Source organism: Melopsittacus undulatus, chromosome 6, assembly GCF_012275295.1.
Source record: "Melopsittacus undulatus isolate bMelUnd1 chromosome 6, bMelUnd1.mat.Z, whole genome shotgun sequence".
NCBI lineage: Eukaryota > Metazoa > Chordata > Aves > Psittaciformes > Psittaculidae > Melopsittacus > Melopsittacus undulatus.
The window spans coordinates 8,596,616-8,737,075 of NC_047532.1; the positions used below are offsets into that span (position 1 = coordinate 8,596,616).

At 48.1% G+C, this 140,460-nt stretch overlaps 5 protein-coding genes and 1 long non-coding RNA gene across 6 annotated transcripts; 3 read left to right on the top strand and 3 right to left on the bottom strand.

Annotated features, from left to right (window-relative positions):
• Positions 1–7,126: 7,126 nt before the first annotated feature.
• Positions 7,127–14,977, bottom strand: TYW3 (tRNA-yW synthesizing protein 3 homolog). Its single transcript, XM_031050933.2, has 6 exons — positions 14,713–14,977; positions 14,512–14,592; positions 10,618–10,716; positions 9,788–9,859; positions 9,376–9,509; positions 7,127–8,527 (listed from the first exon to the last, which is right to left on the bottom strand). Exons 1-6 carry the CDS (start codon positions 14,884–14,886, stop codon positions 8,308–8,310), a joined length of 780 nt encoding a protein of 259 aa, XP_030906793.2. The 5' UTR covers positions 14,887–14,977; the 3' UTR covers positions 7,127–8,307.
• Positions 14,978–15,184: 207 nt separating this feature from the next.
• On the top strand, positions 15,185–23,047 carry CRYZ (crystallin zeta). The gene is made up of 9 exons (XM_034064331.1): positions 15,185–15,283; positions 16,949–17,073; positions 17,404–17,556; positions 18,693–18,856; positions 19,620–19,671; positions 20,349–20,498; positions 20,912–21,013; positions 21,100–21,195; positions 21,441–23,047. The coding sequence occupies exons 2-9, from the start codon at positions 16,963–16,965 to the stop codon at positions 21,600–21,602; spliced, it is 990 nt and encodes a 329-aa protein (XP_033920222.1). The 5' UTR covers positions 15,185–15,283; positions 16,949–16,962; the 3' UTR covers positions 21,603–23,047.
• Positions 23,048–24,714: 1,667 nt separating this feature from the next.
• ERICH3 (glutamate rich 3) lies at positions 24,715–61,055 on the top strand. The gene is made up of 17 exons (XM_034063507.1): positions 24,715–24,785; positions 27,938–28,031; positions 29,292–29,417; positions 30,038–30,109; positions 31,868–31,996; positions 32,604–32,732; positions 33,207–33,362; positions 34,793–35,005; positions 35,648–35,828; positions 37,015–37,201; positions 39,068–39,366; positions 41,265–41,486; positions 44,651–45,154; positions 47,544–47,690; positions 49,401–49,726; positions 60,464–60,961; positions 61,017–61,055. Exons 1-17 carry the CDS (start codon positions 24,766–24,768, stop codon positions 61,053–61,055), a joined length of 3,342 nt encoding a protein of 1,113 aa, XP_033919398.1. The 5' UTR covers positions 24,715–24,765.
• Positions 61,056–61,135: 80 nt separating this feature from the next.
• Positions 61,136–62,893, top strand: LOC117436247 (uncharacterized). The gene is made up of 2 exons (XR_004549664.1): positions 61,136–61,315; positions 62,139–62,893. It is a non-coding gene; the product is annotated as an uncharacterized lncRNA (long non-coding RNA).
• Positions 62,894–66,487: 3,594 nt separating this feature from the next.
• Positions 66,488–109,105, bottom strand: TNNI3K (TNNI3 interacting kinase). The gene is made up of 25 exons (XM_005151199.2): positions 109,066–109,105; positions 108,349–108,457; positions 104,647–104,732; positions 103,066–103,163; positions 99,423–99,533; positions 92,488–92,586; positions 90,966–91,104; positions 88,597–88,741; positions 88,405–88,509; positions 87,817–87,911; positions 87,033–87,182; positions 86,003–86,089; positions 84,874–84,930; positions 83,784–83,876; positions 83,598–83,655; positions 83,287–83,481; positions 82,820–82,924; positions 77,027–77,079; positions 75,548–75,600; positions 73,903–74,035; positions 73,229–73,338; positions 70,606–70,665; positions 69,022–69,191; positions 68,419–68,498; positions 66,488–66,574 (listed from the first exon to the last, which is right to left on the bottom strand). Exons 1-25 carry the CDS (start codon positions 109,103–109,105, stop codon positions 66,498–66,500), a joined length of 2,508 nt encoding a protein of 835 aa, XP_005151256.1. The 3' UTR covers positions 66,488–66,497.
• A 5,996-nt stretch (positions 109,106–115,101) lies between these two features.
• Positions 115,102–119,822, bottom strand: FPGT (fucose-1-phosphate guanylyltransferase). The gene is made up of 4 exons (XM_034063508.1): positions 119,744–119,822; positions 119,195–119,383; positions 117,975–118,067; positions 115,102–117,016 (listed from the first exon to the last, which is right to left on the bottom strand). The coding sequence occupies exons 1-4, from the start codon at positions 119,820–119,822 to the stop codon at positions 115,572–115,574; spliced, it is 1,806 nt and encodes a 601-aa protein (XP_033919399.1). The 3' UTR covers positions 115,102–115,571.
• Positions 119,823–140,460: the final 20,638 nt, after the last annotated feature.

Sequence of the window (140,460 nt, forward strand, 5' to 3'; positions counted from 1 at the left end):
CAGGGAGTTACAGACCTGTGCTAAAACACCAGCTCTGCTGCATTTGCAGCCTCTAGCATCAGGAGATGTTAGTTCTGTTGGTTTTGCTCTTCCTGCCTTTACACACAGTAGTAAGTACCACCTTTCTACCGCAGCATTACATTACATAGCACAGCCTGGGTACTGCTCTGCCAGGGCTTGTCTCATCATTGCAGTTGTGGATTTGGGATCATTTCAGTGCTAAGCAGGGGTTTAGGGATATACCGGTGGACCATGGAAGTATGTTTTATTTGATCAGTTGACATCTCTGCCTGCAAATGCACAAAAACTACGGGAAGGGGTTGGAACCAGGTGATCTTTAAGTTCTCTTCCAACCCAAACCATCCTGTGATTTTATGATTCTATAAATACAAGTTATTGGCTTGAATCTGCAGACAAAGCAAACAAAGCTCAAGCCTCAAGTGCCCAGACACTGGTCAGTGCTTTGGGTTCACTTCAATCATTGGGGCAAGTTGCTTCATCTCCATTCCAGATGTAAGTGCAGGTTTGTCCTGTCCGGATGACACCCAGGTTCAGCTGCCTCCTTCCAACCGCAGTCTGGAATTAAAGTTCACAGAATGTTTCTTCCCACCCTCCAAAAAAAAGGATGGAAAGGGAAAAAAAGAGAAAAGGAAAAGGTGAGGAAGGAACGGGGAGGGGGGGAGACAAATATAAAGTGCAGCTCACTTAAGATATCTCTGCTTGATGGAGGCTAAAAGGTGGCAGCTGTGCCAAAGTAGTGGACCCTGAATCACTGAGCAAAGAAGGAGCCGGGAGCGCTGTGATTGCGCGGTGCCGGCGTGAATGTGGCTGAGGCACAAATCAAGCAGGCTTAAAAAACAGGGGAAGGAAAAAAAAAGACTCAATCAAGGCAATAATGGCTCCACTTCACAATCAGACAAGTGCTTCTACTTCAGAAATCCGACCATTTATGGCTGATTGCTAACCCCGGCCTCATTTCTAATCTAAAGGGCGAGTAATAATTTGGAAAAGGAATTATAACAACTTCCCAGCCATTTGGTAAATCGTCATTATTTTAAAGGGGTCTTGGGAGGCTGTTGCTGTTTGTCAGAGGTTTTTTTCCTGCTGCTGCTCTGCCACTTCCACCACACTGATTCTCACTGATGTCATTCCAGAAGGGGAGCAATGCACAGTGGAAAAGTGTTGGAAAGAAAAGCCCAGAGCTATGCTCTGATCGTGGGGCTTCGGTGTGATAGAAGTTCATATGGAAGCACATGCAGAGGGATGGAAATGCTCTTCCCTTTGCTGCTTTTCCCAAACCCCAGTGTCAGGATGGGTGCCTATGATGAGCAGGGATGCTATTCCCTCCCCAGGAGCTCCTGCATGAATTCCCTCCAGTGGGAACATTCCTGCCCTAGAAACTTCTGGAACAGGAGGGTGAAGGGTGCGTGGTGCTCCTCTGGGGTGCTGGGGCAGTGAAGGGCTTATCACAGAGAGGTGCACCCATGGCATAACTGCTGCTCTGCTGTCCTCACCCTACCTGTGCTGCCTTGCTGCAAGCAGCAACATGAGAGACAACATCAAGTGTCCAAGGCCAGGTTGGATGAGGCTTGGAGCAACCTGCTCTAAAGGAAGGTGTCCCTGTCCATGGCAGGGGGTTGGAACTGGAAGAGCTTTAGGCTCCCTTCCAACTCAAAGCAGTCTGGGATTCTGTGATTAATGGTTTAACCGACAGGTCATCATGATGGGAAATGTGTTAACCTAGAACCCTGAACCTTGACTGCAGTTATTTGTGCTTGCTTTCCTGCCCCAAGCATGGAGAACTGCACATGTAAATATTTCAATCTATATATAAATATTTACTCCAATGTCTAATGCAAGTCTGTTGTGATTTTCACAGTGTTTTCTAGGGAGAAAACACTGGAATGGAGGCCTCAGAAAACATCCCTTCCCACTGGGAACTGGGGGAGCCACAGCTGCCCTGGGTCAGAACATGGGATTTTGCCTGATGTGTCTGTTCCAAATGACAAAGCATTTAAAATCAGATGCAGAGCAAAATAACCATGGGGGGGACGGACAGACGGACGACGGATGATACTATGTAGAGCTTCACCTGGTTAGCTAATCCTGCTGAAATCATGTCAGTGTTTTGGTAATAGAGGGCACTGGGATCAAAATACCTCTTATCTTAGTGAATCGAGGATATGACAGGATGCCATTGCTTCCCCAGGGGAATGTGCTGTGTGCTGTGAAGGGGACGATCAGTGTGGTTTGGAGGACAGTAAAATTCCATTCAGTTCCTCAGGAGATAAATGCAGCGGCAGCCTCAGTGTGGTGTTATCTCCCCTGTTCCCTGGTGTGTTGTGGAGTATCCAGTGCCGTGGTTATTTAAATCCATATTTTAAATACAATGGGAAGAGAGACTGATTCAGAAATTTCCACTGACCCAGTGAAACCTGAACTACTCATTGCAAGACAAAAAGAATAATGTTCGGTTGGAGCAACAACTTGGAATGTGTTTTATTAAATGGAGTTCATTTAATGTTACCCTGGAGTGCTGTGGATTTGAAAGCACATTCTTGAGTTTGACCTTTCCTATCTCAACAACAGGAATAAGGGAAACCCTACTGTAATAGTGCACATTTGGGGGCAATTCTGATCCCCATAGAGCTGCCCCTGATGTTCCTGCAGGTATTTTCTGACCATGGCGTGTCCCTTGGTGCTGGCTGTTGTTCTGAGATGCAGACGGTGAGGGGGGAACAGTGGGTCCTGCACAGGGCTCTACGTAACACTTCTGTGTTCTGCTCTCCTGTCACTGCTCTATTTGTTTCCGAGGTGAGCGTGTGTCCGGTGAAACAAAACCAGGGTCAGCCTCAGTGGAGTCAGAGATAATGCTGTCTAAAATAGGGATGCAAAGTAAGGCAAACAGGAGATGATGTGCACAGACTCTGGGTGCCTTTTACCTGTAAATATTCCTCGGGCTTTGTCAGCAATGTTATGCACAAACATTTACTTCAGCAGGTTATAGAAGTGTTGACAAAAGATTCATTTATAAAACGGCATTTTTTTCTAAAATGTATAGCATTTATTTATGAAAGAGAACTGCCAGTTTAACACGGATCCAGAACTGATCGCTTCTCAAGGGAATACTCCTTAGAAAGAAAAGGGATCCATTTACATATCTCGTAGTGTGGTCATTCCAAGGAAAAAGGTTTTCCCAATGCAGCTGTTTGGTATTCCAGGAGTTCAGATGGCTCCTACTGTGGTAGCAGCGTGGGTGAGACCAGTCACAAGCACTGACTTCTCGGGTCGGAGATGGTAGTGTGGGGGAAAGCCGCCGGGATAGACATCGAGTAACGGTGGGGCTGCCCGGGACGGTGGCCGGGAAGCTGTGTGCTCGGGGCTGGGTGCTCCCCTCCCGAGCCCGGTGCGGCACAGGAGCCCGGCTCAGCTCCCTGCCCGGGGTCAGCGGCGAGGCTGGGCCCTGCCACGGGACATGGGGCTTCGCATCCCGCCGGGCACCGCAGCGGTTCAGAGGGATGCGCCAGGCGCGGCCGTGCCGGTTGTTTAGAGCTCGGTGAGTTACAAACCCCGGGAGCCCCGTGTGCGGGTCCAGGGTCACCCCTGAGCCTGTTCAACGGAGAAACGTCGCGGGCACGTCCGGTACAGAAACGAGCCCCGCAAGCGCCACGGCTCCGTGTGGAGCCACCCGAGGGTTACGGGTGCCGTTTGTCACACACGCTGCAGCCGCCGCAGCGCTGCGATCCTCGCGGGGTACCGCGGCTCCGTTACCCCCGACCGGGGACGGACACCGGCGTGAGGCGGCCGAAGGAGCCCGGCCGCGGGTGCTCGCCCGGCGCGGCTCGGAGCGCTCCGCCGGCGCCAGCGGCACGGAGCGAAGGTCCCCGAACCCGCGGGGCGAAGGGCTCGGCCGCTGCAGGAACGGCTGCGAGCTCCGGGAGCTCTCATTTGGAAACCTCATGACAGCAACGCACAAGCCGGCTCCTACCGCGCTGAGGGAGGACCCGTGCTCCTTCTGGTGAGAACTCGGTTGTTTTTGACGACAACGCTTTTGCGGCAACGCGCAGGAAAGGGAAACAAAATAAGATCTGGTTGGGGTTTTTTTCCCCCCCAAGTATAAAATTGACCAAAGCACCGTTTCTGCGCAGTTACACAAATAAACCGCATGCAGAAAGCAAAGTAAAAGCTTGTGTGTAATTTCTGCATGGACGTTGTTCCCCAGTTTTAAAGTGGAGCTGAAGATGCTCTGACCCTGGTGTCTGAGGAGCTGCTGCCACACCAGAGCAGTGGGTGTGAGGCAATGTTTCCCACAGGCTGCACGTTTCCGGAGGTGAAGAAATTGCTCGGGCAGCCGGGGGAATCTGGCATGTGAATACCATCATTTGTTTTAAAGGCTCAAAGCTGCTCGCATGGGTTCTCTTAGAAAACACACTGTGTGCTGCACAGGCGTTAGTTTCATCTGCTGGTACATCAGGAGTTAAACATTCTTCTTGATATCACAGTATGTAAAATTGAATCGACATAATATCGTAATTTCGTATTTTCAGTAACCAAAAGTACCAGACCCCTTCTAAAATTCTCCCATGCGTGGCCTGTTTAACAGTATAAAAATAAGGCTCAATTTTATGCAGTTTCACATTGCAAGTGTACAGACTGGGGCACAGGGAAGTGCAGCACGCACAGGAGCGGTGGTGGGGACTGACGAGCTCTCCCTACCCTATGGAGGGTTTTGACTCCAGCAGTTCCCATCACAGTCTGATGGTGTTATTGCTCTGTTCTTGTGAACTGATTGAAGTGCTCCAGACTCAGGGGAAGAAGCTGTTCCAAGCAAAGGCTTGTGCTTGTGGCACACACTGTGGTTTATATGGAGGGACGTGTCTGGGTACCCCTGCCCATGGCCTGTCCTGCTACGGGGCTGCTGAGCGCTGTTTGGAGCATGGCCACTGGTGCTTGTGCTCCGGTCCGAGGAGTGAGGACCTGGAGTGACCTTCTGGTATGATGGTCAATGTTATGGGTGGTAAAAACCATCCATCACCAGAGTGAATGACTGCAAAGGGAATGAAATTGTGATTTTAAACTTTCCAGTATTTTAACATAGAATCAGCTGGGTTGGAAATGACCTTTAAGATCATCAAACAGCAAAAGCAAGTATGAAAATTGTGCTGAAATTATCTTTTTGTGCCCAAACACACTTACAAAATTAAAAACTGCCAGTTTTAGGAATCTTGTTGCTTATCCATGCTTCTTTCCCTGCTGTCAACCCCAGAGTTGCTTTTCCAGGGCTGCAGCCCCCTGTTGCATGAAGCCTCTCTGGGGTGCCTGCAGCCAAGCGCTGTGTTGGAAGTGTGACAGAATTACTTATAGGGGCTGGAAATAGGAGCTGGGCCTTCAGGGGGTGAAAAATCAGGAGAACCTTGTAAAACTGCTCTGTATTTTAATGACTGCAGTAACATGATTCCCTGATCACAGAGAATCACGGCCTGCTTGTTCTTGTTGTAGGGTCTTGTTTTGCTTTCCTATATGAGGTCCACAGCAGTGCTCAGTAATTGGAGTTAGCAGCTCTGAAGTAATGAGGTGCAGTGCTCTGGGTCACCTCTGTCAAAAAATCTCCCTGAATTTGGCATAATTTTTAAGAGGAATGTGGGATCGTATCACACATCAGTTCCTGACAAACCCTGTTTCTAGAGGACATAAATCCTGTACGTGCTGTCACACACTGTAAGGGTTTGGGACATTATTGTAGTGCTTGGATTGCATTACAAAAGAAAAAGGTAAAAGGAAAAAGCAGCTTCCCCCAAAAATGGAAGTAGTTGCATTGAATAACCTTCCCTCCCAACACATGGCCCCTTGAAAGCATCCTAAAGTCCTGGTTTCTACAGAGAACCAGAGTTCATGATCCCTCTCCCACCTCACACAGGTGCATTCATGACCATATGGACCTGGGCATTATCCCAGTCTAAACTCTGATAGAGGCTGCTGGGCTCAAGAATATGGACTCTTTGGGCTGGGGCTGACATCTGATGAAGCTCCTTCACATCTCAGCTTTTTCTGTGCTGCACATTCCCCATATGTGGTGGAAAAGCAGAGCATTGCAAAAAGTGTGGCAACTGCTCACATTCACTGACAGCATCCTCTTGCAGTCATGTCTAACAGAGCAGAGCCTCACAGCATCAACTACCCAGCCCCTCACTTGACACCATGGCAAGTGTCAACTCTTCCATGGCCAGTGGTTTGCTGCCTGGTACCAGAACTTGCTTGAGCTGCTTTAAAAGCAGGAGGCAGGTGAGGCTGCTCTCAACAAGCTCTCTGAAATCCAGCCCCTGCCTTTAAAAGCAACAGTGGCCTCCTCTGCATGGAGCTGCCTGCTGGGTGGGGAGGAGGGGCCTGTGGGTTGGTGGTACCCCACCAGCGGGGATGGGGATGGGACAGGGACAGCCAGTGAGTCCCACCAGTAGGGATACGGATGGGGACTGGGATGGGAGCAGCCAGCCATCAGCTCACCAGGGCTTTGCTGGGGTAGGGGGCCAGTGAGATTCACTCACCCCACTGCAAAGAATTAGACATTGCTGTTTGTTGGTGGAAGTTTTGGGGCTTCGTTTGGAAGAAACCTGTCTGTGCTTCAGAACAGAAAGGAAAGTCTGTGAAAACCTGCTGTTGTGAAGGCCTGAAGCAAGTGCCTGCCCTGGCTCTGCTCTGGTAACGCAGGGCAGCCATGTGCCCCAAGGACCCTTGGCTGCTCCTGCCTGCTGTAGCACAGGCTGTGGGACAGTTAGGCTCAAACACAGATCAGTCCACCTAAATACAAGAGGTTTGGGAACAGTGTATACAACATAGCACTGTTTCTTGTGGTATTTCAACATCTTACGTACTTGGTCACCTCACGAGCAGATGCTCTCTAATCTTCCATATGTGCCATCAGTGTCTTGCCTCCATGAAGGAGGGAAATTGCAGAGCCTACTCCTTCTGCCCTTTGCTCGACTGCAGTCTTCTTGCAGGGACAGAAATGTGTTGGCTGCTCACTTTCCCATGCCCCAGCCAGGTCCTGAGCCCTTTCAAGCCACCAGAAACAGGGTGAAATAAAGGGCACAGGGCTGTTCAAGCTGCAAGTCACTAACACAGAAAAGAACACAAGAGGCTCAAGTTTATTGTTTCTGGCATGCGTGCTACTGGACACGCAGCCCAGTCTTCTTAAAGCCCCCAACTACTTTTCCCTTTGCCTGCCACCTCATGTGCCACGTTTTCACAGAGGAGTTAAAATGCCCCAGGATGTGGGCTCATGTAATGGAAACAACGACAGTTCTCTCTCCCTGTGAACTGCTGCACCAGAGACCACTTCCTTCAGGCAGGGCCTTGCTCTGCAGTGTTAGCCATCGCTCCACCACACAAGGCTGGCCTCAGAATTCCTTGTTCTAAGGTTTACAAGCTCACCACTTCCCCCCCCAAAACACACTATGAGTAGGGAGTGCCTTTTCCAGTGTTCCCATACAGGAACACAGACTATCGCGCTGTTTCACACCTAACATTGCATGTCAGTGATTCACAGTGGTACCAAAACCCACGACTGAACACTTGACTTTCTGCCCAAGGGCTGGAGCTGAAGCTGAGTGCTGGCCATGTAGGATCCATGTAAGTGAGGTCAGGAACTCTCAGCACATGGAGCAAAGACAAATAACATCCGCTGGCCAAGGGAAGCAGAACACGAGCACAGCGGGGCTGAGGCCTGAAGCAGTGAGGGGCAGGAGAATAGCATCAACTGTGCTGCCCGGTGCACTGCTCAGGAAGGATCCTGGATGCACCCACCATGGCCAGCACAGAGCAGCACACAGCTTCTGCTCTCTTCACCTTCACTGCACGCACTGCTCTTCTGCTGACTGACATGAGGCTTGGTGTGATCTGAGAGGGCCACCTGCATTGGTGCATGCTGTTCTGCAGGGCTCCTGCAGGGATTAAAAGCCTTCAAGCACAACCACCCAGTTTTCAGAGTTTCTCTGCTCTGTCAGATGACCTAAACCCAGGACTTGGAAGTGAAATGCTTCCACAGAGAACATGGCCAAAGGTGGCAGCAAACCGGTTATTTCTGTGATAACCAACAGAGTAAGAGATTGTTAGTTCAACAGTGCTGTTACAAACCCCACAGCACTCTAAGGTTTTGCTCTCTGTGCTTCTGTGGCATTAATCCTGTTCACAATTACCTTTCTTTCCAGTAAATGTCCACGAGGGTGTTACTACTTAGAACATAGCAGTTTGCATCTCTTACAAAGAGCATACAATGATTTCAGTTTGCCATTTGCTTTCAAATGCCTTAGTCTATATCATGAGTTCAGCAAAAATACCAAGATTGGTTTCTGCATCATCCACAGGCCCCTGTTCTTCACTGTGGTCCTTTGGGGAGGTGTGTGCTTCTTGTTCCTGAATGGTCTTCCTCTTTCTCCTGCGAGTGTACACGCTGTGGTTCTTCCCCGTCTCCCCAGGTGAGTTGTCTGCACTGGTGGGAGCTTCCAAGGCCAACTCCAAGCATTTGTAGAATCTAGAAGCAAACAACCGTGTAGCTGTTATTTTTGTAGGTTTGCTCAGGATCTGCCCTGAGAAACTGATGCTTCTGTGCTATAACCAAAACGTGCTGCGAGAAGAAGATCTTGAATTGCAATGTTCTAGCCAACACTGGAAGAAAAATCAGAACTATCAGCACACATCTTGTGGATGTTCTTTGTAATGTAATGTTAGCAATCAGCCAGTGGACGTGCTCATGTGCCATTAAGTCCCTGTTAATCTTACAGAAACCATACACTGGGACCAAGATAAATGTCTGATGAAGATTGACATTAATGATCAGACAGACTGCTACTATTAGCAATTCCTTTTAACTTTAACAACTAGAGAGATCTCAAACCTATACACAGTGAAACGCTTGTTTAATTCGGTATCAAGGCCATACAAAAAGAAGCTGCTCTTAGTCCATGTAGGGGTCTCTTCTTTGAGTCCTCATGCTCTTTGGCTTTTCAGCTTGTTCTGTTCCATAGCTGGAGACAAATGCAAAGAGCCAAAGCACCTGTAACCTTCCACTGTCCTCCTGAATCACCAATTTGGAAACTGTCAGAGGCTTTGGTGGATTAAAGTGTGTGTTGCAATCAGAGCGCTTCTGAAACAGTTACTGTTAACAGAGCTGTTATCATTAGACAAAGTAACGTAAGCTACTATTAATCAGTAAGAAACAGCCTGCAAACAGGTGTTGTTCATGCATTTTTGCTTGAGTGGTTTAGTTAGAGCTCAAAAAATCAATGGACATTGTATTTGAGACCTTGGGAAGCTGTCTGGTTTGGTGGTTGGTTTTGTCTTTTCACACCTGACAGACAGGACCAGTGTAATCTCACAAACCTGTCAATCCTCCAGGTGTTTTCTTCCATCTTCCGATTAGCAACGTCTATCAGAAATTCCACGTATTCCTCAGAGACCATCAATTTCCCCTTGTGGCTCAAGGGAACTTCCAAGCAGTGAGTGCTCCGGACTGCCTAAACACACACACAGGAGAAGTTATGTAGAGTAAAGGGTTTTATTTTATGAAGGTCATTTAAATAATATGGGGAGTTCATTACAGGAAAGAGCCCACTTAGCCACAGGATTGGTTAGTTTGCTGTCAACCAAAGCAGAAAGGTATTTCTTTGCTACAGCACACCCTGTGACAGCTGTCTGCCACTGCCCAGTTCACATCTTGCCTTGTATAAATCCAGGTTAATAGTAATGATATGATTTGGTTACATTCCTTACAGGGAAGTAGAAAAATCCTTACCATCATGATTTTTCCTCCTCTTCCAACTGTAATACCAGAGTTCCTGAATCCTGAATTGACAGCCACTGAATGCTGCAGAACAAATAAATGCTTTAAACAGGTATTGCACACTTTCACAGCAAGAAATAATTATGATGGGTTGCAATGCAACTTGCTATCTCAGCACTGCAAAAAATCTTATTCAATGCCATCTCCCCGTGAGTGCAATAACAGTTACACTGACATGTTTTTAAGATCAAACCCACACAAACCGTGGCTGATCCTCCAAGAACCACAATCACTCCTGAGTGTCTGATCTTAGTCCATCAGTGCAGATGGCACACGAATGTCTCTCGGGAGCTCCACTGTTTCAGCACATGAAGAGCTGGGAACTACACAGACATTGGTGCAACGCTTTTATAGCTAGAAGTGCAGCAGCACTGTAAAAGAAGCTAATCAGCTCCCTTCTACATTAATGAAGGAACAAACCCATCAAGCATCACTCTCCAGAGTCATTCTGGGGGAGCAGAAGGCAAAGGTACTGCTCCATTAGTTGAAACACTGGAGCCAAAATGCACGTAGAAACCCATCACTTTCAGCCAGCCAAAGCAACCCAGGCTCACTGGAGAAAATTTTGGAGTAATTTTGTTTTCTAAAAGTCCAGCAGAATCTCTGCTAAGTCTGAAGCTGTTTTCTTCATCAGCTTGCTTTTCCTACCCTGGTTATGAAACATACAGCACATCTGGGACTACTCTCGAGTGCTGAAGCTTACTCAGGAGCAAATACTTCTACGTTAACAGCCAGGAATAGCACAGAACAACAGTGCAAGGTTGTTGTTAATGTAGTTTTACCAGAAGCTGAGCATCTTGCAGCTCTTGACATAGCACGTGAAGAATAAATGGTTCAAACTTGAGCACAACATCACCAGTGGCTTTCTCTAGGGCTGTCATCTGGAAAAGACACCAAAATGTTTATATTAACACTGCAAGTGTGTGCTGTTACTACAGAGCAAAGAAGAAAACAACAGCTAGTCAGTGTTGTGTGAAACAAGCATTGAAAATGCAGCAAATGAGTCCAAGAGACCAGGTTTGTTCAGCTGCTTTTGATTTCTCACAAATGTCATGGATTTCCAGGATGCTCTTGGCTAAACTGATCAGGTTTGATAGATTTATCACAAGATAGACTCTAAAATCTTGGAAAAGTGTGTTTCCCTGTTTATTTGTTTGTACATTCAAGCAAATGGATTTAGTCAGTCCAGCATGGGAAGCGCAGAGCCTTACTGCAACCAGGGGAAACCTGAGCACGGCTTACTGTGGGCTTTTATAGATTACCTTTTTAAACTGTTCTTGAAACTCAGAGACATTGAGTTTCTGGTACATTCCTCAGCTTCAGAAAGCTTCCTGGGGGTCAGCAGATTAAACTCATGGCCTGACATACTTGATCACATTTTATTCCTAGTTTAAATAGCAATGCACAGCCTGCTCTGTAAGAGTTACAAGGATAAAAAATGAATGAGAGGTTGAAATCAGAGGCAGAAACTCACCAGACAAGGAAACAAATAAAGGAAGTAACTTCACAATTGTAATATTGAGGAGATCCCCTTCAGAGCCCTCAGCTCCTGGGAACACTGAGCTGCTAGTGGCAGTTCCTCCTGGGTCTGAATGTGCAGGCAGCTGGGTGACACCCCACACAGGTTACTATCACAATTTCTCTACTGTTCTATGCCATCTTTATGCAATGAAATCTTAAGGCTGATATTAGTTTCTTCCCCTCAGAAAGGTCACTTTGAGGGAGTTATACTACTTATTTCACTGCATGATTCTTTAATCATAAGCACTATTTCCGCCCCCCCTCCCCGCCTTCTTGTTTGCCTTCGCTTGCTTAATTCACAGCACTGAAACACTTGCTAAGTTAACCTGAGGATTTCTAGCTTCTCATTTCAGTTTTCTCATAGTTTGCTGTTTTGAATAGCCTCTCTCATCTCTCTTGTAAAATGAAAACATGCAATCAAATTCTCAGGAAATATAATCAAATTCGTATGCTTTTTTAAAACAAGATGGCATAAAACTGCTGCGGTAACACTCTCTCCTTTAAACATGGAAAAGTAGTTAAAGGTATTTAGGCAGCATCTCCTCCATAAATGTTCTCATTTTAAGTGGAAAGCGGGTCTCTGAATGGCCAAGTTTGTCATCTGTGTGCCAGATTTAAAAGATGCCCCAGTAACCGCAGCTGTGCTGGAGCTGATGGGAACCAGGAACAGTCCACAGCCCATGATGAGCGCCGTGGAGGGGTACCTGAGCCAGCCCCGCGGCGCCTGCCTGGGAGGAGCAGGGTCAGACACTCATGCAGAGCCGGGCTCACAGGGGCTGTGCGGTGCCTGCCCATAGCACAAGGCAACAGGACATGGGCACACGCAGTGGTGACAGTGACCACCACGGCAGGGACCTGTCACGGGCACCGCGATCCCTTTTTCCCCATGTCCAAGAACTCAGTTCCAGCCCCTGAGCACCAGTTCCCTGCCTCAGCATCACCGGCAGCCGCTACGGCTGCAGCCCAGTCAGAGGCTTGTCCCCGAGACACACGTTGTACCAGAGCACACTGTGAGCTGTCAGCAGTGTGTGTGATGGGGCGAAGGGGTTCCAGAGGGTTTCTGTCTCTGGAGTAATTCAGCAGATACACCAAAGGCAGCTTTTCAGTGGGAATACAACTAAATCACACTGACCGAGATCTCTGTGTGCAGCACTGCCTTGAGCGGCTGCTGTACAGCACTTGCTTCCTCAAAAGGTTCATCAGTATTTTAGTAAAGTTTTTTTATTACCTCATTGGGTCTAGATCATTAGTTTCCTGCAAACAAAATTTAATAGGGAATCACTGAAAGCAATTACCTCACAGAGGTATTCTGTCAAGTGTGAGGCTTTTTCTAAGCAGTGCGAGGATAAAAGGATAAAAAAATTCCCAAACAAATATCCCGTGTTCATATAGTTAAGGTTAATATGGGCAGTGAGGTCAAATGAGCTTACAGCCAAAAAGCATGATACACAGCACACAGCATCCTGACTTCCCTTCTCACTTCCTAAACACCATACTAGCAAAGCTCTACTAGACATGAAAAGTAAATGATGTATTTACCTTTGAAGCTACTGTGTAGCTTCCAAATTAGTCAAAGCCATTTTTCTTACACTTGCAATTCATGCACTAAAACCAAAAATCCTCTCTACCTGCTAAGGGGGACAGGAAAACCTAGAGTGTTTCTTCTCATAAGAGTCAGCAGCAACAGACTGTGTCCTCCCCAGCCTGAGCTCTGCTGATGGCGATTTCACCAAGCTCTGCTCTGCTACAAGAAACAGTAACGAAGGCAAATACACAGAGCAGATTTTCCTGTGCACGTGTGAGAATGCATGCGTGTGGCAAGGTGAGCTCTGCATTGAGAGAGAATTCTGACCTTGTAACTGCTGCTTTTTGGGACAAAGCTCAGATGTTTGCAGAGAGAGGATCATTCTGAAAGAAAGCACACTAAAAGCCCCACTACACATATATGTATATATACTTTTTTTGGGGGGGGAGAATTTAAAGATACTAAATTTAAAATGCAGTGTAAGAGTCACTGTTACTGTAGTTTCAGGTGTCTGTAACTCAAAAGCCATCAACACAGCAGGCAGGGCTGCAGGCAGATTCAAATTCAAGTCAGCTTCGATGGCTTGAAGGAGTTAGTTATTCCATACACAATGAACATGCTCCCTGGCATGCCCACCTGAGCACATCTACCTTTAATGGAAACAAAGCAACTTGGTTCTTCTGGAACTGCTGAGCAGAACAGCAAAGCAAGCGTCCCTTGCTTATGGACAGTTAAGAGGACAACACTAAATATTTGTTAATCACAACTGACCCATTCTGAAAGAGGTATTGCAATTCCTGGAGGTTCAAACTGTTGGAGAATGGGATAAAGGGCACACTATCCTGCCTCTGTCCTGCAGGAATGTTGCTGCTTGAGTAAGATTCATCCTAGATGCTGCCTGACACAGAACTCTTGCCAGGCAAACACCCGGCTCCATACAGTCACTGCTGTTTACCTGGGTATTAACAGGGAATAAATACATTTAGCCCAGCATGGTCTGCACTGTCAGCACTGTCCAAAGCCCAGCAAGCATGCTATAAAAATTAAGCTTGTTTTACTTTAGGACAGAAAGGCTTTTAAATCAACCCTAGTCTGCTATTGATACCTTGCTGGCAACCCAGCAAGGAGGGAAAACAAAGGGCAGATAAAAAGATCAGAAGTGAAAAGTACAGTGTTATACTGACAGTAATCCTCCAGGGAAAGAACATGCTTAGAAAAGCCTTACTCCTGCTTACTCTGAATAAGGGCTCGGAAAAATAAGACTCACTGGATTAGAACTGTTTCTGGAAAGGCAGTCTCCTGCTACAGGAGCTACTGTAACCCCCGATTTCTTGTTGAGCGAGTGATGGGGAGATCATGTGGCCCCAGACAGAAAGTATCAAAGTTTCCTATTAGCTACGTTTATAACTATGCCAAGAATTTGGTGTTGCGTTTAAAAGCATTCGGTTCAAAGCAGGTTTTGAGTGGGACACCTGGAGAAAAGTTTATTTTGAGGTGACAGTGCACATTCACCTCAGGAACAGCAGCAACAAACGTAAGTTTCTATTTCGCATGGCTCGGATTGTTTCCCCACGCGTTTTCCACGGCACCGGGAGCATCACTGAACGCACACAAACGCGTGTCCTCTCACCACATCGTCCTTCGCGCACCTCTTGTGTGTCACCAGCAGCCACGCGCAGTTTGTCTTCCGGATCCCGCAGCTCTGCGTGCCCTGGGGATGGAGAGAAGCGGCTGAGCTGACCCGCGGGGCCGGCCCCTTCAGCGCAAACCACTCCGGTGTCACGGACCCGTCTGTACCAGCGGGCCCACTGATGCAGACCCCCGCGCTCACCGCGGTGCCGTCCTGCGCCAGGACCAGGCGGCCCGAGCAGGAGCTGGTGGTGCAGAACCGAGACCGCCCGTTCAGCAGCTGCACGACGGCGGCAGCGCCCTCGTCCAGGCCGCCCTTCCTGCTGGCGTCCGCCCGCGCCAGGCACTGCGACTTCCGCTGCACGAACGCCGCCATCAGCGGGGAACGGGGAACGGGGAACGGGGAACGGGGAACGGGGAACGGGGAACGGGGACCAGAACAGCCCCGCGAGGCCGACGGGAGCCTGCTGGGGTCAACCCCCACCACGCGGCGGGAGGGCGGGCGCGGCCTGCAGCTCATTACGCGTGTTAGGGGGCGGGGTCTGCCGAGTACGGGGCGGGGCCTTGGCACGGTGGCGTATCAGAAGGGGTCCTGGTGATGACGTACGTACCCGGGGCGGGGCTTGGCGGTGCTGATGCCGCTCCGTGCACAGCAGTCAGTGAGCTCTGGGGGTTCGTTGGGGTCTCTTGTGTCCGGTGCTTCCCCGGTTTGAGGAGAGCCAGGCCCCGCTTCCGGACCGCCCCGGGCCAGGGTTACCGGCGGCTGCTGTGAGGTGGGGAGGCCCCGGGCAGCCCTGAGCCGCCGCGGCCACGCTCTCTTCCCCGCCCCTGCTGCTGGGTGCTCGCAGGCGCCCGTCTCTGTTCGCGGCGCTTCAGCCCCAGCTGCCCGCGGCCCTCCCTGTCCTGGGCCCCTCGCTGCCAGCCCGCTGCCAGGTTCCTGCCGGGGGCCTGCCTGGTGCTGCGCGTCCCGGGGAGTGCTGAGCCCGGCGAGAGGCGTCTGCGGCTCTCGACGAGCTCCAGCGCCGCTCAGCCCCGGCCCCTGGCCCTGCTGCTCGCCCCCTCCCTCGTCCCGGGCTCTGCAGGTCTCGGCTGCCGAAACCGCTGCAGCCTTCGCCCCGCTCCTGTCCTTCCCAGCTCCGGGGTGCGAGGGCTCTCCCCGGTTCTGAATAGCCCGTGGGGGTTGTGCCGCCGAGGCGCTCGGGAGCCTCTAGGACTCTTGTGCTGCCACTGCCACTCCGACAGGCACCGGCTTGTTCCCTTGGCTGTGGCCTTACTCATCAGTCCTCATGCAGGGTCACTGAGCAAGTTCTACAGGTCCAGTTGTTGGCCCAGCAGAATGGGAGCCTTTTCCTGCGGTTGGTTACTATGTGCAGAAGTGACCTGAGCCTCAGGAGTTACCTCACGGTGCAGGTTCTTGTCATGTCCTTAGGGCAGTGTTAGTGCCTATTCTTGTGACAGATACCCTCCTTGACTTGAACGGGTAACCACAAATTGGAAGCCTCACAGAAGACAGTAACAGTCAGGAGAAAGCCAACAGTGATTTAAGTCAGGTGCTTTTAAAAGCTGTAATCATCGCTGGGATAAAGCCTCCCTCTAGCTACAGCCAAGAGTTCTTTAGCTGGAGTTGGCCAAAAGTGTGACCTCTGGTGTCTTTGAGGTTCCTGTGTGTCTTGTGATCCCCTGCTGTGTACCCTGTAGGGTCGGATCCCTGGAGGAATATGTGTAACTTCTGTAGCAGGAGTAACCTGCTCGTGGTGTTTTGTGAGAATACTTCATGTCTGCAACTGGAAAACACAGCTTCACGTGTTGGTACATGGCACTGCTGTACTCGGGCAGGCAAGGCTGTGAGCTGCACTGTGCAAAATCCGGCTGGAGTTAAGGATCTCAGCTCTCTGCTCCTTGTTTTTTCCTGGCTTGCTTTAATGTCCTGTGGTACCTTCTGTTTCTGACAGCTGATGAGGAGTGCTTTGTGTTGCTCTTTCATCACATGTAAGTTTAATAGGAAGCAGGAGAAGTGACTGGCAAACCCCTGAGCTGCTGACCCTGTCATCCAGTGTGCAGCAGGCTCTTGTGCCTGCATGGAACAGTAAAGTGTCACAGTTTTTCTCCAAAGCACTGTGCATCTCTGCCCATGTCCTAGCAGTGCAGTGGTCACAGGAGCTGCTGTGGAAAGCCTTCTGTGGGTAAATTATTTGCATGTGATTTTCTTTACATCCACAAAGTCCTGCAAATGGTAGAGGTGGTTTTCTGCCTTTTGCAGCATTTGGGGGAAAAAAGCCAACCAAGCAAACACTGCCCCACCTACCCCCATTGAGATGAGCAGTGAGGGTCTGTTCAGCCAGGTGTTTAGCAAGTGGTGACTGGATTTCTTTGTTTTGAAGATGCAGAATGAATTATGAAAGCAATACAATGCTACTGTGTCTTTTGTTTTTCTCCAGGTACTTGGATCACTATGGCAGCCACAAGAAATGTGATGAGAGCTGTCAGAGTTCTCGAGTTTGGTGGCCCTGAGGTGCTTAAGCTCCAGTCAGATGTCCTAATTCCTGATCCAAAAGAAAATCAGGTAATAATTGTTCTGTGAACTCTTCAGTGATACGGGATGATAATGGGTACATTCAGAAGAGAATGAACAGCACACAACTTTTCATCCTGAATATGTATGGTTTGATCAGTGTATTTGTACTACCTGAGACATCACGTTTAACAAATGTGGGGGTTTGCTGATATATGGGCTATGTGTTCCACATAAAAGATTTCCTGAAAATAGCTTCAGTTCAGCACTGGATTTTTGCTGGCTTTGTTCAAGAACTCAATTAAAATGCCATGATACTGTGCTGTGAATTGGCATCCTGAATCCTTTCAATGATTGCTCAAGAAGCACCTTTTCTTTCAGGTGTTAATTAAAGTCCATGCCTGTGGGGTAAATCCCGTTGAGACATATATTCGTTCTGGAAATTATGCCAGAAAACCAGCTCTGCCCTACACTCCTGGCTCAGATGTGGCTGGGGTGGTGGAAGGTGTTGGGGAGCATGTGACTGCGTTCAAGGTATTTACCCATTGAGGTCTAACTCCCTGTTGTTTCATGTATCCACTTGGTGTGCTTGCTCCGGTTTTATTGTGTATGATCATGCAATCTACTGAGGGGGAAAATCACCTTTGTGGGCTGGTAAAAGCAAGCAGCGAGGTCATGCTGGCAGCCCCTTCCTGGAGGGAAGTCTTCAATGCTGTAACCTCCCCGAGTTGAAAGGTCTCAGAGGAGCCTTTGCTCTGCAGTTTGTCTGCTGGCAGCAGTAATGTCAGAATTGTTCTGTGGCATTGCAGAAGTTCCCATTTTCATTGCCCTGTAAAATGGAGGAGACCAATGAGTAGGAAATGGTTAAAACACTGGTTCACTGTTATCCTGATAGAATCCACAATTGTAATCCTGATGATGCCTGTATGAAGTACATACACAATATATCTTGTGAAGTATGCTTGAGTTTGAGGTAATGATTCCATATGGAACTGCAACATTCTGATCAGTGTGTGCACCAGGCAGCCCCCTGGAAACACTGATGGCCACACTAACTCTGTGCACGCTCCCAATGCTTGAGAGCTAGCTGAGCTTTGTGCACCCCTCTGCAGGTAGTTAATAAACACCAAGTGTGCACAAACCAAACCCATACCCTTCACATGCTGCCTATCACTGAGATCAGTGTCCAAACAGGAAAGAAATCAGAGCTCAGGGGGAGAATGCTGACGTGAGAACAGCAGCAATACTGAGTTTCCTCAGAGTATATTAAGAGTGTGTCTCTCTTTCCATGTTTAAACAAAAGCAATTGAGAAATGACTCTTATGTTTGTAAAAGCTTTCAAGGTTTTGCATTTGGCATCTGTAGATGGAACTTTTTAATGTTCAACTTCATTAAAGTTAATATTAATGAGACAGTAGTTTTTTGTGTTACACTGTAGAGTGGGTTATAATTATGACGCTTAAATATAAGTACATGAAATGATATGGTTTGTGTTGGATTGATTGTAGGTATCCGCACTTCTAAAAATCTTCTCTGTGACAAATGTAACTGGTTATTTTTAACAGGGGAGCTGTTAGAAATAGCCCAAACCTCTGTGAACTGGTTCTTAATGTGTATTAAGGAAAGAATAAGAAATGATTGGTTTCTGTATTTTATGCCCTTGTTTCTAGAAAGGTGACAGGGTTTTTACCATCGCTACGATCTCAGGAGGATACGCAGACTATGCAGTTGCTGCGGCTAATAAAGTCTTTCCTTTGTCCGATAAACTGGACTTCAGGCAAGGGGCAGCGATTGGAATACCCTACTTCACTGCTTACCGTGCTCTTTTCCAAAAGTAAGGTGTCTACTTTTGTGCATTTTACTTTGGAGTGTTTAAAATATTGAAATTCATACCTTCATTGTCCTATGAAATGAGGGAGATCAATGAGTGGAAGACGTTTATAAAACACCAGTTCCATTTGTTATCCTGATGGAATGGTCAGGTAACTGTTACTTAGAAGCTGTATTTTCCTGTTAAGTATTTCTTCTTGAGAGAACAGACCTGGAAAGGCTTCTCTGACAAGTATCATGTAACAAAACATGTAACTTTTTCAGGGCTCATTGGTTTTTTAGCTAGGGAAGATAAACAGGAACAGTTCTAATTTCTTAATTGAACAGTGTGCTGTAGGGCAGAGCCACATCTATCCTTCAGCGGAGACTCTGCACATCCTGGGCTGTTGCCCTAGACTAGTATAAGGAGTAAAAGCCTTTGGTGCCTGCTCAGTGAGAGCTTAGGACTGGAAACCTGGTTTGGTTTGACAGAACAGATGATTAGAACTAGTGAGTTTTGGTTTAAGATCTGTAACAGGTGAAGATCTTGCACTGATGTTCAGCACCAGTCCGTTCCCTGCATGTTGTCATTATTACTTACATTCATAAACGATGCAGCTTGTTTTGCCTCCTCATTTTCCCAAAGAGGCTGATGATACCTGGTTAGCCATACCGTATGTTGGAAATAATGCTGTGTGAAAGGTAGGATTTGATGTTAGTATGTGCAGTCTGATAATGCTGGTCCCGTGCTGAAGTCACAATGCCAGTATTTTCTCTTTTCCATGCAGAGGCTGTGCCAAAGCTGGGGAAAGCGTGCTCGTGCATGGTGCGAGTGGGGGGGTAAGTATTTTGAGAAGGCAAGTTATAAGAAGTGCTGCTTTCTGATCTGAATCTGCTTTTGCCTGTGGTAGCGTGTATGGTCACATTTCTATCAAGAAATGGATTAGAAAAACCAGGATTTTCTCTAAGATACACTAGCTACACTTTTCTTAGAGCAAGCTCTGTTATTCCAAGGAAGCATGAAAGTGCAGGAGTTGTGTAAGGTCACAGAGGGCACACAGGAAGCACATTGCTGTAGTCAGAAGTTGGTCTGGAAGCTTTGTCACAAGTCGTGCTCAGGTGAAACGAAGAGTGGGAAGCTGTGATTTTAATATCTGTGCAAGTTTCAGGTTTCCTGTGTAATGTGTAATGCTGGTATCGTGGCAGATGATTCCTTGGCTTTGTATCAAGTGTATGTGGCCTACCTGTATCAGACAGACAACGTTTCACATGGATTTATAGCCCATGCTGATAGTTACTAAAAAACCTCAGAGCTTTGCTATGACTCTGTAAAAATACATTTTTTTTAAAGACTGGCTATTTTTACCATCCAAATAACTTACTGTGGCTAAAAACTTGTTACTAGGCCAACTTCTTAAATGGGTAAGTTCCAAATTGCTGGTACAATCTATAAAACTTCATATGCTAAGAAAAAAAGACCGATTTTTTTTAAATGGTTCTCTTTTGCCCTGCCTCAGGTGGGAATAGCAGCATGTCAGATTGCCAGAGCTTGTGGTTTAAAGGTGCTGGGTACAGCAGGAACCGCGGAAGGCATGAACATGGTCCTGAGGAATGGTGCTCACCAGGTGTTTAATCACAGAGAAGCCAATTACATTGATAAAATTAAGGTAAGTCTGTACCAGGGCTAGGTGGTGCTCTGTGTGTGCTTCTTACTAACAAATGTGAACAGTTGCTGGCAGAAGTTTTTCAAAGTAGATCTATATGGGATCTACATGCGCACACAATAGTGTGCTGCCTCCTTCATTCCTGCACAACTTTTCCAGGCTGGAAGAGCTGAGCTTTCTTCTCACGCAGTCGCATGCAGAAACTTGCATTCCAGCACATTTCCAGAGTGGTAGCATGTCATAATTCGGCATACTAGAGTATGCTGAAATTAAACTTGGCTGTCAGCCTTAGTACAGAGGCTGTTTTCACAATGCAAACACTGACCCATGAAGTGTGTGTTATCTGTAGCGTACGAGATAAACAGTGGCACCCAACACTAACTGGAGTGATTTAAATAACATCTGATGTCCTGCAGGAGTACACAGGGATGGGAGGAGTTGATATAATAATAGAAATGCTCTCCAACATCAATCTTGCCACTGACCTGCAACTGCTGAACTATGGAGGAAGGGTGATGGTGAGTGAGTTTCATCCCTGACTTCAGTTTGTGCATCACAATTCAGCAGTTACAGCTTGAACCATCTTTTAACTCATTTGTAACAGGTTGTGGGCTGTAGAGGTCCCATTGAGATAAATCCAAGAGACACTATGAGCAAGGAATCCAGCATAACTGGAGTTAGTCTTTTCCTTGCAACAGAGGTAAGAAACACTTTTGTTTCATAGCATGTTTTGTTGGCTTATTCCAACTCCTGCTTCTGGTTAAATCACGTGTAGGGATGAAAGCAGTCACTGTAACTGGTTTGTTCATTCCTTTATATCTAGAGTTAATCTCAGAAAATCACAAAATACTTTTGGGTTGTGAAATATGGTTTAACACTTGCATAAATAATCTACTTTCCTGAAAAGTAAAGACCTTGTGGTAAATGCTGTTTTGTTTCACACAGGAGGAGAAGCATGAGTGTGCAACAGCGCTCCTTGATGGCATAGAAGCTGGCTGGTTGAAACCTGTTGTAGGCTCTGAATATCCACTGGAGAAAGTGGTGAAGGCCCATGAAGACATTATTCATGGTGGTGGTGCTCGGGGGAAGATGGTGCTCCTTCCATAGAATCTTTTTCCAGTTATGTTGTAGCTGTTCCAGCTGCACCTTTGGTTACCTGATTCATTCACAGTATATTACAAAGCATACTTTTGGTCAGGTTTGCCATTAACAGCAAATGCTGACTTCCATTAATGGCATTAATGATCAGTCTATTTTCTTATTGTAATAAGCAGAGTTTTCTATACTTCAAAGTAATTTTTGTAGATTTTTTTTGGCTGATGTGGAAATAATGGACTTCCTCCACTGGTGTGGCCTTGTGGGGCAGGAGAGGCTCACATCTAAGGCAGGATTTGATATCCTGCTCTCTGTGGGTGAAGCAGATTAACGAATGTACATAATTAACTCTATGTATATAGCTGCAACTCTGAAAATTCCTTAGCCACAAATTTTGTCGTCTTACTCATTTTTTGTCACATAATTTACATGGAATAAAAACTTTTACTGCCAAAATAGTTCACTTTCCAGTTCAAAAGATGGGAAAAGAGCCTCTCAAATATGAACTCTTTGGGAGCAGAGGCAGTTGTTGGTGCACCTGACTTCGTATCTGAGGTCAAAGCGTTCCAGGTAACCCAAAGGGATGGTGACTTCGGAGCTGCGTGCTAATAGCTGCTACTCTGCAGTAGCTGTCCAGCCCTGATTTGACTTTTGTCAGATTTAAAGTTCCCTGAATCCCTGGCTACAATGCGGAGACAGGCTGCATGGGGTGCTCAGAAGTCATGTTGCTTCATAACTGAATGTGTTTACATGGTTGACTTGTTCCAAATACAAACCGATTAAGGAAGGGCAATTTCTTTGCTATATTGACGGCTCTTACCTAAGATCTCATCTCAGTCTCTCCTCTGGCAGGTTAAAGCCAGTCCTCTTTGTCCAAAGGAGGCTGGCTTTAGGAGGCTGGAGGGTTTATTGCTACCCCTTTAGGCACTGGAGCTGCTCTAATGTCTCTCCTTAAGGAGCCTCCTCTTCTCCAGGCTGAACCAGCCCAGCTCTCTCAGCCTGGCTTCAGAGCAGAGGTGGCTGTTGAGTACATTAGCTTTCTCCATGTTAGTTGTCACCAGCTCTCCTGTCTTATTTACAGGTGGTGGTACATTGACTTTAATCTTCCTTCTCTGGCCAACATATCTGTAAAGGCTCTTGCTGTTCTTTGCATCCCTCTCCAAATTCAGCTCCAGTTGTGCCTTAGCTTTTCTAATCCATCCCTACACATCTGGGCAGCACCCCCACATCCTTCCCTGGAGCTGTTCTTTGCCTGGTTTCATGTTGTTGTTTTCTGATTTGAGAGAATGTGAGATAAATAATATATGTTGATTTTTTTATTATTAATAACTGATATTGATCTCTTCCTACATTTTAAAATGTGTTCTAATGCGCATGCTCACCCTTGGGTTAGCCGTTGATGGTAGGAAAGGCTGGTGTCAGACCTGTTTCTGGCATCTGCCCTTCTGTTACATCTAGATCAGTGTTCTTGTTCTATTAAAGGCACTACCAAGGTCTCACAAGGTTTCATCACTTCTTTAAGTTGGGAACTCAGGCTGAGGCCCAGGACAGGTGGTGTCCTGGAGGCAAATATTGTTGTGCAAATTATAGTGTGCTGGGGAGGAAATGAATGTGGATTTCAAGAGTATGAAATTGTGAGCAATAACCGGGCACGTATCACATGAGAGGAAAGGAGGTCTTTACAGTGGAGCTTGTGAAATGGATTCAGTTCATACTTAGGATGAAAGAGCAAGGTCTTGGTGTTGAACAGGGAAGGGATTATTTTTCTAACGCAGGGTTGAGTAACGTACAGTCCCTGTGGCAGTGCATCTCCTGTGTTTGAAATGAGCTTCTTGGGAGGCCACACCGACTTCTAGATTCAGGTTTGCAACATCAGGCTCTGTCAGGGGTGGGAAGTTCTCTCTTGATGCCATGTTCATTTAGCTGGGACTGCTGCTCAGGCGGCAACTGAAACTTACAGGTAAACATTTCTTTTAATATACCATAGAGACACATCTTACATAGATATAGATATATATATATATAGAGAGAGACTTTTCCTAATGATATCTACACTTTTCCCCATTGCTATTAATCCTCTACAATCTAAGTACTTGTATTTCTGCTGGGGGTGGATGGTATTGAGATACTAAGCCTTTATTCTCATTACTGAACACAGGACTGTGGGACAGGCTGTGATGCCCCAGTGGAGGGCAGCTGGTGTCCTGGTAGCTGTCCTTTCCATAGGAGCAGGGAGCTGTGTTTCTGTGGAAGGCTGAGGAACGGTTCACCGGGTGCAGGTGTGTGGGTTGGGAATGCCTTGGCTGGTGGTTCGGGTGAAGGTGTGACTGTTCCCGTTTGCTCGGGCAGAGCGCGGGCTGGTGTGTGGAATCTGCCATTCCACTTGGGAATGCTGTGAGGAAAACCAAAACTTCTAATATGAACGAAGTACAAAATTTCATGCCAAGAGCAGTGGTTAACAGTGGGTATGACCATGGAGGTGATGATGTGCATATAAAAGTACAGATTTTCCTTAAGACATACAAGGTATAAAATGTTCGATCATTTGAATGTGGCCGCAGGTCAGGGGTACTGTATGGGTAAGAGGCTTACGGTGCCCAGCAGCTCCTTTCCTGCTCAGCGCTGGAGCCCAGAGCAGCTTGTCTGTGCACCAGGGCTGTTTGTTCGCGGAGGGTTCCTCAGCGGAAGGTGTCAGGGTCGTGCTCCTGCTCTGGTTGCACGGCAGCCTCTCTGCAGCGGTAACCAGAGGGGCAGGGCTCGGCCCGCGGTGTGCACTGGAGCATCGAACGTCCGGCTTTGCCGTGCACAGAAACGGGAGCGTTGTTCCCATAAAACCAGCGCTGGCCACAGCGTGCGGGAGGCGCGAGGGGGCTGCGGCCGGAGCCCGGTACTGCTGCAGGGAGGCGGGGCCGTGACAGGTCCGGTCACTGCCGTACGGCTGAGGCCGAGGGCTCCGCCTTGCCCGTGCCCCGGCGGCCGGTCCCGGTGCGCCCATCGGTGCCCACCCGTCTGTGGCTGAGGGGAACGCTTGGGACGGGCCCACGCGCAGGCGCCGTGCCCCGGCCCCGCCCCGCGCAGCCGCCCCCGGCGGGGGAGCCCCGCCCCTCGTGTCCTAGCGACGGGGACGCGGCAGCTGTGGGACCCTCACCTGCCCCGAGCCGCCGGTGCCGCCGCCATGAGCGGCCCGCAGCCCGGGTGAGTGCGGCGGGACCGGGCAGGGACCGGGGCTGGGACTGGGGCTGGGGCTGAGCGCTGAGCGCTGGCTCCGGTGAGGGGGATGGCGGGGGTGCGGGGTCACCGGTGACCGCAGGGCGGGCTGTCCGTGTACTGCCGGAGCGGTGGGGCCCGGGAGCCTCGGCTGCGGCCTGCGCGGGAGCGGAGGTACCGCGGAGCCACCCTCAGGGACCGGCCGCAGCTGTGCCCCGGCTCTGGTCCGCGGGGATGAGTTCCAGAGCATCCAGAGATGGGAGTCAGGGGCACGGAGCATCCGCAGAGCTCCATCCCCGTGATACAGCCCGTTCAACGGGCGATGCTCCGCCTGAGGAAGCGGTGCTGGAGCCCGCTTGTGGCCCTGCAGCACAGCAGCAGCACAGGAGCCCTCCAGCCCCGTGCGGGGGCAGTTTCAGGACTGGAACCTGCAGCGCAAGCTGATTGTTTAAAAACGTTTGAAAATGTGCATGAAAACTTCTTCTATGATAAAGATATGAAAATACTGTCTGTGAAGAGTTATGGGAGCCTCTTTTGGGAAGAAATCCGTAGAACTCCAAACAAATCCAAGCTTGCTCTTGGGAGATAGTCCTACTGTAGTCACCACGTAAAGCACTTCTGGACACTGGATGGTGTTAATCCGGCTTTTGGGAGACACGTGTGCTGTGGCTGATGGGATTCACTGCACAGGTGTGCCAGGAGTGCTCCAGCCTGCACAGGCACAGAAGACAGCCACAGTGACAAGCTGACAAGGACCTCGCAGTGGTCTCACTCCAGCCATCCAGGGCCGATGGGCTCCTTCCTGCACATGTTCAAGCAGACACACAATGTGGTTTCAGCAGACCATGGCCTTTCCCTCCCTTAGTTGTCACCAAGTAAAACTGTACATGTGATAAGGGTCCTGTAGGCTTGGAATGAGCCAGTTGGTTATTGTTAGACTCCAAAGCCCCATCTAGATTCCAAGTTGCCTGCGGACATCAGTGTTTGGCTCAGCAGCTGTGTTCTGGAGTGGCTTCTCACAAGCACATTGGCAGTTGTTGAGGTTAATACACATGGAAGCTGGAGCTGTGAGTCCAGGAATGGTGCAGGATTTGTGCTGAAGGGTGCAGTGAAGACAGCAGCAGTCCTCTGAATGCCTGTGCTGGTGAGTGGGTGACATGATCCCATTCTCAGTGATGGAATTGAACCATCCCTTCATTATTTGGCCCGTGTTGGGCCATTCCTAGCCAGGATTCACAAAGTCCTTACCACCAGGATTTAATGCCAAGTCTCAGTTCTGCAGAAAACTACTTTTCCCACTCTGGGGACCCTGACAGAACCTTATTTGGACATGGGCTATGGCTCAGGGTGGCTGAAGAGCTCTGGACAAGCACCTGTAGGGACAAGACAAGGGCAATGGCTTTAACATGCCAGAGAGGAGATTTGAGTTCTCCAGGCTGAACAAGCCTTTCCTCCCAGGAGAGGTGCTCCAGCCCTCTGTTCACTTTTGCGGCCTACCCTGGACCCTGTCCAACAGGTCCATGTCTTTTCTGTACCAAGGACTCCAGAGCTGGATGTAGTACTCCAAGGGGGGGGGGGGGTCTCACCAGAGCAGAGGGCCAGAAGCCTCCAGAGGGATGTGGGACAAGCCCATGTGTAGTACAAACATGACTCTCTCCCAGTGTTCTTCCCAGTGGTTTAATGGATTCAAGCCCAGAACATTTCCTTGTTTCCTCCAACACCCATCTGAACTTTGAATTTAACTCAGCGTTTTTGAGAACCAGCCTGTTCATAATTCACATGAAAACAATGCATGTAAAGAGGCATCTTTAAATCTAAAGTTGCTTCATTGCTGTGCTCAGGTGGAAGCTGCATTTTAACTAGTTATATGGTCCGTGAAGTATTAGATGGAAGGCAGTAAATGAAGACGAACTGGGTTGAGTTTCTCCTTTGCCTCCATACGCAATTGACCGTGGTACCATAAGTCAATACCTGGTGCAGTTGATGTAATCTGGTTGTTTCAAATGCAAATGCAAAGAGTGGGTTAGAAATCTGACGTAGAACAGTTGCTACACACCAGTGTTTAATCAACATGTGCAACGGGGTGAGCTGGACTGTTTGTGTAACGTTTAATTTAGTGCTGGTAGGCAACCTGTGAGATTACTGTGAAGCCCCAGGCAGAATTCATGCAAATCCATGACCCCTTCTATTTAATTGTTCTTTCTTTCCTTGAGCATGCTTTTTGAATTACCCTATTGGAAGGTACATAACAGAGGTACAGTGGCATTGAGTATAAAGCCAAAGGAAATAAGAGATCAGTGTGATTAAAACCTCATGCTGGAGAGCCTGGGGCTCAGCTGAATGTGTCAGGCACCATGTATCTGGGTGCATACGTTTCACAGATGTGAATGGATTTAGAGTATCAAAAACTTGACCTCACATACTGCCACTTCTGGACACTTTAGGTCAAAACTAAGTGTTCAAGGCCAGGCTGGAACCTGCTGTGGTGGAAGGTGTCCCTGCCCATGGCAGGGGCTTAGAACTGGATGGCCTTTAAGGTCCCTTCAACGCAAACTGTTCCACAACTCCATGGTCTCTGAAGGTGCCTCCCAGCCCAAGTTATTCCTACAGATCTCCACAGGAGCCGCTGTGTCTGTCACCAGTGTGGAAGAGCAGGATGGAGCAGAGGCTGTGTGCTGGGACAGGGTGCTGGTGTGCAGGGACACTGCTCTGGTGGCGTGCAGCACACATGGGTATCCGGCAGGGCCCGTGCCAGGGAGCTGGTCTGTGCTGGTGGACTCAGACAGGAATCATGCTCCAGGACCCATGTGGCACGATGGAGACCTGCCGAGGGTCTGCTTATTGCCAGTCTTGAAGCAGACCTTTGGAGCTGGGCTCTCTGGACCCTGTGCCTCAGCAGTGGTCACTGTTTGATGCTGAGCTCCTGTATCTCATGTAGAAATGGCTTGTTTCTGATACGAAGCTTCCAGATGCATAAGATGTTGCTTTTACATAATGCAATGGGCATTTATCTGACCAAACACGGGAATTCATCAAGGCAGCATTTTATGCAGCACACTTTTGGGTAGCTCTTTATAACTTCAGCAGTTGTAATTTGGCTGTCAAGGGCTTTATATGCATCTGTATTGATTTTATTTCAGATATCTTGGAACCTACAACAGCCTTACAGACAAACACCTGGTTGGGTATTTCAACAACACCAGGATAAGACGGCATCTTCAGAGATCAGGACTGGTGAGACTGAAAAGTTTCCTTTTCTGAAAAAAAAAAAAAAAAAAGAATAGAATAAGGAAAAGCATGCTCTGTTTCTTCTACCATTGCACCAGTCAGACTACGGCTTTTTCTGTTGTTGGTTTGTTAGAGGGATGTGTTGTCAATGGTGGCAGTTTGACCAGCCAGCCAAACACATGGCATTATGCTGTGCCAGACCAAAGCCACACAGTCACACCAGGGCTGGGGCCGGGTTTGTTCAATCAAAGCATTTCCCAGTACATTCTCACCCACTGCTGGCCAGGGCAGTGGTGCACAAGGCTGTCAGGACACCGGGTCCCAGGGTCACCTGGGGTTGTGAAGGTGCTAGGGGATGGTGGTTGCACACTAGAAGTGATGTGCTAACAGTCAGTTTGGAGACCATGCTCCATAAGATATCACACTAGGCTTCCACTGCACCTTCTGCAATGCAACCTGTGTCGTGCTTATCTGTGGGAAGCTGGGAGCAGCAGCTGGCATGGACTGAAGATGCATTTAAATGCTGGAGAGCCTCCAGCTTCTGCTCAGCAAAGCAGCTTCTGTAGGTTATGACATAAAGCACTGTATCACCACATGGTTATGGTGATGTGGTGACCTTCTATTGCACATCCAGGCAGAAGAAGGTATTTCATAGAGAGGTTTGGATAAATTCAGAATATTTTTATGGCTTTGCTCCATATTTCTTTCTGCTTGTTGGAGTTTGCTTCTGCAACATCTTTCCATTTGCAGATATGCAGAATCATCTTGATTCCCTCAGGTTTGTTACACTGTGGAATCAATCTAAGCACCTTTGCCTCTATTAGTTATTTAAAGAGCTTCAGTTTTATTTTCCAAATGTGCTTAATGGAAAGCTGAAGGGCTTGGTAAAGTTGAACCATTTCTAACAATAGTTGTGCAGTCCTGGGTGTGACTGTTCGACACAGGCAGTGCAACCCCTGTACAGCAGGAAGACAAGCACTCAGTTCTCCTCCACTGACTTGGGCAATGGCCCATGAAGAGTAAGGCTGAGCCCTCTACTGCTAGGAAATGTGCCTGCTGCTGCTGCTCTCTTCATGTGCCTGCTGAGGTCCATGGGGTGGGGGAAAGCCCAGCTCAGTGCTGGGAGGTGAGGTCCAGCCCTCTGCAGAAGCAGAGGTGGTGTCTATCTGGGAAGCAAAAGCTGTCTTTATGGGGAGCTGCACTGTGTCAGAGACATGCTTTATTCTATCCTCTGCCTTTTAGTTACATTATATTTGTTTGTGGCAGATCTCAAAGAGTGGAAGAATAATACCCGAGAAGGAATACCGGCTAAATGCTCTGAGGAGGGATCACCAGAGATACGTACAGGAGTGCCTGGCTCGCGCCATATTTCACAAGGTCCTTGACATAGAGGTCTGTGTTTGCAGGGATGTGTCAGCCTCCACCTGCTTCACAGCTGACAGACAGTGGCTGTTAACTCATACTGGACTGTTTGCCATAGCTGGGTCCTCATGCTCCCCTGAGTGGTTCTTTCCTGCTGGTAATAAGGACAGTCTTTGTGCTTGATGTCCCCCACATGAAACCTTCACTGGCCTGTAACTATTAAACCATAGTGACACTAGATCATACACTGTCCTGGCTCACTTAGTGTTGGTTGACAGTCATCACATTATGGGATGATATTCACAGGGATTGTTCACTTAAGAAATTGTAGTAAAAATAAAATAGTTGGATAAGAGTTATCCTGGATAAGACATATTTTAGCCACATACAAAATTCAGCATGTTCCTCTTATGTGTCAAGAATGGAGCTGGTCCCTACAACTTTACAAATGTTCAGTTGTTCCCTTGCCAATGTTAATATACCCAGGTGGAATGTAAATGCACTGAATCAGTAGTAGTTTTATAGGAGGGCTCAATGAGGGTGATGACCAGGGAGCATGCAAGTGATAAGCAGGACAGAAGCAAATGTTTCTACCTTAATTTTCATCTCATAATACCCATTAATGACATTTCTCTCTCTTACATTGATAGCGCCATCGTCAGCGGGAAATAAAGCAGCAGCTTGAAAGTTCTCTGAAGAAGGAGAGGGTGCAGAAGGTCAAGGTAAGGCTTGAGTGCTTCTGAGTGCTTCTGGGACATGGTGCTCTTGTCCTGTGGTAAATAACAGCCTCGAGTCAGGCCAGAGATTCACTGCACCAAGTGTTCTATCCCTGATGTGAGTGGAATAAGTGCAAGAACTGGGCAGGTAGAGGATGATCCTTCCTCTACCCAGCAGTTCAGGAACTTCTCTTCTTGCACCTAATTCTTTTTGAATCTACTTATTATTTGGTTCTGCAGTGTTCTTGGCTGTGGCATTTAGCAAGGAGTTGTATGAAATGGTACTCCCTTGCCTTTGTGCACAATTATTAGTGTATCTGCTGTCTGACAGTTCTGGTTAATGCTTCGTTCTCATTACGAATAAAGTTAACAACTGTTCTCCTTTTCCAAGGCATGTGTGGTTTCACATACCTTTTTCATACTCCTTCTCAGTTTTCCAAGCTGAAGACCCTCAGTCTGTTGAATCTTTCATACATGAGCCTTTCAGGCCTCTCATTACTGTGTCACTTTTTACCTTTTCTAGTTCTACTGTTTCTGTTTTGAAATGGGGAACCAGATCACAATGAATAATTCAAGACATGTGTCGCAGTTCTTGTAATTCTAGACACAATGAGCACCGAGCTCACGTTTTCAGTCCTTTGCCTCTCAACATGATATTTAGCAGAACCTGCATGTGAATAAAGAAAAATGGCTTCAGAAGTCTTCACTTTGATGTCATGTAGGTAGGGCTTGATTCTGTAGTTGGTAGAGGCAGGGAAATCCCACAGAGGTCAATGGCTCTTTTCCCAGGTGACTGTATGAGTCACTTGGACTCATACGGGAATATTTGTTCTCATCTTGGCTGAAATACACACAACACCTTATTTTTCTATCAGGAGCCTGCATACATTGAGAAGAACACATGGAGAACGGAGATGCTGCTATGAGCACTTGAAAAACCAATGTCAAATCCTCTTAATTTTAAATAATACATTTCTGAGCAATTAATCAGGTAAAGAAAGGAAGAGATTTTAATGAAAGCCACTGGTGACTGGGGTAACTGCAAAAGCACTTTGCTGGTAGAGAGGCACTGCTGCTGGTAGAGAGGCACTGCAGTGGAGGCAGCAATCAAGGCACCCTGCCAAGGGATGCTGGACTTGGATAACTTGGGAACATAAACCAAAATGTCCTTCACTAAGAAGTGTAAGGGAGATACCTGCAGATCCGTGGTCTGTGTCTTTGCTGTGATGCCACACTGGGAGCAGGAACCTGGCTGGAATTAGCTGTGTAACTTAATTCTCATCTCATACATTCAGTGAATTGGACTGAGTAGCTCATCTAAAATGAAAGGAGGAAAGCGGGTGGCTGAGCAGGGGAGGACAGACAGAACTATCTGTTTCCAGAAGGGCAGTCAGCCCAGTGTGGAGCTTTTGAGGAGAAAATGTAGGAAGGCACAAGAGCCAGAGCAAGGTAGTGGCAGGTGCACTCGCATTGAAGAGACCTTCACCCAAACCAAGAATTCAGAGATATAGAGAAACAGGCAGATGACTTGAGCCTGGGGGGATCAGCAGGTGGAGAGGGCTACAGGGAAATGAATCAGAGGTGGGAGCAATTCTTCTCCTTTGTCTCTCTCTTATTCTCTCCATGATTTCCTTTCCCTCCTTAAGCATCAGATCCAGACAAGCTGATCTCACAGCTCTCCATTGAAGGACAGAGAGAAGACAGGCTCAGACACTGCTGTTAGTGTATGTAGTACCTCAGAGATGTAAATTTCTGTTCTTTTAGATGGAGCAGTTCAGAAGATCAGTAGATGGTGCCAACCCTATGCACTTCCCGCATCCACCACTTGCTCCAAGGTATCATTATGGGCTCCATCCTTTTTTGGTTGAAGAATCAGCTGGTCACTCACAACTGGTAAGTCTTCCCACTGATCCATGTGCTATAGGTACACACAGTTGGAAGTGTGCAGGTATACCTGGGGCATCTGTGCTTCTAGAGCACTGACTGCCCTGGTTGTTCCAGATTAGGGCCTCGTTCTTCACCACTTGAGGCTGATTCCTCTCTGCAAGATTGTGCCATTAAAGAGGAATCTCAAGAAGCTGATGTTGCAGGAATGGCACATCAGAACCATGGAAAAAAACAGCTTTGCTTTGTGATAAATCGGCTTTAACCTTTCCCTTATTTCTTCTTTGCCACCCTAGGTCAGGCCAGTGTCAGTATTTCAGGTGTTGTCAATGAATGCTGGGCTGTGGGGAAGTTTACACATGATATAAGATCCTGAAAGCAATGGGGGTCTTTCAGAAAGCAGAGATGAAGGGGTGAAGTAAGACTAAAGCTCACTCCAAAGCAAGGCCGTGCTTTGGAGCTCTGGCTCAGAAGCCTCTTGCTGACTGTTAACAGGCAGTGAAGGAATGTTGATATACCCTTGAAATATAATGATGCTGAAGTCTAAGGTGAAAGGTGAAAGACATCATAGTTCAGTTTTAACCGGTTCTCTTTTCAATAATGATAATTGGTGCAGAATGAAGAGAGGTTTTCAGTCCTGGCTGACCTTCCCCTCTCCACGCAGAGGGCACCTGGATACTGTGATTACAGTGGTGGACATCCTCCTCCTCATCACCAGCCCAAGGAGCCTGACTTTTCTAGGGTGGTGAGTTAACTGAGCCAAACAGCATTTCAGTTATAGCATTTGAACGTTGTATTCTGAAGGGGATACAAGGAAGAGATGAAATAAAAAAGCCAGAAAAATGCTGAACATTGGACAAACCCAGGCATGCTTGAGTCATGTATTCTGTCAGTGTCCATGTTCTGAAGTCACTGAGACAGGCACACCACTACAGCTTCTGTGAGTTCATTCTGTTTGCGTCAGGGCTGCACTGCGAAGAGCCAGTAGCAAACCCTGTATTTATGGCCAAGAGTTAATTTGGATGCTGCAGTTTTTGGATGCTCAGAGATTCCTGAAGGGGTCTGGCTCTTTGGGGACAGCCTAGAAAAGGTCTGTTCCTGAAGGTACTTGAGAGTCACTCATCCCTTCCCAAGATCTTGATTGGTGCTTTCTTTGTTTTCCCTCTCAGCTGCTGCTCTGCACTGAGGTTTCACGGCTGTTTCCTTTTTCCTTTTCCAGACTTCCTGGCGACCCAACACAGCTCCAGGGAACATGCAGCACCCCCCTTGCCTCCAGCCGCTTCGCAGCAGTGCTGCAGAGGGGTCTCTACCAAAGACTTCAGGTTCTAGCCACAGGTGCCACGTGCTGAAATGTGTCAAGCAGTTTGTCATCAGGGTGAGGCCACATTTCATTCTGAAAATGACCTAATGCTGGGGACAACTTTATAATACTGCTTTGGTGCTGCAGTTCTGCTGCCAGCAGCATGCCTTCCCAATGGCAGTCGGCTTTCATATAAATCCTCCTTTTTAACCTTCCCTTAGTCTTCATGGCATTGTCTTACTGGCCTAATGCCCAGTGCTTGATCACAGTGAGGAAAAATGTGGTGACTTCTTATCTTCTTGTAGCATAAAATCTCTCTGCATGCAGAATTTTCTCCCTCTACATAGGCTTTCTGTTGCTTAGAGAGGGAGGCACCTGATTAACACCAGTGACTCAGGAATATTTTCACACAGTCCTACAAGTTTTCATCATCATCTACAGCTGCAAAGTAGGAAAAAGTCCTTTCTTTTTTTGCCATTCCTCCTCCTAAGGAAACGGGTGGGTCCAGCAAATGAGAGCTTGGTGGAGTAGCCAGATGTGATCTCGATGTGCACACAGCTACTTTCAGCTGAGATTTTGCCCTGTCTTCTGTTCTAGAAAAACATTCTGTAGTTGGCTTTGTGTTAGGGATTCTGTGGGACTGGAGGGTTTTGGAAGGGGCCTGTGACCTGGAGCCACTGACTGGCAGACACTGTATGGATAGCTCCTTTCTGCTGTGCATTTGCTCCATATTGTGATGATCATGATTCTTTCTCCAAGAATTTGCTGTCACTCTGTCTGTGGACTCAAATTATGGGTGATTTAAACAGCTTCATTAGTGCCCACTAGTGACAGGACTGCTGAGTCAATCACAGATTATGAAGGCAGTGCAGAGCTCAAATATGGAGCATGCAACACTTGCACTGGAGATGTCTTGCCTTTCAGGTCCTCTGCATTTTGCCCTGAAGGAGGATTAAACCTCCACCACAAATGGGAAAGGGGCATTTTGAACCACATCTTGTACAATTGATGCCAGATGATGTTGCTGGAAGATTCTGTCTGCCTTGGAGTTTGGGTGCTGAGAGAGCACTGCAGTGCTGTGGAGTTATGCAGTCTTCTGCCTACTTGTGGGCAGGACTCTGAATGGTTACAAGCAGTACATGGTTTACGATGTTATATATATCTCATCATAGGATGATGTTATATATATATATGTATAAAATCATAGACTAGTTTGAGTTGGAAAGGACCTTCAAAGGTCATCTAGTACAACCCCCCTACAATAAGCAGGGACATCTTCAATTAGATATATATCATATATATGAGGGTGACATTTTCAAGCCATCTGCCTGTCACCTTGCTAGTTAGAATGAAGGGGTTTAGCCCAGAAATGTTTCCATGAACATGCAGGCACCAAGTGAAAGAATTGTTCTAGAAGAATGTGTGTTACTAAATGTAAAGAGCACTCTGAGCATGGGTTGTGATCTGTGCTTGGTACCTATTTAATCTGGGTAAACACTTTGCAGCAGGAGAGGAGTGGCTCAAGAGTTCTGAATTCAGTGAAGTGTGTGACTGGTGTATCCCCATATCAACTCCCTGCCATCAACAACTATGTGATGCCAGTGCCACCTCCTCGCTTGCAAAAAAAGAGCCTAAATGCAGAGAGGAATGGGATGCCCAGAGGGAGACAATTTCATCTTGCCACTGCACCCAGTGATGCAGAGCAACCTCCAAAGAAGGTAAGCTATGTCCGACTGCTTTTCTGTTAATGTAGAGGCATATTAATTTCCTCGTTGGTGTAATTGCCCAGTGCTGAAAGATGTGTGTAACTAGTTTGCATAAATATTCACTGAATTTTTGAAAGGAAGAGTATTTATAGCTATTAAAATACCTAACTGCCACCCATCTCCCTGTACTAAAACATCTGGTGTTTTCATCAGTGGAGGGGTAAAACGGTGCTTGAACAAAAACTCTTACTTAACCCTTCCATTTTAGTCAATCTGCTTCTGCTCTGACCGTATCTGGTACCAGAACTTCAGAGGGATATAGGAAATGCCTTCCATGTATGAAAACTCCATCTGTTACACTATATCTCCACACAGTGTTGATACCTGTAAAGGCAACTGTTAGGAACCCAGGACTGGGAGGGACGATGTGGGTCATTAAACGTGGTCCTGACATTTTGGGCAATTCACTGCAGTGGATTTTCAGTTCAAAACATTTCCCTGCCCTTCAGCACATTACAAACCACTTTCCAGTTGAAGCAGCTCAAGGCCTGTGCTGCAGATGGGAAGCCTCCCTTCTATGTGGCACGTACTCCTCTGTGCTCACCTGTGTCAGAGCTGGAGACTGATGCACTCTCTGTGTCCTTCCCACTGCAGCCCGCTGGAGGGTTCTCCAGGTCCCCGCTCCGCAGCAACGCCTGCGTTACCATGATCTTCCTGGGAAAAATTGTGAATTTATCTCATGATGATGCTGATTGCAGGGATGAAATCAAAGTCTATCAGCAGCATTGTGGAGGAGAGAACCTCTGTGTCTACAAAGGCAGGCTGATGGCAGGAGGTAAGGATGGGCAATCAGACTGCTCGTATTGATGCTGGCAACATCCTTTTTTGGGGACTAGAATATTGATGTGGTATCAAACTGATTTCAGCTGAGCTCAGTTGAGATCTGTGCTTCTAGGGGTTTTTGTACAATCTGCCTTCACACTACATCTGGATCTACTGTTTCATGATTGAAACTGAGGTTACTGTTTCAGATTCCGGTGGAAGGAATTTAGAGAACTGGTTTAAAATGCTCTAGCTTAGAATGATTTTGTATAAAGATGTATTGTTAATAAAGTAATTGTAGCATTGAACTGTCCTTAAAGAGGGGTTATATGTTTCTAACTTACTATAATACACCCATGGATGTTGCTTATTATTCCACAAATAAAAGTACTTAGTGGGAGCCCAATTCCCATCTCTTCTATGTGAGTTCCCTCACACCAGTAGAAGGTGAATTGTGTTCTGGGAGACTGGAAAGAGGAAATGGCTGGGAGATTTTCAGTTATACAGAAGAGTGATTCCACAGGCTGTACCCCCTCATTCCAGCTACAGAACCCTCTGAGTTTGTGTTTGCACTTTCACTGGGTGTGGAAGACAGTGCACAGACAGGGCACCTCTGCTATGGAGACAGGAGAGAGAGCTAGTGGGAAGGGTCCCTGGCCATGGCAGGGGGCTGATGATGAACTTTAAGGTCCCTTCCAACCCAAACCATTCCATGAGTTTATGGTTCTTTGAGGCCTGAACAATCTGTGCACAGCGTGCACCCTCCTAAGTGAAGAGATCACTTTTTTGAGGTGAGAGCTCTGGTGTCTGTTCCACTGTAACAGTGAGTGGCCAAGCTGGGGATGTATTTGCTTGCCCCAGCTGTGTCCAGTTTGGTTCTCTGGGTTAGAAAGAGACAAGGCTGTTGTGTAAGGAGGAAGCAGAGTTTTACCAACTACTTAATGCAGCTGAGAACAGTGTACCTGACCTTAGAGGGCTGGGTACTTTAGTGGTGGTGCAGAAGGGATACAACCATTGTCGTGCTAACAGTATGATAGAATCCCAGACTGGTTTGTGTTGGAAGGGACCTTAAAGCTCCTCCAGCTCCAACCCCTGCCACGGGCAGGGACCCCTTCCACTAGAGCAGCTTCCTCCAAACTCTGTCCAAGTAAGTCCAGTATAGCACAACCTTTTTCTCTGAACCTTTTCTATGATTACAGAGACCTTTCAATTCATCTCAAAGAGGCACCGTGGTTTCCCATTCAGCCTCACCTTTTTTCTCAATGGGATACAAGTGGACAGGTTGAGCTGCTGCTGTGAGTACAAGCATCAGAAACGTTCCAGGCTGGGAGGCAGACATGGGTCCTTTGCGATTCTCCACGTGGAGGGGGCATCTCCTTGCTACAGGTATGGAGATGAATGCACTTTGCTCACAAAGACTCAGCAGCCCAGTTTTTAGAGAGTTTATCACTTATTTCCTCTGGCTTTTTTCCATCTGGCACCTCAGAGCTCTGTAGAACTTGTCTCTTTCTCAGTGCTCCTTGAAAGCACAGTGGAGCTTATCCCTCAGAGTCTCACAGCCCAGGATGCCATCAAAGCCAGCTGCCTCTGTGCAGTCACCCTGTAGAGCAGCAGAGCAGTGGGCAGGGGCTGCACTGGGTCTATCAGCTTGCACAGCCTCAAGCCTTGTCTGTTGTGCCATATTATTTTTTACTCCAGTCCAACACTGAACATGATTTGTGTAAATGTATTACTTAGTATGTTCAAAGCAGTGAAAACAACCTGAGTTCAAATGGATGTGGTGGCTCCAGAGCTCAGGAAATGCCCAAATCTCTGTTTCTGTCTGATTTCTGGAAAGATTTGAGGTGAATTTTCTGAATTAATGTAGTATCCAGAAATTGGATAATTTCTTCCTGAGTTGCCCCCATTTCTTGTCCCACCTCCCCTCTTAGTGATATCTCTGTTTTCCTGTCTCTTGTCTTGTCCAGCCAACCCTATATGGTGACTAAAACCCACCTCCATTAACCAGATTCTCCCTGTGCATGACAACTATTTTCACATCTTCAGATCAAATGCACTTGTATTTGCTTCTGCTTCAAATATGACACCACATCCACACATTAGATACCCACTCTGATTCTCAGCAAAGATGCCAGTTGATTTGCCCTGTTGGGTTCAGGCTTTGGTTCACAAAAAGGTGATGTGGCAATGATTTCTACACTGATGCTGTCGTCCTTGCACTGAGAGTTTTGTGCTGGCCTAGGTCCAGCAGAACTCCATCAGTATCTTCTTGGTCCCTGAACAAAATACCAGGAATGAATAAGGAATGAATAACTACAAGGTAGGTCTCTCCAGAAATTGTCAGGTTTACATTTTATGCCCTCACTCAGAACTAATACATTTCTGGACTGGATGACTGTGGGGTATTTGGAATGTGAGCAGAGCTGCAATCAGGGAAAGGAAAGGAAAAAGGTTTTAAGACACAGTTGTCTGTGAGGAAAATATGGTTTTCCACAGAGACTTGTGACTAGCTACAGTGAAAGTTCCAATTTCAGCTTCATCTTCTGTTTGCTGTTGTGAGTCTTGGTACTATATACAGCATAATGTCCTGGCACCGATGGGTGCTGTAGGGTGGCTCTTGGTGTCTGCAGCTGATATTAATCAGGATTAGGGACTCTGGTTTCTTGTATGAGCCTCCTAACTACAAGACACAAAGGCTGTCACTCCATTTTATACAGGAGGAGCAGTCTCAACAGGTCGTCCAAAATGCTTCGTTTTCCAGCTATTTGGGTTGCTGTTAAGTAGGCAAAAGACAACAGAAATTGCAAATAACTCAATTTCTCCCTCTTCCCCCACAGGCATTAGACCCAGCAGACAAATAAAAAATCCCAAATACAGTCTTATCCACAAAAACTGAGCTCCCACTTTATGGGTATTACAGCAGGATCTGGGTCCAGCACAAGTCTGACTCAGAGCTTGTCTGCTTTTCCCAGTGGTTCTACCTTTATACTTGGTGTAGCTTGAAATCAATGGCCACTTTGACTTTAATCTGTTCATACTTCAGTTGTCTTCTTCTTCAAGAAGGGCTGCATCTATGTTAGTGGAGCTCCTGAGAGTCTCGAGTGCTTCTCTAAGTGGGTCATTACCCCTGCTGTGTAAGGGGCAGTGCAGAGGCACAGAGGCACCAGGTTTCACTGCTGGTAGTGGCTGAGCATCTGCTGCTCTCCCATCCTTCACAGAAAGAAAAGCGTGATCCTTCTTGTTTTTTTATAGGTGCATTATTGCAATGGGTCTGGACAAAGAGCCATCCCCCCCCAAGAGGAAGGTAGAGGAGGACCATGAGGAAAAGTATGTGGGTTTCTGGGGAGATGGAGCCTGTAGTGAGCCAAGCAAAAGCCGTGTTGAGCAGAAATCAAGAAGAAATTCAGTGTTAGTCATCCTGCCAAGTCATGGAGCAACTATGGAAACTGCTGGGGGTGAAATGAAGACCAAATGGGAGTATGGAAAAGAAGAAATGAAAAAGCCAGCTGATCGTGAGCGTGAAGACAGGCAGGAAGACACCATTAAAAATGGTACAGTATTCCAAAGCACAAGCAGGGGGTGACAAATGGGAGAGGGTGACTCTGGAGAAGGCATGTGACTGTGTGCCTCCAACTTTGCCTGAGGCATCCTCTCTTAGGACCCCCCATGTGTGAGAAATGGGATGATGCCCATGTCTGGGCAATGAAACTTGTTCGGTTCCTTTGGGCCAAGCACCAGACCGGGAGGGTTTTGCAGAGCCAGGAAGGTGGGTAAGGAGGGGCTGAGGGGCTGAAACAGGAGCCTGAGGTGTGAGAAAGCAGAAGGCACATGGGGCACAGTGAGGGAGGAGATGGCAGCTGGTGGAGGACACGTGGAGCAGAAGGGAGGGCTGGGGCTGGGTGTGCGCAGGGTGGCAGCGGAGCTGGGTGAGCTCTGAAGGGAGATGGGACATCAGTGAACAGAGAGGAGACAGCGGCCACGGGGGCAGGAGGCAGAAGAGCCTCGTGCTGCGGGTGCGGATGGGCCATGGAGGGAGGAGGCCGAGTGCTGGGGCAGAGCAGCAGCGTCAACGCGATGGAGCTCCCGCTGGAACCCTTCGGTCTCCCTCCTGCCATGGGCAGGGGACAGCGCCTTGTTCACCAGGGTTCCTCCAGCCCGTGGTCTCCTGCACTGCCCCAGGCACCACGGCACGGCCTCAGCCTCCAGCAGCTCGTCCCTGTGCCCCAGCTCTGCAGCTCACCTCTTGCCTTCCCTGCTCCCCTTGCAGTGCTGCTGTGCAGTGTCCTCGGTATTCCCTGTGGATGTGTGTCATTAATCGAGCCTTTCTCCCTGAGGAGGTGGGCGTCTTTCTCACAGTTACCCACAGAGGTCTCACTCCCCACCGGGCAGCTGGAATCTCAATCGATTTTTAATACAGAGAATAAATGTTATTCCTGTAATTCTCATTACCTGGGTAATGGTTTATTTGGCTGATTGGTTCTGCATCAGATACTCTTCATCTCTGTCCTCGGCATTCTCCAGTACTGAAAAGGTGTGATGGAACAAGAGTAGTGAGCAATAAACTGCATAGTGAGGCTGTATGGGCACAGGGACAGCCAGTGGCAGCACTGCAGCACTCCTGTGCTGTTGGGGTCCCTGCTGCTTGTAGTGAGCTGGTGGCAGCAGTGGCAATCCTGGGTTTCAATGGCATCAAACATCTCTGTGCATTCCAACAGCACAGCCTGGCCTGGGAGAGGAAGGGCTCTCTAGTGCAGGTGCATGGACAGCCCTTGCCTGTAGACCTGAGTGAAGGGAAGGTATCTATCAGGTGTCGCACTTCGGCAGGCCAGCAGTAGCCTGGGATGAAACCCAGACCTGCTAATGTAAAACTGCCCTGTGCTTTACCTGGGACCTGAAGGGTGTGTTGGAGCGGTGTGATACAGGCTGCTTCTCTGCAGCACCCTTTGGCTGGATTTAATGAATTCATTTAGTTTGTAGGCCTCTTCTTTGCTAATTAACCATGTGAGCCCATGTTCATCTTCCTGGACGCTACAATATATTACCCTTCTCCAGCTTTCTCTAGTGCTTGTATTCTTTTTTCATCACAAGTTTCTCTTCTGTAATGAGACTGTCTTGCATTCTGTTTCTGAGTTTGCCCAGCACTTAATTCTCTCAGCCCTTCCAGTGACTAATGAGTGTGCTTGTTTTGGGTATAATGTACTAACTATACTTGTTGCAACATTCAGTAGCTTTACTGCACTTTTACTGCTCTACCTATGAAGAACATGATGCTTTTTATGATAACGTGCTCTCACGATTCCTATCTGTGGTCTTAGATTTTCTCGTGGCTTTAAAAGGACTGAGCAAATGCAAAGGCAAGGGAGCATTAATGAAGTTCTGTCTGCTTGAAAAGAACTTTATTAGTTGTGAAGTTCTTTTCCTGTCTCACACTGTGATTCTTTTATTTTAGAGTATGATGAAGATTTTGAAGCAGATGAAGAAGTTAATGAAGAGGGGCAGACCAATGATCAAATGAATGGGATGTCAAAGTCACCCTCAGATGATAAAAACCATAATTTAGACTATGAAAATGAGAGCAAAACCTCATCACAGAAAGAACTGCAGGCCTCTGACAGTGAGGAGGATGAAAGTGATGGGTATTCTGACAGCAGCTCTGAGGATGATGAACAAGGTTAGTGTTTTTCATAATGAGGCTTGGAGAAGCCGACCTGATGTATATCCAGTACATTTGTTGATGGGAAACCCCATGCAATTCCTATGGAATTGGTAAAAGATAACTATTTTATCTCTTGTTAATTCTACCTTCTGTCACTGACATACAGCCAAATGCAGTGGCAGGGTGTGTATGTGCCAGCTCACAGCAGGCTTTGCTGAACTAGTTAGGAATGGAGATGAAGCCAGTCAGCAAGTTAGCTCTAAACACTTGAGCAAGCGAGCACTGTTTCTCAAGGTGAATGGAGACACTACTTTCACATGTGTGCTTGTGGGTGAGTTAAGCAGAGGTGATCCAGCTGCTTGTGACAAGGTTGCAGCTGCAAAAAAGATCCAGGCTTTTTACAGGAAGTACAAAATCCACCAGACTGAAATGAGGTTTGAAACATCCTGGTTTATAAAACCATTGCTGTGGCTCCTGAGAGTCTTGGTTTTTGTTCTCTCTGATAATCGGACACTGATAATTGGACACAGAGTGAGCTCTCTGCTTCCACTGTCACTTTTGGAGAAAGGGGGCAGAGGAGCTGCCCTTACCTCATTATCCCTGCTGTGTTTGCTGAGGCTGTAGGAAGAGACCGTGGCATTTGGTATTTTGTGTAAGGAGCAGTTACCAAATAACGAGTGGGGAGCCAGAGGGGCTTTTAGAAGTCTAAACATGCCAGTACAATAAATAATGGCAGAAGCATGGGTTAGGAGCTAGGGATACTGATGGAAGAGCCTTCATGTTGTGAATGGATCTGTTCTGTGCTTGGAGCTGTGTGACTGCTCCCCATGGGTGTAAAACACTGTCAACAACAGGAGCAGTGCTTCCAACATTTATCTTCTTAGGACAGGAAGCCTGAAGGGACCTCCTCAGTCCTTATTTACTACTGATAAAAGGCAGACTGTAACATCAGATAGGGATGGTTTAAGGTCATTGCTAGCTTTGGGTGACATTTTGGATCATTAGAGCTTTGGATTTCTAGGGACTTTGCATTTAAGTTTGAAGGTCAGGATGATCTTTTGTTCTGGATGAAGAGATTAATGTTCCAAGAGTTTTCTGTGCTCACGGTGGTAGAAACCACCATTCATAAACCAGCTGCTATCTACTCCTTGGTCCTTGCACAGAATGTGTTACAGCCCCTAAAGAGTGAAACCCAAACTGGTGCAGGGTGTTTCCTTCTGAATAGTGTAGGAAAAGTTCATCATCTCCCAGAGGTCTATTTGCTGTTACCTGGTGGCATCGAGTCCTCATCTAGTTTTATCCAGATTCTTTAAAGAAAATAATCTTTTTGCATTGTTTTTCCTCTGGGCAGTGATACCTTGAACACAAATCCCAAGAGTTTTCATTCCTCTTTCCCATCTGTTGATCTTTTATATTTCCTCTTTGTAATGAAATCTTTCTCCTGTTGTTATCTGCCACTGCTCAGAAGAGATGGAGAGATGGGCTAAAAAAGATGTGGGCTTTTCCAAATGGAGCTGTACCAATAAATCTATAAGAACTAAGGGTTTGTTGGTAATTTTGAGGACAAGAAGAGCTTTCTGTTTGGATGGAGGACCCTTACTCTCTGGAAATAGTATACATGGAAATATTTCAAGAAACTTTCATAGCAACTTCTACTTCCATTTTTGGGGATACGGAAGTGCCTTGCAGGTCTCAACAGTGGAAGCTTTTCCTGGATATTAACCATTAAAAAGGATTTTTCTTTAGCTCCTTTGGTTTTGGTTCTGCCTTTTTGCACAGCCTTCAGCAGTTCTTTTCGCTTCTTACGAGTGCTCCAAGACAGCACATCCCCTGATGGAGCTGTCCTTTTCCTAAATCCCACAGTGTTTTATAACTGAATCCATAAACCTCTCTAACATCCACCTCTTCCCCACTCACCTGAATTGACTTCCCTGATGTGCCTCATTGTGACAGAAAGAAATGAATATCTTGTCTCAGGAGAAACACCTGCACAGGACCTGCCTTCCTCAGCCCGAGTTTCCTGCTGCTGGAGAAGCGGTTCTCTGAGCAGGATCTTTAAGCTGTCTTTGTGCAGCATGTTTTCTGAACATGCTGTTCCACATGGAATGCCGTATGTGGTGTACGGAGAGCACATGAGCAGGAGCCACAGTTATAGAAGGATTTCTCATAGAACCGCAAACTGGTTTGGGTTGAAGGGACATTAAGGTCATCCAGGTCCATCCCGTGCCTGTGCAGGGACACCTTGCACTAGAGCAAGAGCCTTCCTTGGAGCCACGGAGAAGGAGGAGGAGGCTGCTGGGAGGTGGTGGCTGCAGGGGGAAGCACTACGGCTCAGGTTGGATCCTGTGCTCTGGGAAGAGCTCAACAGGGTCCAAATTCTGCCTCTGGCTTTTGGGCAGCATTGGGTGCCTGGGAAAGGTGTAAGAGCAGTGTGAGAGTCCTGTGCTGCTTCCCCAGCGTGTGTTCCCACCCCTGTCATCAACCCCACACCAGTCAAGGGTGATCCCTTTTACTCATTAGTCCTAAATGGACTTTTCTTCCCTGAGCTGGACCAATCTCTGCTTGAACCCCTGTGAGCTCCAGGCACCAGCAATGCTTGTGGCAGCAGCTCTAACTCTTCAGCTGAATGCTAGGTGAAGGATTACTGCTTTTATTTTTGACTTTTTCCCAACTCAAATTTTCCATTTATGAATTTTGTAACCTATAGGTTTTTAGAAGAGACAGTGAACTTCACCTCCAGTTCAGCTTGAATGGTTTGCACATGATTTTGGAGATCTGTATGATACTCACTGAGATGACAAGAGGGCACTAAAGGACTGTTGCTATGAATTAAGTCTTTCATCAGATGGAGCTCAAGAACCTATTTGAAAACCTATCTGAGTCATATTTTAGGGATGCTTTTGGAATGTATTTCTGTGTGAATGATGGAGCTAACCTGGTTCATTTCTGTTGTCAGAAAAAACATGTTAAATAGCTTTGACTTTAACCCTTTGATACATCTGGGCAATGTTCTGCTATTACCCTTACTGGAGTTTTGTCACAATATCCTCAAATGGTGTGATTCTGAGGCTGATACCAGACGAGTGTCTGTCTCTTTGTGCACAGCAAAGGGAACTAGTGCCCAATGAAGGCAGATGTAGTGACAAATGCTACACCAAAGTGCTGTTTGCTGTTTCTAGGTGGGAGGCAGGTGCACTCTTTCTCATCCGTCAGCACCCAGTACAGCAGTGAAGATGACTCTTGTGCTGAAACGACGAAAGACGATGTTGAGGGCAAAGAGGAGTGTAATGATGAAAGGGCATCTGATGCACAGTCTGAAGCACATGCACAGTCTGGAAATGAGAATGGGGATAATAAACTGCACAGAGTGGAGGAAAATCAGGAAATTTCTGTACTGGAAAAGGAAGGAATAGATGAAGCAGAAAAGGCAAAACCAGATCTAACAGCAAGCGGAGACACTGGAATTTTTCATGAAAATACAACAACAATACAGCATCAAAGTCCTGAAGTTAACAGGGAACTCGACCAGGTTGCATCAGTCCAAAGTGACACGGGGGAAGATGAGGAGAACACCAGTACCGGGAGAGGTGATGGGGAGGAAGGTGTTCTAGTGCCTTTGGAAAGCAGTGTGACAGAAGTGGAGGACAGCAATGATGAGGCTTCTTGCAGTGACGAAGGAGGGGGTGAGTACAGTCCCTGGCACAACTGTGAGTGACTGGTGCATGCAAAGGGTTCTCAGTCTGTTCTTGGGCCTCCCTGATTTTATCACATGAACATCCCTGTGGGACGTTCTCAGCCTCCATTGAGATGAGATGGGTATGGCACCCCTGTGAGACCCATCGTGCTCTGCTCATGACAGGGTTTCTCACAGCCGATGCTGTCATTAACAGTGCAGAACGAGTTCAGCAGAGAAAACTGCATGTGTGAAGAAAGCAAAAGGTTCTAAGTGCTCTTCTGGGTGCTCCTCTGGGTGGTTGCTGGGCAGGCCAGTGCCCAGCATGACAGCTCTGTCAGGAGCATGGACATAGCTGGGACAGCCCCTGCTGTGTGTGTTCTGGTCCTGCTGCACTCCTTGTGACAAGGAGCTGCTGATCCTGAGGGAGCAGTGCTGTGAGCAGTGCTTGTCACCCTGCCAGGGCCCTGAGCCCTCACGTGTCAGCTCCTGTTGGCAGAGGCTGCACAGGCAGTAACTGCAGAGCATGTGGCTGCCCTAGAGCCAGGGCAGTAAATGTGCACCACACCTGGCAAAGCACCAGCTGGGAGGATGTGCTGGCTGTATCTGCAGCAGAAAGCTTCTTGTCTGCTCTGAACAACTGGAGCAGGATGTGCGCGACTGCAGAGACCGCGTCAGGATCCCAGGAGGAACCTTATGAGCCTCCCTGCTCAGCTTCATGGCTCCTTACTGCTTCACCCCAGTGAAGTGTGAGAGCAGGGAGTGAAGCAGTGGGAGCTGTGGCCCACACAAATGGGAGCTTGTGCTGCCTTGTGGACCCCAGGCTGAAGTGGTTGTTTGGAAATGTGCTCACAGTTCTGTTCAGAAGGGTGGTGCATGCAGGGTGCTGATGGGGTAGGACCAATGGGTGTAAGCATGAAGTAGGAGGAATCACAGGAGGAGGAGGAAGAAGAGCAAATAAACACAAAAGTGAAAAAAAGAAGAAAAATACCATAGACAAGGGTGGGTGGAAAACCAGAATCAGCAGTGTAGGAAGGAACAGCCCCATAGGAAAAAGCTGAGAGGTCAGGGAAAGGTGAGAGCACAGGGTGTGCATGGGAAGAGGGAGGCAGGGATATGGGAAGAGAAGAGTGCTGGTTCTGGGAAGATCATTGGTGAGGATACTGAAAAGTGTCTGTGTTCTCACTGAGTGTGGAGAAGAACTTGTCTTCTAGAAACACCTAGAAACCAGAACGTGGAAGTGTTCCTGCAGCTCTTCTGCTGCATAGATGAAGCTGGCAAGTGTATGCCATGTCACCTACAGTAATAAGATCTGAAATGTTGTGATTGTCTCCTCTAAGACCTGAAGGCTGTGCTTGACCAAAGTCTCAAGTACAAGCAGTTTGCTGAGTTTCTCCCTTTTGGACAAGGACTTGGTTGTTCTGTATCTGGAACGTATGAGCACTGGCACCATCCTGGCAGCAACAGGGATTCCACAGCTCTCACACTGACAGTCACAACACAGATCAGGGCAGGAGCTGTTGCAGAGATGCACCTGAAGGGCTGCAGTTCCTCATGGGCACAGCTGGCAGTAAAACCAAAAGCAAGGTTTGGTTTTATGCTGCCAGTCACTGTCAGTAGCAAACTTGGAAGTGATTTGTGTGAGAGACTAAGCCAGTAACTGCAACAGGAAAGGAAAGATACAGAAAGCTGGTAGAACTTGGAGGGAGAAGCCTGGGCTGCTGGAGGGGAGAGCTCTTGAGAGAGGTTTGGGAGTGACTGGACTGTGTACGTAGCTGGAACACTGCTCATAGAGAGCTTGTTCAGTTGTTCTAGTTTGAAAGTCACTTGCATAATCATCCAGCAAGGCATAATCAAGAGTGGGAGTGAGGCAGTCTTAACAACAATGTTGAATATATGACTTGGCTGTGAAGGCTCATTGCATGTGCAGAGCACAATAATTCCCACTTAGCTGTAGCTAAGCACAAGTCTTTGGTCACTTGTGTTAGTTTGAGGGCTTGGGGAATCCTGCAGTTGGGAGCTTAATATAGCATTTTAAAACCGTGTTCATAAACCAGTAATGATTTTATATCTATAAACCAATGCTGTTGCTTGAGTGTTGGCCCCCCTCAGAGCAAAGCAACCTTGCTCTCTGTGCAAAGTTGTGCAGGATTGCTGCTCTGTGCGTCAGTGGAGCTCCTGCTTCGTTCTTCCCTTGGATTCTGAGTGATTGTCTCCTTTTGGGTTTAATCTTTTATTTAATTGTAATTACCTTCCTGCCAGTGAGGGTTTGCACGGCTCCAATCAGGCCTGCCCCAACATTCCAGCTCTGGAGTCAGGCTGAGATTGCTGAGTGACTTCCACCCTCCTCTTGCTTTTTAACAGTTCCTCTTGCTTGCTCTCTTGTAACCTTGTGCTAGTTTTTGATGATTGCAACTCAGCCCAGGCGGAGATGGCAAAGGCAGCTGGAAATGATCACCATGGGAATTCCGGACCTGAACTTGGTGATTCCGATGTGAACGAGGAAGAAGAGCACATAATGAGTGCAGAGCATGATGCCAGTGAAGGTGAGGTCAGCTGTCCATTGGGGACGTGAGTTAAATATTATTCATCTGAAGTCTCTTTATAAAAGTGTTTGCCTTTTCTTTTCTAGGCTCCAGACCCTCCTTGTGCTCTTTCCTTGCTCGTGTACAATGGGGTGATGCCTAGCTGCCTTCTGTACCCATGTATCATTAGGGCTTTTTTTGGTAGTTATAATGGTCCTAGGTAAAGAATCCAGGCCATGGGAAAACTGGCTGCCAGTCAAGGGAACAGCTGTGGGAAGCAGGAATCTAGTGAGCTTCCCTTTGCTCCCAGCTGGCACAGGGCTGCCTTGGGAAAGGGAAGGACAGGAGTGACAGACTTGGTCCCCAGGCTGTTCCCTACATGTCTCCCAAGCCCACCTGCCTCTTAGCAGCTGGCATAATTGTCAGGGAGGAAACTTCAGCTTGATGCTGATTCCCTCTGAGAACTTTTGTGGTCCAGCCACCCTGGCAGCTTACTGCTGCAGACAGCAGAGCCTTACATGTTGTACATTAGAGATTCCCTGCTGCAGTGAGCCACAGGGACAGGACATGGTAAAACTCCACACCACAGTAGCAATGAGGCTGAAAAGAGCAGAAAACTAGAGGTTAAAACTGACTTCAGTCTGCTCTGGCTGTTGCTCTTCCATTCCCTTCCTCCATCCTCTAACAGGCAGAATGGGTCATCTATATTGTTTTGAACTGCTGGTTGTGCACTGTCTTCTACGTTGATACATTCATCCAGTGTGTTCCAAGTGTTTTTTAGGCCAACTTGGAGCCTTTCAATCTTCTTGCTCTATGTAATCCAAGAACACACAGACTTTCAGGGTTTGTTGTCTTTCATCCAGGAGGTGGTATGCAGGAGGCTGGAGATTCCTTCCCATTTCTGGTCTGTCAGTAGTAGTTGTCCTCTCAGTAATTCTTTCTCTGATGAGATTGCTTCAGCTGACAGCAAACAACTGTCTATAACATTTAATTTCCAAGTCCAGTGGTCTTTGTGTGTTGGTCTCCACAAAGATCCATGTGTCTGATATACAGACTATGGCAGAGAACATGTTCCCAGACTTTGCCCGATTTGAGAGAGGGTGGCTAGGGAAAGACATTGCTCCTTCCTCCTTGCAGTGCCACAAAGCTTCTCAGCTCCTAAAGAATAGGAACCTGCCAGGTTTGTATGGAATGCAAGTGCAGCAGTGCAGGGTGCTGGGGTGATGGCCAGGGACACATCCTGGAGCACTGGATTCCCAGGGGGTAGGAATCGATCCTGTGCTATTCCCCTGGTGTAATTACAGCATCCATGGGCAGTTCCCCATTCTGCACGAGCAGCTGAGGTTTCTTCCTGTGTGTGCCTATTTCACATGAGCAGTTTAAACCTATTTCTGCATGTTTGAATATCACTGTACCTATAGCTCACACACCTGAGGTCCCAGAGAGGCAGGTCAGGGAGGATGGCACCCAGGCAGGCCCACCAGTGCTGGAGGGTGTCATGCATTGATGTCTTCACTTCAGTGAGGTGTGCCAGGTGCCAGAAGAGCAGCACTGGGAGCACAGCCAGATCATGGTGGGTGATGAGAAGCAGCACAGCAAGTTTTCTTCTCATCACCACACCGATGTCACTCCATTGCTCGGGACAGATCACATATTTAGTGATAACCCTGTAAACAGCCTTCACACAAACAGAGTTCTCAGTAAAACTAATGTTTCGTTGTTCTCTAATAGCACCAGATGCATCCTCCTTGGCAGAAGAAGCAATAACACTTGACAAGCAGAAGGCAACAAAACAAGTGGTACAAGATGGGCAGATGGAAGGGGAGAAACAAGCACTTGAGGAGGAAGAGTTTGTGGCTGAGGGAGGAGATGCTCAATCCAAAGAAGCAGAAGAAGTGCCACAGGTGGGAGATCTGCTGCCCAAGGAGGACACCGTAGCTGTGCTCCTGATGGAGAGTCTGCTCGCAGTGCAGGAATCTGCACCTGAGGAGAACACCCAGGCAGAAGGAGATCCCAAAGGACAGGAGACATGGAAGGGAGCGGAGACTGGTGCAGAGGTGGCAGCCGGGGAACAGGAGGGTGTGATGGAGGGGATGGGGAGACTGGCAGCATGGGGAGGGCAGGAACTTGGGGCCATGCAGGGAGGAGGTTCTGCAGGTCAAGGTGTTGTGATTGAGATGGTGTCTGAGGGTGTACAGGAGGGAGGCTGTGCAGGTCACGGTGTTGTGAGTGAGGTGGAGAATGAGGTCATGCAGGAGGCAGGTTTTGCAGGTCAGGGTGTTGTGATTGAGATGATGTCTGAGGGTCTTCAGGATGGAGGTTCTGCAGGTCAGGGTGTTGTTGTGAGTGAGGTGGTGAATGATGTCATGCAGGAGGCAGGTTATGCAGGTCAGGGTGTTGTGATTGAGATGGTGTCTGAGAGTCTTCATGAGGGAGGTTCTGCAGGTCAGGGTGTTGTGATTGAAATGGTATCTGAGGGTGTTCAGGAAACAGGTTCTGCAGGTCAGGGTGTTGTGATTGAGATGGTGTCTGAGGGTGCTCAGGAGGGAGGCTATGCAGGTCACAGTGTTGTTGTGAGTGAGGTGGTGAATGAGGTCATGCAGGAGACAGGTTCTGCAGGTCAGGGTGTTGTGATTGAGATGGTGTCTGAGAGTCTTCATGAGGGAGGTTCTGCAGGTCAGGGTGTTGTGATTGAAATGGTGTCTGAGGTTGTTCAGGAGGGAGGCTCTGCAGGCCAGGATGTCGTGAGTGAGGTGGTGAATGGGGTCATGCAGGAGGCAGGTTCTGCAGTTCAGGGTGTTGTGATTGAGATGGTGTCTGAGAGTCTTCATGAGGGAGGTTCTGCAGATCAGGGTGTTGTGATTGAGATGGTGTCTGAGGATGTTCAGGAGACAGGTTCTGCAGGTCAGAGTGTTGTGATTGAGATGGTGTCTGAGAGTCTTCATGAGGCAGGTACTGCAGGACCGGGTGTTGTGATTGAGATGGTGTCTGAAGGTGTTCAGGAGGGAGGCTCTGCAGGTCAGGGTGTTGTGAATGAGGTGCTGAATGAGGTAGAGGAGGAGGCAGGTTCTGCAGGTCAGGGTTTTGTGATCGAGATGGTGTCAGAGGTTGTTCAGGAGGGAGGTTCTGCAGATCAGGGTGTTCTGATTGAGATGGTGTCTGAGAGTCTTCATGAGGCAGGTACTGCAGGTCAGGGTGTTGTGATTGATGTGGTGTCTGAAGGTGTTCAGGAGGGAGGCTCTGCAGGTGAGTGTGTTGTGAGTGAGGTGGTGAATGGGGTCATGCAGGAGGCAGGTTCTGCATGTCAGGGTGTTGTAGATGTGAGTGAGATGGTGTCTGAGGGTGTTCAGGAGGGAGGTTCTGCAGGTCAGGGTGTTGTGATTGAGATTGTTTCTGAAACTGTGCAAGCGGACATTTCTGCAGGTCAGGGTGTTGTGACTGAGGTGGTGTCTGAGAGTGTTCAGGAGGAGGCAGGTTTTGCAGGTCAGGTTGTTCTTGTGAGTGAGATGGAGTCTGAGGGTGTACAGGAGGGAGGTTCTGCAGGTCAAGGTGTTGTGATTGAGATGGTGTCCGAAACTGTGCAAGGGGAAGGTCCTGCAGGTCAAAGTGGTGTTGTGAGTGAGGTGGTGAATGAGGTCACAGAGGAAGCAGGTTCTGCAGGTCAGGGTGCTGTGATAGAGTTGGTGTCTGAGGGTGTTCAGGAGGAAGGTTCTGCTGGTCAGGGTGTTGTGACTGAGATGATGTCTGAGGGTGTTCAGGAAGAAAGTTCTGCAGATCAGGGTGTAGTTTTGAGTGAGATGGTATTTGAGGGTGTTCAGGAGGGAGGTTCTGCAGGTCAGGGAGTTGTGATTGAGATGGTGTCTGATGGTGTTCAGGAAGAAGGTTCTTTAGGTCAGGTTGTTCTTGTGACTGAGATGGTGTCTGAAACCGTACAAGTGGAAGGTTCTGCAGTTCAAAGTGGTGTTGTGAGTGAGGGGGTGAATGAGGTCACACAGGAGTCAGGTTCTGCAGATAAGGTTGTTGTTGTGATTGATAATGTGTCTGAGAGTGCTCAGGAGGGCGGATCTGCAGGTCACGGTGTTGTGATTGAGATGGTGTCTGAAACTGTGCAAGTGGAAGGTTCTCCAGGTCAAAGTGGTGTTGTGAGTGAGGTGATGAATGAGTTCAAGGAGGAGGCAGGTTCTGCAGGTCAGGGTGTTGTGATTGAGATGGTGTCTGAGGGTGTTCAGGAAGAAGGTTCTTTAGGTCAGGTTGTTCTTGTGAGTGAGATGGTGTCTGACAGTGTTCAAGAGAAAGATTCTGCAGGCCAGGGTGTTGTGATTGAGATGGTGTCTGAGGGTGTTTGGGAGGATGGTTCTGCAGGTCAGGGTGTTGTGAGTGAGGTGCTGAATGAGGTCAAGGAGGAGGCAGGTTCTGCAGGTCAGGGTGTTGTGACTGAGATGGTGTCTGAGAGTGTTGAGGAGGGAGGTTCTGCAGGTCACGGTGTTGTGATTGAGATGGTGTCTGAAACTGTGCAAGTGGAAGGTTCTGCAGGTCAAAGTGGTGTTGTGAGTGAGGTGGTGAATGAGGTCATGCAGGAAGCAGGTTCTGCAGGTCATGGAGTTGTGACTGAGATGGTGTCTGAGGTTGTTCAAGAGGAAGGTTCTGCAGGTCAGAGTGTTGTGACTGAGGTGGTGTCCGAGGACTTGCAGGAGGCAGGTTCTGCAGGTCAGGGTGCTGTTGTGAGTGAAGTGGTGAATGAGGTCATGCAGGAGACAGGTTCTGCAGATCAGGGTGTTGTGATTGATATGGTGTCTGAGGGTGTTCAGGAAGAAGGTTCTGCAGGTCATGGAGTTGTGACTGAGGTGGTGTCTGTGGACTTGCAGGAGGCAGGTTCTGCAGGTCATGGAGTTGTGACTGAGGTGGTGTCTGAGAGTGTTCAAGAGGGAGGTTCTGTAGGTCAGGGTGCTGTGACTGAGATGGTGTCTGAGGACTTGCAGGAGGGCGGTTCTGCAGATCAGGGTGTTGTTGTGAGTGAGATGGTGTCTGAGGGTTTTCATGAGGGAGGTTCTGCAGATCAGGGTGTTGTTGTGAGTGAGATGGTGTCTGAGGGTTTTCATGAGGGAGGTTCTGCAGATCAGGGTGTTGTTGTGAGTGAGATGGTGTCTGAGGGTGTTCAGGAGGGAGGTTCTGCATGTCACAGTATTGTGATTGAGATGGTGTCTGAAATTGTGCAAGTGGAAGGTTCTGCAGGTCAAAGTGGTGTTGCGAGTGAGGTGGTGAAAGAGGTCATGCAGGAAGCAGGTTCTGCAGGTCATGGAGTTGTGACTGAGGTGGTGCCTGAGGGTGTTCAAGAGGAGGGTTCTTCAGGTCAGAGTGTTGTGCCTGAGGTGGTGTCTGAGGACTTGCAGGAGGGAGGTACTGCAGGTCAGGGTGTTGTGATTGAGATGGTGTCTGAGGGTGTTCAGGAGGCAGGTTCTGCAGGTCAGGGTGCTGTTGTGAGTGAAGTGGTGAATGAGGTCATGCAGGAGACAGGTTCTGCAGATCAGGGTGTTGTGATTGAGATGGTGTCTGAGTGTGTTCAAGAGGGAGGTTCTCCAGGTCAGGGTGTTGTGATTGAGACGGTGTCTCAGGGTGTTCAGGAGGGAGGTTCTGCAGGTGAGGGTGTTCTGATTGAGATGGTATCTGAGGCTGTAGAAGAAGGAGGTTTTGCAGGTCAGGGTGTTGTGGACAAGGGTGAGATGGTATCTGAGGTCATGAAGGAGGAAGGTTCTGCAGATGAGTGTGTTGTGAGTGAGATAGTGCCTGAACCTGTCCAATGGGCAGATTCTGCAGGTCAAAGTGGTGTTGTGAGTGAGATGGTGTGTGAAAGTGTTCAAGGGGGAGGTTCTGTAGGTCAGGGAGTTATAGATATGAGTGAGATGGTGTCTGAGGCATTGCAGGACAGAAGTTCTGCAGGGAAGGGTATTGTAGATGTGAGTGAGATGGTGCCTGAGACTGTGCAAGGGGAAGGTTCTGCAGGTCAGGTTGTTGTGAGTGGTATGGTGTCTGAGGTCACGAAGGAGGGAGGTCCTGCAGGTGAGGGTGTTGTGAGTGAGATGGTGCCTGAACCTGTGCAATGGGGAGGTTCTGCAGGTCAGGGTATTATGACTGAGGTCATGTCTGATGCTGCACAAGGGGGAGGTTCTGCAGGTCAGGGTGTTATTGTGAGTGGTATGGTGTCTGAGGTCACACAGGAGGGACATTTTCCAGGTGAGGGTGTTGTTGAGAGCGAGATGCTGTCAGAGGCTCTGAAAGAGGGAGGTTCTACATGTCAGGGTGTTGTGGAGGTAGGTGAGATGGTGTTTGAGTCCACGCAGAAGGAAGGTTCAGCAGGTCAGGGAGTTGTGAGTGAGATGGTGTCTGAGAGTGTGCAAGGGAGAGGATCTGCAGGTCAGGTTGTTGTTGTAAATGAGATTGTGTGTGAGGACTTGCAGGAGGGATGTTCTGTAGGTCAGGGTGTTATAGATGTGAGTGAAGTGGTTTCTGAGGTCAGGAAGGAGGGAGGTTCTGCAGGTGAGGGTGGTGTAGTGAGTAAGATGTCTGAGGCTTTGCAAGAGGGAAGTTCTGCAGGTCAGGGTGCTGTTGTGAGTGAGATGGTGTCTGAGGCTGTGCAGGAGAGAGGATCTGCAGGTGAGAGTGTTGTGAGTGAGATGGTGTCTGAAGTCACGAAGGAGAGAGATTTTGCAGGTCAGGGTGTTGTGAGTGAAATGGTGTCTGAGGTCACAAAGGAGGGAGATTCTGCAGGTCAGGGTGTTGTGAGTGAGATGGTGTCTGACGCCATTCAGGAGGGAGGTTCTGAGTGTCAGGGTGTCATAGATGTGAGCGAGATGGTGTCTGCGGCTTTGCAGGAGGGAGGTTCTACGGGGCAGGGTGTTGTGGAAGTGGTTGAGATGGTATCTGAGGCTGTGCAGGAGGAAGGCTCTGCAGGTCAGGGTGTTGTGGAAGTGGTTGAGATGGTGTCTGAGGCTGTGCAGGAGGAAGGCTCTGCGGGTCAGGGTGTTGTGGAAGTGGTTGAGATGGTGTCTGAGGCTGTGCAGGATGGAGGTTATGCAGGTCAGGGTGTTGTGGAAGTGGTTGAGATGGTATCTGAGGCTGTGCAGGAGGAAGACTCTGCAAGTCAAGGTGTTGTGGAAGTGGTTGAGATGGTGTCTGAGGCTGTGCAGGATGGAGGTTCTGCAGGTCAGGGTGTTGTGGAAGTGGTTGAGGTGGTGTCTGAGTCTGTGCAGGAGGAAGGTTCTGCAGGTCAGGGTGTTCTTGTGTGTGAGATGGTGTCTGAGGTCACGCAGGACGCAGGTTCTACAGGTCATGGTGTTTTTGAGTGTGACATGGTGTCTGAGGCTGTGCAGGAGGGAGGTTCTGCAGGTGAAGGTGTTGTTGTGAGTGAGGTGGTGTCTGAGGACTTGCAGGAAGAAGGTACTGCATGTCAGGGTGTGGGAAGTGAGATGGTTTCTAAGCCTGTGCAGGAGGGAGGTCCTTCAGGTCAGGGTGCTGTGAGTGTAATGGTGTCTGAAGACTTGCAGGAGGGAATTACTGCAGGTCAGGATGTTGTGAGTGACTTGGTTCCTAAGGCTGTGCAGGAGGGAGGTTCTGCAGGTCAGGATGTTGTTGTGAATGAGATGGTGTCTGAGGATCTGCAAGAGGGAGGATCTGCAAGTCAGCATGTTGTGAGTGACTTGTTTCCTAAGCCTGTGCAGGAGGGAGGTTCTGCAGTACAGAGTGTTGTTGTGAGTGTGATGGTGTCTGAGGACTTGCAAGAGGGAGGATCTGTAGGTGAAGTTGTTGTTGTGAGTGAGGTGATGTCTGAGGCTGTGCAGGAGGGAGGTTCTGCAGGTCAAGGTGTTGTTGTGAGTGAGATGGTGTCTGAGGCCTTACAGGAGGGAGGTTCTGCAGGTCAAGGTGTTGTTGTGAGTGAGATGGTTTCTGAGGCCTTACAGGATGGAGGTTCTGCAGGTCAGAGTGTTGTGAGTGAGGTGGTGTCTAAGGTCATGCAGGAGGGTGATGCTAAAGGTCAGGGTGTTGTGAGTGAGATGGTGTCTGAGGTGTTGCAGAATGGAGGTTCTGCAGGTCAGAGTGTTGTGAGTGAGGTGGTGTCTAAGGTCATGCAGGAGGGTGTTGCTAAAGATCAGGGTTTTGTGAGTGAGACGGTGTCTGAGGCCTTGCAGCAGGGAGTTTCTACAGGTCAGGGTGTTGTGAGTGAGATGGTGTCTCAGACTGTGCAGGGGAGATGTTCCGCAGGTCAGGGTGTTGGGGAGGAGTGTGGGATGGTGTCTGAGGCTGTGCAGGAGGGAGGTTTTGCAGGTCAGTGTGTTGTAGATGTGAGTGAGATGATGTCTGACGCCATGCAGGAGGGGTGTTCTGCAGGTCAGGGTGTTGTAAGTGAGATGGCATCTGAGGCTGTGCAGGAGGGGTGTTCTGCAGGTCAGGGTGTTGTGAGTGAAATGGTGTGTGCGGTCAAGCAGGAGGGCAGTTCTGCAGGTCAGGGTGTTGTTATGAGTGAGATTGTGTCTGGGGCTGTGCAGGAGGGAGGTTCTGCAAGTCAGGGTGCTGTGAGTGAGATTGTGTCTGAGGCTGTGCAGGAGGAAGGTTCTGCAGGTCCGGGTATTGTTGTGAGTGAGATGGTGTCTGAGGACTTGCAAAAGGGAGCATCTGCAGGTCAGGGTGTTGTTATGAGTGAGATTGTCTCTGGGGCCGTGCAGGAGGGAGGTTGTGCAAGTCAGGGTGTTATGGAGATGGGAGAGATGGTTTCCGAGATTATGAAGCAGGTAGGTTCTGCATGTCAGGGTGTTGTTGTGAGTGAGATGGTGTCTGAGGTAACACAGGAGGAAGGTTCTGCAAGTCAGGGTGTTATTGTGAGTGAGATAGTGTCTGAGGCCTTGCAGGAGGGAAGTTCTGCAGGTCAGGGTGTTGATGTGAGTGAGATGGTGTCTGAGGTAACACAGGTGGGAGATTCTGCAGGTCCCAGTGTTATTGTGAGTGAGATGGTGTCTGAGGCCTTGCAGGAGGGAAGTTCTGCAGGTCAGGGTGTTGATGTGAGTGAGATGGTGTCTGAGGTAACACAGGAGGGAGATTCTGCAGGTCAGGGTGTTGTTGTGAGTGAGGTGATCTCTGAGGCCATGCAGGAGGGACGTTCTGCAGGTCAGGGTGTTGTGAATGAGATGGTGTCTAAGGTAATGCAGGAGGGAGATTTTGCAGGTCAGGGTGTTCCTGTGAGTGACATGGTATCTGAGGCCATGCAGGAGGAAGGTTCTGCAGGTCAGGGTGTTGTAGAAGTGAATAAAATGGTGTCTGAGGCCGTGCAGAAGGGAGATTCTGCAGGTAAGTTGGGTGTTTTGAGTGAGATGGTGTCTGAGGCCATGCAGGAGGGAGGTTCTGCACGTCAGGGTATTGTTGTGAGTGAGACGGTGTCTGAGGCCATGCAGGAGGGAGGTTCTGCATGTCAGGGTGTTCTTGTGAATGAGATGGTGTCTGAGGCCATGCAGGAGGAATGTTCTGCGGGTCAGGCTGTTTTAGATGTGAGTGAGATGGTGTCTGAGGTTCTGTTGGAAAGAGGTTCTACAGATCAGGATGTTGTTCTGAGTAAGATATTGCCAGAGGTCACGCGAGAGAGTGGTTCTACATGTCAGGATGTTGTTGTGCGTGAGGTGGTGTCTGAGGACTTGCAGGAGGGAGGTTCTGCAAGTCATGGTGTTGTGAGTCAGATGGTGTCCGAAGCCTCGCAGGAGGGAGGCTCTGTAGGTCAGGATGCTGTTGTGCACGAGATGATGTCTGAGGTCATGCAGGAGGGAGGTTCTGCAGGTGAGGGTCTTGTTGTGAGTGAGGTGGTGTCTGAGGACTTGCAGGAGGGAGGTTCTGCAAGTCAGGGTGTTGTGAGTCAGATGGTGTCCGAAGCCTCGCAGGAGGGAGGCTCTGTAGGTCAGGATGCTGTTGTGCACGAGATGATGTCTGAGGTCATGCAGGAGGGAGGTTCTGCAGGTGAGGGTCTTGTTGTGAGTGAGGTGGTGTCTGAGGACTTGCAGGAGGGAGGTTCTGCAGGTCAGGGTGTTGTTGTGTGTAAGTTTGTGTCTGAGGCTGTGCAGGATGGAGATTCTGCAGGTCAGGGTGTTGTTGTGACTGAGATGGTGTCTGAGGCTTTGCAGGAGGGAGATTCTATAGGTCAGGGTGTTGTAGATATGAGTGAGATATTGTCCGAGTCTGTGCAGGAGAAAGTTTCTGCAGGTCAGGATGTTGGAGACGTGAGTGAGATTGTGTCTGAGTCATTTGAGGAGGGAGGTTCTGTGGGGAAGTTTGTTTTGGGTGTGAGTGAGATGGTGTCTGAGGCCTTGCAGGAGGGAGGTTCTGCAGGTCAGGGTGTTGTGAGTGAGATGGTGTCTGAGGCCATGCAGGAAGAAGGTTCTGCAGGTCAGGGTGCTGTGAGTGAGATGGTGTCTGAGACCATGCAGGAGGAAGGTTCTGCAGGTCAGGGTGTTTTTGAGGTGGTTGAGATGGTGTCTGAGGCTGTACAGGAGGGAGGTTCTGAAGGTCAGGGACTTGTGAGTGAGATGGTATCTGAGGCTGTGCAAGGGAGATGTTCCGCAGGTGAGGGTGTTGTAGTGAGTGAGATTGTGTCTGAGGACTTGCAGGAGGGAGATTCTGCGGGACAGGGTGTTGTTGCGACTGAGGCGGTGTCTGAGGCTGTGCACGGGAGAGATTCTGCAGGTCAGAGTGTTGTGAGTGAGATTATGTCTGAGGTGGTGCAGAAAAGAGGTTCTGCGGGTCAGGGTGTTGTGGAAGTGGTTGAGATGGTTGTACAGGAGGGAGTTTCTGCAGGTCAGGATCTTTTTGTGAGTGAGATGGTGTCTGAGGCTGTGCAAGGGAAATGTTCTGCAGGTCAGGCTGTTGATGCAAGTGAGATGGTCTCTGAGGCTCTGCAGGAGAGAGGATCTGCAGGTCAGGGTGTTGTGAGTGAGATTGTGTCTGAGGCTGTGCACGGGACAGGTTCTTCTGCTCAGGGTGTTGTTGTGTGCGAGATGGTGTCTGATGCCATGCAGGAAGAAGGTTCTGAATGTCAGGGTGTTGTAGTGAGTGAGATGGTGTCCGTGATCACGAAGGAGGGAGATTCTGCAGATCACAGTGTTGTTGTGAGTGAGATGGTGTCTGAGGCCTTTCAAGAGGCAGGTTCTGCATGTCAGGGTGTTGTAAATGTGAGTGAGATGGTGTCTGAGGCTGTGCAGGAAAGAGGTTCTGCAGATCAGGGTGTTGTGGAAGTGGCTGAGATGGTGTCTGAGGCTGTGCAGGAGGAAGGATCTGCAGGTCAGGGTGTTGTTGTGCATGAGGTGGTGTCTGAGGTTACACAGGATGGAGGTTGTGCAGGTCATGGTGTTTATGTGAGTGAGAGGGTTTCTTGGGCTGTGCAGGGGCGGGATTCTGCAGGTCAGGGTGTTATTAGTGAGATGGTGTCTGAGGCCATACAGGAGATACGTTCTGCAGGTGAAGGTGTTGTGAGTGAGATTGTGTCTGAGAAGTTGCAGGAGGGAGGTTCTGCAGGTCAGGGTGTTGTGAGTGAGATGATGTCTGAGATCTTGCAGGAGGAAGGTTCTGCAGATGAAGGTGTTGTTGTGAGTAACATGTTGTCTGAGGACTTGCAGGAGGGAAATTCTGTGGGTCAGGGTGTTGTGAGTGAGATGGTGTTCAAGCCTGTGCAGGAGGGAGTTTCTGCATGTCAGGGTGTTGTAAGTGAGGTGATGTCTGAGGCTGTGCAGGAGGGAGGTTCTGCAGGTCAAGGTGTTTTTGTGTGTGAGATTGTGTCTGAGGCTGTGCAAGGGAGATGTTCTGCAGGTCAGATTGTTGGGGAGGTGGTTGAGATGGTGTCTCATGTTGTGCAGGAGGGAGATTCTGCAGGTCAGGATGTCGTGGAGGTGTGTGAGATGGTGTCTGAGGTTGTACAGGAGGGAGGTTCTGTAAGTCAGGGTGTTGTGAGTAATATGGTGTCTGAGTCTGTGCAAGGGGGAGGTTCTGCAGGTCAAGGTTTTGTTGTGAGTGAAATGGTGTCTGAGGCTGTGCAGGAGGGAGGTTCTGCAGGTCAAGGTGTTGTGAGTGAGATGGTTTCTGAGGCTGTGCAGGAGGGGGATTCTGCAGGTCAAGGTTTTGTGAATGAGATGGTGTCTGAGGCTGTGCAGGAGGGGGGTTCTGCAGGTCAAGGTGTTGTGAATGAGATGGTGTCTGACGCTGTGCAGGTGGGAGGTTCTGCAGATCAAGGTGTTTTGAGTGTGATGGTGTCTGAGGCTGTGCAGGAGGGAGGTACTGCAGGTCAGGGTGTTGTGGAGGTGGTTGAGATGGTGTCTGAGGACCTGCAGGAAGGAGTTTCTGCAGGTCAGGGTGTTCTGGAGGTGGTTGAGATGGTGTCTGAGACTGTGCAGGAGGGAGGTTCTGCAGATCAGGGCCTTGTGAGTGAGATGTTTTCTGAGCCTGTGCAGGAGGAAGGTTCTGCAGGTCAGGTTGTTTTGGATGTGGGTGAGATAGTGTCTGAGACCATGCAGGAGGGAGACTCTGCAGTTCAGGGTGTTGTGGTAGGAGCTGTGTGTGAGGTAGAGGAGGAAACTAGCTTGGGAGAAGCAGGGTTTGCTGGGGCAGCTGACCCTTGTGGTGAAGAGGCTGCCAAGGAAACTATTTCTGGGTGTGTGGAGGCTGTGGAGAAGCCTGGGACTCTCCTGGAGGCCCTGGGGAATCGGGATGTGTGCACAGGAGAGACTGTGCCTGGAGGAGAAGTCTTTGTAAAGCCAAATGTATTTTCCCAGCTGAAAGCATCTGGGGAAGAGTTGGCGCAGAAGGGGAAAACAGCAACACCTGAGCTTGGCGAGGCATTGGAGGTGGAGGGGAGTTCTTTCCTGAGAGTAGAAGACACAGTGGAGGAGTCTGTGGAGCCTGGCAAGGGTCCCCTGCTGCAAGAGGCACCTGCACTGGAGGCACTGGTGGGTGCTGGAGGGGATCCCTTAAGTGAAGGATCACTTAGGCTGGAGGAGACCTCAGCAGCAGAAGAGGAGGAGGGCTCAGCAGAAGCAGTCTTGTGTGGAAACCCATCTCCAGGCAGCAAGGCAAAGATGGAGGGAGCAGTGGAAGGGAAAGCGGACGGAGGGGTGGGGACGGCATGCGTGCAGGGGGGCAGAGCAGAGCCAAGGGCTGGAGAAGAGGGCACGGGGCGAGCAGCAGATCCGGGGGAGCGGGCAGATGGGATGGAGGGGCCGCCGGGGTGTGCTGAGGGCACAGGGAAGGCGCAGCCTGCTGGCGATGGGGCAGTGGAGGGGGCAGCGCTGTCTGCCCCGGGGCGGGGGGTGAGCGCGGTGGGGACAGCGGGGCAGGAGGGGACCGCGGATGGGGCCGATGCGTTGAGCTCCCCACAGCAGCAGAGGGCACACCCGGGCACGGGGGCCGAGGGCAGCAGGGACGGGGCAGAGCAGGCGGCGGGGGGAGCGCAGCGGGAGCAGAGCGGCCTCCATGGGGGAGCTGCATTGGGAGCAGCAGTCCCTGTCCCGGCGAGTGCACAGAGCCCTGCTGGGGCCGGGGAGCAGGGGACGGACAGTCCCGCCGGAGGGAGCCCGAACACCCCAGGAGCTGCTGATGAGGGCGAGAGGAGCCACAGTCCCTGTGAGGTGAATCCTGTGCGGGTCAGCCCCTGTCCCACACACTGTCCCCACGCTGTCCCTGTCACGAGCAGAGGGTGCACCGCTTCATCCCGTTTGCTATAGGTGGAATGTCTGCAGCTGGTAGTTGGGGTGAGGGGTCATAGAGCCACAGAATCATGGAAAGGTTTGTGTTGGAAGGGACCTCAAAGCCCATCCAGCCCCAACCCCTGCCACAGGCAGGGACCCCTTCCACTGGAGCAGCTGCTCCAAGCCCCTGTGTCCAACCTGGCCTTGAGCACTGCCAGGGATGCAGCAGCCACAGCTTCTCTGGGCACCCTGTGCCAGCGCCTCAGCACCCTCACAGGGAAGAGCTTCTGCCTAAGAGCTCAGCTCAGTCTCCCCTGTTCTGGCAGGTTCAAGCCATTACCCTTGGCCTGTCCTTACAGGCCCTTGTCCCAAGCCCCTCTCCAGGTTTCCTGCAGCCCCTTTAGGCACAAGAACTGCTCTGAGGTCTCCCCGGTGCTGGATAAGGCCAGCTCTCTCAGCCTGTCTCCATAGGATGATGAATCCTTTTGGGTGTCAGCTTCTGCATTCTTCCTTGCTCAAAAAATCTCACAGCAAACGTATTTGCTCTGGCACTAACACTTGCAGCCCCCCAGCCATTGCCATGTGGTGCAGCTACCAATGCCCAGCATCCCGCTCCCCTGCCTGGCTCCTCTGCCGCAGCAGCAGCACTCAGCTCTTCTGGTTACTCCTGCATCAGCTTGTAGGAACCTGTTGCAGCAGCATTGCAGCAGCTTAAACTTCAGCATGTTTTCTGTAAGCTGACATTTTTCTCTCTGTTCCATAGGAGCCCGCAGTCCCAGACACTGCTGTTGTGCCCCCGGTACAGCCCCAACTTGGGAAAGAAAGCTGCCTCTAAGCTTTTTCTGCAGCTCCTTCCTGCAACACTGACACAAGTTGCTGTAGATTTGTGCTGATTGTAATGTTCACTCCTTTATTTCGCTCCACGAGTACCACAGTTGTCTGTCACATTTTATCAGAGCAGCTTCTCCGTGTGCAGCAGACACCCAGAGCAAGCCTGAACCAGTCAGCCCAGGGAGCATGACAAGAGGACAATCACAAGGACATTCCACTCCTTGTTTTTCCCCAAACATAGGGAAATCCTGGACCAGCTGAGCCTCCTCCCCCAGCATTGCTGCTGCAGGCTGAGGTCGGCTGTGCTGTGGATGCTCACAGGACAGGAGGTGTCTGCACCCAGTGCCCGCAGTGGTGGCTGTGTCTGTGTCCTGACTGCTCTTCCCTGTGTGTCATTTCCTATTCTGAACTGCAGGTTCTTCACTGTGAGCGGGGGCTGTGTCCCTACCGCAGCCATGGGCACTCGCTGATGCCCTGATTCCCAGAGAGCAGCTAGGGGTGCTCGGCAGAGTCACGGGATGGGGTGTTTGCTTGGGGGGTGCTGTGAGGGGGGGGGGTCTCTGTCCTTGGGGTCCAGGCTTGCTGCTGGCCATGCTTCAGGGTGTTCTTGGCACTTGGCAATGTTAAAGATCATTGGACCAAAGCAGCTGTAATGGGTTTGTGAATCAATAAAGCCTTTTGCTTCTGCTGGTGCCAGTCAGGAGTGATTCCCTGGCCCATGGGGCTGTGCTGGGTGGTCAGCAGGGTGAAGCTGGCTGCAGATCAACACTACTGGAGTCTGAATTCCAGCTCTGCTGTGTCTCCTGGTGTGTGAAGGGTGCAGAATGGAAAGTCGTGCTAAGGACCTTCTCCAGGGGTGGACACTGCACATCTACCTGGGGTATCAAAGCCCCTGGGCCCGTCTGTGCAGTTTCTTAGTTCTTTTCAAATAATTTCATAGAATGATTTATCTTGCATCTTGTTCAAGAGTAACTTGTGCCAGTCAAGCAGGGCCTGGCCTTCAATACTGATCTCTTCTTTCTAACCAAATGATTAATGCTGAGTTGAATGCTGTAACTACATCATGCATGCACTCATGCAGAGCAAAGGCCTATGGCTTGTAAGCAAGGCTGCACCAGCACCATTTACAATTGCACATTTGTACACATGGTTGCAGTTCAAGTGTTGCAGCTGAGCAAGGGCAGAAGGAGGAGGGCAGGGATTTGCCTTTGCAGGGGTTGCCTGGAAGGGTCAGGACTAAAACTAAGGCTGTACTTGGGCACGTTGTGATTCATACTGGTCTATTTGACATTGAGCTGCTTTACTGAGTGCAGGATGAAAACACAAGAGATGTGATTTGTTGGTGGTAGGCACCAGAGAAGCCCAAGGCAAATGGTGCTGCAGTGATTGGGGAAGGAAGCTGGCAATTCATTATTTAAAATACTTGACATATTTATAACTGACACTTGTGTGTGTGATTTTAACCATCATAGGGATGAACCCTTTGGTTTGGAAGATGCCAATTGTATTCTTGTATTGCTCTAACCCCCCCCCCCCCCCCCCCCCCCCCGCAAATACTCTGGTTTTATAGACTGGGAGAAAAACCATCAGCTTTCCCATGAATATGCCATGATTTCTGAGCTCATATTGACGAGATGAGCTCTTCTCTGTCATGCTTCATTCTCTTCTCTCACATACAGGGCAGGTGTGGGTGAGCTTTGATCTGTGGTATGAAGCAGTTCTTGCCCCATCTCACCTTTTCCCCTGACAGGGACCAGACAGTTCCCCCGCTCTCACGCTTACCTTCTTCCTCCCCTGTTTCATGCTGATGAAGCCACTTGCAGCTCACTGAGCGCCATGAACTGGAGCTATGCTGGTGCATGTCCATGTGTCCAGGTCCTTCAATGGAGCTGATTTCTAACATGGTCAGAGGGCTGGAACCAGGTACACAATTGAGCTGAATTTAGCCATTTCAGTGACCGACCCTGCTGGTGCTGGGCTGGCTGTTAAAGTTGGGCCATTTGTGCACTTTCAAATGGGAGCACGCCTGTCATCGGAGAGGGTGGAATTGTGGTAAGAAGCAAAACCATCCAACTTTTATACCTAGCTGAAAGGTCTAAACCCACAGCTTTTGGATCTGCTACACTGGTGGTTCTGCTCCTTGCTAGTCACTGATTAACGTCAGTGTGAGGAGATGCAGGTGGCCCTTGGGGAACGTGAGGGTGCTCACCAGCCCCCGGCCATGCAGGACACTGATCACAGGTGAGGACACCAGCACACTCCGAGGCCTGGCTCGGCAGAAGTCAGGGGCTCCCTGATGCGGGTGCGTGAGCGCTGATGCGCAGTGACCAGAGGTGCTGTGGCCCAGCCCATGTGTGGTGCTCAGCAGGCTCCAGAGAGCATCCTGCAGGAGCTTTGCTTTGAGGCCAAACTGCACTGTTCCCTGTGTTGAGGTTATCTGTGACACAGTCCTAAATATTTCCCTTGTGACTTAAAGTTTGTTGTGAGTTCCTCTTGCTTCTGATACCTGGGAATAAAAGGTTAACATTGTGCCTGCTTGCTTAAGCAGTCATTGTGCTTGGTGAAGCAGAACCGTAGGAGTTACAGCTGCTAGGCAGAATTGTAGTAGATAAGATTCATAACTTAACATTTAGGACATTCTTGTTTAAATAGTATCCATAGAAAGAAAACGAAAAAAAGATAACCAGAGTAACAAAATTTGCAAACTTGGTAAGTTTCTGCTTTAAGATACATAAAACCGTGTTGTACCGAACCTGAGGTTTGGATAGGAGCTGAAACCCTATTGAGTCTGCGTGAAAGCAAGAGGTTACTCACGGTGATGAAGAGGAAGTACAGCCCTTCATCCCCACGACTCCCTAACGACCACCACCAGGAGGCACTGCACAAGTGCATCAATGGGACGAATGCCAGAAAACTAATTGTAATACTAGACGGGAATAAGTTTTGCATATGTATTAGGCATGAAGCAATCTCATGTATATGTAATCATTTTATGTAATATAAACAAACAGAGTGGCAAACGAAGGGCGTGCATGCCTTTGGAGGAACAAGCCCCCATGAGTAAAGCATACCTACTTTACAACTTGAACAAGTTGTGGAGTCTACCCACGTATCACTTCCTGTAAGCAAAGGCCTGGAAGGTTACTGTGTGTGTCAAAAACGATCCCTCCAACCAAAACACGCAGGTGGGTAAGAAAACACAGATGGCTGGAAGAGATCAGTGAATGTGGCCACCCAAATACCTTTATTCTCAGCAAGCACAAAGCACCCAAGGACCAGGCTTTGGTGAGCTGCAGCTGGGACCTGCTGTGCTGGGACTGTGCAAGCCCATGATGTGCAACATGAGACATGGGATGTGTCTGGGACTGAGGGAGCTCAGACAGAAAAAGGGTCTCAAAAGGTAACAGTCCAAGAGGAACGGCTTTAACCTACCAGAACATGGGAGACTGAGCTGAGCTCTTAGGCAGAAGCTCTTCCCTATGAGGGTGCTGAGGCGCTGGCACAGGGTGCCCAGAGAAGCTGTGGCTGCCCCATCCCTGGCAGTGCTCAAGGCCAGGTTGGACACAGGGGCTTGGAGCAAGCTGCTCCAGTGGAAGGTGTCCCTGCCCATGGCAGGGGTTGGAGCTGGATGAGCTTTAAGGTCCCTTCCAACCCAAACTAGGCTGGGATTCTGTGACTGATCTTGTTCAGGAGCTGGAAGCAGGAAAAATCTTCAGCTCTGCATGGTCTGGATGGTGGTGGAGAGCAACAGGCTGCTGCTCTTCCTGACCAGGGCAGACCAGCAGTTTGCAGCTCCTTCCAGTTAGCATGGGTTTGGTAGCCTCTCAATTTTGGGCACTCCCAGTTAAGAATATCTTGCTTCATAGCTCTGAAACTATGCATTTTTACTTTCACCTCATCATATTATTGAAGCTCCAGGTGAAAGCGCATCATTCCCTGTGGACATTAGAATCAGAATCATTTAGGTAGGAAAAGACCTTCAAGATCATCAAGGCCAACCACTAACCCAGCGCTGCCAAGTCCACCATTAACCATGTCCCTCAGTGCCACATCTACATGTTTTCTAAATCCCTCATATAAGGTTAACATTCATTTGTTAAAGAAGAGATGCACACCACCAAAACCCCCTAACCCTTAAGCAGGTCAGCAGAGAAAGATGCTAAAGCAGGACTTGTGACAGGGACATTTGCCACCAGCACATGGAGCTGTTGAGCATCCTCAGTGCAGCACTGGGAGCCTGGTCAGTGCTGACACGGTGATGGATCTCTCTGCAGAGGGACGGTTCATGCTGTCAGCTGCTTTCTTCAAAGCTGCCACTGCTGCTGCAGGAATGAAACCTCATGGTGCTCATGGGGTCTGACACGTAGCCTGCGGGACACAGAGAGAGCTTCGGTGGGGCTCAGCACCGCAGCGGTCCCCCCCAGCCTTCCCTGCAGTGAGAGCCTCAGTCAGGTAACGTGCGTGTCAGTTTGGGGTGAGCAGGATCATGCCAATACCTCCTCCCTGGCTGCAAACTTCCCTTCGATATCCTCTGCTGAGGAGAAGTTTAACTTGGAGGTAAACAGACCCTGTGACTCCTGTGAAGAATTCACAATGAGCAACACAAAGCAGCTCCGGTTACTGACATAAAAACACCAACCTCGATGTTTTAATGGCACAATGGAAGTTTGCCATTGGAAATTACCTGTCCTTTCAGATGGAGCTGCACTGAAGTGTTCTGATAGAGCTATTTGTACAACATTTCATTTCTTGACACTACCAAGCAGAAAGCAACCGCTCATGCTAGCACTGTATCTCCAATGCACACTCCAACAGTGCCAAAGAAACCGGTTCTTCCTTTGCATGGTGTCACTGGTCACCTGCTCCTGCTCCTCTGATTTTACTGGACTAACATGGAGAGTCTCTCCTCCCCCAGCCCTTCGTTCCCTTTTGTTCCTCTCTAACACAGACTCAAGAACCCGGCTCCAGCCTTGCCTGGATGCTCTCACCAGAGGGGTTCACTGAACATTCCTGTTTCTGGTTTTCTTCCTCCCCGAGTTTCCCAGGTGCTGGGTACCTGATGAAAGCTGTGCCCTAGGAGCTGCTCCCTGCATGCTCCCTGCAGCTCTGCAGTCACGTACAGAGTAATAACAGCAGAGCTTCTGCTCTGTTTCAGTTCCAGAGGTCAGCACCTCATCGCTCATGACAGCAGCGCTGCTCCTGGTGCTCTGCACAGCACATGGAGAGATTTTCTCTTCTTCTCACCCTATGTGCTCTGTTAGAGGAAGGGAGGGAGCGCAAGGGCCATGCTGAGCCCCGTGCAGAGGTGCAAAGATGCCAAGTGTCGGATAGATGCTTCAGGCAGAACAAACCACTGAATTCTGGTGACAGAACAGGTTGGGAAGTGGCAGGAAAGGGAATGGATGCCAGGAGAGGAAGTGAGGAGGTCCCAGGGCAAGGGATGGCAGCAAACAGTGAGGATGGTGGAGTCACTCCACACAGCTGCCATTGGAACACACAGGGAAAGGTGTCTCCTTGTGGGAGCTCAGCAGCAGTGCCTGGGAGGAGCAGACGTTGCACAGCCCCTCTGCCTGCAGCAGCACCGGTACCTTCCTGCTGCTGCTCCCCTGGTGTGCGTGTCCCTGCCTGTGTGTGCTGCCTGTCAGAGCCCAGCCCTGCTCTCGGTGCTGAGGATGCTGCTGCTGTTCTCTGCCATGTAAGGCTCATGGCTGCTGCCACTGTTTGCCCCCTTTGTCCATCACATCCCAAAGTCTGATACAAGGATTTATGACAAAACCTGTACTCATCTGTCAGAACAGAGGTAGGTGGCACAGGCAGTGCCAAAGACTCAGCTCCTGCATGCTCTGTGGTGCTTTTGTAAGAGGACATGAGAGCCTGGTTTTGCATCAGTGAACTGCAGTGCTCTGTATGGTGGTGTCTCCAGCAGTGGCTTCAGAAGATGCCTCTTGCAGTGCTCTGTCTGCAGGCTGCCTGCCTTCCCCCTGAGCTCCAGCACACTGCACAAGGTGGGTCCATAGTGCTGCCATTGGGCTCAGCAAGAGCAGCGGGCACAGTGGATGGAGCCCTGTGTGTCAGCACTGTAGTGAGCAACCTCTCCAGCCCCAGCTGACCCCATCCAGCCCGTGCACTGCTCTCTTGGGGGATGTTCTGGTGCCTCCAGAGGGGCAGCACTGGGGGTCAACCACGCAGCAGGCTGTTCTGCACCAACTCACCATTCTTGTCGATCGGGGGATATGGGAAGTTTCGTCTCATGTCATCCAAAGACAGCCCCTGCGAAGGGTGTTGCCCCGTGCTGCAAATGAAGCAGGAGGGGTCAGGTTAGGTAAGTGATCAGCTCACATCTCAGATCATCAGAACTTCTACAGAGGTGGAAGGAAAATACTAACATGAAGTCCCTCAGCCTGATGCCCAGCCACTGGCATTTGCAGTAACCAAAAAGCAAGAAGTTACGAAGCAAGAACATGTCTTGGATGCTCACACTGCATCCACTCTCAGCGTAACACCCCTAAAATAGATTGTTTGGGGCTTTACAACTGTTTGTATGTTGCTATTCCAGAAGCAATTTGTAGGCGCCAGTCCGAGGTCAATGTAGTGTGTTCTATGCATCACTGCTAACAGATCTCTGCAAGTAAACTCACAGAATCGTCTTCCAGTCCCTGACCAAACCCACTGTCCTGCCAGGAGGTTCCTGCTCATCCCTGACCCCAGGGAGCTGCCGTGCGCAGGACTGTCCCCCCCTCCTCTCCTCACACCAGAGCCGGACATGGGCTGCCCCAGGCAGGGCCCCGCTCAGCGCTGCCCCGGGCGGTACCCACCTCTGTGACCACCCCGCGTACGCCCGCGCGTTCAAGGCGTACTCCAGCTCGAAGCGGCTCCGCAGAGCAGCGACGTGGCTGCGGCCGGGACCTCCCCGAGCGGCGAGGCAGTCTGAGGAGGAGGAGGGGGACAGGGAACCGCTGCTGTTGCTGGAGGCTGGAGACATCAGCTGCGGTTAAAGACAAAACCGGGCACTGTAGTTATGTATTTACAAACCTTCCCTTGTCTTTATTGTGTCCTGCATTCCACAGACCCACAGATTGGTTTGTGTTGGAAGGGAGCTTAAAGCTCATCCAGCTCCAACCCCTGCCACAGGCAGGGACCCCTTCCACTGGAGCAGCTTGCTCCAAGCTCCTGTGTCTAACCTGGCCTTGAACACTGCCAGGGATGGGGCAGCCACAGCTTCTCTGTGCACCCTGTGCCAGCGCCTCAGCACCCTCACAGGGAAGAGTTTCTGCCTAAGAGCTCATCTCAGTCTCCCCTGTTCTGGCAGGTTAAAGCCATTCCCCTTGGCCTGTCCCTACATTTCCTTCAACATTTGGTGCACAAAAAACCTCCTGGCTTTGACCAGCTGAGGAGAGGAAAAAAGGGAGAAAATAGAAGAGTTAGAGGGAGAAAACTTGTTGTAGGCTGTGGGGCTTAACTTACCAGAGGTCTTACTCCTTAAGGCTCCTCTCAAAGAAGGCTGTGCCCTGGCTGTAGCACAGCTCAGCTCTAAATCCCCAGCTAAGTAATGCTTTCCCTGTTTCTTTTAATGTATAAGCTCTTGCCCCAGATATCTTCCAGCTGCTGCCCATGTACCATAGCAACCCCGTCTCCCATGAGGTGATGTGGCCCCTTTTGATAGTGCTTCACTGGCTTTTCTGCACTGAAAAGCTTCTGCCTCACCTGGAGTAACCTGCTGCAGTCAGAGCATAAAGGAATGCAGTAGGTTACGTGTGTCTTCTCTGACCCCTAAGCTCAAGAGCAGGGATCCATTTTACAAGGAGTTCTTTGGTTTGGTTTGCTCTTTAAGACTGACATGCAGAAATACACACAGAAAATAGCACTTCAGGAAATGCAGCCCTGAGTCATCCACTCTGACCACTCATCTTACACCAGGCTGAGGGCTGATACATTCATTTGTGTCATAGCCACAGCCCAGTGCAGGAATTGCCTTTGCATCCCCTCTTACGTTGTGTGGGTTTTACCTTTTCCCCAAGGGTCTTGGCCAGTTTGTCTTGATTCTTTTTAACCCGAGCAGTCTGGGATGGGAGGAATGGGACCATAAAATCCTGCATGGCCCCAGCACTGTGGGCCCTTATGCACTTATCTCAACCCATGGGAGTTACATTCTTTCGATTCCCCTCCCCATCCCTCTAGGAGTGGGGGGGAGGGGGGGGTAGGGGTGTGGGTGAGAGAGAGACTGTGATTGGTTGGGTTTTAAACCACGACATCCTGGCACCTGTATAAAGCGCTCCCCACAGTGCGCCTTCATCACCCAGCGCGCTGGTTAGTGATGGGGAGAAGTGGCTGCAGGCTCTGCCCTCACCTGCTGCAATCCCCACTTGCACCCCCCAGCACACACACAGACTCACCCTTACCTCGATGTTGCACAGACATTCCTCTAGTTTTGTGACTACTTCTGAGAACTCCGGCCTCCCCTGTGAACACAAGAGGAGGCAGAGCTGTGTTAAAGCAGATTACAGTGGCCCCATTCCCCTTTCCCTGAGTTCCATGGCCCCCAGAAGTAACTGCCCCCTTGTTTCTGAGAATAGGAGCAAAACACCTTTAATAAAGCTCATTTTACTAAGTTTTTGCCCACATCTTGCGCAAAGTTCAAGCTGACTGAACCATCAACTGCCTTATAGCTCTATCACACAGCTCTAAGACATTAGCAAGATTAAGTGGTGCTGGAGTGATACTGATGAGTAGCAAAATGCATTAGGATTCTGAAAAGAGTTTCTTTTCATTGGGGCTAAATGATCTGTGGAGATGCTAACAAGATGTAGTGACTGTATCCATTACATTGCACTTGCTTAAGTCAACAATTTATTATGACATCTTATTAATACATTTAAATAGAATGTGAGTTACATGCTTATGAGTATTAGCAGCTACTTTACAGTTATGGAAAACAAACCAACACCCCCTGCCATAACATGAGCTCCTGCAGTGCACAGACAAGAGTGTATCCAAGAAACCAGCAAACACTAATAACAATAAATAAACCAGTGATGAGACAAACCAGCTGTGTCCTGAGCTGCAGGTACATTGGATGGGGCTTGGAGCGCCCTGCTCTAGTGGAAGGTGTCCCTGCCCATGGCAGGGGGTTGAAACTGGATCAGCTTTAAGCTCCCTCATAACCCAAACCAGTCCAAGGTATGATTCTATGACATGATACACATTTAATCCACAGTCCCCACACTGATACATTATGTACATAACCAGTAAGGAATACAGGAAGGGGGCAAAGCTCTCTGTGGTCCATTGGTTGCCTAAAGTCAGATGAACGTCTCTCTTTCCTCATCTTGGTAGATCACTTGAGCATATGCTTTAGCTCACTACACCAGGTAAGAAAGCTCTCATGTACCAGACAAGGGCAGGTTGTCTATGTTTCTATGCTAGGCTAACTAGGCAAGGGACTCCAGCGCCCAAATCCAGGACTCAGTTTCCAGTAGGAAATGCAAAGTCTGAGTATCTGGTTCAGTCTATGAGCTCTAACATGAAATGAGGCCTCCTGTGACACCAGGAAGTGTCACGGGTTCCCAAATCCACTCCCGTTCATCAGGAATAAGGCTTCCCCAGTGTTCGATCAACAGCTGATTAACAACCTGGTGCCAGAACAGCACCAGAACCCAAGCAACCAGTGGAAGATTCCAAACCCAAAGCCTTCCCTGCAGTGTGCTCCCTAGAGCAGTAACCGCTCTGTGGAATGCTGTCTAAGAAAACGGCATTCCCAGGCTTTGGAGGATATCTCTCAGGCAGTTCAGAGCCATGTGCAGGGATGCCTGGGACAGACAAGGATGGTGTGATGGACCATTCAGGGCCCCCTGCCTGGCTGGCACCTAGGACCAGCCCATCTCCATAGTCCTCTGTGTGAGAGATGCTTCATGGAGATTCATCTGGCTGCTTTCTATATTCCATCCCCAGGGAACCCTGTCAAAGCCCAGGAGTTAGGGACAACCTCATCATTCCTGTGCTCTACAAAGGCCAGAGCAGTGATGCACAGGGTCCAAAACCTGCATCACTTTCATGTGCACACACACACAGACCTGTGCAGAACCCAGCCAGGCAGGAGGTAGAGCTGGGATGCAGCACCAGCAAAGTGCTGCCTTTGGGAGATCTGACCCTCACTATGAGGACAGGGATATAAAGGCCTGTTCTGGGTCTTTATATCCTACCTCTACCCTGAATGCTCTCAAGCACCATGAGCTCCTGTTGTGACCATGGTGAGGATGATGAGGTTTTTGCAGTCTTGCTTTCGTTAGTTCATGTTCCCTTCAGTGCAGAAACAGCAGCAGGCTGCAGAAGCCAACACAAACCAATCTTCCTTTAACTTCTGTTTCATAACCTCAGAAGGGAGCACTTGTGTATTGTATTTTATTTTATTAGTGCTGTTGCTACTGAGTTAGTTGGGATAATCAGATCACATTCTCCAGTCATCAACACCACCCTGACTGCAACAGCTCCTGGTTAACTCAGACTCCTGTCCTGCAAGCATTGCTGGGCTCCAAATGACAGGAATTCCAGCCAATGTAACATGTGTCTTGACATTCACAGAACAGTTACTTTCTATCCTAAAGGAGAGACTATGAATTTCAGCACATCTCTGAGTTTGTCTTTAGCAGCATTAACCAGTCCCAGGGGAAAGTTCCCAGCTGGGTAAAAGTACTCATTGTGTTCACTAGTTTAAGCCTTTGGAAATTAAATTCAATATCATATGGGGAAAAACTGAAATAATAGGAAGAGCCATAAAGAGTTCAGATGGATGGAACAGGAGAGGCCCAGGTTAGGATTAGCAGTGCACTCTCACTTCCCTGGGCCATGCAAACCGCATCCCAAACCAACAGCAGTGCTGTGAGAGCCGTGTGGTCACAGAGCGGTGGCCACCAGTGTTCCAGCAAGCACGTCCTGTCACAGCAGGAGCCAGCCTGCTCCCTGCACGGACCTTGCCCCCTCCCCAGCTCGGGGCAGCCAGGGGTGCCTGCCCCCACGAGCACTCACCTCGGGACAGGCGTTCCAGCCCCTCATCAGCAGCGCGGAGATGGGCTTGGGGATGGAGTACCCGATGGGCGGGCGGATGTGGTGGTACGCCATGTCTGCGGCTGCTGCTGCTGCAGGACAGACAGACACTGCGGTCACCAACAGACACTGCGGTCACCAACAGACACCATGGTCACTGACAGACACTGCAGTCACCAACAGACTGTGGTCACTGACAGACACTGTGGTCACCAACAGACACATGGGTCAGCACTCACAGCCAGGGACACACACCATCAGTGGTACCACTTAAACACCCCACCTGTGGGCATGGGGACATGGAGCCACCAGGCTGGGGGCTCAAAGAGGCTACCCAGCCCACACTGTCTGTATAGAGACAGGTAAGGCAGCCAGCATCCCTGGGTGGAAACGTGGTGCTATTAAGCCTGGGCATGGGTGAAGAGAACCTGATTGTGCTTAGACCCAAGAGAAAAAGAAAGAACCCCCCCACAAAAAAAGGCCTTTGGGAGGTGAAATGAGTTAATGTTCATCTCACCTTAAAATAAACTATCTTCATTATTAAGCCAGGGTGATGGGTGTACTCCGGTTGTGGGTGAACTGGTATCAGACCCAGACCTCCTAAAACAACCCCAGTCTAAGAATCACAGAATCACCTAGGTTAGAAATCATCTTACCTGGTTTGAGGTGAGCAAAAGGGATTTCACCTGTTAACAGCTCCCAGAGGCACAAGGCATAGCTGAAAACATCGGCTTTTATGGTGTACCTCGTACACTGGGTGAACACTTCAGGGGCCATCCAGCGTAGGTTCTGTGCATCAGGAAACATCAATAGTATGTGTTACTGTTTACTTCTTCATGTGTGCATCTTTGCCTGTATTTATATGGGGTTTTCCTTTCTTTACTTCCTTGTCTCCATTGCTCCATAAAATAACTGGTAAATTTGCCAGGAAACATTTTTACCCAGCTTGCAAAGTCTGGGCACCACATTACTGCACACCACACAGAACAGCATTAGCATGGCAGCAGTCTCAACCATAAAGCCAGAGTGATCAGGCTTTAAACATGTGAGCAGTGCTGGACTAAAACCAGGACACCCAGTATCAAGGCCTGGAGACCACATTGTAAGGTCTGATAATGCCATGTAGCACCTATCAGCTGCTAGGAGCTGGTAGATGGAGAAACTGGCTCAGCTGCATTGGGCTGGTGCCTTCTCCCTTAGGATCCCTCTGCTTGCTGCAGAAGCCCCATCCTGAGGCTCTCTTACATGTAACCAGCCTCTGACTAGGGTGACAGGTTCAGGGTGCTGTGTTCAGGATGATGGGTTCAGGGTGATGGTTTCAGGGTGACGGGTTCAGGGTGATGGGTTCAGGGTGACGGGTTCAGGATGACGGGTTCAGGATGATGGGTTCAGGGTGACGGGTTCAGGGTGCTGGGTTCAGGGTGACGGGTTCAGGGTGACGGGTTCAAAGTGATGGGTTCAGGGTGACCGGTTCAGGGTGACGGGTTCAGGATGATGGGTTCAGAGTGATGGGTTCAGGGTGACGGGTTCAGGGTGATGGGTTCAGGGTGACGGGTTCAGGATGATGGGTTCAGAGTGATGGGTTCAGGGTGACAGGTTCAGGGTGATGGGCTCAGGGTGATAGGCTCAGGGTGCTGACTCAGGCTCCTCCTCACAGCACAGCCCTTCTCAGTGGGCCCCATCACACCGCAGTGGCACCCAGCTCTGCCGCAGCAGTGCCCACTCCTCACCCAGCCGGTGCCTGTCAGCAGTGGTGGAAAGCTGATTGTCAGCCCTTGGTCTGGCACCACCAGCTGATTTCAGCATCGGTTGTTATGATGATGTAAACTTCGTGACCATGGGGTGATGCATGGAACACATCTGGACTGAAACTCATGAGAACACCCATACTGCCTTGTCAGGCTGACTCTGAGCAATATACTTGTAATGAAGAAAAGAAAAGCAGCATGGACTAACTAATTCCCTGTTAGGAATAGGAATAGCAAGCACTTACCAGCACCCTGTGTATGTGCGTGGCGAAGGTAGATAACAAATGACACTTTACTAAGGGTCTGGGGGGCAATGAAGCTCCAAAGACAACCTAAAACCCATGATTTTCTCTTGCAGATATTCTGTATTCACTTATCTTTGCTATTAAAGAGGTTTAAATGAAAAAAGAAACTACAAAGAAACATTAAGAGAGATAAAACACGATGTGGGCTCATCTTTTCCAGCATAAATTCTTTCTGATGTCATTTGCTCCTGAACTGAGTTTGCCTGTATGTTTTGAACTAATGATGTGGAACAAAGCAAGAAACAAACCCCAGGTTGCTTTGTCATATTGTCTTCATCCAGGGACTGCAAAAATCTGGATTCTGAAACACACAGAACAAGTAAAGTTACTGTCAAGCCAATGCAGACACACAGTGTAGGACACAAAAGCCTTGGTAAGAAGTGGGGGGTTTTATTAAGTAATCATCTGGGGGTTTTGCTCAGGAGAGCTGTGACAGCAGCTTCCCAACCAGGCTGTGTACAGACAATGAGGCTTCTGCAACCTGCGTGCCAGATTCAGCTCTGCCATCAAAGCTCCATCAACATTAGCAGCAGTTGACAGCAGCTGAGGGTCCAGCTCAGTGTCACCTCATGGCTATTTGTGTGGGTCACTATAACTGCACCTAGGCTGACAACAGACTGTCCCTGAGCCCTGCTTTACAATGAAACCCACAGATGCATCTCAATCTCTTGTAGTGTCAGAAAAGCTTCCCACTGGGAAATAAGAGGTCCTGCATGAACACAGTGGAGGTGGTGGCACATGCCCCACATTGTGATGCGTGAATCAGTCCCTGAGCAGCACTTAGGAGCCTTTGCCATATCAGAAGACTGCACTTCAGTGTGCAAGTACATGGATGAGAGCATTGCCAGCATTGGCTCGGATGAGCAGCTCCTCCTTGCCTCAGCAGGGCTGACAGCAGCAGGTGTGGGTCAGCACTGGGTCCATCACAGGCATGGTGATGCTGACACCATTCTCCTCCTGTGTTAAGCAGCTGTTCATGTATCTCTGCTGGTCACATCTGTGGTGACATGCACGGTGGCAATGGCCAAGGCTACAGTTGGGTAGTTCTGAGGAGCTGGGTCAAACCCAGCTGCCTGCACCAGCATTAACACACTCAGTAGTGGCTGACAAACACCAAGACAGTGCACAAAGCACAGGTTCATACAGTGCAGCCTGCTCTGGTTTTGGACACAAAGTTACTGGGGTCTGTGATTGAAAGGATGGGCTGCATTCTGCTCTGGTAACTAGAATGAAAGAAACTGGTCTTGTAGCCAAGTGGCTCAGCGCCAGCAGACCTGCACCATCATTGACTCTTAGAATCAGCCAGGTTGGAAAAGACCCTTGGGATCATCCAGTCCAACCATTCCCCCAGTGCTGCCAAGGCTACCCCTAACCCATGGCACTGACACTGTCCTCAGGTCCTGAGCACTAGCTGAGAGTGAGGAGGGAACATCTCTTACAGGCATTTTCACTCAACTCCCTCTTCTAACCTGCCACTAGAACCTGCTCTAACTGAGCATCATCCCACCAGCACCCGGGCTTCCTGCTCAGGTAAATGGTGGGGTGCTCCACAGACCTGATAGCTTATTTGAGAGGAAAACTGGGGGTATTCTCGTGCCTACAAGCCTCTCGTGTCCTCTCACAGTAACAAAACAAGGAGCAAACTCCTCAGCATTTCCTCAGCCGGCATGTGTTTAGTTAGAGAGAATCTGAGGTTAATTTCTAAATGTTTCATAAAAACTCCTTACCTCCAAAATCAGCAACAACAGCGTGGCCATCCTCATACAGCAGAATGTTGTGGCTGGGGGGAATACAGAAATGGTTAATAGTGTCTTAAAGGTGGTGAAAAATCACAGGTTTTGGTTCCTAGGTGAGCTCATGAGGGGTTCAAATCGCCTGCTTAGGTAGATAAATGTCTATAGACAAACCACTTTGAGGTACATCTCCTATTTGCTGTGATAAAGTACACATGAACTCCAAGGAGGCAAACCTAATAGCTTCATAAATGAGAACGTCAGTTTTGAATCAATACTACAGCAAAAGAATGTCTGTAATTAGCTACAGATCAAGTGTAACAGCTTTATTCAGTGTGTGCACTGATTCCCAGTGATGAAGTGAAAAAGGTGACATTTGAATATAAACAGTGATGGCCTCTAAATAAAGCAACATTCTTTTCTCTTTTAAAGCTTTTCCAAGCCTAAATTCATAGTGGCAATTCCTAATCGATGCCGACAGGAAGAGGGGAACAGATCCCATGCAGGACTATGGTATGTGTTTGGTACAGCTGTACCAGCTCACCTGCATCCGGCTCACGAATCCTTCACATGCGGTTGGCATTTGGAAATGCCACCTGTTGACTTGGAAATTCCTGTTTGGAACAGTATGTGCTGATGGAAAATGAGTTATTGATCAGATACCTGAGAACACAACCACACAGGAACGAGCGGGAGCTCAAGAGCCTCCTGCCCAGATTTATCCAGAAGTTGCACATGCAGAAGTGTTGGAATGATTAGGAAAGTCATTGGGACAGAGATTGCAGAGGCTGCAGAAAATGGGTAATATACAACCAGAGACTAGGCTGGTGTCCCAAGAAAAGAGGAGCCCCAGGGTTCTTGGCAATAAACTCATTTAGCAGAGTGGGTTGGGAATTAAGCCCAGGTATTGCCAGGAATGTTCAAGATGGCAACTTCCGATTTTGTCCTGAATGAAGATGGAATCAGACATTTCATTGTGTGCTGTGCAAAGAAAATGATAGTTTTCCTCGTAAGTAACTGAGTGACCTACCTGAAGTGTTCCCCCTGAGTTCATCCCCTAAGCTGGCCTAAGTTATAATGGCAGTAAATCCTAGGAGCCAACCTTCAGCTGTCCAAAAGCTGCATGTAAAAAGGAGAATTCCCAGGATGAATCTCGGTGACTTTCGTGCCCTGCTGACACCAAACCCAAACGTCACTTCCCTGGCAGCAAACACAGGAGAACGGGAAGCTCCCAGTCCTCCCTGCCAGGTTGATGCGCAGACTGGTCAGTAGAGGGGGAGCGATGCACGGTTTGCAGCATGTCTGCTCCTGGGTTTGCTTTTTGCTTTCCTTGTGGGTCTCTGTAATAAGGATCAATTACACCCTTTGGCGACACTTGTTTTAGCTTAGATGCATCAGTTAATCCTGGAGAGATGATTCAGATTATATTTACTTTGCCAAGAGTATAGAGAGAAAGAGCAGTCACAAGGGAACTGTTGGAGTAGATCATCCCTTCCTTTTGCCAGCTCTGCTATCGTACAAAGCCTTAATCTGAAAATCTAGCTTTCTCCTAATCCCAGTTCCCATTCCATGGCTTTTGCCTGGGCAGTGGCACCTGAAGTTAAAGCCATTGGCAGCAGGCCTTCCCCTTCTGTGGTACTTCTTAACGGACAGGTAAAGAAGCAAGGGACTGAAGCTCTGTTCATCAAAATAACCCAGATTGAATCCAGCCCATCATGTCCTCTCTGGTGTGTTTTGTAAGGGGCTCAGCCTCATCTGCTGGTAGGGTTTGCCATGTGAGATGAAATATTCAGCCAGAGATAAGGTCTGAAGCAGCATTGTGTGTTACTGCTGGATCTCATAGAGAATTTCCTTTGAAGTCAGCCAAAATGAATGGGGAGGTTTTGGACTCGATGACCTTGGAGGTCCCTCCCAGCTTAACTGCTCTGTGATTTTATTAACTGCAGCTCTCTAGTGGCCTCTCTTTAATCTCTCAGCAGCAAGCAGCTCTTCATGCAGCAAACTACATAGGGGGTTGCTAAGGGAGTTCATAGAACCAGAGAATAGTTAGAGTTGGAAAGGACCTTAAGATCATCCAGTTCCAACCCCCCTGCTATGGGCAGGGACACCTCACACTAAACCATATCACCCAAGGCTTCATCCAACCTGGCCTTGAACAACACAAGGGATCACAGAATCCCAGAATCCCAAGGGTTGGAAGGGACCTCAAAAGATCATCTAGTCCAACCCCCCTGCAAGAGCAGGGTAACTGGAACAGGTTGCCCAGGGATGTTGTGGAGTCTCCTACGTTGGAGATATTCAAGGCCTGCCTGGACAAGTTCCTGTGTGATGTACTCTGGGTTACCCTGCTCTTGCTGGGGGGTTGGACTAAATGATCTTTGAGGTCCCTTCCAACCCTCAGGATTCTGGGATTCTGTTTGGAGACCCCCACCAGGGGTCAAATGAAAATGTTAATCCAGGCACGACTGAAGTAGAGAGTCCTGAAGGCTGAACCCTGGGCTGAGCACAGGATCCTACAGAACTGGGGTTCCCTGTAGTCTTGGTTCAGGTTTGAGCTCTGTCAGCAGCGACAGAAATGATCACCGTTTCTCAATGTGCATACTTGTATTGAACCCCAGCTTCAAGTTCACCCTGCTCAGGGGTAGTACAGACTCTGAATACACCCAACTTGGCAATACACAGTCTAGTCCTGGCTTGGCAGTTTTTGTGGAGAAGCCAAGAAGTCAATAATAGACCCTTCCTGTGCACAGACCCTTTCTATACCCTAACCAATGCTGAATGCTTCTCTTGGTGCTGAGTGTATGGACATAGCTGACAGCAGGTGTGACCTCTGGAAGGGTTCGTCAGTCTGGTCCCACCACTGAACACTACGGCTGCTGATTTTACTTATATAAAGGAAAAAATATAACCCGCAGAAATAAGGCTTGGGAGGTGCAGCTCCAAAACACAATTGTTGCCTCAATGGCACTTGGAGATCTGAAAGCTACAGATGAGAAAGGGACTTGTAAGCCTCTGTTTTGAGAAATGCAGCAAGAAAAGCCTGAGCTGAGCTGACAGAAGGTTAATGGTGAGTTCAGCAGAATCAGAAATTAATTGTCTTGTGCTAAAGCCACACGCAGTTTGTGATGGTGGGACCGAGCCGAGCTGTCTTCAGGAAACTATGGAAGGACAGTGGGAGGAAAGAAAGAGGAGTGTGTGATCATCCGGCTGCCACAGGCACACACAGTGCTGCGGGCCTCGCATAGAATCATAGAATAGCTCCATCCCAGGGCAAGAGCCCACAGAGCCCATTGGCTGCGTGTCCCTTTCCCAGGGAACAGGCCACTGAAAGATCCTTCTGCCTTTAGCATGCTGTGGGTCTAATGAAAGGCAACTGCTATTTTAAGGTTTCACAAGGGGGTTTATAACAAAGAGGAGTTGCAGACACCATCCCCATTACCGACAGGCTTCTATCCTTGCTTTCATCTTCCTCACTAAGCCGGCTCTCAGGAGCTTTTGCAGACAGTAGGAGCCATCAAATGAAGGTGAGTCACTCAAAGGCTTGGCCCAACCATGTTCAGCTGCTGTGGCTTAAATTAAATAGCTACTAAAATGGTCTCTTTTTTATTAAAGTGCTATAATCATTGTGGCTACAGCCCTCATTGCAGTGTTAGTAGTAATAAGCTGATATGTGTCACAGTTGCTGATAGCTGTCAGAACTGGAAAGCAAAAGAAAACTCCCAATTATTCTCCAAATGGAAGGATAACCCCTTTTTCAGGGCAGAGACATGAAAGGTCCATTTTCTCTCAGTTCTTTCAAGCCATATTGCAGATTTATTGAATGCATTATGTGCATTGCATTGGATTTCAGAACTCACAAAGAAAGATGGTTACAAGCTATGTGAAACTTAAGGTACAAAATGTGAGGCTCCTGTGAATCCACTGGCAAAACTTAACACAGAGTTTCCCTCTTGGTGTTTCTCTTCAATTGTCCTGAAGGTTTTCATCCTGTTATAGTGCCTTGGCTGACTGGGACTCACGCTGCAAACACGACTTCTGCTCTCACACTGGAAACCTTCAACAGTTAAGCTACTCCCAGCACCACTGATCACATCAGCACACTGATGTCCCTACAGCAAATTATCTTGTGACCCTGTAAGTAAGGTCTGGTAAAAGTTCTGTGAGGCAATGATGCACTTGTCGGCTCTCTGGGGAGAGAATGTTTTGCCTTTTCTTTCGTGAAAACATGATTTAAACCCTTGAGAGCAGAACTATTCTCCTAACAGCCGGCAGTGACAAGGCACATCTGGGTCTTTGCTGTCCTAAACCAGTTGCACAGGCTGTAGCACTCAGACGTGGGCTCTTGTCTTGCATCACAACTGAGGCAGAAACTACAGCTTCAAATAAAGCATCTCCCCTCCTCTGAGCCTCACTGTTTGGTGCCCTGAAAGGGAGCTGTGAAGGGATGGAGGTGTATGGGGACACATAGGGAGAAGTGGCGGATGCATGATGTCAGGGGGAGGAGGAGGAGGAGAGAACCTTGACTGTAAGAGGAGCACATCAGCAATATCCTCCTTACCCCCTGTTGATCACAGCCATACACAGGGCCTGCAGCGCTACGCTGGATGCAACCATTCCTCTACTTGTGGCAGTTTCAATGTGAGCTGATGGATGCTCCTGGACATTGGAGCAGGCAAACACAGCAAAGTGTGCTAATATCTGTAGTCAGAGTGTAAAGCAGAATTCGTGTCACTATTACTAATGTGGGGCACATAAATCCCAGACTAGGGCTTGTAGGCTGCATTTTTCAGCCTAAAATAAAGAAAGGCAGCATTTCTTTTGCACCAGTGCTGTGATTTGCTTCCTCAGCCTGCAGGGGCATGTTTTTCTTTCGTAGCCACAGTGGAGTTCTTTCATTTAAAGAATCTCTTCAAGAGCAGGTATTCCTTCCTGCAGTGCCTTTCAAACCCAGAGATCTTGGGCACTGAGGAGAATTCAAGATTTCATTGCACACATACCTGGCTCTCTGGTTTGTCACTGGGCACTCCCTCCGCTCTCTGAGGGCCGTGCTGTCACGCTCGCAGTGCCAGCAACATGCTAGAAAACTGCTGCTGCCTCATATTCCCTCAGAATTCCATGCCAGAACTGGGATAAGGCCAGCAGCCACTTGAATTCCTAGCTCAGCAAAGGAGAAAAACAGCTCTACAAAGGGTGATAGGGACAGGCCAAGGGGAATGGCTTTAACCTGACAGAGGGGAGACTGAGATGAGCTCTTAGGCAGAAGCTCTTCCCTGTGAGGGTGCTGAGGTGCTGGCACAGGGTGCCCAGAGAAGGGATCTATTGAAGATGTGTTTGGTCACTGCAGGGGGTTGGATTAGATGAGCTTTGAACGTCCCTTCCAGCCAAAACTATTTTCTGGTTTTATGAAGACAGGTGAAATGAATTCATGTTTAGGAGTCAAAGACTCATACTGGAGAAATACCCTCAGCAGCAGGGAGCGTGGAAAAGCCATCCCACAGGAGCCCTCATGCAGGTGGGGTGTAAGTGTTCAGACAAGCTACCGGTCAGGGAAACGACTATACACAGAAAGCTGACTGCTGCTCAGTCCCCTACAGTGTACTAAAGCCTCCAGTGGATGTGGGAGCCTTGTGTTGCAGCTCCCAGCCCACCTGGTGCAAGCAGACCTTCCTCCAAGCTCCATCAGTGTTACTGAGGTACCACTTAGGTGGTACCAGGGTAGGCTGCAGAGTATTGCTGCTGCTGGAGGCTTCGCAATCCCAGAATGGTTGGGGTCAAGAAAACACTTACCTGTTCAGATCACGGTGTATGATGGGTTGTGTGAGGTTGTGGAGGTACTCCATGCCTTTGGCAACATCTACAGCAATGATTAACTTAGACTGCAGATCCAGAGTTCTGTATGTCAAAAAAAAAAAAACAACCCAAACCAAAGAAATTACTCAAAATGAATAAACAGACATAAATTACCTCTAAATTATTCTTATCTGTACATCTTGGAACCTTTATGATTGCTTTAAATACAAAATAATGTCATATAAGCCATGGAATGTAAGTCCAGATAATGTGAAATAATGATAATGATTTTGTGATGACTTATTAATTTCTCTTGTACATCCAGTTATCTGCATCACAGCTAACATTTTTTCTCGTGTGTTCCTTCCCCTGTTGCTTTGTCCTGAAACAAACATTTACATGGGCACTGGTTTACCAGCCACCCCGATCTGTACCACCAGCCCCAGCAGGGATGGAGCAGATACCTCTTTTGTTCATGGAGCAGGGAGAAGAGCGATCCCCCTGAGATGTACTGAGTGACAATAGCGAACTGGCTGGGGTCGTCCAGGCAGGCTCCCACAAACTGGATGACACACGGGTGGTTCAGGCGGCAGAGGATGGAAACTTCACGACAGAACATGTCCACGTCTGATTTGGAGCAGTACGTGTTGGCTCGGTAGCTGCGAGTTCACACAAGGGACATGGTAAGGCAGAACCAGCACAGAGCAGGGGGTGATGAGTCAATGCTTCCAGGTGGGTCACTGCCCAGCCAGGTGGAGAACTCTGATGAACTCACCGCTTGATTGCCACGATTTTGTTTCTGCATCGTCCCTTGTACACTTTTCCAAAAGAACCTAAAATGGTTTTAAATAAATAAGCACAAAGTTATTGATCATGAGCACCAGGCGTTTTAAACGGGAGCATCAGGCTCCTCAAATGGGTGCATCAGGCATTACAAATGGGTGCATGCTTCCTTGGGTACCTGAGCCGATGATCTCATGGAACTCTAGGTCGGAGAGCTGCAGGTGGAAGTGTGATGGCAAACCAGCACGGAGCAGGAGGACGTCTGCCTTCTCTGCAAAGGAAAACCCTTTTCTGTTGCACAGTGCGGGTCATGGGGAAGGGCAGAACATGAGGATTTACCCTCACACACCCCTGTGTTGTGGAAGCTGGCTTTCCTCCCTTAAATCCTGTTCCCTTTTCTTTTAGTAACCACAGCAAAACCAGTAGCAGACCAATGCAATACCTCAGCTGTTTGGGGCTTTCTTGGCTTTCAGTCCTTACCCCTGATGATCACTATCCCAGGGCATATTCTGCCTTCTCATCTGATGGTTATATAAAACTCTTTAGGTGCAGACTTAGCTCCTGTTTTCCTGTAGAAGCTCACCACTAATGCAGCGGATGCAATTCCAGATCTGACCAGCTCTTTATTGTCAGGGGAATCTAAATTTTGCAGCTTCATTTTGTTAGCAAACAGCTGCACCTTGTTGATCTTTTTAGTCTATTATATAACGTTTATCAGAACATTTCTAAATGGAATATTTCAGTGCCGCTGTGTGCAGGATATCAGGATCTCATTATACCTGCAGTGCATATTTGAAGTGGAAAAATGAAAACTCCACAAAAAATGAAATATTTTAAGGTTCATCTGAACGTTTTATCTATTTGTGGTCCAGGTTAACACCAATTATTTTGGGATAAAATTTTCCTTGTAAAGATAATCCAGGCATTTTACAGTGGATTTCAATGTGATATTTCATAGATGTGTGTGTATTGGTTTGGTGCTAAATTACAATCACATCCTTTTCTCCTAAGAAATAAAAATAAATGTATTGTTTAAAGGAAATGAAAATAAGATGAATACAGGAACTATTGTGATGTTGAGCAACAAAGAGGAGTATATCATTTCCTACAGTTACCCTGGGAAATACCACTGCTGCTCATGCCCATCATTACATTTCTGAACAATTAAAATCCCAGGAGTAATGAATCTTATGCAGTGTGTGTAAGCTGACAAACGTCCTGGGTAAAAAGACCATAAAAGTTCAAGTTTTCCATTGCCATTAAAATACCTTTTGTCATGCTTTTAATCTTCCCTAGAGGGGATGGAACTGACACATAGGAACCATCTGAAACAGAAGAACAGGATGAGTTTTGTGGAGCTCAAAGACAGCAGAAGCATCTGTACTGATAAATTAATGAGGCAGCGATTGCGCAAAGAATGAACAATAAAGGGGTGGACACTGACATAAGCACACTGACACATATGGCTGTGTGCTGGCTTGGGCTGGGCTGGAGTTAATCTTCACAGTAGCTGCTGTGAGGCTGGTTTGGGTTTGTGCTGGGAACAGAACACTCTGCAGTGGTTTATTTATCTGACTCCTTGCTTCAGCATTCTTCTCAGCACTTGTCATTCAGCTGCCAATACAAATGAGCATTTTTGTAGCAAAAAGGGTGATTAATTCTTCCCAAGAGGGAATTAGATAGCCAGATAGGTACTAAAAATCACAAAGGGAATTGAGCATAGAAATATACCGAGTGTCAGCAATCAGAAACATCAGAGCTAAGCACCACAAGGAGAATGGCTAGACAAGGTATTAGGATGGGAAAAGGCAGGAGTAATGATTACAGGGGATTGATCTTCATCTCACAGCTTTAGCTTTTTTTTCTAGTGAGTGATAGGAAGTGACAACTCTATTTTGAGATAAAGGAAGACTTTTGACATATATACAGTACCTGGGCAATGGTGATTCTCGTGACACTGATTTTATAGTGAGATAAATACATATATCTTATAGAGAGAGAGCTGGGCCTGGAGAAGAGATGACTGACAGAGATCTCACAAATGCATACAGGGATGGGTGTCAAAAGGATGAGGCCACTCTTTTCAGTGATGCCCGGCAACAGGCACAAACTGAGACACAGGAAGTTCCATTGGAACAGGAGGAAAAGCTTCCTTATTTTGGGAGTGGCAAGAGCACTGGGATGGGCTGCCCAGAGAGGCTGAGGAGCCCCCTTCTCTGGAGATAAACCCGCTTGATGTGATGCTCTACAACCTTCTCCAAGTGAGCTTTAGCAGGGGGTTGGAGTGGATGATCTCCCGTGGTCCCTCCCAGCCCCAACCACTCTGTGTTCTGTGACTCCAGTGATCATTGGATCAGACCCTTCAGTTAGAGAATAAAGTGATTTCTCAGACCATACCTCCACCAGGTTGTGAGTATTCATTGCAGGGGGATTCATCTTGAGGTCTCTTGTAATGCTTCAGAAGGGTCACAATGGCATCATGACCTGAGGAAGGAAGAGGAGTCTAAAGATGGGCAGGCAAACTCAACAGTCTTCTTTTTTTGATTTATACAAAATCAAGGGATTTCTAAAAAATTGCACAATGTGTCCATAAAACATGCAGACACAGGTACAGCCACACTCATGGGAGCCATCCTGTGATCCTTAACTACGGAAATACAAGGAAATACCTGCCAAGAAAAACAAAGGTCTTCTTGTCGTGAGTTCACCTGATCCTAAAATGTGAAGTATGGCAATAGAACAAACCCTGCTACAGAAAGCCTACAGTGGAAACTGGCAATGCTCTTCAATAGGCCTTACAAGGAGACCAGTGCCTGAAAATACTTCAGTTTTGGTGTCCTAAACTGGACTAAATATTTTGCCAGTATCAGGTTTTTGAAAGGCTTTTGAAATCCACAGTTCTTTATCAGCCATTCTCGCAAGAAACAGTGCTGCTCTTGGAGGACGGGCAGCATCCTGAAGTCATGGAGTCAAAAACAGGACAGAAAACTGGTCCACGTAGGACAGTACAACAGGAACCATGGCAACAGCCTTGCTGTGACCCATACCTGCAAGAATTTCAGATAACTGGCTCTGTTCCACTCCTTGCAATGCCTCCTTCAGGAACAAAACTAGAACTTGTGTGCAGACTGAGGGAGAAACAGCCTCTCCTGACCAGGCTGCCTGTTTTCTATTCTAGCAGCACAGACACACTCTGTCCTTGAGGTTGTGCTGAATCAGACTAATGCTTAAGAGAGGGTCTGATAAGATAAATCAAAGGCCTGGGTTTTATAACCCTTCATGCCAGGCACCAGGAAGCAGATGGTGAGAGCTCTTATTCTACAGGGACTGAGGGGTTATTCTGTAGTATTCCTTCCTTCCTCTGCTGTTCCCTCTTCCTTGTGCTCTTCCTATGGATTTTGTAGCAGAAACAAGAAAGCCAAAATACCTTTCTCATAGGCCCACATTAAACAGGTCTGCTCATCCTTTTCTCCACTGGACCTGCTGGGATCACAAGCTACCAGGTTCATATCAGCTCCATTATCCAGTAAAAACTGTACCAGCCGAATGTGGCCATGGTAGCAAGCACAATGTAGTCCTAGAATATCAGAGAAGCGTGGTAAGCGCAGCTGCCGGAACATCCAAACAGGACTTGCAGCAACAAGTATAAAGCATGAATTGATTTCCTATGTAAAGGAATACATTATCAAACAAGTATCTGAGGCCCTAGGTGAAAATGGAACAGAAACATTGCAGGAACCCCTCTGCTGCCTGCACACAAGATGTCAGCATTTACTCTCCCACCTGCAAATCATACTGAATAGCTTTGTGCTTGAGGAGAAGCAAGCAGAAACAAAGGTGGGTCTTTTGCTGTTGCCTGTGGCAGGGGATGGAGGTGTGAAGCCCTTCAGACACCAGAATCCTTCATGCCTGGTCCCTAGCAGAATTGTACTTGGGCCCAGTTCCTGAATCTACTTAGAAGCCCCGCTATGGGAGCATCAGTTTACGTCGGGTTTGTTACTCATATACAAGCTAATGAGCCTAGCACATTCTCACTGAACTTTTATCACTGCTTTGCATGCCTATAAATATATTCCAAAAAAGCTGAAGGGTAACTGAGTGCTGACTATGGAATTACTGTGGAGGTTACCCTGGAAATCCTCACTTTGTGTGGCTTCCTGATTGTTTGATGCTGGAACATACCCTCCTACCCATAATGATGGTGATGTTACCTGTGTGCCCATCTCTTCCCTGGTGGTTGATGCTTACAACGTTCTGGTCCAGAAGAAATTTTACAAGTTCTATGTTCTTCCCATAGGTGCAAGCACTGTAAAAGAAAGGGAAATGTGAATGCTGTAGTCCATAAAAGGACAAACACCTCAGCTAACCCAATATTAACAAATCATTACACAGAAATAAAACTGTAGAAACAGAATAAAGGACCTTTAGTACTGCATGGTTCACCCACCAAAGTACATTCATTCCATTGTTTCGGGGACATCCTAGTTATTCTATAGATTCATTTTGCACGGTTATACAAAGTCTGTTTTGCAAAGTGCCTCTTACATGACACTTTACAAACTTAGAGCATCACAGTCAAACTGTTCAACCACCTCGTTTCTCATTCAGGGCTCCTGGACTACCTGGTTCTACCTTCATGTGCTCTCCTGTATCTCCAGGTGTAATCTTAGCATCCACACCATGCACACTGCTTGCTTTGTTCCTCACCTGGCTGCTGGTGAGACAGCTGTAACTCTGGGTGCTTTTCCATATGCACGGGTAGGTGTAATGCTGCTGGTAATGGCATTGAAACACCTCACCTGTGAAAAGCCGTTTCACTGAATATGTTTTCCTTAGTGAGACTTTCTGTTCCCGAGAGCTGGATCATTTCCTTCACAACCTCGAACTTCCCATTGTAGCAGGCACTGGAGGTGAAGTAAAGAGCAGTTAACACCACCAGTTTTCCCATCAGTCTGACTCCCCAGTGGTGAACCAGGTAACCCAGAGCTCACAGGTGTAAAGGGGTGTCTCCATAGATGTTCACCACATGGGGCTGAACTTCAAAGCTGCTCTGCAGTAGGAACTTCACAATTTCATGGTGTCCAAATCGACAACAGAAGTGCAGAGGGACATGGTCTTCATTGTCCTGTGCATTCACTGCCGTTGGACCCAGAAAGAGAACAAAGGAAGCATTTTATACTTAACATAGCTTGTTTGGAGCATTTAGTAATGCTTTAGGTGTTGTGCCTAGATGTACCTATATGTTTTGAAGCCTTCTGCTAAAATATTTATGGTCCTACTTCTTTAAAATGGATATTTCAATGAGCTTTCATGTATCAAACCCACATTACTCGATGCCATCTGTAGTAGTCTGTCAGGATGGTTTTCTGGACTTGGGGTGTAATTGCTTTCTTCCAGTAGCAGATGGATTGAATGTTTTGATGTAGCTTTCCATGAATGATTCACAAGTTATAAGTGGCCCTTAGAAAGAGTAGTTGTAAAGCAGAAGTAAGATACATAGCTACTATGTGTAAGAAAGCAATTCACTGAGTTACTCCAAATGCATGGAACAATAGTTATTGATTACAAATACTATTAAGAAACATAATTTGTTGTTGCTCATAAGAAAGGAGAAACCAGTTGGTTTTAAGATTTATGTTAGCTTCCTTGAGCAGCAGGATGAAGGCTTCTCAATGTAGTCATACAGTGACAAAACAAACAAAACTGAAGGAAATGCAAGAAGGATGTGTTTTTCACAGTCACTGTTAAAACACAAATACCTAAAAGGCAAGAAAGGAAGAGGAGAATTCATTCAAATGTCCAGATTTCCAGTGTTCACTGGTGTCCATTGACAGATGATGCCAAAGGTGAATGCTCTTTCAGGCCAAAGAAGAAAACAAAAAGGAATTCCTTTAACTTGCATTAAGCTTGCAGCCCCCATTTCATTAACTGCTTCCATCACCCTTCCTTGCAGTTGTATTTTAAAGGGAGTAAAAAAAAGTAAACGGTTTTATTTCTCTATTCTAAAATAACTCTTCACTTTATAGATTCATGTGACATGCTAGCCTTTGAGTTTTATTATGCTGCAGAACCAGACACAGATTCATTCTGAGGTGCAATAAATAAGAGGGGAATAAATGTCAGAGTTTTATAGTAATAAATGTCAGTGTGTTGGAATATGTACCCACGGGATGGCCTGAAGGACATCAGAGGTCCCAGGGCCATGAGCTTCTTCAACACAGTGAGGTGTGGGGGGTAGCAGGGAAGGGAACATGAATCTTCCCTGTTTATGCAGTTGGAAATGATGTCAAATACTTGCAGCCATTTCCTCTTCCTCTGGAAGGACACACAGCTCAGTGTGGGATGATGGGTTGGTTTAATTGAGAGCTTTCTGATTTCTGTATGAATCACAGCACAGAGTGGAATGTTTCCAAGGCTGGAAAATGGGCACTGCAGGTCTGGTTTAAACAACTGAGGGAAACTTGCCATGACCCAGCAAGTGGGAACTGGTTAAGACTGGGACACAGACGGAACGTGGTGGACTCTCAACACCGGTCTCTGGCTTTAGATTTAAAATTGTCTGCATCTGCCAGGGGTGACAGTGGTTTTCAAAGCCACTTGAGAGAGGAGGAAGAGCAAGTCCAGGCAGCTCAGAGCTCCTGTGAGAGCAGATTTCATTAAGAGACTATAGGAATTACACAGACAAAGAACATATTTTATATCACGTGATCCCTGGAAGAAACCTCCAGGACCAGCAGTTTGAAGAATAATAAAAAGTAGCAGTTGGCTCATGTGAAGCAAAGGAAGTGTTTGTTTCCTGGCCACCAGCTGGTTCTCTGAGTTCACAGTCTGCTTCTTCACTACCGCATCGGGCTACAAACCAGCCTGAGAAGCACGATAAAGCATATGCAGAGAAGATGCCATTTTCAGTGGGATTGTTTGTGAACCATTTCAGTTCCTCATCTGAACTGTTGTCTATCCTTTGCTGTATAATTCTGACCTGAAATTCTCCATCTGCACCTCCCCACTGGGATTTCACCACGCGTTTGTGTCATGCTGTTCGCAAGCACACACCGCACGGCTGCGGGTCCTCTGCCTGGATGAGGATCTCAGGAGTAGCTACCTCTGCATATTAATCTTTACTTTGTTTTCTCCTGCTGTTTTTCACCTCTAAGTTACTCATGGAAACAGAACGCACGTGAGATGACAAACCAACAAGTGAAGAGAACTCCCCAACTCCTATCTGTATGTTTTAGCTGCCCTAAGGAGATACACAAACACACACAGAGTACGTGTCAGGAAGGTAAATCCAGGCTATGAGGCCTGACTCTGTCTGTAAAATACACTGCTCGAGTTGGTTTTTCAAAACATCCTTTCTTACCATCAGCTTTGCTCCCCTCTTCCACCAAGAGTTTTGTAATGTTGAGAAAGCCTTTGGCAGAAGCCAGATGGAGAGGTCTGTCTCCAACTTCACCGCTCGCGTTCACATCAGCTCCAAACTTCAGTAAGAGGTGGGTTACCTGAATATGTCATTAAATTATCACATGAAAATAAAGCTGTTGGCAAAATCAGACAGAATATCACACTGGGCAGTACTATATGTGGGCATCTCTTTAAAGCTAAATCAGGTGAGATTCAGTAGAAAACTTATTTTTGAGTTATATATCTATAAAAATATTTAAATTCTCAATAGCAGGTAGTCATTCACTCTCTAAAAGGTTTTGTATGGCAAAAGGCTCAACACAAGACACATGTATTTGTTTAACTGACCAGTCAGCAAAATAGAGCAAATGCCCTCAAAATCTTCAAATGCCAGAGCCTTTGCTTCCTTCCTGATTGAAGCCTCTCCTCATGAGAGCACCATAGGAGTTTTCAGCACAATTTCACAAGGCCATTACTATTTGGTTGGAAGTGACTCATGGCAAATAAACACAATCCTCTCTCAAGCCAGCATGCCAGGAGTTCCTTAATGTGACTGGGTGATGAGGTGCATGTATAGGGAAAGCAGCACCTTGGGAACACACTCCTGGTTTGCCCCTTTGCTGCCCCCAGCCATGGATACGGAACATCTTCACTCATCTGCATCTGAGTTCTGTGCCTTCAAAAGCTTTTCCTGCAACACCTCCTCGGTGCACTCAAAGTAACGTGCCCTGGAATGAAGAATGCATTCTGCCTACAGGTCATCCTTTGAAACTTGAACAGACCCCAGAATCCATGCTTTTAGCCAAAAAAGGGTGTGGGGAATGACGTGCGTAACCCAAGATAGATCCGTTGTCACATTTCCCACAACAGGGCTATTGAGGGCAAAGGGCTGGACTGCTACATTAACTGCATGTCAACTACACACTATTGAAAGAAAGAGAATTAGGAGGGTCAGTGCCAGCTTTGGTCAGAACTTCAGCTTATGTTTCAGCAAGTCCATGATCTGTGTGAAGGAAGCAAGCACAATTGGACTTGTCACATGCATGGACCCTATGCAAACCCTGACTTGTCACATGCATGGACCCTATGCAAACCCTGCTCTCTACATCCTTTTTTCTGTTAGCAAAAAGTGGCCACAAGCTAGTTTGTGTGTTCCAGGGAAAACCAATGGAATTGCCATGTAATTATTATTCCCTGAAGAGATTTAAGAATATCTACTCACATTTGTTATGCAAGCTCTGAAATGTGGGATGAAAAAACATCACATGGATCATATTTCTGCATCCACGCTTGTTCACAGGTTACCAAACCTATTTTTGCTGGTGTCTAGCAGTGAGTGTGGAAATTTCCTGTTGATATTCAGACTGTTGGAACAGCTAGAGATTGACTTCAAAAGTGTAACTTCTGTAAATGAGGCCATTTGTGGTAGGATCCTCTGGAATGTAAAGCAAAATGAACACCAAACCTATAGCTTTAGTTACCTGTTCGTGGCCATAATATGCAGCAATATGCAGCGGGGTGAAAAAAACTGCATCCTGGACATTCACATAAGCTCCATGCTGTAAAAGAATATCAACAGCCTGGAAAGAAACAAGCAGAAAATTCCAGTTGGAAGCACTGTACACACATGGGCCCCTCCTAAAACAAGATTTCCAAACCTTACAACACCAGCTTAACAGGCTCAACCAGCAAGTCATGAAGGTGAAGAACTGCATCCAACATGCAGAAGTGATTGACTTACAGTACTCACACTGAACACTGAATGTCACTGATGCTTTATAAATAAGCCTGAAAATCTGCTTGCCAGTGAAAAGCCTGAGTTATGAAGTAAGAGGCACAGAAATGAATGTCTGGATTTTCTGAGAATAACCTTTAATTTTCTTTTAGCCATTATGAACAGAGAGCAGTAAACAAATCAGGTTTTAGAAGTAGAAAAAAGAACCAAAATGAAAGATCCTTTGGAATGTAAATGTGTGAAGGTAAATCCTCACACACTATTCCCTTGGTGGGTAACGGTTTCTTTGTATTTTAGATGATAACAGCCCTTTGGCTTCAATAAATAACTCAAAGTATTTGCTTTCTAATTTTCACTTTCTGGTTCTTTCAGGAGGCTGCTGCTTACCCAGGCAGGGATGGGTTGTCAGAACTGGCTTCCTGAGTAATTGTCAGGATAGAAGTCAAAGTAGAACTGCTGTGGATTATGCACTGGAGCGAAGGAGTGCTGAGCTTTGTGAAGCACTAGGGACTCTTTAGGCACATAGAGGCTTGTACCACAGACTGCCCCAGTACTTCTACATGTGATGAATGTTATTTTTGTGTCTAATGATGGTGAAAGATGCTGGCCCATGAATCAAAGAAGACATGGCCACCTTCCAAGCTGCATTACCGATACCTGCCCTCCCTGCTGACACCTCCTCTGAGGATGCCTGTGGTTAACGCTCGTGGTGATGATGCCAATTTCTGACAACTGCTGCCTAAGCTGAAGCCACCAAATCATTTCAACATGCAAGAGCAGGGCCAACCATTCCCATCCAAACCCTTCTCCAGCGCTCAGAGAACAAAAACCTGTTACCAAGCAACATCAGTGCACAGGGATTAGTTCTTTACACAATTTAAATTGAAATAATTTCTTTCCAGGTGACTGCCTGAATACACTTTCTGTGTAATGTCCCTTCTCTGGCACAGTCAGACGTGGCCGTTTCCCATCAGTTTAACCATTCCCCATGGTCCCCGCTGTAAGCCTCCATTTGAGCAGCACTGCAGGGCCAGTTCTGTCTCTTCAGAGCGCAGGGGCTTCAACAGGTCCTGCACGTTGCTGGAGGCACATGGATGTTGCAAGGACTAAGCCATCAATTTGAGACAGGCAGGAGGATGTGACGATTGCTGTGGTACTATGAAATTTTCTTCAGCACCTCTCTGAATACAAATAATGGGCAATGTTGCCATTCTACATCCAGTATTATTTTCCCAAAGCTAGAAGTATCCTGGGAGCATATTGGGCACTACCAACCATACATACATATTCCTGATCAAAGCAAGGACCAGTTTCAAAGACCAGGTTTCTCAGGGCCTTGTCCAGTTGAACTTTCAGGATTTCCAAGGATGGAGGTCCTGCATCCTCTAGGGAAAGCTTTCAGTGCTGCGCTACCCTCATTCTGACCTTTCCAGCCTCTTTCTACAGAGTCAGAATTTCCCTTGCTATGGAGCTCGGAAAAGAGTTTGACTCCATTACTAGAATCTTATGAATGATCCATGGAGATGCTTAGGGAAGCTGCTTATCCTTCTACCAGCTGAGGAGCAGCTCAGCAGCAGCCTCTGCACATGCACTCACTGGAGGAGTGTTAATGTGCTCAGAGGGTAAATAAGGACCATGCTCAGTCACTGGTTAATGTACTGGACTTCATCCATGCATCCCACATTCAGACAACTTTCAGTACACGAGTGGCACGTGGACCAGAGGTGGAGAACACAGAGCCAGTTCCTCTGTGATTTAATGGCTCGGTGGCTTTCAAGTGATTCATCTTAGGCATTTTTCAGCAAACTCCCATTCTAAAACTGGAGTGTAGCTGTTGGCTCTGAAAGGAGCTGTTTGGACCTGTAGCTTTTACAAGAATATGATTGAAAGTTCTTTGGATTGGTTTGGTTTTAATTTAGGCACGTGAGGCTGGAACACACTCAGCGCTGTGACCAGTCAAAGATGGAATTCACAATTCAGATTCATCTACAAGCTCCAAGATGTATCTTTGAGCTGCAAAACCCATGTTGAGAGACGTGGATCCAGCTCGGATGATGAACAGCAAACTAGATGAATTTTGACAGAGTTTCCAGCCTGCAGAAATTACAACCATGGAAGTGATTTTGTGATCTCCGGATAAAAAGGATTTTGTGAGTCGCATTAAGCAAACTCCACTCAGCTGTGAATGATGAGAGGGGTACAGAGACAATCACCACAGTTTCACAGACAAGCTTTCTTTCTAAGAGAGGATAAAGGAACCTTAGAAAACACTGCAAGTTGGCATAGCCAGTACAAGTGGGTGGGTATGGATGAAATGACTGCAGGAAGTAAGGGGGAAATTTCTGATGCAAAAAAAAAGCTTTAAGCTGTTATTGAAAGACCAGAAAAAGATGATTTTCACCCTCAGGATACAGTTGGTGACTCACGGTGCCACCCAGAGCCTGGGGGATGTTCTCAACCTGCAGAGGCAGCAGCTTTCAGTGCCTCGATGTGAGGGGGTATGGCTGTTTCTAACTCAGATGCTTTGAGCACTCTGAACAGCACTCACTTTGTGAGCTTTCTCAAAACTCTCTTAGGAAAGGCTTATCCAGAAGCTCTTTGAATATTCAAGTCCATTATGTTCCCTTCAAAGATAATTACGCTGCTCTGAAGGTTAGGAGGAGTCAACAAAATAAAACCTAAGACAGACTATGTAAGGACTCTGCTTCTTGGACAAGGGCAAGGGGTAAGAAATCCTCTAAAATACAAGACCAGGGATTATTGACTCTTTAGCAGGTAAAATTTAAATGAGAAGACAACTTCAGCAGTTAAGGCCTTTGCTCCAGCAGTAACCTCTGCCCAACCTTACACTGACTGAACAGCTAAAGGATCTATCATGAGCTTCAGTCTTTATTAATAAAGCTGTCATAACAAAACATGAATAGTGCCAAGTGAGGAATGTAGCTGTGATCAGTCATGTCCTGCAAAGAGGCTTTACATTAAATGAAGATCCAGACATCAGCCCAGTGATGAGCCTGTGTGTGTACTTTTATCTTGGCTGTTCCCATCAGATGAAACACGGGTCACAGAGGTTGCTAATGCAAGATGCAGGTAGTGGTGCCTGGAAACAAGAAGCTCTCCCCAGGATTGCTTTCCCACAAGGTGGCCAAAGAATGGGATTTTTAAAGTATTTTGCTGATAGAGGTATTTGTGGAACACAGAATCTCTTACATGGCTTTGGGCACTATTACTGGATCTTTGAGTCCCCATTACCTTGCAGCTTGTGCAGTCATGTACAGTGGTGCTGGGTGAATGCCATTTCTGTGTTCCTGAGTCTAGAATGGTTCTGAAAAGGTCTGAGAAACCAGTGTCAGATGAAAAAGCAGGCTGGGAAGATGCAGCATGGGCATAAAGTGAAGGGAATGAAGGTAGGAAATGGGGACTTTGTGAACCATTTGAACAGGCTCACATGAATTCTAGTTTTCAAAGCTTTTAAAATCATTTGAACATGCTCCTTGCTCAGTCTGGAGAAGAGAAGGCTCCTGAAGGGGAGACCTGAGAGCAGCTCCAGTGCCTAAAGGGGCTGCAGGAAAAGCTGGAGAGGGGCTTGGGACAAGGGCCTGTAGGGACAGGCCAAGGGGAATGGCTTGAACCTGCCAGAGGGGAGACTGAGATGAGACATTAGTTAGAGACATGAGGAAAAGAGCAGGGCCTGCCTTGGCATTTGCAGGACAAGGCTCAGGGACTTTAAAAAGCCCCAGTGCAGAGAAGAGTACTTTGTACTTCCCACAGAGGAGACGTTAAATACACACCCCATAAAAGTGATAAGGATCATTAAAGTGCTAAGACTCTGATTAACATCTCCATTGTAATTCCTGCACAGAACAACTGGATGTGCTGTTTCCTGAGCTGGTTTTTGGTAACAGGATACTCAAGGACAGATTCCCACCACTAGTCAGAAGAGCTGTATGTGTGCTTACAGGGGATGACACGAGGCCCTGCCAGCTCAGGGAGGTAATGCTGCAGCACCAAGGCCCCCTCCCCTGCTCGCACCTCGTGCTTCCACCCTCAGATCTGACCTTTACAGTGAAGGGCTTCGGCTTGTGCTGCTGACGCTTCTCCTCACTCACCACTGCAGCAGATGCACCAGATTGATCTGTCCCCTGGCCACTGCTGGAGCTGCTGACTGCAACACTGAAGGTTAACAGCTTTTCAACCGAGTTCCTTGGTGTGAACACCCCTAAATTGTTTTAACTTTCCTCCATCTTAACCTTCTGTAGCCTCTCAGTGTAAGGTGAAGCTGGCACCAACTGTCTTGATGCACCGTGTCTTTGACAACAAGAGCAAACATTCCTGTTGGATTTAAATCACTTTGAAACCATTCTGGAGGCTCCAATGCAAAGCTAAATTGACTGGTAGCCTTGCTGGTGGCCACAAGCCCGCCAAGGTCCTCAGCAAAGTGTACATACACACACATATATATACATGTTCACAATCATATACATATATACATACATGTAGTGTGAGATGTCCCTGCCCATGGCAGGGGGGTGGAACTAAATGATCTTAAGGTCTTTTCCAACCCTAACTATTCTATGATTCTATACAGACAACATATACAGCCCTTAGGAGGAGTGAAAACCTGAGGAGGGTGGAACAGCACCATGTGTATTTCTATTGGAAATGGGGGAACTCTTCACTGACAAAACTTTTACTAATGGCAAGCAGCTCATACTGGTGTTTGCAGAAGTGCTGGGATTGGGTTGCTCCAAGCTGTGTTTGCAAATCACAGCTTCTGTCTCACAGTGATCACTGCTGTTTGCTGGTATTGTTTCATCAGTGTCCACAGAATCCAGAGTATCCTGAGCCCTACAGTGACTCAAAGTACTCTCTATGCACATACTTATGTCCCTATGCACATACACGTGCAGTTGGTGCACAGGGTGCAATACTAGGAGGTATTCAGTGCAAAAGATCGCAACAGGTGCCTGGTGCAATTTCCAAAGTCTTCTGAGTAAATCAGTTATGGGATTATCTTTACTGGAAACGAAAACCTGGCTGCAAATTCCAGCAGAGATCTATCGGCCCCTTTGAAAGCCTAAATAAAACAGGAAATGTAGCATATTGCTACTTGTGCAGAGATCTGACAGATCCTAATCAGAAGCAGGGAGTTAAAGACAATCTGAACTGCATAGATGAGGGACTGTCACCTTGCCTCAGCTGAACTTCAGTGTCCGGCTGCATCAGTCCTCAGAGCAGGTATGTGAGTGGTAGCAGATTTCTGAGATAGCACAGAGAGCATCTACAGGTCACCAATTCCCCACCAAAAGTGCCTCTTTGAAGAGAAATACCTTTTCTCTCTTTCCACATATACTGTGTAACTATTTCTATATGTGTATATGCATATGTATAGTAAACAGCAAGGGTGATGAGAGCACAGCAGCAGCAGAGCTGGCTTTCTTTGTATCAGTGAGCTCAGTGACTGCTGTAACTTGGGAGTTCCTAAGACTCATCTTCTTTCTTGCCATGCACATAGATAGAGGTGGTTCTTCTCTGCTGCAAATGCACACACATTTTGTTCTACCCCAGGCAAACTCTTCTACTTGAGGGGAACAGCTAAGGCTAAAGCGCACAACTAAATTCCCAGTGTAAAGGCAGGTATTAGCATCACCTGCATTTCCTTCCTTGTCCTTAGTTATTCTCCTCTTGCTGCTTCTCTCTCTTTAAAGAACTTGCTGTCTCTGTCTCCAAACATTAGTCCAGCCCAGTTTAAACTTTTACTCAAGCCAAGGACAAAACCTTTGCTTGCTTAATGGACCCAAAGGAGATGAGAAGTGAAACAGCTGAACTGGCGAGTCCATTTACAGCCATGAACCTCCCAGCACCGAGGTAACTGTGCATACCCAGTACTTGAAGAGATTAAAGTAATAAATAAATTACACCAAGTGAGCTGTTGCCAGGGTGACAGAAATGAGATGAAGTGTGAAATGACTGAGCTGGGGTGGTAAGTGATAAGGAAACAGATTCCTGACTGACAGCAGGTCTAGAAAGGGAAGGGCCTGATTATAGGTATCTAGGGAATCTCATCCCTTTTCCTCCCTCTGCTCCCCATAGTGATAAGTCTCCAAAGGAGGCTGATCACTATGGATGTTTGAGATTCACACTACACCTGCCCTGACAACAGCTTTCTCTCACTAATCTGAAGTATAAAATAGCTCTGCACGGAGAACCTCTGTCCTCTTCTGAAGCGAAAATCACAGAGCTCTGCAGCAGAGCCCGTGACACCTAGAAGAGGAAATGAGACTTCTACTGTGCTTCCTTCACACTCAAGGGGCAGCATCTGGAAGCCTCGCTCCATATCCAGGTTCAGAAATGCCGATGTATGAGCGAGTGCATTTCATCAGCTATCTGATGGTTAACACTTCTGATATTTGGAAAGCAGTGCCATTTACTGCCAAGACTTTAAAGCACTCATATAAAGGTAAGAGGTGTACAAACAGACCTGAGTCCTCTGTGCATGTTTGCTCAATGTAAAAGCGCACACACAGGGGTGGGTTTCCTCAAAGGTACAGAACATTCAATACAACTCAGCTGTACTCAACCAGCTTGAGTTTTGCCTGGAACAGCATCAACCTGAAATGCAGTGACATGCTGCTATCTGCACTCACAGAGGTGCCTTCCAGTAGCAGAGGGGCAGCGTACCTTGTGGTGGCCGGCGATGGTGGCTATGTGCAGGGCTGTCAGGGCCCCGTACCCGACCTGCTGGATGTCGGCTCCACCGTGCAGCAGCGCTGTCAGCAGCTCCGTGTTGTCCTGAAAGGCAGCGAGTCCGACACGTTAGTGATGGGCACAGTTCTTGCAGGGAGCCCCAGGAGCTGTGTGTGTGTACCGAGACCTCCAAGACCCCGGGAGACCTTACTGTGGTCTGTAAGTACTTAAAAGGGGTCTGTAAGAACTACAGGGAGAGACTTTTTAGCCTGTTGTGACAGGATGGGGGGTGATGGGTTTAAACTAAAAGAGGAAGATTCAGGCTGGACACAGGGAAAAAATTCTTTACAATGAGGGTGGTAAAACACTGGCACAGGTTGCCCAGAGAGGTGGTGGCTGCCCCATCCCTGGAGACATTCAAGGCCAGGATGGATGTGGTTCTGGGCAACCTGCTCTAGTTGAAGGTGTCCCTGCTCATGGCAGGGGGTTGGAACTGGATGAGCTTTAAGGTTCCTTCTAACCCAAACCAGGCTGTGATTCTATTTCAAGCAAAGGGACTGACAGCAATGCCAGGAGCATGGGGTGCAAGGAAAGGGTGGAGGGAGGATTTGTCCTGGGCACCAAAAGCCTCTCCTTTGCTAAACTAAAGCCTGCTTCTAAAGTCTTTATTCTGATTACATGATGTCATTAAAGATCTCTGTCTCCAAGCCATTATTAGGTGCTGACACAAACTGTTATCCATGTTTGTCCTGGGTTCTGGACATTACAGCAGCTAACATGGCAGAAGGGCACCTGAGGAGCTCCCAGGATAGCATGAGTGCCACATTCTCAACTGTAGGCTTGTTTTTCATACTATTTCACTCCTCTCCTCTCATGCAGTTTTAGCTATGACTTCTTGCAGGTCTAACAGCAGCAATGGGCACTATCAAATTGTAGTAATAAAAATCAACTTGAGAAACACATTAAGGGTCACAATGCACAGGCAATGTGAGCAACAATAAATTCTGCTTCACAAATAGTGACACTAAACACAGAGAAGTGAAATGATTTGGGGCAGAGACAGAGCTGGCAGGAGAAACCAGACCACCTCACTCACCATCACTTGTTCTAACTGCACTAACTACAGCTGCACAGCTGTACCTCTTTGAAGTAGTTGAAGGGCAACAAGGAACCAATGCCAGACAAGCAGCAGCTGAAATATGTCTGTGAAAGCGTTTGTTCATAGTGAAATGGTTTTCCTGCTTTCAGGAAATATCCACGATTTCTCTTTGGTAACAATGGGCAGTTAAAGTTTACATCATTTTCCCTACCAAATAGTTTAAGACCTTGAAACATGCTGCTTGGGTGGCTAATGGGTGGGACATTGTGCAGCCTGGGAAGACAGGCTGAGTCTGAATTAGCTTGGAATGTTCTGTTCTGGTTAGTGACACAATTCTGTTTTACCCAGAGGAAATGCCACAAAACCACCCAGAATGCAGGTAAGCAGCAGGCAAAGAGTTTCACAAGAAACTGCCCTGCCTCAATGCACATCACTGTTGTTATGAGGTATCTGTTGGCTCCTTTATATTTTACTTAGAAAAGAACTAGAATACAACAAAATCTGTCATTTAAAGTCTCAAAATGTCACTTTTTGGAGGAATGTTATATTGCATTCTACTTTACATTCCCAAATTCACACTAGTTTGTTTAGCTTCATGGTACCTGCAAAAGATATTGGATATTTTATTATACCAAATGACTTTCTGATATAGTTTTGTGCCTAAGTGGATAGAAGAGATTTATAAACTATACAGTGCAGGGCAACCAGACAAAACAATATTTTATAGCAAAACCAAAACTATTCCCAAGTAATGAAAACACCTGGGAAATCTGATATAAAATTCCTTTTAAACAAAGGGATGGTTTTTCAGCTAAATTATTGATTGGAAACCATTCACTGAGACTGACATTAAAGAAAGCAGAGAAATTCTTCCAGGCAATTGGCTAATAATGCAACACTGAGCATGGGGCAAATTTCTTTTATGACTGCTGTAAAACACCTCACCCCATGATGTACAAGACTGGCTGACTGTCATCAGTTAACAGCCTGCATTGCTAATGGTACCAGTGCTGTAAAATTAACATAGGAATTACAAGACATAATACAAGATATAGGAAGTGCTCATAGCCAAGTAACTAAGAGAGACAGTGGCTCATGGACAAATACATAGAGTTAAACATGGAGCTGCAGAGCATCCACAGCACATTGTGAGTTTCAGGTGTCCAGCTCCATGATGGAGTCTTCAGCCTATTTAATGACCACCTCTCTGAACACACCTGGGGCAAGGTTATTGTTCCAGGATGGGATTAATGAAGTCCAGCAGCTGGAGCAGGAAATGGGCTCAGCTGGTCCACAGCAAACACTGGAGATGATAGGGCAGTGTCTTTCTTCCCACCTTCAAACACAAATGCTGCTGCTTGCATCTCTTCTTTCCTTCCCTTCCTAAAGCCCTCTAAACAGCAAAACCATTGTTGCACTGGGGGTCCAGTGTCTGCCTTGCACAGATAATACTGAGGACTGTGTACCATGTGCTCCGCATGCTGCCCTGTAGGCAGCACCGTCCCTACACAATCTTGTGTTAGGCTTTCCCTTCACTCTCCCCATGGGGAAGCTGACTGCATGCTCACGCAGGGACAGGCATAGGTGCTGACTGGCAATATGAGCTGAATTCTCTCCAGGAGAGACTTTGGCTGTCTTCTTTCTGGACAAATATTCTAATCACCAGATTATCCCCCAACAGAAGGCAAAACATCTCCTCCTCCACAGGTGAGCTTTTGGAGAGGAATGATAGAGACTGCAATGATTCCTGCTGCGCTGGAAGCGGGTGTTTGGATTAAAGACCATCTATCACTTCCATGTCCTCTGGCAACATCACTTATGGATCACGAGTGACACACAGGTGCCATCCTGCTTAACCAGCTTCAAACACACAGCAAATGGGAACTGCATCTGTCATGAGAGCTGCAGAGGACAGAGGCTGTATGAGCTTATGGCACCTATGGGACATCTAAGTGTGGCCATTACAGTTTAGAAAAGCTCCTAAATTTGGTTTGAGTTCCCCCTAAAAAGCCAGGTGCTTTGGGGCTGGTCTATACATGGATTCAGTTTCTAAGATGCTCCATCTCAAAGTAAGGATCATAACAATTCTTTCAGAAAATGCTATCTTTGTCCACTTTATTCCTCGCTGCTGTTATTGCTGAGTCTCAAAAGATAAATATAATAGTGAAGAAAATTAATTCTGAAGCTGAATGAGGAATCTGAGGGAGAGCAACAAAGAAGCAGCAAACAAGAAAAATTGCAAAATGAATTCTTTTGAGACTGCTTCTATTACCAGCTATGATAATAAAAGAACACTGCTCTATCTTGAGTTGCATCACATGATTTCATCAATATTTCCAAAGCAGGATCATACCCTCATGGATGACACTGCAGAAACACCTGCTGATTCCCTGTGCTGGGCTCTTTACAGGGCATTTTCTCATGCACTGTAAATGTGAAATGTGTGTTTTCACCAGAAATAGCAACCAGAGACTCCAAACGGGTGGTTCACACAAATGAACTGCTCGGTTTTGATTTCTTCTCACCAGTTCAGTTTACCTTATAAGCTGCCAAGTGCAGAGCTGTAAACCCATTCCTGGTCAATCTGGAGGGGCGCAGTCCTTTCAGCATGAGAGTTCTGATGTGGGACTTGTTACCTTCAGAAAGAAAAAGGGAAACAAAATCATGTACAGAGAAGAACGTGAAGACGAAGGAAGAAACTTCTGTGTGAGCCTGAAGCAAAGAGCAGCAGTGGCTCAGCTGCTGACCTGAGGCAAATCATGAAGTAGATCTCCTGATACCTCCCAATGGCATTGGGCACCACGTTCTAGCCCACCAGGGCCTGGCCATTTGCTCACACTTCAATGGGGATTTGTTAAGGACAAGTGAACCTCTACAGGAGCAAACCCCTGTGTCACATCCTGACCACGCTGCACTGCACAGAGCAGCAGATGCTGCTGGACTCTGGATTCTCAGCCACTGCCCTTCTTTGCCCCTTAAGAATTGAAGCATCACTCTCCCCCTCCACGTGTCACTGTCACAGGGACAGTCGGTCTGGGGACGGTGCTGAATGTCACCATGGGCATTGGCCTTCCTCTGACCTTCCTGATGCACAACGGTGACCTCAAAACACATACCTGCCTTCGATTGGCAGTAATCAAGGACACGGTCAGTCCTATTATGTTCTCTCCTTCCTTCCAGTGCTCACACACTGTATGGAGTTAATGGGCAGTGCCTGCTTTCTTACATGGCCTCTCAGCAATCCCCAATGGCTCCAATGTTACCAGGCACTGGTGTCATGTCTGGGTACAACCTTGCACTCTGAGAGTAAAGATCCACTGGGTTTTCAGCAGTGCAGGATCAGGCCCTCCTTCATGGTGGCATTGAACCGAGATGGAGCAAATCCTTTATGTGTGTTATTAGTGTTTGCAGAGCTGTAACCTGAGGGTAAAATTCTCTTTGCCTCTCAGCTGATTTTGGCTCTTGTATAACAAGAGCAAAGTGCGTGCATGAACAAATGACTCACTATGGGTATCAGAGCAGCAGTGTGGATAGCAGTGAAATATTCCACCATCAGTATGTTTTTATAACCATCCCAGCAGACATCCTGCACTCTTTTCTCACATACCCTCAGCTGCTGCCTGTAAAACTCCTGCCAGGTCGTACTTGTCACTAAAGCATTTGGGTTGTTCTTCTTTTCACCACTGTGACATGAAATAAAGGTATTTCAATTGCCCTGGAAAAGTAAGTGTTGTAGGTATGGCAAAGGATTGCTAAAGTAGGTGCCTATCCTGGAGTCTGTGCCATGTGCAGAACACAGCACTGTAGAGCAATACTGAATGGGAGTGGGTTGATGAACCAGTGAGTACAGCAAGCTGTGAATCAGTTGAACATTTGCAGCAAAACACACTATATTAGCAACCAAAACTTATGCTGGACCGAAGCATCAACCACAATGAGGCTCAGTGTAGCTTGATTCACCCGTTCTGGAAGTGGGGCTTAGAGTGATGCTGCGAGGTGCTTACCCAGCTGTCAGCAAGGACAGCACGGAAGGAAGCTCCCTGAAAGCACCCTCCACCTGACAGTTGTCAGACCCCAAACCAGAAGCTGTGTAAAGAGCATTGGATTTCAAATACCTACCCCCACAGATGCAGCATAAATGGAGCAGCGAGAGCCCATTTTCTGTGCGGTAATTCAGATTGACTTTGCAGAAGGCTTCATCAGAGCTGCAAAAAGAGGGTTTACAGATGATCACTGTTTTCATCTCTCACACATCTCCTGTCATTTGGAAAAGCTTTCAAACAGAAATATCAGCTCAGCTTTTGAGACCTGGGGCTCAATTTATACCCTGTGTGCACTCAGTAAGTCTGGAAACACTTGACAGACATCAAGCGAGAGTCCAGATTTACTGTTTTCTGAACAACCCTGCAGTTCTCTCACAGCAGAGCCTGAATTCAGCTCCATTAGAGAAAAAAGAGGAAAGACTCCTTAGCAATATCAATGATCTTGTGCAGAGCCAGCTTCTGTACTGATGCAATAATAAACAAGGAACAGTTTAGAAGCTGTGTGTTTGGTCTCAAGCAATGCGCTGGGCAAGCACAGAGCTGGAGGCAAAAGAGCCGAGTAATGAGAACACCCAGAAAAGGCCTTTGAGAAGGTAAGTTGAGGTCACAGAAACACCACCAACACATGGAAGCTGTTCTATGGGAACACTACTGGAGCATACACATGGAACGAGGATAGGCCAAGCTCAGACCAAAACCTGGCGATGATTAAAAGCAAAAGGAATGAAGGAGTCTTTCCAGAGCCATGTTTCTGGTGGAGCATTTGCAGTTCCAGTGGCACACCAGCTCCTACGAAGATCCACGAGTATCTGAGACCTGTGGGGACTATGGAAAGGCAGCTCTGCATTTACAGTTCTCAGACAGCTGAACATCACATCTTGTGACACTGACAAAGTGAAGCTCCATTTATTGTTTGATTTTCTTCCACATTATTGGTAAAGTGTTACATTTGAATACAGCTTCATGATTCCATAGTGCTTCCCAGGCCACACAAAGATGAAGTGAATAGCTAAAATTAAGTAATTGTTATTAATACATTTCCAACAGAATAACTCTTAAACAGGATCCATGTCAAGCCCGACTCACTGGAAAAGGCACTCAGCTTCTGTATTTGATGCTCTGTTGTTTTTTACAAAAAAACCCCAACCCATATATAAAATGTTAAAACCTCTGATTTTATAGTTCCTCAATTTCCATGCTTCTTGTCACAGAATCCCAGCCTGGTTTGGGTTGCAGGGCCCTCAAACCTCCTCCAGCTCCAACCCCTGTCACAGGCAGGGACACCTTCCACTGGAGCAGCTGCTCCAAGCCCCTGTGTCCAACCTGGCCTTGAACACTGCCAGGGATGGGGCAGCCACAGCTTCTCTGGGCACCCTGTGCCAGCACCTCAGCACCCTCCCAGGGAAGAGCTTCTGCCTAAGAGCTCAGCTCAGTCTCCCCTCTTCTGGCAGGTTCAAGCTATTCCCCTTGGCCTGTCCCTGCAGGACCTTGTCGAATCGAAGTCCTGTCATGCAACACTTGCCACAGCTCAGAGATTAAGCATTTTATAGAACAAAAGTAGAAGACCCAACAGCCAAGGGAATTGCAACAAATGTTTAAACAATTTATTCTTTAAGCAGCATTTCAAGTGCAGACAAAACCAGAGACTTCCCTTTACTTCTCATAGTTAAGTCCATCATGAAGGAAATCCTGCTTGTTCAGTGTGTGTGGTCACTCTAAACCAGGAATAAACCCTGTGTTTTCCTATTCATGCATGAAGTGTGATAACGTTGATTTGGAAATGTTAAACCGCCTCATTTTTTCTGGGGTTTATGTTGAAAGAACCAGTTTTAACTTTCAGAATGTGAAAGTTCCTTAAGCTGGATACTGAAATCTTCCTCTTCTCTTGGATTGAAGTATAATGAAACGTTTCAGTTTGCTTTTCTAATGCTGTACAATTTGAATTTGAGTTCTTACAAGCAGGTGAATTGAGAATGGTTTTGTGGGAAAATATTGCAAGGATAGTTTTATATATTAGAAACAGTGATTAAAAGACCCACAGTGAAAATGAAAACTAGCTCAAATGACTCCACCGAGAGCTGGTTTTACCTCAGTGCCCTCCTAGTTCATTCCCTTAAGAGTTAATTGCATGATTCAGGGAAACAAAATCCCGGCTTTTCATTTTTAGGGTGTATTTTCAGTTGAACCATGGCACTCAGAGCTCTGAGCTCCAGGAACAGAACAGGGAGAGCTCTGACACGTGCTGTGCTACTTACACATGTGCTTCTCTCTACTGCATCTGCTGGGTTTTCTGTGGCACTGGAGAGATGCCCACTGAGTGCAGTGAGGAGGATGGGCGATGCTGGCAGCTCTCTGCCAGGCTGGGTCACTTTTACCCTGCTTATGTTCTAAACCTTCCAGAGCAGGGGCTTGAGCAGCTTCTGATTTCATCTCCCCCAGGTGAACTCCTGGCTTTGCCTTTGCTGCAACAACCACATTGGTTCTCAGCCCTAAATCTTTTAAATAAATGAATTTGGTTTAATAATGGGGAAAAACTATGAATTCCTCTGCTGCTTCAGTGATGAGCAGAGCTCCCAAAATAGTCACTGCTGCTGCAGAACAGGTCTCATATCGTCAAGATTGATTTCTAACACTGGCCATGTTTGGATGTCAGATACCCACAGGCCCTGATTTCATACCCATGGGTTTGAAAGGAGATCACTGTCTGATTCCTCAAGCCTGACTACAAAACCAAGTGTTTTCACTGCAGTGTTAACCAGTATCATTAATTCTCACCCCTTCTGCGGGAAAGAGCAGTGCTCTTTATCTAAGAAGCAGATTTTGGCTGGCATCTTACTGAGATTTAGATGGGCCCTACAACAAACTGATAAGCTGAGCTGCCAAAGTCTGCCAACCTCAAAGTTTGGGGTTTCTTTATCCCTATGCCTAATGCAGGAGCTTAGCCCTGTAACCATACACTCAGTTGTTTTGCTTATCTAAAATAAAGATAACTCTGGCTCCACTTTGTGAAGATATTAGTTTTACTACTAAACAGGCTTAAAATGAGGCAAGTAGTGAAGTACTTTAGTGGATCATAGCCAAAGTGGTCCACGAAAGCCCAATGTCCTCTTTCACTTCCCACACTCAATCAGTGCCAATTGTGCTGGCAGTGCTCATGGTGAATGATTTATGAGACCAGTCGGGTTTTTTTGAGCTTGTGATTTATTTCTGATTAGAACCTCTTGGTTTCCCAAGGGGGTTTGATGTCTGGAATTATTCACCTGATTTTCACATACAGTCACTGAACTGCGTGGCTTCTGCATTTGAGCTTTTCTGATAATGAGCATATAAATATATATTACCTCTTTGGGTGACCTTGGTTGGTGGCAAATGCTGCCCTGAAAGCAATTACAAACATGAACTTGAAATGCACTTTCAGAAGACAGCCTGCTTGGGCTGTTGAAAAGCTGTGACTTCAGCAATGTTCCTGCCTGATAAAACATCAGCAGAGCAGGGAGGTACCCAGCACAGTCGGACAGCCTGTTAGAGCTAACTTACACAAGCATATAGGCGTTTGCTGTGAGATACTGGCATCAGTATTTAACAGTCACTACCTCTGGCACTGTGCTGCGTGGCTCTGGCCCAGAGTTGTGACACAGTCCCTGAAATAGACACTAAAGACCATGCATTTGTATATGACAAAGTCCTTCCATGAGCAAACACCTGAAACTGAAATTGCTGTTTAATGGCAGATACTTCTGTGAAAGAAATTAATAAGCAGGTTTCCAGAGTATTTTACCTAAAAACGTGCTTCAGTTCCGCCAGCTCCTTCTCTTTGATTTGCAGGTCATCCTCTAAGCGCTCTATGATGATAGCATAGGATTCACTCACCTTTTTCTTCCATTCATCTGCCAACAAAAAAAAACCTAATTCATAAAACACTTCAAAACACATCACAACCCTGAAGCATAATGTCACAGTAACCAAAGCACTTGGTGTTTAAACATCCAGTTGCACACTGTTTCATACAGTTTTCTATTCAAGTATGGAAGTTTAAATACTGCAGCTAGTAAGCTGTGCTTGCCGCACCAATATAGACACACATACACCAATTTCACTGGCAAGTACTACATCTGAATCCTTACCAGGATTATTCTAACTGGAGCAAGAGCAAACTTAAACCTTCGGGTGCATTTGTTAGTTCTTAGCTCCTAAATCTGAGCATAGACACACAGCATAAAAAATTGGCAGTTTAAAGGTTTTCTAACGAAGTACAAGCTAAAGCAACAGCATAATCTATGTTAATATGATATCTCCATAAAGAAATCTACTTTCCTGGCTTTCTGCCTTCTTTCCCAGGCTGTACATGTGGTTTGGGTTAAGCCTTTCTCTTATAAACGAAGAACAATATAAACCGCAGCCTTGAACCCAGGAGTAAAAGGTATTTCCTGAAATACCATTTGCGTCTTGCAGACAGGGGTTTGGTAAATGGCATTCAAAAAGCAGCATTCGTTACCAGTGCAAGTTTGGGTTGGTCTGGACTTGTAATTCCCCATTTGTCCAATGTAACTTCTTTGTTCCAGCAAAGCTCCCGCAGTAACGTGATTCCTTGGTCAGGAGCAGGGACAGTCCTCCTGAAAAATGCTTTTGATAGTCTCTGGCTAAAAATAAACCCTGTGCCAACTGGAATGTCATGCAACAATGACAGGGAGAGAAAGAGCCTGTGCGGTCAGCTGCACAGAACAATGCTGGTACCTGCTCAGCTTCCTTCACAACCCATGCCTGTTTCAACAGAAACAACCATCTCCTTCCATCTGCTCAGCACCCAGTGCTGGTGCAGGTAGGTAATCCAGCAGCTTGCTACCATCTTTGTAGAGGAAGAGGAATTTAGGAAGCTGACTCCCAATGGTGCTTTCAGGATACACAAGGGGTGCTGGGGCCCCCACTCTGGAGAGGTCAGAGATGATCTCAGCTCCTAACAGCAAAAGTCTGTGCTTCAGAATGGTGAAAAGTTGCTTAATAGTGAAATAACCTGTTTGTCACCCTCACAAACTGAATGTCCTCAGTAACGTGGTCAGCACAGGTCTGCTCAGCCACAGCCTGCCCTCCATGCATCCTTTTGTACCAAATGGAATGAACTACATCACACCTATTGACCCAGCCAGCTGTGGGGTTCATGCTGGTCTCTGTAGGTTCCTCTTTTCCTCCTTCTATTGCTTTACATGTATTGTACATGTACAAATAGACACAGAAATAGATCCAGGGATTTGTAAATATCTATGTATTTGTGTATACATCTATATTTAGTATGTGTTAACAGACCTTGGCAGTTGCTCTGTGTTCAAGTTGGTAGTTTTTTCAGTGAAGGATTTCAGGCAAGAAGACAACTTGATGTAACTCACACACACACACACATACCCCCACACCACACTGCATCCTCCTGCAAACAAACCTGCACCCTGAGAGCTCCTGGCACAGCACGAACTCATCCCTTTGTTTGCACTGATGTGCACATTAAGCCAGGACGTGCTTCAGAAGACTTTGACCTGCTTTGACAGCGCATCCTGTGATATTCAACCAAATATTTGCAAGAAGGAACCAGCCTGGTGATGGATTCTCCACATCCCGTTGCCAAGCAACCCACTGTGCTGGTGATGCACACCCAAGCAATGGATGCAGCACCCAGGCAGGTATCTCCTCTCCCACTGCTGTCATTAGCCAAACACTGCTTGTTTACCTTCCAGTGCCTAAAGGGGCTGCAGGAAAGCTGGAGAGGGGCTTGGGACAAGGGCCTGTAGGGACAGGCCAAGGGGAATGGCTTTAACCTGCCAGAACAGGGGAGACTGAGCTGAGCTCTTAGGCAGAAGCTCTTCCCTGTGAGGGTGCTGAGGCGCTGGCAGAGGGTGCCCAGAGAAGCTGTGACTGCCCCATCCCTGGCAGTGTTCAAGGCCAGGTTGGACACAGGGGCTTGGAGCAAGCTGCTCCAGTGGAAGGGGTCCCTGCCCATGGCAGGCTTTGAGGGCCCTTCCAACCAAAACCAGTTTGGGGTTCTGTGAAATGCCAGGAAAGAAAACCAACCTGGAAGGGACAAAATAGTTTGTGGTGCTCCTGGATGCTTGAGGAACAGAATTTTCTTCCATTCAGACCAAGCTGATCATGACAGGGACAGGACAGACTCCAAACGCCAGAAAAAGTTCATTCACTTTTGCACAGAAAACACATTTTAATACATCAACTTTATAATCTAAGTACATAAAGTTTCCATGAGATAGAGATAAAATGATTTGCTTTAAAAGCAGCAAATACCTTGCATATTGTTTGTATTCTAGTACCATCTGCTTCATGAACATCAAAAAAGTAATCAGTGTTATTCTGTATTTTTCTCACTCTTTTGCACACATTTGTGTGGGTGAAGATTCATTCCTATGGACAGTCAGGGAGAGCTCTGGAAGCTGCAGCACAGGAGGACCAGGTCAGTCACCAGAGCCAGTCCAACACCATGAAGACAGGCTGAGAAAGTTGGGGCTGTTCAGCCTGGAGAAGAGAAGGCTGCGTGGAGACCTCATAGCAGCCTTCCAGTATCTGAAGGGGGCCTACAGGGATGCTGGGGAGGGACTCTTCATTAGGGACTGTAGTGATAGGACAAGGGGTAATGGGTTCAAACTTAAACAGCAGAGGTTTAGATTGGATATAAGGAAGAAATTCTTTACTGTTAGGGTGGTGAGGCACTGGAATGGGTTGCCCAGGGAAGTTGTGAATGCTCCATCCCTGGCAGTGTTCAAGGCCAGGTTGGACAGAGCCTTGGGTGATATGGTTTAGTGTGAGGTGTCCCTGCCCATGGCAGGGGGGTTGGAACTAGATGATCTTAAGGTCCTTTCCAACCCTAACTATTCTATGGTTCTATGAAAGCAGCTTCCAGGTGAATTCTGCACATCCACATCCCAGCTGTGAGGCAGCTGCGGAATAACTGAGATAAGGGAGAAAAGCAGACAAAAGGATCAATTGCAGAGCCTCTTTACAGAGTGTTTGCAAACAGAGGAACGGAACAACTGCTCTGTTGGGCCAGTTCTAGTTCACATCTGCAGTGTCAGAGCAGCGCTCCTCAGTGAGCAGAACCCCCAGCTGCAGTGGTCACACAGCACTAAGCTGTGCGAGTGCCTGGCACGTGCCACTGACACGTCCAGCCCTGCAAGAGGAACATGTGAAGGGCTCCTTTCCACCTCTGATTTCCAGTGTCCTCCACAGGAAGGCTTTATAGGATCAAGCCTTTTGCAGTGGTCTCTATGTCAGGCCAGTTAGAATATCTCCATACCCGACTTTCCCTTTGGGAGGCTGGAAGCTGCTCCTATACATTTCCATGTCATTCTGGTGACATTCTGACCTGTCACATAAAATGAAAAAGGCACCTTATGGAAATAAAGTTTGTGGAATTCTGGACCCCTGATAAGGAGCAAATGGTTCCATGGCTTCTCTGGGAGAGGGTTAAAAGGAATGCATGGGGCAGTGCTGCTGGCTCTGCTCTCACAACGCTGCAGGGGCGTTCGCACAGGGACTCGTGTTCCACATGTGCAGGGAGCAGAGCGTGACGCTGCTGCACCAGGGATTTGGGAACAAGCAGAGGCTGAACCAGGGAGCTCAGCCCAGGCAAACTGCCCATTCAGGGCCGGGATGCTCCCTGGCAGATCCGGGTGGTTGTTGGCGCTCACCTTCCTCCATCAGCTGCTGAGGTCCTGCTGGCACAGATGCTCCCAGCTGCTCACTCTGATCCCAGACACCTCCCTCCTGCTCTTCTTTAAGGGCCTCAATTCTCAGATTTCAGTTTCCTGTCCTAAAGGTGACTGAAAGAATCCTCCCCAGCTGCACAGTGTAACACACACAGAAAGGCTACATCCCTGTTCTTTAGAGCATGCTCCCAAAGCAGTCAGGGGAATCATCTGACAATGCTCATGATGAGGCCCATTACTGCACTACACAGCAAACCTAATTACATAAAGCAAGCCAACATGAATAAAATCATTAAACACTCACCTTGGTTTATCTGAGACTGTACCAGCCTGAGACGCATTTCCTGAGAGATGGAGCCAGACAATGACCTAGAGGCCTCTATGGGAACTGTGTCCAGCCAGGAACCTCAGGAGCCTTAGCAAAGGCAGACTCCAGATTTCAAGAGGTGCTCCCGTTCCTCCTGCTCCGGCCTGATGGGCACTTGGAGCACTGCATCCTTTACTGCTCAGACTGGATGGAAACCCTGGACCAGAATGCCATGAAACAGAATCTGATATTAGAAACCAGTAGTCCCATAATTACTATTATGTTGCTGTTAGATTTCACTGCATGGCCCCACACAAGTCTCTCAATTCTCCTGGAACAATTTTATCCCAGCTGGATGCATGAGAAAATTGTTATCACCTACCTTTACAGCACACTGTGAAAAAGATGGGTTGAAGTTTGTACAGTGTACATGAATAGAATACATGCAGATACTGTGTACATGAACTGAGATCATCACTGTCAGGAAGCATCCAGGCTGAATCCTTTCTGGTTTTAGTAAGATTTGATCACACTGTAACACAGCCCTTCTTGCAAGGGCTAAATTTGTTATAGCTGAAAACCACACACACTTCATAATCACTGCAAAAGATTTACCCAGTGCCTAAATAGATACTGTTTTTCAAATGTGTCATTAAGGATACACAAAAACCACAGAATCCCAGCCTGGTTTGTGTTGGAAGGGACCTTAAAGCTCCTCCAGTTCCAACCCCTGCCATAGGCAGGGACCCCTTCCACTGGAGCAGCTTGCTCCAAACCCCTGTGTCCAACCTGGCCTTGAACACTGCCAGGGATGGGGCAGCCACAGCTTCTCTGGGCACCCTGTGCCAGCGCCTCAGCACCCTCACAGGGATGAATGCTGGTGCAACACTCACCACTTCACAGAACTTGGGTCATTCCAGCACCGGGGGAGGGTTAAGGAATGACACAAAGAACAGGACATCCCAGAGGACACCACTTTCTGCAGGGGCACAAGTCCCTGCTTCTGACCCATCCCAGATGCAAGTGGGTCTGCAGGTTGGAGCAGCCCTGGGCAGGACAGGCAGGAGAGCAGCACACCAGGAACTCTGAAACACTTCAGACATACCTGTTCCTTCTCTTTTTGCCCTTCATAGACTGGTAAGAGCTTGGGGCAGCCTGCTGAAACTAGGACTCCATTCCTGATCCTTCCTCTTCCTGGAAGGAACACCACTTCCAGGACCATAGCAGCTGCCATTCAGTTGCATCTATCAAAAACCCTTTCCATAGGCTGTTCACCCAGCCTGCTTTTCTTCATCCTTTTTCCCCATTACTTAGGTCTCAGAAGCAAACCCATTTTCTCCTTCCACCAGACTGGCTGAAGCTCTGAAACCCACAAGTGGGACTCAGGGAAGCAGAGTAAAATGCAACTGTAACAGTTAAAGTGAATAATCATGTTAAATGGATGCATTGGCAATGAACATCCAGAAACCCTCTCAGGCAGCAAAGCCAATGCCAGAGAAGTGTTCTCAGAGCAGTCTGGTCTCCAGCTGAAGATGCAAAGTCTGCACCAAACGTCTGCTTGCCCCAAGATGTTCTGCATGCATTAACACAGGTTCTGGAGATGGGATAAGAAACAAAACACAATTTGATGCTCTGGGTTCTGTGGCTGTTTTTACTTTGTGACTTTAGGCATTTGTCTTGAACCTCAGTGTTCTCAAACCTGCTCTTTCCATTGTTAAACTAGTTCTTTAGAATGACTTCCAAAACCTCCGTTTGCTCAGAAACTCTCCTTATCCCTTTGAGGTCAACCTCAGCAATTTCCAACCTCCACAACTTGCTCCTTTGTGCTCCTTCTTGCTCAGGAAAAGTCCTATGTCTTCCTCTCTTTATCAGTGAGGAAGGAACCTGATGAAGGCTAAACCAGCTTGGGTGAGATTCAGGAGATACAACACTGCTACCTGGCAGGTGGCATGTGACAGGTGCCATTTGGGAATTCAGTCAGCAAGGAGACAAACACTGCTACACACAAACAGTGTTTCAGTAAAATGAAAGCCCACACATGAATGCGTTTGCAGTCAAATTGCATTGATGGAACACACAGCATGTTCTGAAACCCAGCATGAAATGGCCAGAACAGTGAGCACAGAAACCACACTCACCCATCTAGAGCTGGATCTCTGGCACCTCAACCAGGAGCAAGAGGACATTTAATTAGTGAAGGGTGGAGAAGTGGGTGAGAGAACAGATCCCCTGTGCTCTCTGCAGGTGTGTTGTGGCACCATCACACCACTGAGCCTCTGTCCCCTGCTCCACTGGTCTGTGTGAGTGCTGAGCATCAATGGGGAAAGCTGCGCTATCTGCAGCTCTATGGAAGTTTGTGGAAGCTCTTCTCCAAGGACTCCAACAGTTTTGACCCCACTATTACCAGTCCCAAAGGAAAGAACCATCCTCCATGCAAAGCTTTTTCCTCTGATGAAACCAAAGAAGTATAAAAAAATTACAAAACAGAGAAAGAAATCATTAATGCTAAAGACAGGATGTCTGGATTTAAAAAGTACTTTTAATAAGTGTACCTGTACCCGTTTGACAGATCACTGTGAAAAGGGGGGTGAAAGGAGAGAAACTCAAGTTACTGCTACATCACGCTGTGTTGCTGCATCTAAGTCTATGCTGAAGTTTCTACAGCAGTTGCCAGTGAAATTTCCATGAATCTGCTCTGTATCACATCCCTCCTGCAAAGGCCACAGAACACAGCAACCAGGAAAAGTCACCCATCAGCGTCTGCAGAGATCTGAAATAGTCCAGTACTTCTCTCATCAAAAGAACAGTTCATCTGCATTCACTGCATCATTTGTGTCATGCTACAGCAATGCTGCTAATGCACGTTCATTACTCCTCCTCTAATGAAACCACAGACAAGATCTGTGTGCTTTTCTCTTCTGATTTTCACAAGCTGGGCAGCATCAACCACCCTCAAACCAACACCAGGCATCTGTTCAAGCACTGCTCGTTCTACAGATCAGACTTCTCTTTTTGCCTTCGTAGATGGATTTCATCATAAATTTGCTTCCTGAACTTCATCATGTCCCCTACCTCTTTGCACCTGAGCATCTCCTGCACAGACAAGCACCTGAGGCTGTGCAATGCGAGACGTGACGTGTGCTGCACGGAATGCACCATCTGCAGTGCCACGTGGACCGATTCCCGCAGCGTGGAGCAGACAGGGAAGAGCCTCGCGGTCCACAAGCTCAAGCCTGTGCTCTCGCTGGAGAAGAGCTGCTCCGACACCTGCACACCCCAGAGCTCCAGGCACTCCGGCAAGCTGACTCCCCAAAACTGCAGTGCACCGATGTCGGACAGCACCTTCACACTCTTCTTCAAGTCATCCTCCACACCAAACACCATGCTCACATACTGCACCTCACGGTCAGCTGCTACACTCAGTGAGCTCAGAAAGCAGTGGGAGGGAACATCTACTTTCCCACTTATATCAACCCCACTGACAATGCTGCCCTCCCCTACGGAGACCTCAGGCCCAATCCTGGAGTACTCAATGATGGATCCGGGTCCTACAAGACATCCCGGCTCCAGAATGCTGTGCATGACGCTTGCTGTTTGAGCCAAGGCCCTGTCAGGAAAGATGCTGAAGGCCACAGGCAGCAAGCCAAGCTCAGACTTCAGTTTGCTGTCAGATGTAAAATGGAACAAATACTCCTCAGTAGTTCCAATGTGGTAGAACTTGGAGTTGTTCAAGACTACAACATTAAGTGCAGTACCTTTGAGGAGAGAGTACAGCTTCTGCCGCACCTCTATCAACTGTGATCCCTCTTTTGGGATGCTACTTGTCTTTGTTGTGTAGTCTTGCGTGGCTCCAGGTCCCAGGGCCTGCAGGAAGTCACCATAAGCATCTATTTCACAGCAAAGAGTGCCCATCTGCTTATAAAATGCCAGCAGTCGCTTTGCAGTGCTATGGTCCATGTAGAATATACTGTCTGTGTACACACACTCAGAGCCCATTTCCGAGTCTCTGCGATCTCCGAGGGCAGTTGCCAGAGAACCATTCCCTCTCACGCACACAGCCCTGCACTGCCGCATGGTCTCAACAGTAGGTTTGTGCAGGAAGCGATGGCAAGATGCGTATTCGAGTCCTCCCTTTCCTGAGAAACTGGCTGGATCTAAAACAAACACTCCATGAGTGGTCCCCACCGCCAGGTCTGAAGGGTGAGCTAAGGCAGTGAATCCAGGCTTATCAAAGGTGACTGTCTCCGTAACTCCAGTGCTGTACAGCTCAATGTCATCCGCACATGTAACGAGAACACCCGGCTTCATGTGGCTGGGGAAATCGATGTACATGGCCAGCTTCAGGTCCAGCATCTGGTACATGGGATCACCCAGCGGCAGAGCTGTGAAAGCCTTGCCCAGGGCACTTGCATTGGGCAAACGCTGACTGTAACCACCTTGAGGAAAAGCACAGTTTTAGTTATACAGAGACACTGCCTACGTGAGCAAAACCTAAATCTCTGCCACTATTCTATGAGTGCACAAAGGTTCAAAATTGAGCTCGGTCATATACTGAGTATGCAGCAAGAAATGACAGATGTACAAATACATCAGTCATTCCTCAGCATTTCTCAAAGCAGATGTGACCTGATGCCCACAATTTAACACGTCTTAAATAACTTGTGTTAAAATGGTGGGGTGTTCCATTTCACCTTTACTTTGGAACATGGACCCCTTGTCTGTAACTCAGGTGAAGCAAGCAGATGCCTAATTTTAGCTTGAGAATAAGGAGATCCCCCACACCCACTGGGAATTTAAGCCAGAGCTGAGGCAAAGCAGCAGTGGTTTGGGCAGAGGACACATTGTTACCTGGTTCCTTTCCACTCTGCAAAACTGATGCCCCTTTTGGAAGTGTTCTGGTTGGATACGGCAGTGAATGCTCCAACTGCCCTTAGGACCAAGGGCCTCTAGGCCCCTCCCAAGGAGACCACATGTTCTTTATGGGGTATTTCAGGGCAGCAGCTGAGTTCACACACTCAGAATTACACTCCTTCCTCCACGGTTTGATAGAACAAAGCAAGTGCTGAGAAGAAATACTCAGGTGACAGCAGTACCTCCCAACTGCCAACCTAAACCCAAATAACCACATCACAGAACCCCAGCCTGGTTTGTGTTGGGGGACCTTAAAGCCCATCCTGCTCCAACCCCTGGCACAGGCAGGGACCCCTTCCACTGGAGCAGCTTGCTCCAAGCCCCTGTGTCCAACCTGGCCTTGAACACTGCCAGGGATGGGGCAGCCACAGCTTCTCTGGGCACCCTGTGCCAGCGCCTCAGCACCCTCCCAGGGAAGAACATGTGTTAAAATAGTAACCAAATCTCGTACCATTGTAGCAAGAAATGTAAACTGGAATTTACCAGAGTGAATGAGCAGCACAGTAAAGGATGTCCAGCTGTCACCACACAGATCTTCCAGGCACTGAAGAGCATGAAGAGTTGATCCACCATTTCCTAAAGAAAAAATAGTTTAGTACCTGCCAGAAAGCTCAATGCTTTCCCTGCCAGCCACCCTCTGAGCTCCCCCAGCACTGGGCACAACCCAATCACAACTCCAGCACTGCTGACTTTTGCACTATGGATATGAGGAAAAATGTTTGGGATATAAGGAAATGGTTTGGGATATTTTTTGTGTCCTCTTAGAACTTACAATCGCTAGATTTCTGAAAATCAATTTCTGCCTGTTACTCCACACTGTGGAAAGACTGCTGAGATCAGTTGCTTTCTGCTGCAAAGTGAGCAGGAATGAAGAACTACAGGGTAATGTTATGGACACCCAGGATACTTTCTTCTACACTTTGGCTGCACATCAGGTAAAATACTAAAACATGTTTCCTCCCTGGGAGGGTGCTGAGGCGCTGGCACAGGGTGCCCAGAGAAGCTGTGGCTGCCCCATCCCTGGCAGTGCTCAAGGCCAGGTTGGACACAGGGGCTTGGAGCAAGCTGCTCCAGTGGAAGGGGTCCCTGCCCGTGGCAGGGGTTGGAGCTGGATGGGCTTTGAGGTCCCTTCCAACTCGAACCAGGCTGGGGTTCTGTGATATTCAAATTATTTAAGCAGTGAGGTTAAAGTAAATAGGGTTAATTTATAAAAACCATGAGTTAGCCTTACTCGTATTCTACATGACCCATGTGGCAGAGCCACACAGTGCATCAGCATTCACACCACCCTGACAGGGCCCCCACATATTACACTGGGAAGTGCCATGGCCAAAATGAAAGTGACAAACGCAGCCACCCCTGCTGACAGCAACTGCACAACTGAACCAAAGCTACACCCTATTTAATGGTGTTAGACCCTACACTTGTGCTTTAACGAATACTTGTGCAGCACTTTGGAGCCCTTACTCTGCATGAAGCAGCTGACACAGGACATCAGCACAAAGCCTGCTCCCACCTGACTGCAGGTAAGCACAGCATTGTATCATACGGTATCAGCGCATCGAGCCGGGGCATCAGGCAGCTGCACACCGCCTCACAGGACGCTGTGCTGCGCAGCCGGATCCTTCGGCCGCTCCCCTCCATGCCCCGCACCGGCGCTGGTCTCCCTCCGGGCGCACCCCGCGGCAGTGACCGGTACCCACCGGCCTTGTGTCCGGGCGGGTCGGAGAACACGAGGTAGCGCGGCCCGAGCGGCAACTCCTTCCTGCGCAGCTTCGCCTCCAGCTGCTCCCGGTAGGCGAGCGCCTGCTCCGCGTCCGCGGCCGTCAGCGCCACCACGTCCCAGAACTCGCCGGGGCGGACGGGTTCCCCTGCGGACAGAGCGGCAGCGCCTCAGTCAGCGCGGCCGGGCTGGAAGCACCGCTCCGGGAGCACCGGCCCCGGGAGCACCGATCCGGGAGCACCGGCTCCGGGAGCACCGGTCCGGGGAGCACCGGTCCGGGAGCACCGGCCCCGGGAGCACCGGTCCGGGGAGCACCGGTCCGGGAGCACCGGCCCCGGGAGCACCGGTCCGGGGAGCACCGGCCCCGGGAGCACCGGTCCGGGGAGCACCGGCCCCGGGAGCACCGGCCCCGGGAGCACCGGTCCGGGGAGCACCGGTCCCGGGAGCACCGTTCCGGAGAGCACCGGTCCCGGGAGCACCGATCCGCGGTCCCCGCAACGGGCCGGGCCCTGCCCCCGCCGCTTCCCACCTCGGAGAGCCTCGAACCGCGCCAGCCGTCCCCGCGTGGCCTCCCGCCGCGCCGCGCTCCGCTCGCCCGCCGCCGGCATGGCCGCAGGGACCGGGACCGGGACCCGGTGGCGGTGGTGGCGGTGCTGACACCGCGGCCGCTGCTGTAACGGGAGCCAGAGGCGGTCCCCGAGCGCCCGACCCGGAAGAGCCGAGCGGGGAGAGGCGGGGCGGGCGGCCGGGAGCTCTCAACCCGGGTCCGGCCCCGCAGCGCCGGCGCAGAGCTGGGCTTGAGGATCTGCATCAACGGTGGCATTAAGAAGGGCACTGGGTACTCAGCAAACGTTGTCTGTTTTAAGTCAGAAGATACTTTAGCAGAGCTGGGAGCCCTCACCTCTTGGCCACGATGTTTTCCCCTGTCCCATCCCTTATGAGTGATTTATTTGCAAAGGGCGAACTCTTAGCTTTCTGATTTGGAAAAGAGGAATTCAGATTGGAAAACCCTTTAATAGTGCAGCAATAGAACTCACTTTAAAAGTGGGTTCCCCCTTATTGACTGCATGGGTCTTGATCAGGTTGGATGAAGCCATGGGTGATATGGTCTAGTGTGAGGTGTCCCTGCCCATGTCAGGGGGGTTGGAACTGGATGATCTTAAGGTCCTTTCCAACCCTAACTATTCTATGATTCTATGATTCTGTCTCTGAGTTGTGTACATAATATATACAGCTTGTCTCTCTGAGTCACTGTATATAATAAATACAATTTGTGAGAGGTGTCTGTTGTAACTCACACATTCCCTTCAACAGGGAGACAATTTTCACATTGGGATCAAAATCTGTGCTAATTTACAAGTCCTGTACAGAGCTACTCAAGGTACAAAGTAGTTAATGTTTACTGCCAATAATACTTATTTCTTGTAACTGCAGCAAGCCTTTGAAGCTGTAATTGGGACCCCAATGCATGCAGTGAGATACTGCTGCAGTTCAAGGGAAGTTTTGCTTGTAGCTTTTAATCTGTAGTCAAGCATCCCAATGTGCTCAGTAAGATCATGCAAGTCAGGAGTAATTCTTGATCCAAGTATTCCTGGTAATTGCTTCTTTTCAAAATGCTGCTAACTGGGTGGTTAGTCATAGTTTCATCAGTAGTATTTTACAATGATGGACTCATAGAGTGGTTTGGGTTGGAAGGGACCAAATACTGCTCATCCCTGGCAGTATTTAAGGCCAGGTTGGATGGGGCTTGGAGCAACCTGCTCTGGTGGAAGGTGTCCCTGCCTGTGCAGGGGGTTAGAAGTGGATGGGCTTTAAGGTCTCTTCCAACCCAAACCATCTGGTAATTCTGTGATTCTTTGAAATTGCAGTTTTCCATGGGAATTGTGGTGACAAACCAGCAGAAGGCACACATTGTTGCATGTCTCTGAACACTGCCCAGGTCTGTCTGGTGCTGCTGCCATCCCTTTGTCAGGTAGGGCAAGTGGGCTGATACCAACCCCTTGTATTTGTGAGGGGCAGTTGGCCGAGTCAGTGAAAGGTGAGTGCCATGGGATCATGCCAGCAGTAGTAGGGTCCTTTCTGTGACCCTTTTATGTGCTGTTAACGCTTTCTTGCTGCAATAGTTAGTGCAACAGTTTGTTAGGGTTTTCTACCCTGTGGGTGTATGGTATTTTGTAAGTAGTGTTGAAACAAATACCTGGATGTTTTCTTCAGTTGTCTGAAATGCTTCTTTTGAAGCCGAACACACAGCCCTTTACACAGTCTTTGTACTCTTTCCCTGGATCTCTGAGGGGTGAATCAAAGAAGAGAAGGATCATGAGGAAGTTAACGGAATACTGAGTATCCTGTTTCTAATCCAAAAGATCTGATACTTGATTGTCAACAAGCTATTGTTCAGAGTCTGTTGTATGAGCCTCGGAGGGTCTGCTCAGTTCAGTTAAATGGCCTGTGCCTGAAGAATGTGGGGTATTTGCAGTACTGTTTTTCCACTCCATCCTCTCACATAATCCTGTTATCAGTGCTGTTTCCCTTGGTGGCATGCTGGAGCTCCACACACCTCAGGTAAATAATAATACTTTGTGAAGGTGCAAACCCCAAGTCTGCTGATCTTTAGGCTTGTGTAACTGTGTTCCTTGGAAGCACTGTATATTCTGAATAAAGCTGATATCTTCAGAGAGGAAGCTCCCCTGACTGTGTGTGTTCATTCCTTTCCCTTGGAACAGGCGGTTACATCCTGGGCTGGCAGAGTTTTTGCCATTTGTGCTAAAAAAGCAAGTGCTTTTCCCTGCCTTCCTGCTCTCTGCTGGGAGGCTGGAACCAGCTGAATACTTGGAGTCTCCCGTCTTTTATGAAGGAGTGGAGAGGATGATGATGATAACAGTGTGGTTTGTTACATGTGAATTCCAGAGGTTTTGGCATTGAAATAAATTTGGCTTAAGGGCTGTAGCTTTTAAAAACCAAATGTTTGCTGTACAGAGAAAATGAGCAGTAGATGAGTGGTACCAGAGCTTGCACGGTGCAGGGTGGTGGGTTATTGTTCCTACTGCTGATGAAATGCTTCATCAGCCTCTGCAAATGGTTAAAGCAGGATGGCATCTGCTGCTCCCCTGTCCCACACATACTGGGAAGGATTCTCCACAGGTATTTATGTCTCCAGTTCTCAGTTTTCATCTCCTACTGATCTACTGTTTAGTCCTTCAGTTCTGGGAGTGGAAGGTGAACTTTAATCAGCAGTTTTCACTTTAGCCCTTCTGAGCTCTGTATGTGCTGGGGAGGGAATGAGACAAAACAAGCCAGAAACAGAAAACTGCTGCAGCACTGCTTGGAGCAACTTGCTCCAGAAATCTCCAGGTTTGTGAGTGGATTGCAGCAGGTCTGGATCTGTTAGATGTGTAAACCAATGATGCTGCACTGAATGGCTCCAAGAATGCCTGGTTTGAGTTGGTGTGACCATCCTGAAGGCCAGGATCAGCCCTCGTCTGGTTGATATATTATTCCAGTATTGAGCTGGCCTGTGGGATGGTTTATAATCTTAGGTGTTAATAAATCATATTTTCCCAGAGGATGAATTTTCATCATGATTTTAGGTAAGGTGCCTTCAAAGTCCAGTGTGTTGGGAAGCATAAAGGAATTCAGTGTACTGTATCCTTGTGATAATGAAATAGGAGATATGACTTGTGCATTCATCTTTCAGTCCCAGTGTGACAGACCATGCTTCGTCTGATGCTGCACTGAGCCTGCAGGCAGCCTGTAGGCACGCTGTGGGGAGCAGCATCTGCTCCCTCCAAGCACTGGGTGTTTCTGAGGAGGGAGTTGGTGGGATCTGGAAACTATCTGTCAAATGGAAATGTTTCTGCTGTTGTCATTTCCTTGAGGTCTCTGCTGGTGCTAGAGAGGTGGCTAGCTCATGGCATGCTGTTATCTGATGGGTTTGGTCATGAGGGTGGTTTTTCCAGTTGCCTGGCTTTGACTAGTCGTTAGTGCAGTATTTGATGGAACTGTGTTCAGTGTGATAGGACTGGGGATCTGTTGCTGAAAATGGGTGTTTATTGTGGCCGTGTAACAATGTTTTTGAGGTGATGTAGTGGAACTGTATGTTGTCCTTCAGAATACAAAGCATTAAGAACAATGCTTCACTGAAAATGTGCAGTCCCCTTGCCTCACACCGAGTTCTGAATTCTCTTGCCATTCATGTTTGTCAGCACCCCTGGGTGCATCCTGTGGCTGGACACAGAGATCACACATGACCCCTCCCTGCATGTTCAACCCATTGAGTTTCCCAGTTTGGAATACAGAACATTTATAGAACTGGCATTGGGTTCCAGTATGGGGTCCTCTCTGCATGCCAGGAACTGGCCCTTCCTTGGCTCTCTGTGGTGGCACATGCAGAAGAAATCTTATTTAATGCTTACTTCTGCTTTTACTCCAGGCTTTGCCTTGGGCTTTCCAAAACCTCCCCATTTGTCCTTTATGTGAGTCCCTTTAAGCATTTTTATTATCATTTCTGTTACTTTGTCTTTGGGACCCCACATCCTTTACCTGAAAGCAGAGAGGGAGCAGCTCCTTCCGCTTCTGACCGTTCTCCAAGCCTATAGTAACTGTGGAATGTTTTCCATTTCCCAAGCCAGTGGCATGTGATAAATCTTTCATCAGAACTGGCTGCCTGGAGGCATTTCTTGGTGAAACTGGTTTTTGTTACAAATGTTCATCAAAAGCCATGACTTAAATACGGATGGGCTCTCACCTGACTGACTGGCCAGGCCAGTGGTTTTCTGTGGGCTATTTGTAACTGGGTGGTGGCTGAGGACAGCAAAACCACCACCAGAAATGCGGACACTGTCTTTGAAGGTTCTGACCTGCTTTTGTGAATGATCACTCAGCTTCACCCAGGTCCCTTTGATGGCACAAAACTTTTGCTCAAGGAGATAATTGTGAGGGCCCGCTGACAGCCAATCCTTGCTTAATCCATGCTTTGAAACATGCTATTCATTTAATAAATACTTTTAGAAGTAAAAAAAGTAGAATGAAAAATTCGGCACATAGAGCAGAGCATCCTAACGCAGCGTAACGTGATTTTATAGGCTCTGTGAATCCATCAGTGTTATGAGATATGTAAATCTGTGTTATTTGCTTTTCCCAAAAGACATGAGAAAGCAGCTCAAATCGGAAATAGTCAGTGACTGTGCTGTGAGGCAGAACATTGGATCTGCACAGCTCTGGGCTCGGTGTCTTTCATGCTGATGCATTCAAGGACGTTGGAGGTGTAGGTATTGGAATGACGCACATGCTGCCTTCAACAAGGTACTTCTGTTGCCACCAAGGGTGAACTTGTGGAGTCTCAGCACTTGTGTACTAAAGTAATGAGTTTAATTTGTTAAAGTCAGGTGAATGGCAGAAAACAAGCACTGCAAAAAGCATCTCTGCTGCACATGGAATCATTACTGCCTTTTCATTTCCTTGCTTACATTGTTAAGAACTTGATTCTGTTTCATGGGGAAGATGCAAAATAACTTCATTTGCATGTAAACCTGCCCATACTTCATAACTACAGGAGCAATCACTGCAATAATAGTATTAAAAAGCAAGAAGCATGTGATATCTGTCTTTATTCCATTGGGTAACTGTATCAGAAAGTTTGTACATGAGGATTTTAGTGTTTTGTCAGGGCTGGAGCTGTTCACAAATGTTACCCCACTTTGTGTGATTTTACTGTTGAAGCTAATGGATGTTATAGCTGCAGCTCTGTTGGTCAAAACATTTCCTCACTGAAGCCTCTTCTGATCACTCAGTGTAGTGCATCTGGGCTCTCTGGGTGGTGTGGTTTATTTGGTGTTTTCTTGCCAGCTTGTGTGTTTAACTGTGCTTTTACCAGATACTGGTTCCCCACCATCACTGTTGTGCTTGGACTGGAGCAATGGCCTGGGCCTGGAGGATCTCTGCAGTTTGATGTTTGAACATACAGTTGTTGTCCAAAGCCCCTCCCCAGCACTGGAAGACTGCTGCAAGGCCTCAGGTGGAGGAGCAGTCACTCGGCATTGCGCACCACAGACAATAAAAGGTTGGGTTTGAGGTTAGGTTACTCCTTCCCTTCCCAAAATAGGTGGCTGTTTATGTGCAGCCTCAGCTTTGGGTACCCATTGCTTGCAGAACAGTATTTTCAAGTACAGCAGAGACAGTTCTGGCCCCGTCCTTCCCACAGTGACAGCCAACATCCATGGACCTTGCCCTGCAGAGGGGCTGTCATGTCTTCAGACGGTATCTGGTGAGAAGCTCTTGGGGTTGTTTTTTGTAGGGCAAGACTCGCTGCTGGGGTGGCCTTGTGAGATGTTCCCTGTTGGTGCTGCAAGTGGGTTGTTCCGGGATTCTTGTATTCCCTCAGCTCACATTCCTGTCCTAAGGATCATGTCTGTGTGTGTTCTGTCCATCCGTTTTCATCAGCACAGACCATGGATCATGATGCTACTTTTCTGCTCATTGATCCTTCTGATTTCCATTTGCTGCAGTGATGTTTTCCTCTATTTTCCTTAATGGATAAACAAAAAGGATTAGAGCCATGGGTTCCCAGTGACAGTGTCCCTGCACCACTGAGCCTGAAGAGTGATGGCATTGGTGCTGTTTCGAAAGCTCAGGTTTTTCCCCTAGGAGAGTGCCATTTTCTCCCTCCAGATACACAGTTAAAGCCTCAGAGCAGGAACGCTGTGTGTCTCCGAGGGGGAGGCTGGTGGGACAGGCTGTTAAATACCATGCCATGGTGGGATGTGGTGTGCAGACCTGGAGGACCCAGAGGTGCCTTCAGTGTCTCAGAAGCTGTGCTGGAAGTGATGGATTGTGCTGCTTGGTGGGTGGTGTCTGAAGAGCCTGGCAGCAGGGACCACCTCACCAGAGCATAGAATCATAGAATCATAGAATAGTTAGGGTTGGAAAGGACCTTAAGATCATCCAGTTCCAACCCCCTACCATGGGCAGGAACACCTCACACTAAACCATGGCACCCAAGACTTCGTCCAACCACTACATGAACCACTACAGCTCTTAAACCTGTCTTCTGGGTGTCTGAGGGGAAAAGGGTTAAAATGGAGAAGCAGCTGGTGCTCATTGGTTTGTATAATGAGAGGGTAGGTTTAGATTAGATATTAGGAAAATATTGTTTAGGAAGGTACAAAGAAGAAACCTGGAGCAGGGCTTTGGACAAGGGCCTGTAGGGACAGGTCAAGGGGAATGGCTTGAACCTGCCAGAACAGGGGAGACTGAGATGAGCTCTTAGGCAGAAGCTCTTCCCTGGGAGGGTGCTGAGGCGCTGGCACAGGGTGCCCAGAGAAGCTGTGGCTGCCCCATCCCTGGCAGTGTTCAAGGCCAGGTTGTACACAGGGGCTTGGAGCAGCTGCTCCAGTGGAAGGGGTCCCTGCCCGTGGCAGGGGTTGGAGCTGGATGAACTTTAAGCTTGCTTCCAACACAAACCATTCCATGGTTCTACAATCCTGTGAAATAGGAGTTAAGCAGGTTGCCCTCTGTGTTCTGTCTCAGTCTTGTGTTCCTGTTCTGGGTGAGCAGAGGAATGGTGCAGCTGCCCCAGCTGCTTTCATGCTGAGGCACGGAGCTGCAGTTCTGCACCACAGCTGTACTTGGAGCAAGCCTACTCAGTTCAGGAACCTTTAGTGGTTTTGTTCTTCAGGCTTGTGCATTCTGCAGTGTTTTATTGCCATATTACACATTACCATAAAACCCTCTGTGTCTCCATAAAGGCTCAAACCCAGTTCATTATTATGTTAATATCAAATCCTTTGCAGATAATGTGTTGTCCATTTTTTTTTGAAGTATTGTGCATCACATTCAAAGAACGATACACTTATTCTTTATACTTCCAGAGCCATAACTGTGCCTGGCTGGGGCTTCCTTGGAAATTTAACATCTTCCAGACCATGTTTCATTTGATTAAACTCTTGTTTTCATAACAGAGTCAAAGCTTTCAGGACAAAAAATGTTGGTTTTTTTTTATGAAAACCATCCTATTTCTTATTTCTGGTACATTGAAATCAGTCCCTACGTGTAAGCCGGGGATAGCTGTGTAAATGAATTGAGAATGACTGATGCTCCTTCAGTAGCAGCCCCACATTTAAATTAAGCAGCAGGTGAACCCATTCCGTGTGGTTTTAGTTTTGAAGTGCAGCCGTCTGAGAAGTAATGGAAGTCACAAAAACTGGTATTTTAGAATTGAACTCATTTTCATATGCTGAATGTGTGGAACATTGTGAACATGAGACATATGGAAACCCACGTTTAATGTTGTAGATGTAAGAACCTGTGCCAGCGCTTCAGCACCTCCCAGGGAACAACTTCTGCCTAAGATCTCATCTGGAAAAACTGTGGTTTTCCTAACATCTAATCTGGAAAATCAATCTTCTCCTAATACCTAATGAGGAAAATGTGCTCCTGTTGGTGGTATGTCATAGATTTGGTTCTGGCTACCACTACCATTGCTGCTTGGGCTGTATGAGAGACCGGTCTTGTGTAATGCTGTTTAAGGGAGAATAAATACATAACTCGTGAAACCCAGGTAGGACTCTTGACTGTAAATAGCTGAAGAGAAGGAAGGCTCAGTCATGCTTACAGAATGCTGCATTATTCTTGTTAACATCCATGGAAAGGAGGGAAACTGTAGGAGCAGGCAAGCAGGAACACTGGGATGTGTTCCCTGTCTCAGGTTCACCATACGAGGAGCTGCACATAGCCTACCCTGGATGGGTCTGGCTCTGACTGACCCAAGCAGAGCTTCCTGTAGCCTTTCCTTGTTCCTGCTGGCAGGCAATCAGTGCCTCCCAGTCAGTGCTCGCCTTGGTTTGCAGTATTCATGTCCAAATGGCCTGAGAAGACACTTGTTGTTTGCATTGGTTTTGCATAACTCCTTGCATGCTGCATGTGAAACTCCCCTCATTAGTCACCCACCTCCCTGAGGCTGTGTTTAACAAGCTCTGAGGGGTTGAAATACACATTTTCTTAGATTTGTCTAATATTTCAGACTAGATATTTCATTAAATGTTTTTGTGTGGTGGCTCACTGAATTTCAGCTGCATCAAAAGAATTAACTCTGCTTTGTTCCAGTCCTGAGCACCACATGCTTCTTTATGCACTATGAAGGAGTCACTAAGGTGGTTGGGTTGTTTTTCTACAGCAGAATTGCTTTGCCTGAACTTCCACTGCAGAGACATCATGTCAGGGATGAAGGTAAATCAATTGACAGTCAACGCACACCCTCAGTGTGTGATAGGGAAAACCTCATGTACCACATCACTAACCAGGAGCAGCACATTCGGGGTGGAAAGAAGTTTGGCTCGGAAACAAGTCCCTGCCACTGGTCACAATGTATTCATCTAAGAAAGATGAACTTTGCAGCCAAGAAAAGCACCAGTCCAAGAATTCTGGCTTAGTCTGATCAAACAGAGGCTGCATACAGGGAATTGTCACAGAATCACAGGCTGGCTGAGGTTGGAAGAGGCTTCTATACATGACTGGGTCCAGCCCCCTGCTCAGGCAGGGCCACCCAGAGCTGGTAGCCCAGAGCTGTGTCCAGACTGGTTCTGGATGTCTCCAGGAATGGAGTCTGCACCAGCCCCCTGCTTGTACTTGGTCATCCTTGCAGTGCCAAGGTGTCTCCTGATGTCCAGAGGGATCCCCCTGCTTGTCAGTGTGTGCCTTTGGTCCTGTCCCTGAGCATCTCTGGAAGTGCCCCTGGAATCCTCCTAGTTCCCTCCCTGTGGAGGATGTGGATTCCATGCCTCTGAACCTGATCTGCTCCAGCTGAGCAGCCCCAGCTCCCCCAGCCCCTCCTCGTAGCAGAGATGCTCCATGTCCTTCAGCACCTTGGTGGCCCCTCACTGGGCTCTCTGCAGCATGCCCACATCTCCCTTGTGCTGGGGAGCCAGACCCTATGCTCCAGTTCTGGGTGAAGGAGAGGGACCACCTCCACCTGCCAGCCCCCGCCTGCTGGTATAGCCCGAGATGCCACTGATGCTCCTACACATACATACGGCACAACAACAAGGTGCAGGTAGACCTCTTGGTTTAAATACTCTATTTATGTATGTATAAATACATACATAATTATCAAGGCCTTGATAATTAACTGGCCTTTAAGTGTCCTGGAGCTAGAGAGCAAGCTCTTGAAGAGCGGAGGGGACTGGAGGCAGAGGGATGTGGTGCAGGGGGTGCTGCAAGGGTGGTTTTGGTGCAGTTTCTGTTGTGCTGTCACTACAGCATGATCCCACTGGTGCTGCCCCTGAAGCGCAGCCATGTGCTGCATGCTCTATGTGTCTACTGCAGTCACCTCGAGGTCGTGTCCATGTGTCTGGTGTGTTGCTGTGTGAGCTCCCTGACACCAAGCACAAGGTATGTGTTCAGATGCACTGTCTTCTGTGGTGCTTAAATAAGAACTGCTCCTCTGCCTGAGTGCAATCAGGTGTAAAGAGCATCAGGAAAACCACTTTTATGAATAGAAGAAAAAAGTTTGTCTCCTTTTTAGATCTAACTTTTCTGCCTTCCCAGAACCTTTTTGCCCTTTACAGTTTCAAGGTAGGATGATCTTGTCCCGCTCTTCTCAGTTAATGGTAATTTCCACCTCAGAGAACAGAAGTGGGATTTTTTTTCCTTTTAAGTTTAAAAATAACAAATTATACCCTGTAGGCCAGATGGCAGGAAAAGGAGGTGAGAGATAAAGGGGTGTTCAGAGGGAGAGGGCTGGAGGGATTGTTGGATTTGGTCCTTCTCTGCAGGTGATTTACCTCCAGCATCACTCTCTGCTGCCTTTAAATGGGTTTATACTTGACAATTTTAATTTCCTAATGACTTTCTATGGGTAATCCCTGCTTTAATGGGGAGCGAGATGATTAATTTTGGGCTATCAATGCTGCTGATTTGGATCTGAAAAGCAAACCTTTCTGTGCAGGAGGGTTTAGCCTCATTTCTCTCACTGGGAAGCAAGTGTTCAGTTACAGGCAAAATGAAGTAACCATTTGTGTGGTCCTTAAAGTTTGGGGGTTTTCTTGTCGTATGTCTTTCCAAAGAAAGTTCTGTTGCTTTGCACTGCTCCAAGAAGAGCAGAGAAGTCCATAGAGCATTTCTTCTGAACCTTTGGTAACTTACAAAATGTTTGGCTTGAATATACGAAGCTTTTTATTAGGACTGTGCTCTTTTTTTCCCTGGGTACATGTCATGTATTTTAATGTATGGTGAGCTGAGCAGGTCTGTGCATTGTTCTTACCAGTTTGGTTACTTGCTGCAGCAGATGCGGCTCTGAGCGTGTGCCTGAGGCTTCCCGGCAGCACTTCAGTGTTCTTTTATGTTCCATTAGTGAAAAGGAAAACATTTAGATACAGAAATGACAGTTGGGCTGTAAAACAAGCAGCTCCAGTCACACAAATGCTGGTAATGATTGGCCTTTCAGTTGTGAAAAACAATGGCATTCTAATTGTTTAGTTCTTCTTAACACCCATCCTCATGTTCATGCCCAATGTGTGTTGCCTCATGCATCATCCTCCAGGGTGATATAAAACTCATTTGATACTGGGGTAGCACTTGGACATGTACTGCAAATGCCAGTTAGTGAAACTAGGCTGATGAGGATGTGTGTGCAGCAGTCAGGAGTTAATGAGTCTGGAGTACTGGTGCCAGCCAGTCCTTCCCTTGGGGACCTTCCAGGCTGAGGGACCTGGGCTGGGGCAGCCTGGACAAGAGAAGGCTCCTGAAGGGGAGAGCTGAGAGCAGCTCCAGTGCCTAAAGGGGCTGCAGGAAAGCTGGAGAGGGGCTTGGGACAAGGGCCTGTAGGGACAGGCCAAGGGGAATGGCTTGAACCTGCCAGAACAGGGGAGACTGAGATGAGCTCTTAGGCAGAAGCTTTTCCCTGTGAGGGTGCTGAGGCACTGGCACAGGATGCCCAGAGAAGGGATCCCAGCAGGGATCCTGTGTCAAGAGGGGAAAGGCTCACCCTGTTTGATGGAGCCCTGATTCCCGCTACCTTCAAAGTGCCTTCAGCGAAGTTACAAGAAGTTTGGCAGAGGAAGGATGTGTTGGAACTTTTGGAGTGCTGGATTTTGCTTGCATTGCTTTTTGTTATGGCACACAAGAAGAAGAGCTGAGGCCTTACAGCTGTGCTAAAACAACACTTGTTTTGCAAACGAATCCCTGCAGAAACAATTCCTAGTCTTGCACGTGGCCACGCTGTTGAAATTCTCATCAGTAAAGTGACAGAGATGCTATTTCAATGTGGTTTATATTTGGGTTATACAAGCAGGAAAATTGGATTTTAAGTATGAAATAGTAGAAGAAATATACGATTTCACATAAATGTGATGCATAATTTTCAGTGAAACACCAGAGCTGCTGGTAGGAGACAGGAATACATTTCAAACAGGGACATGCACAGATGTCAGTTCTGTTGTTATCTCCTACTTGCACAGTGTCATGCAGTGATTTCTGCATTGTCAGAAGTTTTGGGGTTTAAATCTATTCCAAGAAGCAGCTGCTGTAGGGAGCTGTGGGTCTGTCAGGAATCATTGGAATTTGGTTATACAGTTTAGGGTCCAGCAGCAGCTTCTGGGAGGGCCTGGTCTGACTTCAGTGGGGGGCCATGATGAGCTTGGTCTTGGCATCCCTGGGAGCACTTGTGCTGCCTCCAGTGAAGTTCATCTTGGCTCTGGGCTTTGGGCCACTGTGGGGATTCACCAGCCTGTTGGAATGGGCAGTTGTGGGAGGTGATGGCATCGGGTGTCCAGGGCAGCTTGCTGAAGTCCTGTTTGCTAGAAACACAGAATCCCAGACTGGTTTGGGTTGGAAGGGACCTTAAAGCTCATCCAGTTCCAACCCGTGCCATGAGCAGGGACACCTTCCACTGGAGCAGCTTGGTCCAAGCCCCTGTGTCCAAGCTGGCCTTGAGCACTGCCAGGGATGGGACATTTCAAAGGGCTGTGATATTTAGCCCAACACAGCACTCAGTGACTTGTCTTACCCAGTAAATCTGTTGTCAGCAAACACTAAATTACAATAAAAACTGAGAAATTTTGTAATCTTACCTATTTCTATTCCAGGACTGATTTGATGCTCTTTGTGGAACCCCTGAAAATAGAAATCATTGACGTAGAGCAATGAACAGAATGGAATTGTCCTTTCTGGCAGTGCCAGGCTGCTCCCACAGTGAGGATCAACATGGAATCCAGAAAACAGGAAGAGGTCTGAGAGCTGAAAGAACTTTACAACAGCACCAAATGGAACCTTCAGGATTACTGGAGGTGGGGTCTTTTGGGGAGCAAGAAACAAAACCCAGTGTTCCTTAGGTGAAGACTTCAGTGCATGGTGTGTTGCTTGGACATGGGCTTGGTTATGGCTTGGTGGTTAGAGGGAACATGAAGATGCCACAAAGAAAACCCAGAGTATTGCTGAGGAAAGCAGGGAACGAATTGAGAAGTATTAACAGTTGTTCCCAAGTTCTCTGGATGAGAGGTTTGTCTCAACACTCCATGCTCTGAATGTGAATGTGTTGCATGAAATGAGATGGTTTTTGTAGACTTAAATACATTTGTGTGCTTGAAGGGACCTTCACCCTTTGCCCTTGCTGTAGGGGACACTGCAGGGCTGGGGCTTTGCCCAGCCATAACCCAGAGGCTCACTCTTCCCTTGGCTCCTTGGACAGCAGGAGCTAACAGTGGATGTTTTTAGCCTGCCCTGCTGCTGCCAGAAACCCTTGCCTAGTGATACCTTGCTCAGGCTGGGCACGAGCACTTGAATGTCTGAGTGTTGTGCAGTGTGCTGTTGGCTTGCACGCTGAGCTGAAATTAGTGATGCAAAACTGTGTTTTCTAAGCTAAGCTCTTTCGGTGCAAAACCAAAGGAATGCAGCTTGTCACTGTGTGTTTTGGAACACATCCTGCTGCATCAGTTTCCCTGCTTTCATACAGGTGTTAAGAAATTACTTACGCTCTTTGTTTGCAGGAATCATTTGTGTATCTGTGGCGCTGGGGAAATGCACCTGATGTGCTGCAGAAACCCTCCTCCAGCTCCAGGCCAGGGTGTGGAGAAATTGATTCTATCTATTGGTATTGGTATTAACACCACTGGTGGCATTAGAACAAAGGGAATAGAGTTCAGAAGGGCTTCTAAATAGCCTTCCCCCCACCCACCTGCCCCCCCCAGTTAATCTTCCTAGATAGAAGCTATTATGTTTTTAGCAATACATCATTTGATTAGAAAAAGATTTCATTAAAATAGACAAAATATCCCATAAAAGTGTTGTTAGACTAATGGGAAATGTTTTACAAGCATGTCAGCTGTGCCTGAACTTCCTTGCTGTGCTCAGTTACCAGTGGAATGTAACACCAGTGATCTATTGAAGAAAAGGCAATTGACTTACTCTTTAGACTGAGATACACTGAATAATATAATGGAGTACAGCGTAAGACAGATGATGTGTTTAGCTGGAGCACAGAGACTGTAATTGCAGTGTGAACAGATCAGAAAAATAACTTTCCATCATATCCTCTGCTCAGCATTTACAGAAATTCTGGTATTGATTTAATATTTAAATAGCCCATCTCCAAGAGTGTTGTCCCTGTGTGATGTGGCTGAGCACGTCCCTGACCACCCCCCCCCCCCCCCATCATTTGTTGAGCTTTTTTGTGCAGGCACAGAATATTCTGTCTTTGTATAGGCTTTTACTGAGGTGCTTTGTTAATTTGAGCCCCACGGGGCAGCTTCTGTGCATTAAATGTACTGTAACGCCTGCTGTAAATTAAAAATGCCCAACAACAGAGAGTCCTCTGTGGTGGATGAGCTTTGAGGTCCCTTCCAACCCAAACCAGTCTGATTCACTTCACTACTGCTGCCTGGCATCCTGTTGTGTTGGCAGCTACAGCCTCTGCTAACCTGGGGGAAAAACTGGGAGAAAATGGAGAAAAAAACGTTTCTCACTGTCTCACTAATATGGCAGTAACTGGAACTGCAGAACAACTGTGTGAGTCTCCTGAGCCACCAGGGCATGCTTCAGAGACTGTAATGAATGCCAGGTAGGAGCGTTGGAGGTTTCACCTTCAAAGGACAAGGGATGCTTGGGATGTGCCCTACCAAACCCTGCAGAAATAACCATATCATCACACAACCCCAGCCTGGTTTGTGTTGAAAGGAAGCTTAAAGCTCATCCAGTTCCAACCATTTGTCTTCAGCAGCAACAAGTGAAGATTTGCAGGAGGTGCAGTGAGCAGGAGCTGCTGGCATAACTCTGTTCTGGTACGGAGTGAACGCACCCTGAGGCTGTTAGGTAATTTCTCTTTTACTGTTTTAGCTTATTTTTCACTGGTTTAAATCTGTTTTTTCACTGGTTTAAATCTGTTCTTTCTGTATATGCCCAACGCCAAGAAACCGCATTAGTCCTTTTGAATGAAGCAACTGTAGGGATGGAACATTGATGCCCTCAAGGTTTTGGGGATGTCCTGGGTTCATCAGTAGCAGTCATTTTTCTCCTTCTCAGTAGCTGGTGCAGTGCTGTGGTTTTGACTTTCAGCCTGGGAACAGCGCTGTTAACACCGATGGTTTTAGTTGTTGCTCAGTAATGTTTAGTCTGACCAAGGACTTTGTGAGTCTCCTGCTCTGCCAGGGAGGAGGGGAAGCCAGGAGGAAGCAGAGACAGGACACCTGACCCAAACTAACCAAAGAGGTATTCCATAGCACAGCATGTTGTGCCCAGTATATAAACTGAGGGCAGTTACGCAGAAGGGTTAGATCACTGCTCGGGTCAGGCTGGGTATCGTTTGGCAGTTGGTGAGCGGTTGTATTCTCTTCCCTTGTTATTTCCCTTATCATTATTATTATTGGTGGTAGCAGCAGTGGTTTGTGTTATACCTTTGTTACTGGACTGCTCTTATCTCAACCCGTGGGAGTTACATTCTTCGATTCTCCTTCCCATCCCTCTGGCAGCAGGGGGAGGAAGAGGGGCAGTGAGCGAGCGGCTGCGTGGTTCTGGGTTGCCAGCTGGGCTTAAACAACAGGGGGAAAAACTCTTCAGTTTTGCTCGCTCAAGTTCTACTTGTCAGTAGATGGCAGCATCCATCCAGGCTTAGGTTAAAAACGGCCCCAAACCGCGGAGAAAGTCGGAGCTTTAGAAGTAGGAAGGAAACGTTCACACAAGTCCAAAATATGATCCGTGCCATGTTGTTTACCAGTATCTATATTTGATATAATCACCGAATGTTTGATAGCCATTGGTCTCTACTGACCCTTTTAGAAACTGACTTTGAGAGGCAGCCCATGGGGACCTCCGTGCTGCAAATGCATCGGCTGTGTGCAGAGCTCCATGCTGCAAATGCAGCAAGGGGTGCGTCTCTTTCTGACCACGGGGTATGTTTTGGGCCTGATACACAAATGATACAGAGAGGGGCTGGACTTTCCTGCGGGAAAGCAAAGGTCTTGGCCCAGGCTTTGGTCTCCCAGTGATAGTACAGGAAGGAACTGGTTCTGGCTTGCTTTGGGGTCTGTTGTTTGGTTTTTGTGGATTAGTTTTTCCCCAGCAGTGTGCATTCCTAACCCCATGCTATATGGGAGTGAGGGGGTTCGTAACCACACCTCGTGTGCTTTGCATTCTGTGACTGTAGCCCTGCAAAGTGATGCTAATGCAAGAAGACACGGATGATTATGTTGTATTGCTCTTGGCAGGAGTTTCAATATTCTTATTTTCCCTTTATTGCCAGCACTTTCCCCCTTTCAGTACTGCACTTGGGTTTGTTTCTATTGCATTTATTTATTGTAAATACATTATGCCCTGTCCCTGGCAGTGTTCAAGGCCAGGTTGGACACAGGGGCTTGGAGCAGCTGCTCCAGTGGAAGGTGTCCCTGCCTGTGGCAGGGGTTGGAGCTGGATGAGCTTTAAGCTCCCTTCCAACCCAAACCAGGCTGGGATTCCATGATTATTCTGCTCCTGGTTGCATTAATGTCTTCTGGGGTCTTTTCTCTTCAAAGACAGGGAAGGAAAGAGGGAAAGAGAAGAGTTTCTCTCCTGATCTTGGGGCTGGCCACTGCTGCCCATAGCATGGACTGATTGGAAGCAGTTTTTGAGGGGCTCCTTCAAGAACCCCAGGGTTCCTACTGCTGCCTTGCAGTGACTGACTTCTAGGGCTAGAGGAAGGCTCCCTGCAGACCCAGGTAGGTTCGTACTTTGATGTAAGCCCATGCTGGCAGGCTTGGTCATTGGTGTCGGCTGCGGATGTGCAAGCTGTGATGTGCTCACAGGCGGTGGCACGGTGCTTGGAGGAAGGTCCCTGCCTCACCTGCCAGATCCCGTGTATGTATGTTCATCCCTGCACTTCCCAACTGCCCAGCGTATCCTGCCGGGGTGGTGGCAGCCAAAGGGATGCAGCAGCAGCTCTCCTGCCCTGGGGAGCTTTCACATGGAGTTGTGTGATCACTGCACCCTGTTCTCCTCCTGTGCCTTACTCTCCATACTCTGCCTGCTCTCCATACTCCACATCTTGCTCTTCCTGCCCTGGAGATTGCTTGCAGGGCGTGTGGGGCTGCTGGGATTGGAGAGGATGGACTAATGAGGCAGGGACAAATGCCTGCATTGGCAGGATGGGGTGGTTAAGGCTGATATACTGCGGCTGCTTAATACCTGGCCTGGGGAGCTGGGAGCAGCTTGTGTCTTTATTGCTTGTTTTTGGTTTATGGCTCTTGGCAGATACCCAGAGAACAAGTCCCTGCTTTAATCCTGTTACAAACTCAACCCCACAAGGCGATGCCGAGCACCACGGAGCCTGCAGGCATGGAGAACACCTCTGCCACGGGGCTGTGCCTGTGGGAATGCTGTGCCCTTCTCCCGGAGATGCTGCTGTCCCCTGTGCATCAGTTGGGCCAAACCTTCCCAATGTCCTGGCTCTTGTGCTTCCCCCTGGAGACACTGGGCTGTGCCTGTGGAGCAGGAGTTGGAGGAGCTTCCCAGGGGGTCAGCATCCCACGTCTCAGTCTGGTTTGTTATCCATGACCATCCCCCTGGTGTGTTTGCTATGGAATTAGAGAGCACAGTGGGCAGACACAACCGATGCACCCTGCACAAGGTGCATGGCTCTGCGTGGTGTAACTGGCATCTCTGTATCCTGTTTCCATGAACTCGCATTCCTTCAGAAACCACCAGGATTCCATGAGCAGTGCGGCCCAGATAATCTTAACGTTGTCATGGCATTTCCCAGTTACAGGTTCTCACATGCCCTTAGACCAGTAAATGTCTACAGTGTGGGTTTGTAATGGACAGTGTCAGGTGTCTGCCCCAGCTGAGCCCTAGAGGCTTGTGACTGTTGTAAATGAAGCAGAGAACTCTGGTATTCCTAACTTATTTTAATCCATGTATTGAATTCAAGACTCCTAAAGCAGACTTTTAGACCAAGAGACTTGAAGGGAGGTGGCAGTGAACTGTGCCATTGAGGTGCCAGTTCCTCCCTTGCTGGAAGCCAGAATGGTGGCAGTGTGGCTACCACAGATGTCACCAAGGCCCGGGCAGCAATGTTAACTGTTCCATCTCCAGCCATGCTCGGGGACAGAGGGGTCCCTGGGGGCCTTTGGGAAATCCTGTGTGTGTGTGAAACATGGCAGTGCACAGCTTATTGCGGCCCTGATCCAGCTCTGGGGCAGCAGCACAAGAGGGACGTGGAGCTGTTGGAGCGAGGCCAGAGGAGGCCATGGAGCTGCTGTGAGGGCTGGAGCAGCTCTGCTCTGGAGCCAGGCTGAGAGAGCTGGGCTGGGGCAGCCTGGACAAGAGAAGGCTCCTGAAGGGGAGAGCTGAGAGCAGCTCCAGTGCCTAAAGGGGCTGCAGGAAAGCTGGAGAGGGGCTTGGGACAAGGGCCTGTAGGGACAGGCCAAGGGGAATGGCTTGAACCTGCCAGAACAGGGGAGACTGAGCTGAGCTCTTAGGCAGAAGCTCTTCCCTGTGAGGGTGCTGAGGTGCTGGCACAGGGTGCCCAGAGAAACTGTGGCTGCCCCATCCCTGGCAGTGCTCAAGGCCAGGTTGGACACAGGGGCTTGGAGCAAGCTGCTCCAGTGGAAGGGGTCCCTGCCCGTGGCAGGGGTCGGAGCTGGAGGAGCTTTAAGGTCACTTCCAACCCAAATCAGGCTGGGGTTCTATGATGATTCTAAACAAACAGGTAATATATTGCAAATACACATATGTAGGTACTCGTACCTCCATGTGCACACACAGTATCTGCCTCCCCCTTGTTTGAGGTTCTCCTGATGTCCCTCTACTTGGAAGGAGCCCAGGCATTGCAGTGTGTTCTGCTCCCTTGCCTCTGTGTGAGCATAATGAAAGGAGAGGTCTGGTTTGGTGCTGTAATGCCTGTGCTAAGGGATTTGATGTGCCCCGAGGCAATGCAGATAGGCAGGACACATCTCTCCAGCTCTGTTGTTCCCAAGAGCCTCTCAAGGCCCACGCTGTGGTGTGTGTTACATCCCTGTCCATGGGGATGTCTCCTGTGTTGTCAGTGCTGGCTCCGAGCCCTGGGGCTGCCTCAGCCCATGCAGCAGTGTGCTGGACCCGGCAGATAAGCCAGGTTCTCACTGAACTCTTCCTGAGCAATTTCTCTAATGCATTGGGCACAAACAGCCTTTCTTTAGAGCCAGGCATGCATGGCTCAGCCTAATTATTTTTTTCCCCTCTAACCCACTGTTGCTCAGGTTGTTGCCATAAGCAGTGGTGATAATGTTCTCTCTCCATTGTTACTGCAGAGAGGGGATCCACTATAATTATTGCTTAAATTGAGTTTTTCTTCATAGAAAACGTTAAAATATCTGAGGATGTATGATGATGGATTCACACATCCACTTCATGTGCCATTTTCAGGCCAGGCAGTGATGTTGCATCCTTTGAGAGATAGAACAGTTTAAAAACTAAAATAAAGTACACTATAATGATCATAGAAATAATACCAGCAATAACAATATTGATAAAATAATGATAGGAAACAACAAAAAAAGAAGCTACGAAAGCTCAGGAAAGCCCAGTGATGCCCAATAAAGTGCTCAGCACCCACTGACCGATGCCCAACCTGACCCAAGCAGCGATCATTCCCTTCTGGATGACTCCCCCCAGTTTCTGTACTGGGCATGACATGCTGTGGGATGGAACACCCCTTTGGCTAGCTCAGGTCAGGTGTCCTGGCTCTGCTTCCTCGCGGCTGCTTGTGCCCCTCCTCACTGCAGAGAATGGGACTGGAAAGTCCTTGATCAAGGCTAAGTGATACTGAGCAACAACTGAAAACATCGGTGTGTTACCAGTGTTGTTCTCAAACTAAAGCCCGAACCCAGCCCTGCATCAGATACTGGGAAGGAAAATAACTATCCCAACTGAAGCCAGGACACTGCTCGGTGGCTGAGCCATCAGCTGGATAAAGCTGTCCCAGAGCTTGTGCTTGTTGGCATCAGGGGATTTAAACCGATGCTGACTGCTGACAATCAGACCATGTCATGGACAGTTGTTTCAGTGCTGTACAGGGCCACAGCTCAGCTCTGATGCGTGCAAGGCTTGCTCATCTCAGGCCCTGCTGACACGATGCTATCAGGAGTGCTATCTGCTTTCAGATTGACTTGCTACTGTTTGGCTTAAATACAACTGTCCTTAAAACTGTGTTAGCTCGCTGCCAGCCTGGACAGGGCTTATGTCAACTCCTGTGCCAGCTGGAATGCCATGAGCCGTTGTGGATATGGTCAGGAAACACAGCTGGGAGTGGAGGCAGCAGTAGAGAGAAGGTGGTGCTGTAAAGGCGGTCAGATCACTGACCTGAGGAGGCTGCAGAAGGAGGGCTGGAGCAGAGAAAGGCACAGAAGCCAGGGCAGATGTGGGACCTGTTGATCTGAGACTTGCTGCGGCACAGGCTGCACTGCAGCTCAGAAACCTTTGTGGCTGCTGCTTTGAGCACCTGGGGTTTAGCAGGACGTCTCTGTGCATTCACATCTGAAAAATGAACTCTGAAAAAGCGATATTTGAACAGTGACATTATGCTCTGCTCGGCCCAGTTTTCCCTCAAGATCTTTGGAAGCTCTTGGCCAGGGTAAAGTAACCTTGAAAGAAGGATGGAAATGTGTACGATAACCAAGCACCGTGTTCAGCTGCAGGTGGGAAGCTGGCTGGGTGGGACACGACCTCTGCTCAGCCAGCACTGGGGTGTTCAGCTTCTGCTGAAGCTAGATCCTGTCTGTGATCCAAACACATGCCCAGGCTCAGCCAAGCCCA

Bases quoted from the DNA above. Each gene is read 5' to 3' on its own strand.
- TYW3 (XM_031050933.2), bottom strand. From the start codon at position 14,886: ATGGCGGCGTTCGTGCAGCGGAAGTCGCAGTGCCTGGCGCGGGCGGAC. The intron at 9,510-9,787 runs GTAAGGATTTTT...GTGTGTGTTTAG, and splicing joins GAGGAGGAAAAATCATGATG to GCAGTCCGGAGCACTCACTG. The intron at 8,528-9,375 runs GTTTGTGAGATT...GTTTGCTTCTAG, and splicing joins AACACCTGGAGGATTGACAG to ATTCTACAAATGCTTGGAGT.
- CRYZ (XM_034064331.1), top strand. From the start codon at position 16,963: ATGGCAGCCACAAGAAATGTGATGAGAGCTGTCAGAGTTCTCGAGTTT. The intron at 17,074-17,403 runs GTAATAATTGTT...CTTTTCTTTCAG, and splicing joins CTGATCCAAAAGAAAATCAG to GTGTTAATTAAAGTCCATGC. The intron at 18,857-19,619 runs GTAAGGTGTCTA...TTTTCCATGCAG, and splicing joins TACCGTGCTCTTTTCCAAAA to AGGCTGTGCCAAAGCTGGGG.
- ERICH3 (XM_034063507.1), top strand. From the start codon at position 24,766: ATGAGCGGCCCGCAGCCCGG. The intron at 31,997-32,603 runs GTAAGTCTTCCC...TAATTGGTGCAG, and splicing joins CAGCTGGTCACTCACAACTG to AATGAAGAGAGGTTTTCAGT. The intron at 35,006-35,647 runs GTAAGCTATGTC...TTCCCACTGCAG, and splicing joins CAGAGCAACCTCCAAAGAAG to CCCGCTGGAGGGTTCTCCAG.
- TNNI3K (XM_005151199.2), bottom strand. From the start codon at position 109,105: ATGGGGAATTACAAGTCCAGACCAACCCAAACTTGCACTG. The intron at 104,733-108,348 runs GTAAAATACTCT...CTCTTTTTGCAG, and splicing joins GAACTGAAGCACGTTTTTAG to CTCTGATGAAGCCTTCTGCA. The intron at 82,925-83,286 runs GTATCTGCTCCA...TTTGACATACAG, and splicing joins CTGCTCCATGAACAAAAGAG to AACTCTGGATCTGCAGTCTA.
- FPGT (XM_034063508.1), bottom strand. From the start codon at position 119,822: ATGCCGGCGGCGGGCGAGCGGAGCGCGGCGCGGCGGGAGGCCACGCGG. The intron at 118,068-119,194 runs GTGGGTACCGGT...TTTTTTCTTTAG, and splicing joins CCCGCCCGGACACAAGGCCG to GAAATGGTGGATCAACTCTT. The intron at 117,017-117,974 runs GTAAATTCCAGT...CTTTTCCTCAAG, and splicing joins TGTGCTGCTCATTCACTCTG to GTGGTTACAGTCAGCGTTTG.